Source organism: Microcebus murinus, chromosome 10, assembly GCF_040939455.1.
Source record: "Microcebus murinus isolate Inina chromosome 10, M.murinus_Inina_mat1.0, whole genome shotgun sequence".
NCBI lineage: Eukaryota > Metazoa > Chordata > Mammalia > Primates > Cheirogaleidae > Microcebus > Microcebus murinus.
In genome coordinates, this window is record NC_134113.1 from 16,005,970 (window position 1) to 16,150,148 (window position 144,179).

At 45.9% G+C, this 144,179-nt stretch overlaps 1 protein-coding gene across 2 annotated transcripts; it reads left to right on the forward strand.

The window, feature by feature from the left end:
• Window positions 1-12,450: 12,450 nt before the first annotated feature.
• On the forward strand, window positions 12,451-88,256 carry NUAK1 (NUAK family kinase 1). Of its 2 annotated transcripts, XM_012772754.2 has the most exons (7): window positions 12,451-13,154; window positions 43,622-43,742; window positions 61,147-61,298; window positions 63,872-63,937; window positions 74,526-74,645; window positions 76,498-76,630; window positions 79,399-88,255. In XM_012772754.2, exons 1-7 carry the CDS (start codon window positions 12,897-12,899, stop codon window positions 80,550-80,552), a joined length of 2,004 nt encoding a protein of 667 aa, XP_012628208.1. In that variant the 5' UTR covers window positions 12,451-12,896; the 3' UTR covers window positions 80,553-88,255. The 2 variants fall into 2 exon arrangements, with proteins under 2 accessions (XP_012628208.1, XP_020143468.1); XM_020287879.2 differs by lacking the exon at window positions 43,622-43,742 and having other exon boundaries at window positions 13,070-13,154; window positions 79,399-88,256.
• Window positions 88,257-144,179: the final 55,923 nt, after the last annotated feature.

A 144,179-nucleotide genomic window follows, 5' to 3' on the forward strand; every position in this document is an offset into this window, starting at 1 on the left:
GAACTACTCTTTGTCAGTGCAGGGATCCGGCCCCTGGGCCAGGGTGCACTGCTCGGCTGCTGTGTGTCTGAGTGGCCGGTGCTGCCTGTGAAGAGAGAGCCAACAGGTGACCTGAGAATGCTGGGGTGGAGGGCACTGCTGGGTGGAAATACTCCAAGGACACGTTAATTTCCCTAATGCTCTTCCAGTGTAATGAAGGCACTGAGAATCCAATCAGCTGCACTTTTAAAAGAACATGAAGGCAGCTGCTCTTTCAAAAAGAGTTGAAGCCAGGCTGGGTTTCTTTGTCCTGTCCTTTCTCCAGCTCACGGGATTCTAACCTGGAGCCCGAAAACTCACTGTATTCTGTTTCATTTTTAAAAAGGGGGTGGAGGCCCTGAAACTAAACATCTACAATGTATTTTACTAGTGGCTTTCACAAACATACTCCCCCCCACCCCCCGCATTTTGACCATGTCCCTACAAGGGACGATATCATTATTCCCATTTTATAGATAGGGAAACTGAGGCTCAGAGGGACTGTGTGATGTGGTGGGACGTGTTGGTAGATCTGTACTCTAACCTGGCTCTAATCTAATAAGTAACAAAGGACACACACTTGGCTGACAATGTTTTTGCATCTTTCTAACTTTTCAACCCATTCACCCAACAGACCTGGTGGGGAGTTTTATTGTTGTCCCTGATCTTACATATCACACAACTAGTGACAGGCCTGGCCTCCTGACGCCATATTTTATTCTCTTCCCTTCATAGCATTTCTCTCTGGGCTCCTCAAGTTCTTTGAGCTTCTATCCTAGGAATTGGTATCATAATTTTTTCTGTAAAGGGCCAGATAGTAAATATTTTAGGCTTTGGCAGCCATAGGAGCTCTGTTGAAACTACTCAATTCTGCCCTACATAGATGTACACAAATAAATGGGTGTGGCTGCGTTCCAATAAATCTCTATGGCACCGAAATATGAATCATATGATTTTCAGGAATTATGAATTATTACATTATTCTCATTTGATTTTTTTCAACCACTTCAAAATGTAGAAACCATTCTTAGCTTGTGTAGGGCGCAAAAACAGGCAGTGAGCCATAGCGTGCTGGCCCCTGCTCTATCTTCGTCTGTAAAATTGGGGGGCAGTAGTCCACTGTCTCGGACTTACAAGGATTAAACGAGATCACACCGATAACACATTTTGCACAGAGTCCATCATCGCCCTTATATCAAACTGTAAGAGCATGAACTTCCCTGGGCCTCAGTTTCCCCACCTATAACAAGGGAAGGTTTGGCCACTGCTAGACCCAATAGTGTATGAATTTCTGCCAAATTACTGCTTGATAAAGAGCTTCCACTGCCTGCCTTCTCCTTGCCCTGAGGACATCTGTGTCTCCTGGGTCTACCTAGAATTTCCCAGCCCACCTGCTTTTGCCCAGCCCTAGGCGTTAGATGATTTGTGCCTTGGCTTGCCCTGAAGTGAACCAGATCTCCTCTCCCTGTTTCTCGGAGAAGCTTTAGTGGGCAGACCCAGCCACTTGGTGGAGCTGTGGGAAGCTGTTTTTCCTCATCATGGCACTTGTATGTTTCTCTGAGAGGAGAACTTTGGGTCTAAAGGTGAGGACACCAGAAATGGTGCTTCCTGGGAAAGAGGCGCTGTCCACACCTGTGCGTGTGAGCTCAGCATTTTGTCCATATCCTGTTAATTTGGGCGGTTGGGGCTCTGAGTTCAGATGTTTCAAGACTCCCGAGTGGGGCTCTCGTACGGGAGGGGCCAGGGAAAGACAGATCCCACCGGGTTCTCGATCCAAATTCCTGGAAGCCTCTTAGCTGCCCCTTCTGTTGTGGAGGGAGTCAGTCTCTCTCCTGACCTTGTCTAACACACTTTCTTTTTGAAGCCATTACGTATATAATCGAATGGCCTTTATCTTTCAATGAGCTGCCTTTTTGTGACTTTTATGTAATGATGACTCTTTGAGATGTGAGGTCGCTTAGGTACTGGTTGCTGTGTAGCCAGAGTACCTGGGTCTGGGTCCTGGCTCCCCATTTGCAAGCTGCGAGACCTCAGGTTAATCTCTCAATCTCTTAGCACATTCTATGAAAAATGCGGAAAATAAAAGTATCTAGTCCCAAGTAAAGTATACTTATGAGGATTAAAAACAACCACTCGTGGGAAAGTGTTTTGTAAACTGTGAAGAGTGATACCGACGGGAGGTATTGGGAACTCCTGGAGGGCAGAGGCCTGTCTTATATTACTTTCTCTCTGCATCCCTGGCACAATGGCTGCACCATCATAGATGCTCAATTATTAATATGCATAACATCTGTTGAGTGAATGAGTGAACAGGTGGATGCAGAGTGTCATGAAGGGGTGGGCAGAGTGGAAATGTGCCTGTTATTAAAAATGGTTTCAAAGGACGAGGCTGAGAGAGAGAGCAGGAGAAGCAGGCCCTGGAGAGGAATTTGGGGCATGCGTCTCATCTGCCAGGAAGGCAGCTTACGCACCCCTCGCTAGCTGGCTGCTGGGCAGCTCGGCTCCACTGGGCCCAGCTGCCAGGCCCTGGGCCATCTAAGCCCTGGGTGACTGTCCCAAAGCAAGTGGGCCAAGAGCTTCTGCCTTTGCAGGCAGGCTGGTGACCTGCCTGGAATGCCCTCCCTCTCGTGCTTGCTGTTAGAGCCCAAGTCCCTGGTGACAGTAAACATAATGCATGCAGGGCCCGACACTGAGCCACTCTGGGTGGCAGCAGGGTGGGGCTGAGGGACCTGTCTCCCATGGTTAAAAAATACAAATAAAAACAGCACAGGTAAATATAGGCAATTATGTAGGAAATCCATGTCCCAAGCCTATTTTTTTCCTGACGTTGTTCGGTTTTTTTTTTGTTTGTTTGTTTTTCGGGGGGTGGGCAGAATTACTTGGCAAATTATAATTGTTTTACACGGTTGGTATAGACCTGTTAGAATAAATTTAATAATAATTTTATTATTTAAACAGTAATAATAGTGGATCCCATTTTGTCAGTTTTTACTATGTAGGTGCATGCTAAGCACTTCATAGACATTATCTTAATTTGTCCTATAAGGTATTAACCCTGTAGGATTATATCCCATCAACCCTATGAGGTAAGTATTATTACTAGATCTATTTTACAGATAGGGGAATTCAGGTTCAGTTACTTCCTGGGGTCATAGAGCTAGCAGATCAAAGAGCTGGAAGTCACACCAGTCATTCATTCCACAATGATCACCTGCTGTACACCAACTACCAGGGAGTCCTGTATGGGGACTGTATATCAAGTACCTGGGACTGTATACCTGCCGTATACCAAGTACCAGGGAGTCCTGTATGGGGACTGTATATCAAGTACCTGGGACTGTATACCTGCTGTATACCAAGTACTAGGGAGTCCTGTATGGGGACTGTATACTAAGTACCTGGGTCTGTATACCTGCTGTATACCAAGTACCAGGGAATCCTGAACAGCACAGATAAAAATCCCTGCTCTGTGGAGACAAACACGACAAATAAATAAAGGATGTACTATGTCGCACAGCGGCAAATGCCATGGTGAAGAATAAAGCACAGGGGGAGGAAAGGGGGCCAGGAGTGGGTGGCTAGGGTGGGCTGCGGTCTTAAACAGGATGGTCAGGAAAGGCCCCCCTGAGAAGGTGACATCTGAGCAAAGGGTTGAGGGTGCGAGGTCACTGAACGGCATGGGTCACAGCAGAACTTTTCCACCTGTGAACTTTGTCCTGTTGGCAAATTGGTGTCCAAGCAAGACTTGGATTCATCTTTCCCTTAAGTTCATTCTCACTGTCTTTCCTGGCTTATCCAGGATAGAAAATGGGATGGTAAGCCAGGGAGAAAGTGAAGGTAGTAAAATAAATTCACCTACCCATCTGTCCATCCATCCTTCCATCCATCCATCCATTCATCCCATGTTTATCAGGCACCCATTACAAGCCAGATCTACGCTCCTATTAGGAAGAAGAGCAAGATCTAGATCTGTGCTGTGGGGACATAGCAGCCACTAGCCTCATGTGGCTACTGAGCACCTGAAATATGGTTATGTGACTGCAGAATTAAAAATTTTAATTTTATGCAATTAACCAAAACTAAAATTTAAATGAAAAAAACATGAAGCAGTATAAAATATGTTTTTGTTAAATATAGCCTTATTGTTTTGCTAGGGTTTTATTTCAGTTTAAGCATTGAAAATTTAGTTCTGAATTGAGAATTAATTATTCTAAGTATAAAATACACAATGGATTTGGAAGATGTAGCTTAAAGAAAAAGAATGTAAAATATCTCAGCAACGAGTTGTTTATATTGATTACATATTGAAACGATATTTTAGACATATTAGGTTAAAAATACATTATAAAAAATTAATTTCAAAAACAGTATGGAAATTCCTCAAAAATAAGCAAAAAAAAAAATTAATTTCTTTTGTATCTTGTTTTCAATGTGGCTGCTAGAAAAGTTAAAATTATCTATGTGGCTCACATTTCGATTGGACAGTAATTCCATTAGACAGTACTGTTCTAGACCCGGCCATTCCAGAGCTCCCAGGCAACTAGGCGTGCTGGGCACACAATTGAATAATTGTAACGCCATGAGGTAAGTGCTATAGTAGTCACAGGAACTGAGTGCTCTGGGGACAGAGAACTGAGCCTTCAGTTCTGCCCAGGATCAGAGCAGAGGTGACGTCCTTAGCTAGGTCCCTGAGTTTGTCATCTGGAAGGCAGGAAAGGGAGCATCTCAGGCTTTGGGTACAACATGTGCAAAGGCCGAGAGGCATGAAACAGTGAGAAGTGCCCCTGGAATGTAGGGTGCTTGCGTGGAGGAGGTGACATGGATACAAATCAGGAGAGTACTGTTAGGGTCAGACCATGCAGGGAAAGGGACGTGAGCAACTACTCAGCAGGAGATAGGACCATTGCCAGGCACCTGTGTGCCAGCCGCTATGCACGATGCTTTCTCCTACATTAGCTCATTCCTTGATGCCCTAAATATTTGTTGAGTGCCTACTATGTGCTACGCATTGTTCGAGGTGCTGACTATATAGCAATGAACGAGACAGACAAAGCCCCTGCTCTCACAGGCCTGATATGCAGGTGACAATATCCAGGACAAGGAGGAAAGAGAACAAAACCAACGTCAGGGAGGTCGAGTGACTTGGGCAAAGTCACCCAGCTGGTCAATGGTAAGCTGAAATGATTCTAATCCAGGAATCTAGGTCTTTCTAATGCTATGCCAATGAACTCGTTGCTCCACCTGTGTGTCACACTAAAGGGTTTGGTTGGGCTCTGTCCTGAAGGCCATAGGAGATCAGCAGAGTCTTGGAGGAGGGAGACGCAGGGGCAGACGTGTGTTTTAGGAATGAACCGTGGTGGCTGTATGGAGGAGGCATGGCACCGAGAAGATCAGCTAAACTATTGTGCTTCTTGCTTTGTAGGTGCTTCTTAGCATTTGTCATAGCCACCTCCTCCTTTCCCCCCGAAATCACTTCCCTCCCTTCCTCCCTAAGTCTATCTTCAACATAGTGGCTAGGGGGAGACTTTTCAAATCCAAATCTGATGATGTCACTGCTCTAACAGAATTGGCCAAGCAATGGCTTTCTGCATGGCTCAGAATAAAAAGTTCTAGCCCCATCCCACAAAGCCCTATAGGATTTGTCTCTAGACTCAACACTTACTACTCTCCTTTTATTCCACCCACCCACAAGTGGCCTCCTTACTGTTCCTTGAACACGCCAAGGATATTTCTGCCTCGGGGCCTTTGCACATACCAGTCCCTCTGCCTGAAGGCTCTTCCTCTAGATCTCCAGATTGTCTCCCAGACACCCAGCTTGTACACTCCTCCACTTCCTTGAGGCCTGTGTTCAAAAGCTACCTTCTCAGACTTAGGTTCCCCACCCCACCCTCACTTTCTTTACTCCCTTAGCTCACCTTACTCTTCCTGCTAGCCCTTACCATTGTCTGACACGTCATGCTGCACATTTATTTGTTCATGGATCATCGTCTACTGGCCCTGATGAAGACGGGACTTCTCTCTTCACTTTTGTACCCCTGGTACCTACAGTCACTGCTGGCCCATGGTAAGCACTCAGTTAATATTACTGAATACTTCAGCCCGTTCAGGGAGCAAAGTGTCCAGAAGAGCTTTTTCTCTCTCTCCCCACCCTGCCCAGAGCCCTTGGTTTTGCCCCAGGCCTCCCCCATCGCAGCCAACTATGGTTTTTCTCCCACATGTCCCCAGCGTGTCCCTGCAGGTGACATATTTACTCTCCTGACTTTCCAGTGGCCACTCTTTCCAGGGTGGCCACGGTGTTGTTTCTGCCCTGGAGTCCTGCCAGTGCCTTCTCTGTTGACGGGAATTTATCACGTTTCAGTTTCTTTTTTTGATGACAGAACCTTCTAATGAGTCTCTGCTGTTTCATTCCCTCGAGAAGCAGCTCTCTTATTTTTCAGTATAGAGTTCAGGACAGAGAAAGCAAAGCAAATGGAACTGCTGCCAACTGTCCACCTGCCCATCCCTTTTACACGCGCACCAAGAAGGGAGGAAAAGAAGGAATGTGCAAGGAACTCGGGTCTGGAATCTCCCAACGGCATCGAGAATGTCAGTGCTGGAGGGTGTCGTAGGTCATCTCCTGTTCCCTTGGTTGTGCCCATACTGCAGTGGATATTCCAAATAATGCTCTTCCCAACAGGGTCCCCTGGCCCTCTCAGTCACCACATGCACTAGAGAAATAAAATCTCAATCTGGCTTATTTTGGTTAAATCATTGTAATAGCCACCGATTCTATTCACGCGTCCTTTTCCTCCTTCACGTCATCCATCAACTCCCATGGAACCTTCTCATGTACCCTTTTGTACACAAAATAAAATATCAGTGGCAAGGTGGCAAAAAATAGTAATAGCTGACATTTATTGGGTGCTAATACCCGTATCTTGCTGGTCTTGTGTTTTTTTTTCCCATTAACTCATCCAGTCTTCAACAAAAACCCTTTGAGAGAGGTTATTAATAATGCCCCCATTTTAAAGATGAGAAAACTGAGAAACAAAGAGGAAGTTGCCCAAGATCACACAGCTAGAAAGTGATGGAATCAGGATTAGAACTTGGCTGGTTTTAATTCTGGAGTCTCTGGTCCTTAGTTGCCATTCTAGCCACTTAGTAGGGGAAGAAGCGTAGCTGTCAGTTTGGGTGTGTAAATTCTAGTTTTATTTTAGTTCTCTATACCACATTAAAACAGCCTAGGTTGGCTCAAGAAGTTTGGAGGTCGGAGTCAGTTGAGTGCTGTCAGTTGTGCTCACTACTCATAGACTGGAAGCTTCGCGAAGATGAGAACAGGCCTGTTTCATCCCAGTACATCCCCAGCCCCAGATGCCTGGCATGTCGTGGGAAAATGATATTGTTGAATGAGTAAATTTGATTTTTTTTTTACTGTTTTATGACTGTTTAATACTCCCCTTATTTAGTCTTTGATACGTGTAATGCACGAAAAAGAAAAAGAAAAATGGAAGCCCCCAACAATCTCCTTTTTCCTTAAAAATAAGCAAGCAGATAGAGAATGTAAAAGTGGTATTTTTGGTTCCCACTATTCAGGTACTTGTTATAACGTAGCATATAAACCCTCTAATTGCAGGGACTTAACATGATAAGAGCTAAGTGCATTTCTCACTCATGTACCACTCCAATGTCCTGGTCAGAGGGTGGTTTCACCCCCCAAGGTGATGTAGGGACCCAGGCTTCTTTTATCTTACGGCTTCACCATCCCCTGGGGCCTCCAAGTCCTCTGCTTCTAGCTAGGCAATGCAGGGAAGGCACATCCATTTTTTAAACACCCTGGCCTGGGTGAAAAAACATCTCTTGCTCACGTTCCATTAGAGAGAACTAGTCTCATGGCCACCCTTGGACGCAAGGGAGCTTGGGAAATCTGTCCCCAACCGAGCAGCTGCCTATCAGCTATGGAAGCAGAAGCATGATGTTTTGAGGACGATTACCTTCCTTCCGCCACAGTGAAGACTAAGTACTTTCTTAGGCTGCCGTTTAACGTAGGATGTCCACCGGACAACACATTTAAACTTAGAAATGTCACCATCTTAGGCAACTTTTCAAAACCTCACCTAGAAAAATGGAAGAATGTTATCAACCAAACCACGGGCATTATTTGGCATGAGCTTGGAATACGGGTTGGAGCAAACTCTTAACCCTGACTAGTTACTGCTTGATCACAGACAACTTACTAAACCTCCTTGAGTAGTTTTGTGCAGTTTCATGATGATTAGAGGTTACATATATGTAAAGGTCCTGGCAGACAGCAGATAATAGATAAATGATAACTGGTATTACTACATTTTCTGAAGATTGTTTTATGATTTTTAACTGACGCATACTTGTACATTTTATGGGGTACAGTATGATGTTTCTATACAGCACACAATGTGTAATAATCAAATCAGGATTATTAGCATCTCTATCACCTCAAACAAAAATCTGCTTTTCTAGGTATTTGAAAATATACAATAAATTGTTAATTGTAGTCACCTCAAAGTGTTATAGTACTGCAGTCCCCAACCCCCGGGCCACGGATGGTACCATCTGTGGCCCGTTGGGGGCTGAGCTTCGGGCCAGGAGGTGCAGGTGGGCAGGTGAGCGAGCCTTCATCTGTGTTTGCTGCCCATTGCTGGCATCACCTCGTGGGGTCTGCGCCCTGCAGAGCACTGGATTCTCATAGGAGCACCAGCCCTGCTGTGGACGTCACACGAGAAGGAGCGAGATTGCTACTCCGAGAGCCTGGTGCCTGATGATCTCGGGTGGAGCTGGGGCGGTGGTGCTGCCGCTGGGGAGTGGCTGCCAGTGTAGATTGTCACTGGCAGAGAGGTGTGACTGTACAATGAAGGTGGTGAGCTTGGGTCATCGAGGGACCTCCCCCCCATCCCTCCACCCCCCCTTCCATCCGTGGAAGGATTGTCTTCCATGAAATCAGTCCCTGGTGCGAAAAATTTGGGGACAGCTGTGAACACTTGAACTTATTTCTTCTATTTCTCCTATTTGTATCCATTAATCAATCTCTGGCTATTCACCCCCCATCCTCCAGCCTCTAATAATCACTATTCTACTCTCTAATTCTATGAGATCAACTTTTTTTGCTTCCACATATGAGCAAGAACATGCGGTATTTGTCTTTCTATACCTGGCTTATTTCATTTAACACAATGTCCTCCAGCTCACCCCTGCTGCCAGAATGACAGGATTTCTGAACAAAGATTTCTTGAGTAAGCAAACATACCTTCTTAATTTTAAACTGCTTTGAAAATAGAAAGTGTAATGAAGGACAAGTAATGAGCCTTATGCACATATAAGATGTAGGATAGTGTGGATGTCATACTTCCAAGTACAGATGTTACAACATCTGCCCTGCATCCAGCTCAAAACCAGAAATCAGAGTCTAATCAAGCAGCATGATTAAACTGCTTGTAATTGCCCAGAATTCTAGTAGGAGCCATGGAAGATGAAAAATAAGCATAATATTATTTTCCATGATTTATTGAGTATATATATTATATTACTTAATCCTTACACCAACCTTGAGGGAGACATTACTGTTACCACTGCCACTAACACATATCTCGTTACCATTGCCAGTTTGCCGATGGGAGAACTGAGGCCTAGACAGGGAAAATAATTGTCCAAGATGGTTATAGAAAGTGGTGGGACAGGGATTTGAACCCAGTCAGTCTGACTCTAGAGCTCAAGCTCTTAATCCAGAAGCCTGGGCTCTTGTTGGAGGAAATGGTTTATCTGTGTGAAAACACTCGCACACAGTGCATGATAACATTGTGCTGAAGTGTGGTTCCAATTATAAATGCTATAGGAATTCAGTCTGGAGAGGAACTCCCCGTGCTTGGGCATAACTGTGTGCCAGGCTTTGTACTGGGTGTTTCTTGTCCTTCCCAATTAAGGAGAGACAGCAGGGCATATATGGGAGGGGAAGAGTAGGAGCTTTGGAACTGGACAGGTAGGGTTTAAACCCTTGTGTGGCTATTGACAAGCTGTGCAATTTCAGGCAAATTAATTAACCTTTTTGATATGGTTTCCTCAACTGAAGATAGGGATTATAACAGCTACCTTACAAAGAAGAGTTTACTGTCCTAAAATGATACCCCCATATGGTAGGTGCTGTTCATTCAACCAGATATTGATTAAGTCCCACACACCTGGGAGTTAACACTGTCAGCCAGAGTAAACCATGCTATGTTGCTGTACCAATACCCCAAATCTCAATAGTTTAACACAACAAAAGTTTAATATTCATTCCCACTACTTTTCCAATGCAGGTTTGCTGGGACTGTTCTACCATCTTCACCTAGAGATCCAGACTGGCTTGGGGGAGCTCCAACTCTATACTGCTGTATTGTCAAGACAGGAAAAAAAGGACATAGGCATTTGCCCACTAGCTCTTAAAGTTCCCATGTGGAAGCAACACATCCCACTTCTGCCCTCATTCTATTGGCCTAAGTAAGTCCTATGGCCACATCTAACTTCACGGGGATGGGATACTGGATTCCTACCACATCCCAGGGGAGGGAAAGAACTAGAAAATATTTGGTGAACTATTTTAACAGACACGATCTGTTTACCTGTCCAAACAGATCTGCTAATCCATATCCTAGGAAGAGGAAACTGACACTCTGAGAGGTTAAGTCATTTGACCAAGGTTACACCGCCAATCCACTGGTGAGCCAGGACTCAACCCACATGCTACTCACTCTGATTCTTGAACCTATATGCACCATGTCCACTGACTCTGTAGAAAAGCAGAACAGTTTCAGGATGGGGGCAGGGAGGCCCTGCAATGTAGTGGACAGAACAGGAGTTAAATAAACATGGCCTTTTTGTGTTTGTATTACCGCGATTGCTCCTGGGAAGGCAGGCAGGGACAGAGGGGTTTATGTCAAGCATTGGTAGAAGAAAAATTTGGCCAGATAAGAATACCCAGCACCAGCGCGCAGCAGAGGCAGTGTGTGTGGGACACGGTGAAGGCCGTGTTTTAGGCCATTACTCTGGCAGCAGCGAGGGGTGTCACCGGGAGGACAGGATGTTGCAGGAGTGCAGGGCAAGGTGATAAGAGGTAGACAAGAGTGAGGACGGCAGGAATGCAGAGAAAGGGATGAACCTGAGCTGCAGAAGAGATTCCAGCGAGGTTCACTGGTGGAAAAGTAAAGAACCGCTAGAGATTTGCAGAACACACCATACACTCTTCACTCTTCCTATCCCGGTCTGGTATATTGTACCATTTATACAAAGATTCCCCAAGGCCTCTTTTTCTCTTGCCTTCTTCCTTATTTTTCCTTGCCCTTCCTTACGAGAACCGGGACAGCCTCCCCGCGGTTGGAGGCCCTTCCTGCCTGACCGTCACGGTGTGGGGTAGGGCCCTCGTTACCACCGCCAGGACCTGGCGCTTCCAGTTAAAGGAAAAATCCCAAGGCCCGAGGGGGCCAAGCGGCCCGCAAGCCGCCTGTTGCTCGGCAAAGGGGTTGCTCAGCAGGCCCGGGCCCTGATCCTTCCCAGGTGCCCGGCGTGCCCACCTCCGATGGCGGCCTTGGCTGGCAGGGTGGGCGTCTCTGCGGACCCAGCTCTGTCCTGCGTCTTTAGCGCCCCGTCTCTTACAGGCACCCAACTCTCCTCCCCTCCAGGGCGACTGTCCCCTCCGGGGTCCTAGACGGAGTCCGAGGCCCGGCGGTGCGGCGGCGGGTCCCGGGTTCAGCCTCAGGGCCTCACTTCGTCCCTGACTCCGTCAGTCTCCAGAGGAAGCACGGGGCAGGGCCAAAGCGACCCTCCTGGGGCTCCCCGGGGCGCGCAGCTGCTGCGGGCGTGCGCAGCCCTTCCCCAGCCGGAGGTGGGGGCCGGGGGCCGCGAGGCGGGGATGCCAACCCGGGCGGGGGTGCGCACTGCGGCGGGAGGGGGCCGTGACTCACGGCCTGTAACCCAACACCGCCCTGCCGCCCCTCCCCCGCCTCTCGCCAGCTCCGGCCTGGCTGCCGCCGCGACACCTAAAAGAAAATGAAGGGGCGCCCGTGCCCGGGGCGCCCCGGGCCGGACTGCGAGCAGGCCCCGGCGGCCACCGGCTCGGAGCGCGCCCGCTCCCCCGGCTCCGGGGCTCGGCCAGCCGCCGCCCGGACGCGAGCAGGCGCCGAGGCCCAGCGGCCGCCGCGGGAGCGGGCGGCGGCGGCAGCTGCGGAGGGCCCGCGGTAGCTGCGGCGGAAGAGTCCGGGGGCGCCCGGAGAGGGGCGCCCGGGCTCGGAAGCCCCCGGTCCCCGTCCGGCCGAGCGAGGACAAAGCCCCCCGGCCGCCACCGCCGCGGCCTACGCCGTGCCGCACAAAGGGCGAGTTGCGACGCGCACCCATCCCCCTCCCAGTCGGGGTGGCCCCGGCGGCGGGTGGCGGCGGGGAGGTGGGGAAGCCCCGGCCACGCCGCCCCTCGCTCCCCCTCCGCGGGGCCGCGCGAGCGCGCCGTCCCGCCCCCGCCGCGTCTGCGCGTCCTCCCGGGGAGGGGCCGGGGGGCGCGGCGCCCCACATAACACTCCCCCTCCTGCGCTCGGAGCCACCCTCTCCCCTCCCTCCTGCAAACACCACCGCCTCCCCTGCCACCGCCGCCACCTCGCCCGACGCGCCGCAGCTCGCCGCGGCCGGGGGGCGGTGCGCGGACCGTGCGCGCCAGGGGCGCCAGATGTGGAGTCCCCGCCGCCGCCTGTGACCGAGCCGCAGCCCGAGCGGGATCGGGCCGCCTCCCCAATGCTGCGGGGGCGACACTGAGCGCACCCCGGCTTCCCTCGGCTGGGACCCCGACACCCCGAGTACTGTGCCCGGTCCTGTCGTCTGCAGCCCGGCCCGCCCGGTGTTTGGACATGGAAGGGGCCGCTGCGCCCGCGGCGGGGGACGGCCCTGATTTGGGGCCGGGGGCGCTGGGCTCTCCCCGGGAGGCGGGGGTGGGGGCGACTGCAGCCCCCGCAGCGGCGGCGGCCCCGGAGCCCAGGAAGCCGCACGGGGTGAAGCGGCATCACCACAAGCACAACTTGAAGCACCGCTACGAGCTGCAGGAGACCCTGGGCAAAGGCACCTATGGCAAAGTCAAGAGGGCCACCGAGAGGTTTTCGGGCCGAGTGGTGAGTGGGGAAATCCCGGGGGGACGCCGGCTAGACGCGGCTTGGGACCAAGGGCGTGCGGGGTGGGGGTCTACGCGCCCTGGGGCACTCTTGATAGGGACGGGGCTCCTCGGGTCCCCCCCAGACAGACTGCTCACTCTCTCCCCAGCACCCTGTGACTCAGGCGTGTCTCTCTCTCTCAACACTTGTTACATCCTGTCTGCACATTTTTTTTTGTTTTTTTTTTCCTCAAAATTGATACCACCGGCAAAGTAGTGTTTTAGAATTTGCCAACACTTTGCAGCGTTGGGAGTAACGGGGTCTTCCTTATGGGCACGCATGGTCTGAATGACCATGCCCCGGAACGCCTTATTACTACAACTCCAAAAGACCCACGTCGTCCTCAGGTTAGAGCTGGTCCCTCAAGTCCCGTGTCCTGTAGGTGTCCCTACCCTGCTGCTTCTACCCATCAACCCACAGACACCGCATCCTCCTACTCAGGCTCTCCATCACCCCGTGCTGCTGTGGCTGCAAGGGAGGGCAGATTCCTGCCTGTTTTTTTAAGAGAGAAGGTTAGGGAGCAAAAATAAGGGCTACTGCAAGCTGGAGGACTGTGACAGTCCGGCTTCTGGGATAACTGAATTGCTCCGGGCATGGGTAGCTGTGCAAAGCGCTGCGCTGAGTTGCAGCAGATTCAACTGCGTTTCAGGCCCTGGCTGCAGGGCTACTAATTTGCTTAGAGAGTCTAGCCCAGCTGCCCCTGTGACAGCTGAAACCCTGCCAGGGTCCCCGCACCATTTGCACGGCTCCAAGGAGTGCATTGAGTGCCCTGGGGTCTCTCTGCATTGGCCTGGCCTTGGTTTGTTGTCATTTGCCTTTCTGCAGAACAGGCCCCTGACATCCACACTGCTTGTGGCTAAAGAGTTGGGTTTAAAGTGACTGACTATTGCAGAAAGATTTTGTGTGGTGTGTGGCGGAAAATTAACATGGTTCTTTGATTTGAAGCAGATCAGATGTATTTTCGTGGATTTAGGGCTAGAGTCAGAAACTCATTATGGGACTCCTTGTGTGTACTTTTGGGGGGTGTTTTGGGGTCCAAGGTTGCTCACTAATGACCGCAGGGAAAAAGCAAAATGAATTGTCAAATAGAATGGTAGGTTGGTTTTGACATTTTTCTTGTGCGTTTGTGCTGGGACAGTCCTATGGAAAATGGGGACCTGTCAGCAAAGTTCATCTCCCCCCCATTCTCAAATATGTGGATACCTAGATAAGCCCCTCATTTTTCAGATTTGATGTTTGGGTTGATGCAACTTTATTCGTTAACTTTTTTTTTAAAAGTCTGTTATCAATTAATTGGTAATTTAAGACCCACTTTTTTTTTTTTTAAGCTGCCTCTGTAATAAACAAATTCTACAGCAAGCAAGTGGTTGAGAATTCACTCCGGGCAGGTGCCATTTGTGTAGGTTGAAAGTTTTAGAGGAGATGGTTGGAAAGATGACTTCTGCTGAACACGCTTTCACGTCTGCAGAAGAAGAGGCTGAGGAACGTGCACTTCATTCATGCTTTTCTTCTGAGGTGATATTCCCCAGGCTGGCTGTTGAATAAGCAAAAACTAAGCTCAGCTCCTTGCTCATGTTGTCTTAATAGCTGTTGAAGAATCTCGCTGGGAAGTTGGGAAGCAGAATAATGAAAAACAGACGCAGTTCGAGCTGCAGGTTGAGGACGTGAGAATGTGAGAGGTTGCTGAGTGGTAAGGGTGTGCCTGGGATCTGTGAAGGGACCCCAACATCTACATGCTGGGGAGCCGCCTCACACTGAGAGAATGAAAGCTTGTCTCGTGGCAGATGCTTTTCTGAGCTTCAGTGGGGCTTCCTGTCTGGTCTCCTCCTAGCTGTCTGATCCACAGACTAGGTTAGAGTCAGAGGGACTTGCATCAGTAGGCAGGAGCCTGCCTTTTTCTTTTGGTGGGTGTCTGTCTCTTTGCAGAAACGCTGAACATTCCGTCCGGAGTTCGTCGAACGGCCAGTAGGGGGCGCCCTGAGAACGACAGAGGCTTATTTCTTAGGCGCAAGACTGAAGTCCCGCTGTGTTATTGTCCCGCCCTAGTTCATTTTCCCATTGTGCTATTAATTTCAGCGAAATCTCTTGTTTTACCCCAAAATTATGTAAAGATTTTGAAGCTGGCAGGAGACCCAGGCCAAGGAACTGGCAGTCCCCAACCTGATTCATTTCTGCTTTCTCCTTGAGAGCTAAGCTTAGCATATGAGCAAGGTCTGCTGGTGAAAACCTTGCATTAAACAGATGGGAAGACTGAGGTTTGGATGAAGGGAAGTCCTCCTTGGCCCGGAGTCCTCCCCAGGCTGAGCACACTGCTCACAGATGGTGTCGGAACTTAAGTGAGAAACAGGAATTGTCAAGTGGAAAATTTCCTGTGCCTGGCTGAACACAAAGTAACACAAAACAAAAAAATTGGTCAGCAAGTTATTCTTGCCCATAGAGTGCCTGATGACTCAGAATCTGTCAAGAGCAGCAAGAAATTTTCATCTCAAGGATGAACTTGGGAGTTTTCTTCCAGTTCCGGTGATGCACTAAACATCTACAACTTGCTCTGGAAGGTGCAGTTGAGTAGGATGGAGAGCGCACTGTCTTAATTCTGCCTTTCCGATCTTGGGGTAACATTCAGAAGCGATGCTTTATTTGTGTTTGCAACAGTGCCCTGGACAGTGTCCGTCAAGAGGAGCAGTGGTTCTAACCGGCTTTGCCAGGGTAAGTGGCTGAAGTCAGGTGCCAGGTGTCACATGAAATCAGCATTCCTGTCCAAAGCAGGGCCCTTGCTCAGAGAGGAGAGAAGTTTTTAAACAATTAAGATGTTGTGGCTTTAACTTGAACATCTGGAAGGGCCTTCTTCATAAAAGGGAGTTGCAGAACCAGGAGCTTGGGGTCAGCTGGTCCAGCCCTCTGCATGGTCCCAGGATGCCCCTGAGGTCTCACAGCCACTGCTTTAAGCATCTCTATGAGACAAGGACTCGAAAGTGGCTTGTTCCAGAGACTAACAAGCCCAACAGTGAGGCACTCCCGAAGAAAAGCCAAGAGCCCTGGATCTATCCCTCATTAGCTTAGTGACTTTGGGCAAGCTATGTAACTTTTTGAACCCCTAGCTTCCTCATCTGTAAAATGAACTACAAATTAGCACCAGCTTCATGGACTTGTGAGACTTGAATAAAATAATCTACATAAAGCCTCAAAAGAGGAAATTAACCAATTTAGTTCCTCTTATCATATTTTTTTTCCTCATCTCATTTAGGATTTCATTTAGATTTTGAGACCATCAGAGAGACACGATCACACAGAGAGAGGTAGAAGAAATAATCAACTTTTCAGGGTAATTAAAGTAAATGCTACATTCATTAGGGAGGTGTACTCATAGGAAGGTGAGATAGTTGGCTGGATTCAGACAGGATCTGAACACATGTCTAAAGTCTAGCATTTGAACCTTGTTTATTGCACAACTTTTGTTTTGATACAGCTTTGGGCAGGGCCTCTGCATGCATTTTCTCTGAGCCAAACTCACGTGGCATGCATTTTCTCTGAGCCAAACTCCTTGAACCTTCAGACTGAAGAAAGCATTGCCAAAAAATCCAAAACCAAAACCACACAACTTCTGGGGGAGACGTATCATGTGATCACCTCAGCGTCAAGGGCCAGGTTCACCTTTCTGCACAGGTTATCTCTTGTGAGCAGTATATGGTGTGGTGTGAGCTGGGGGCAAGCTCCCAGGGAAAGGTCTGGGATGGGAGTGGCAGGACCCATGGACAGTGTCCCCTCCCCAACCCTCTGTCTGCCATGGTGCTCTTGGCCAACAGAACATTAGCTTGGGTGATGGGGTATCCTTACCTAGCAAGCCAAGTGATTTGATCAAAAATGGGTATTATTAGCACTGGCCCAAAGTTACTCTTAGCCTCATGCTGGAAAACTGTAGGTCAGGGAGGCAAATTAGCAACCTGGCCTGCCAAGCCAGGGGGTGTATGGACATCATATGCATGGTAGCTGAGGTGCCGTGTTGCAGCTAAGGCCCAAACCTAGTTTCAGAGTGTAAGGGACCTCTGCAAACATGTGGTCCAAACTTCTCATCCTTGAGGTGGGAAAAATAAGGCACAGAAGTGTTAAGTGACTTTTCTGAGGTTGCACAGCTGTTAAGTGACTGAGCTGGGTGGAAGACACATGATTCTTAGTTTGGTATTTTTCCATCACTCATTTAATAAATCTTTACTAGAGCAAGACATGGGCCTCCCTCTCAAAGAACTTACAATCTAGTAGCAAAGATGAAATGTACTTACAAATATTGAACTAATTTCAATCAGTTCAACAAAGATTTATTACCATCTTCAATGTGCTAGTCCCCATGTTAAACGCAGACATATAGACATGAATAACAGCCAAGAGCTTCCAGACTGGTGGAAGAGACAGAGTAAGTAGTTGATAGGCAATGAGCAACTCTTTTATAGAGGACTTGATTGTTTTAGGTGATTTTCAAGTTGGCATGTAGCTCATTGAAGCTTAGTGCATCAAACTGAGTTGGATCCTGGGCAGGAACACCTCCTCCCTGTATTTCCACTGCTACTATTATTATTACCAGCTGATATTTTTGAGAGCTTGGGGATCCACTGTTCTGCTTTACAGACATTTTCCCTCATTTAACCCTCACCACAACCGTATGAGATGTGCACTCGAGTTCAATCCATTGTACAGATGGGGAAAGGACACGTAGGGAGGGTAGTGAAGTTGCCAATGGTTATACAGCTGGACGGTGTCAAACAAGTCTGTCTGTTTGGAAACCCATTGCTGCTAGAGATATTAAGAACCTTCCTTAATATAGCACAGCTGTTAACCTCTGGATTTGGGCGTGGTACTTCCCTGATGGTGCCAGAAGAGCAGTTATGGGCTGATTCTTTTCCCGGGTGGTTTTTTTATTGCTAATCAGGAAGGGGCTGTAGAGAAGGGCCAGGACATACTGCAGGATCAGGAGAGAGCTTCAAGGGGTGGGGTGCTGTGGAGGGCAAGTGCTGTTGAAGATGAACCTTGATTTGAGCTTCAGAAGACTGAAATGTGGGGCATTCCAGGCAGAGGGCAGATTCCAGCGCATTCATTCATGTGTGTTTGGGGAAAGGTGGGCAGTCCAGATGGCTTGGAGTGCCGGATTTGTGCTGGGATGCAGTGGGAGGCTCGCTTGGTAAGGTAGGATGGGAGTAATAATAATAATTGAAAATAATAATAATAACAATGGCAGCTAACACTTCGTGAGTGCTTGTAACATGCCAGGTACATATTAACTGACTTAGTCCTCATGACAATCCTGTTATCCCATTTTCCAGATGAAGAAACTGAGTCACAGAGAGGTTAAGTAGCTTTCCCAAGGTCATGCAGCAGCAGAGCCAGCGTCTGGACCCGGGCGGTGTGAATGCAGAGACCTTGACCTTACCCCTCCCTCCAGAGGTGTCTGAGCTGGGTTTGGATCACAGCAGGGCTCTGAGCCCATCAGTTTGGTGAGCTGGCCTGGAGCAGGGAGGTTTTCGCAAGAGTTGAGGTTTGAGAAGATAAGGATCGGAACCAAGTTGTCTGCTTGTTGTGAGCTGTCTGCTTGTTGGACCCTGAGGAGTGTGTTTTAATGAATCAGGTCAGGGAGCTCTCCACCTGGACACACACTGAGTTCTTTGTTCCCCAAGCAGCCTCAGACCCTGGAATTCCTGGGGTGCCTCAGGGGGTGAGCTGGTTCACTGCCTTGCCTGAAGATAGAAATGCACCCACACCCCACCAGGATGTCTTGATCTCGCATCCTCCTGGGAAGCAGCAGGAGATAAAGAGTTGAGTCAAGGTATCTTGTCTGTTACTGTGCCCTGACTGTTTGAATCTGTCCCACAATGCTGCCTATTGTCAATGCCTTGCATAGTGCCAGGCACATAGTAGGTCCTCAACAAAGGTTCATAGGATGGAACGGAAGTGAATTAATTGAGCAAGAGAATATCTTGGGAGGTATAGACAACGTAGATTATTCATCCCTGACCTCAAGGAACTTTCAGATTTGTTGGGAAGGAAAGACAATGGCTGGAAATGAATGACAGGCTGTGCAGCAATGCCTGCAAAGACAGGCCGACCCTTCCCTGCACGAATTCCCCTCTGTTACCTTTGCTCATGCGTTTGTTAGGGAGAGATGTATATCCAAGGCTTGTCAGGTTCCTGGCCATGGCTTCCTGTCCTCAGTGGCTCTGGAGTCAGACAGCAGAAGTCTCATTTGTCTTTCCCACATGAAAGTCCTGGAGCATCTGTAAGTTATGATTTGTGAAGTATCTGCTTTAAAGCAGAATGCATTTATCATCATACTGGCCCAGACGACACTGTAGAGTGCAGGAATGAGAGGATCCCAGGCCCCAGAACAGGAGGGGCTGGGCCAGATGACCCACCCGTGAATGGAGTCTGGCTGAATTGATAAAATTCCCTGGAAACAGCCCAGGAGCAGCCAGATGTTGGCTTCATGGCGAGGCTCTTCGGTAAACTTTTAACTGCATGTTAAAATCAGGGCCGGGCGGTTCCACTCCTAGTTCTTCCCAGGAGAAATGCAAACATATGTCCACACAGAAACTTGTACACAATTGTTCATAGCTGCATTATTCATAAGAGCCCCAAAGGGGAAGCAACCGATGAATGGACAAATAAAATGTGGTGCATACGTTTTATTTATGGAATATTATTTATGATCTATTCCGCAGTTTTATTTATGGAATATTTACACGGAATCTTATTTATGGAATGTTATTCAGCAATAAAGAGAAATGAAGTCCTTAATACATGGCTGCAACATGGATGAGCCACGAAAACATTATGCTAAGTGAAGGGAGCCAGTCACAAAAGATCACATTCTGTATGATTCCATTTCCACGTAGTGTCCAGAATAGGCAAATCCACGGCGACAGAATGTAGATTAGTGGTTGTCAGGGGCTGGGGCGCTGGGGTTGGAACTAAATGGAGAGTAGCTGTTCATGGGTGTGGAGCTTCTTTTTGGGGCGACAGAAATTTTCGACAGTTGATTGTGGTGATGGTTATACAACCCTGTGAATAAACTGAAAAGTCCTGATTAATGATATGTGAATTCTATGACATGTGAGTGATATCTTAATAAAGCTGCTATTGAAAAGAACCGTGGGGCCTCGGGGTGGGGAGTAGGGATGGGGGGAGGAAGCACATATCTCTCAGGCCTTCCAGAATCCAGCCTGGGTTTTGACTCGACATTTGCGCTCATTGCGTGTAGGAAGGAGAGGTCAGCGTCCTGCCGATTGGGGCCAACAGAGAGAGCCCTGGAGCCAGGCCCCCTGCATCCACGTTCACCCCACCCCTTGACAGCTGTGTGACCTCGGGCTAGTTATGAATCTTAACCTCCGTTTTCTCATCTGGGGCTCGTAATAGTTCTTGTTTTGTGGATTGTCCAGAGGATTCAACAAGACAGCGCAGCTAAGCATTTCACCCAGTTCCTGACACATAGTAGGTGCACAGTAAGTGCAGCCAGAGCTATTGCTAGTCTAAAAGGGCACCTTTGTCTGAATTAGAAATAGAGCTCCTTTAGGTGGGTATATTTGACAAGGCTTCTGTCCGGCCTGAAGCAACTCCCCCCCCCCCCAGGCTGGTGGTTCTGCAAGAACTCTGTGGGCTGGGTACCACTCACTTGCTCCGCTGGCCGGGTGCCCTGCGCCTGTATCATCTGCACATCTCTGTTTGGCAGCCCTGGTGGTAGCTCTCTTCATTCTTCTTCTTGGCTACCACTTGTCGCAGCTACTCCGTGGCTGAAGACTCGCCATGAGAAAGACGTAACACGCATACACCGGTGCTTGGCCCACCTGCTTTTCCTTTCAATCTAGCAAGAAACCAGATAGTGTTTAATGAGCGCTTAGCGATGTGTGCCCAGCACTGTGGGAACGTTCAGAGAAGAATATGACAAGTCCTGCCATTGAGATACCCAGAGTTTAGTTGGGGCTAGGTAATTAATACATCTAGAATAATCTGAGACAGTGCAATAGTTTGAGTATAGAGATGAGGTGTCCAGGAAGAAGTCAAGGCTGTAGAATCAAACAGTCTTGGGTTCAAGTTTTGCTCTGCTACTCAGAAGCTAGAAGATCCCGGGAAAGCTGCGTATTTTCTCTGGCTTCTGTTTTCTCATCTAGACAGCGTGGCTACCGATATCCTACCCAGTGGGATTGCCATCAGAAATAGGATTTGCATGTTTCTGGTGCAGAGTCTGGTGCTTAGTAGGCTCCTGGAGACCAGAGCGAGTATCACTATTTCGGGGAGGAGTACTAATGTGGAGTACCCAGCCATCTTCTTGTCTTGGCTCCTGGCTCTCTTTGCTTGAAATCTTCCCATGCGACGTGTGGGGACTGAAGTCTGAATCTGCCATGTCCTTCAAGGGTCCTTGGTGTGCAACCCCCACTTACTCCTTATTCCTCTGCTTCAGGCCTGTCTGTTTCCTTCAGGGCCCATGAGTAGTGGGGGTATTCGGAGTATTTGTCTGGAGGCCCCCCCTTCCCTCCCACATCAGAAAGACAGCAGGGCTGCTGCCTGTCTCACTGGTCACTGCAGCCTGGGGCTAGGTGTGTTGAATGAACGAATGAACACCTGCAGGAAGAAGGCTCTGGCAATCCTGGGAAGGCAGAGTTCCGTGAGGGTGGGAGGCAGCAAGGAAAGCCCCCTGGCGCTCTGTCCTGCTCCTTTCCTGTCTCCCCTGCCACCATGCAGAGTCACCCATGGCCAGGTGCCTCTCAGTCGCAGCTCTGCACCATGCGGGAGAGGAGGCCCGGGCCCTTCCTGAACCCATCTCCCACCCTTGGCGGCTGCTCCCAGCAGGCAGCTCTTCTGAGCCCCCACACTTGCCCGGCTTCCTCTGGAGAGGCCGGCCCCCATCTGAGAAAGTGGGCTCTGCAGAGCACAAGCTTTCCATGCAAAATGCATCTGCGGGGGTTTTCAAACCATTTCTCCCTGGGTTGTAAATCAAGTACTTTAAGAATTGTAAACCGGCTGGAGTGCAGAGTTAATGTATGTCTGGAAAAAACGCCATCATGATTTGCCTTTTAAACTGGAGAAAAGAATTCCACTTCGTTTACTTTCATTAGAGATATTGAGATTTCCAGTGGGAAGGCGCTAAGAGGAGGCTGCGGTAGGTGTAGCTCCCTCCCCGGGAGGGGCGGGGATGCAGGCGGCTCAGGCTCAGCTTTCATGTGTTTGGCTGAAGGGCAATTTCCCAGTTTCAGAAAGGTAGCTGCTGCTTTCTCTCAGTCTCTCTAATGGCCCCTTTGCCTCCTGTCTGTGCCAGGCTGCTGTCTTTCATGTGGCTCAAGGGCCACGGAGCATTTGATGGCAGCAGGTTCTAAGGCATCCTGGCTGTGGCTGCTGTCATTTCACTGTGAGTTGGGCTCAGCTCCTGGGGGCGTCCCCCCAGCTGCCAAAGGACACTCACGTCCCGTCTTCTACAGGTGGCGGAAGGGAAGCAGACAGTCCAGTCTCGAATGGAAAAAAGGAGACGCTGGAGCCAGACTTCTTGGGTTTGAGAGCTCCCCACAGACCTCCCGTGTACCCTTGAGGTAGTCAGCTGTGACTCAGTCTCTTAACCTGTGAAATGGGAGTTGCCGTGAGGGTAAATGAGTTGTGTGTCGAGTTCTTGGGCAAGTGTGTGGCCCACAGGAAGCGGTCAGTGTTAGTCTGGGAAGTAGCCCTCCTGAGAAAGGCAGGGTGGCATCTCGTCCATCTCTGTACCCCCAGCAGTCTGGGCACGGTGCACTGTATGCAGTAGGCGCCCCGGTGTTGAACACCCCCGCTTCACCTGTGAATGGCGGGGGCTGAGACAAACACGTCTTCAAAGGTCCCTTCCAGCTCATAGGAAGAGACTCAATCCCAGGATTTGCTGAATGGAATTGGTGAAATGTAGACTTCATTTCCTATTGCTCGGGTTTTGGCAGAAGGACTCCTTGCTGGGGGAAGGGGTAGTATCTTCAGTTCTCGAAATTGCTTTTCAAGCGTCAGGAGCCTCTCACGACGGGGAGGTTTTCTCGCCTTCCCTGCTCTCTGGCTCCGTGGGATGCGTTCTGTTCCGCTCAAGGCAGCTGTGACTTTCTTAAATGTGTCCATGAGGTGGGTCATGAACTTGAATCTGTGCGAGATAGAAAAGAACCTTCCAGTTTTCCCATGTGTAAATGGATGGCATGGGTAGAACTTGCCCCCTAGGTGGTCATAAGGGTTCCTGGACAAAACACGTGCTGAGGCCGAGCGCGGTGGCTCACGCCTGTAATCCTAGCTCTCTGGGAGGCCGAGGCAGGCGGATTGTTTGAGCTCAGGAGTTCGAAACCAGCCTGAGCAAGAGCGAGACCCCATCTCTACTATAAATAGAAAGAAATTAATTGGCCAACCAACATATATAGAAAAAATTAGCCGGGCATGGTGGTGCATGCCTGTAGTCCCAGCTACTCGGGAGGCTGAGGCAGGAGGATTACTTGAGCCCAGGAGTTTGAGGTTGCTGTGAGCTAGGCTGATGCCACGGCACTCACGCTAGCCTGGGCAACAAAGTGAGACTCTGTCTCAAAAAAAAAAAATGTGCTGAGGACAGCACCTGACACTCGGCCGGTGTCAGGCATTACCGGCCGGCCGCGTTAGTGGTTCTTAGTGATATTTGAGGTTCAGAGCAGGGCAAGCTCATGTCCCACTGGCTTGCCCCGGGGGGATGGGGGGGATCCTGCTCGTTCCTTAGATGTGTAGATTTCAAGGGGGCTTTGCTTTTGGTCCCAGTGAGCCAGATACTCGTGGCTGCTGCTGCTCTCAGTCATGCAGCAGGGTCTCCCTGTAGACACCATTTATTATTCTTCCCGTGGCTTCAGCAGTGATCGAGGGGCCTTCAGCACCCGGGGAGAGCTTGGCTTCTTGATCCTGGTGACAGGTAGGCTGCAGGCAAGACTCCAAGGAGCAGGAAAAGACTTGGCGGGGCCCTCTCCCCAGGAGCGGGGATGTTTGCTGCAGTCTCCCTTAAAGAAGAGACTTGACTGCTATGTTTACTACAACTTCCTCCTTAAAGACGAACACATGAAGCTACCTTTATTGAGCATTTTATATTAGCCAGGCCCCATGTTGAGCACGCTGCCTGTATCGTCTCTCTGAACGCGTAGAACCGTTCCAAGAGATAGATGCTATCACTGTCCCCACTTGGCCTCAGAGGTAACCAAGGCCCAGGGCCACACTGTTTGTAGTTTGGGGACGATGACAGGCATGCAACCCACATCTTTCTGAGCTCCAAACTGCAACTCTAGATTGCTTCCCAAGAAGAAGGAGAAATACCTGTGTCATTTTTTTTTCTTGTGGCAGGTGTTCCTTCTGCCTGTCCCAGGTGGCAGGTTTAAAAATATTTATTCAAATATTCGTGGAACTCCTCCTCAGTGCAAGGCCCTGTGCTAGGCACTGGGGGAGACAAGAGGGAATAAGATATTGCCCCAAAGGGGCTCACCCACCTCTCGATTCTAGAATGTGCATTTAATCCTTACCATATGTAAATCCTCAGTCTTTGTGGTCCACGCTTATCCCTCCCTGCTGCTCCATTTAAGGAGACTGATTTCCTGTTGCATTTTTTTTTTCTTGGCTTTAATCTCTCAGAATTTCATCACTTTGCATCAAACACATCCATTACACGGCCTTGGCTTCCTCAGTATCAATTAGAAGAGATGCCAAAAAACTTTGAGAAGCTCTCAATGGTCCTTGGTGCAATATAATTACCTTGTGCATTTCTGAGTAGATTTGAAAGTGAACTGAACTCTTTCATCGATTAGCGGAATAGTGGAGGAAAGAGGCTAATAGTCCGTTTCTCTGGTGAGCTCAGAGCCCAGCACGTGAACACGTTTGGCTGGAAAGGCAGGGCAGGGATGCACTCACTCTGGGGAGTACCCCGTTTTGCATCTTCCTCCTGGTTAATGGGTATCTGTTTTTCAGGCAGAGTCAAATGGAAGGCTCAGAGAGTGAGTGGGCGTGCAGGCAGCTGGGAGCAGGAATCCTGGAGAGGAGAGCAGTTACGTGGAAATCTCCACTTACCGAGTCGTAGCCACCTGCTTGATTGTGTAGGAAGGTCTAGAGCAGAGGGAGGATCCTTCCCCTAACAATCCCAATAGCCGGAAACATTTATTGATCTATGACAGGTGCCGGGCACTCTTCTAACTTCTGTACCTGCTTTCTTGCCTTTGAACCTGTATGATTATCATGTTCATTTAGCAGACGAGGAAGCAGAAGCTTAGAGGGGTCTAATGACTTGTCACAGAGCTGGGATTTAGGGCTGCATTGTCTGACATCAGGGTTCATGGTTGTAACCACTGGGCTCCATGGCCTCTCATGGGTACAGAGCCCTGGAAGCTTCTGCAGCTCTCTGCTTTGGTTCTTCCTCAACCTAGCAGGATGGTAGACACCTGTTGACTCCAGACTTAACTCGGAGAACTCATCTCCATGCTTGTGAAAACAGCAATTTGAGGAACTCCGTTCCATAATCCTAGTCATTCTGTGTCTTACTCACATATATATATATATATATATATCTCCTCCTGGAGCCTAGTTCAGTGCCTGGCACACATTAACAGGGCAATAAGTATTTGCTGAATGGCTGTGGAGTGTTTTGAGTCTGGGAATGTTGTCAGGAGACCGGGGTGCTGGTTCCACCATTGCCACAACTTAAGCTGTGTGACTTTGGGCAAGATATGTCCCTTACATGGCTTCAGCTAACTTATCTGTAAGATGAGAGCTGTGGGCCAGATTTTTGTTTTAGGATTCATTATTCATTCAGCGGATATTTACTGAGTGCCTGCCCTGTCTCAGATACTGCCGTGGGCAATGGGGCTCCAGTAATGATGAGACAGAATTAGGTTCCTGCTTCCTTGCAGCTCACATTCCAGCCCCTTCCAGAAACTGCATTTTGGGAGTCTTCATGTTTTGTTCCAGAATTGCTTCAGAGCAGCAGTTGCTGAATTCTCGTCTGGTTGTCTCCCTCTACACTAGAAGGCAAGCTCTACAAGGGCAGAGGGTTTCACAAGTTTTATCTACTGAGGTATCCTATGTGCCTAAAACAGTGCTTGGCAAATAAATCTTGTTGACATGCAGGTATGCATGATTGAAGGCGATATCTCTTTCGCTGATGAAATCTCGGGCTATAAAAGTTCTAGGGTTAAAAGCCTAAGAAGAAAATTCAGGAGCGAAAGTTTCATTTTCTAGGAAAAACACTGTCTTTATACAGGCAAGATGCAGCTGAGATTGGGAAGGTTTATTATTATCCCTGCTAGTTGAGGGATTAGCGAGTCAGGCAGGATGCCTTGCTTTTCATCTGGTGATGCTTTTTGCAAACCGCAGAGCAAACAAAACAAAAACAAAAACTCTCCCTCCCCGCCCCCCCCTTTGCTTCAAGCAGAAAAAGCACTTGCTTCTTAAAACAGCTCATTAAGGAAGAAGTTATAACAAATATTTTGCATTTCTCTGGTGGCGGCACAGTCTGAATTCCTTTCAGCCCCACCAATGAGTTCTAATTTTATGAAATGTTTGGATTAGCCACCAATTTTCCGGTGGAATTTAGGAGGCTTGTATTCGTACTTATGCTTGAAGTGAAGAAATCTCATAAAATCCATGCAGTGTCTCCGGCCCAGTGGGACGTTCTAGCCAAGGACAAAATGACCATCAACAGAATGACGGGGAAGCGGGAGATCTCTCTGGCAGCTGTGGCCCGGCTTTGCTGACAATGGTGTGATCTTGCACTGCAGTCTCTGGGGCCTGGCTGGGCTGCATACTATTTTCAACCAATCATGGGCTATAAAAATTCCAGCCCAAGCACAATGCCTTATACCTGACCTTGCTCTTTCAATTCCCAGAGCCAGAGAACATTAGGGCATCTGGCAATTGGGTGAGAGGCATTTGATAACATGTGGCGCTCTCTGTTCCCCTCCTCATGGCTCCTGTTGCCCTGTGTTGTAATTTCCAGCTCATGTATCTCTCTCTGCCTCTCAACCTGCACTGTCTAACATGGGCACACATGGCTACTAAAGTTAAAGTAAATTATAAGTAAGTAAAATAAAAAATTCAGTTCTTTGGTTGTATCAGCCAAATTTTAATTGCCCAGTAGCCCTGTGTGGCTAGTGGCTGCCATTGGACAATGCAGAACTGATCATTTCCATTATCATAGAAAGTTCTTTTGGGCAGAACCAGTGCTGCTGTAGACACTGAGTTGAATGAGTGCAGGGACATGCTTGGCCCCTTACCTTACTTCATTGACCGTTTAGCAATTGCTGTGATCTGTAAGTATCGCTAAGCAACCTTGTTCATCATGTTTGCTGTATTATCAGTGTCTAGAATGGATGCCTGGTATGTATTAAGCACCCAGTAATGAATGACTGATTCAGCATTGCTTTATATATGCTTAACACTTGCTGGCTTTTTGAAAAAAAAATAGAACGAATACTTCTGGGGCTATAACCCTTGAATGGATTCATCTGATATTTATTGAGCAGGGACCATAGGTAGGGAATTGTGTGAGGCTCTGGAGGTACAGTGATGAGCAAACCAGAGACACGGGTCCTCTAGTTAAGGAGGTTATTTCAGTACAAAGGCTCTTAAAATTTTAGGGGCATGTGAATTTCCTGGGTGTGCCTATTAAAAAGCACCATCCTTAGCACCCACCCCAGAGAGTCTGATTAAGCAGGGCTGGGCTAGGACTTAGGGACACCTGGTTATCTTGCATTTTAAACAAGCAACTCAAGTGACCGTGATGGTGATGACCCACGGTCTACACTCTGAGGAACGCAGCTCTCGACACTGGGAAGCTGGGCGCTGTGTTCACCCGGGGACATACTTCCCACTCCTTCAGTCTACACCTTCTCTTGTGATAAATGGAAGGCTCTGCTAGTGGGCCTGAAGCTTGACGTCTCTTTTCCTGTTATCTAATCATGGGGTAATGATCATGGCAAACAATTATGTAGAGGTGATTGTGTGCCAGGTGGTATTCTTAGCATGTTAAGTCACTGACCTAAATCCATCTTCATGGTAACTCTAAGTGGTACACATTGTTATTATCTCCATTTGACAGGTGGATAAACCAAGGCACAGAAAATCACTTGCCCATGTTTATACTCCTTGTAAGTGGGGTTCAAACCCTGAACTGCTGCAGTACTGCTGCTCACGGCCACTGGATTGTGAGCATGCTGGTGTGCTTTTTATCCTTTCTGCCAGTTGCTTGGAATCAAAGTTTAGGTATATTTATGAAATACCTGTTAGGGGATTGCCACGTGTGAATGTTACGAGCTATGTTGATCTATAAATGGACATCCCTGCCCTCAGGGAGCATAATTATTGAGTGGACATTCCCTTGGGCCTACTGTGCGTCAGCCCTGTGCGGTGTGCCCAGGCGTGAGACTTGCACTTGGCTCGATGGCAGGACACAGGCACAGGCAAAGACGTCCTGAGAAAGTGTCACACACAAGGTAGGTTTTCTTCTAGACAGGAAAAGCAAAATAAATCTTAAAGATTGAGATTTCCCTCATTTTGCTGTTTGTGACTCAGTTTTTATATAGTTTTGCTGTTTTACTCAGTAGGGGTTGTGTGTGTGTGTGTGTGTGTGTGTGTGTGTGTGTGTGTAGTAGGGGTCCCCCAACCCATTCTCGTGGCACTCTTGTTCATACCTGCTTTTCAGGAAGGGTGTGCCTCCCTTCCCATCCTTTCTTAACCACTTAGAGAGGCAGGAAACCTCTTAGAGTTGGGAGCTGCCCACAACTCCTGGCCCACGTGGGAGAACTTTGGAAAGAGAAGAGTGGAAGGAGGGAGGGTGACATGTAGAGGCTACTGCGAGACGTGGGCCTCCCGCAGGACACACTAGATGAGGCCGTTTACACGCATTATCTCGTATGATCTTCACGGCAACTCTGTGTGATTCTCACTTTACATGTTACGAAGTCAATGCCAAGAAAAGAGTAACTGATCTGCTCGTAAGCAAGGTAGCATTGGAGTTAAAAACTCAGGTCTGCCTGATCCCACTGCGGGCTCTTCCCAGGACACCACTGGTTCCCGGTCCTGGCTGAGCATTAGAATAACCTGGGGCTTTTGTAAAAACACTGATGTCTTTGCCCTACCGCTGGCTGACTGAATGAGGCTGTCTGGGGACCCAGGTATCAGTATTTCAAACAGGTCTCTTGTGTCGTTGTCACACACTGCTTGGGTCGAGAGCCATTGGCTAGAGCTTGCTCATGGCAGAGGTTCAAGGGTCTGCACTCCGGAAAGTGTCCCCATCCGTGCCTGGGCAAGCTGGGACCTTGCCCGCAGGAAGGTGAGTCCCCTCCTCCGTGCTCTGCCAGTCCTCCTGCTCCCTGGGCCTGGTGCGCCCACAGCCGTCTCACTGGACCCGGCCGGGACCTTCGGCTCTGTTGCATCACAGGCTGCCCGTAAATCGGCAGCCGCTTGTTTTCTTTCTAGGCCCCGGTTGTAGTGACCTTTGTCTGTCTGTTTACTTCAGGGAAATAATTCCATCCTGCAAAATCAATTCCCTGGGGGCTGCACAAGTACATTTGGCGGGACTTCTGTGAGTGGGGTGACCTGAAATGCCTTCTCAAAAAGGCTACAGCTGCTCCCTTTCTCCCAGCTCCTCTCACTGTGCCCCGGACGTGATCCCCTCCGCGCCCCGTTTGGGCGGTCTCGCCGTGGCGTCCTCATGTGCACACGGCTCTGCGCAAGGCCTGTTTGTTGTTGATGATGATGATGATGATAAAATGGTGATAAGAGCCAGCACTCTGGGAGCATATACTGTATGTTGGGCACAGTCCTGGGCATTTTCTGTAGGTTATTTCACTTCATTTTGCCATTTCTTGGTGACCATGAGAGTAAACCTAAATCTGAAATTGGGCTTTTGATCCTTAGGAGAGGGGGGCGGTTATAATGGTGCCACAATTCCCTGGCCTTGTTGGAGGGTGAGGTGTTTCATGGGCTGTAGGGGCTGCCGTGGGGTGGGTAGGTGGCTGATTGAGGGGAAGGGCGTGGGAAAAGCAGAGAGTAGCTCAACTTCAGTTTGCCATGAGCCTCCGTCAAGGGAATGGAGGATGCAGATTAATCTGATGTTTTGGTTACATGGAAATACTAAGTTCTAATAGGGAGCTCCAAATAAAACTATATTTTTCCAGGTAATGGAAGCTCACCCATTTAAGAACCAATCCTCTTAAATATTGTAGACATTTCTTAAGGAAATCTTCCTGGAATGGATGCACACTTTCTTGTCCTTTTAAAACAAACTATTAATACCCTGAAGGGAGTTGAAACCTTTTCTTGATGACTTTGGGTAACTTCTCCTAAATGGTCCTCAGCGTTGTGCCTTAAAGTTCTCATTATCTGCTATTTATAGTTTGTCTTTTCCCTCATCAACTTTCATTTCTTTTCTGTGACCTCTTTAAAAGACAAAATTCTTCTTTTCCCTGCAGCAGAAATAGTGCATGCTCAATATTGAACACTCACCAGGCACAGGAAAGTTAAAGACTAAAGGTAAAATTAGTTGTCATGTCTCGTTGCTGTGAGTGAGGTGTGTCTAGCAGCTTTCTAGTTCCATTTGTCCAGATTCCCTGCAGAGTTGCTGTGACTAAGCTTGTTGGAATTGTGTTAGTAGGAACACTATGGGTAACCGTCTTTGGGGAGTCAGTGCATGGATTTGATGGCATTTCTCTGGGTGGCTTTTCTAAGGTCTGATTTCCCTTCTTCATACCGTCTTCGGGGCTGAATGGGCCCTGATGGTGAATACAGGAAGTTCTGTTTTCTCATGTAATAGGATGAGCTACCTTGGTGGGAACAGGGCTATTAGGGTCACCAGGTTAGTATGTGGCTGAGCTGGGTCTCTTGATTCATGGTCAAATGCATTTCCAACTTTGCTGCCTCTTACCTGTGTTTTAGATCATGGGTTAAGGGTTAAGTGGCTTTGGAATAAAGGAACTCTTGCTAGATCTGAATAATTGAAACCAGGAGAAACCTGCCTTCACCTCAGTCATCTAGGTTGCCCAAGTGACAGATTTTTTAACTTCTTTTTTGAGGGAGTAAAAAGCAGAATTTAGTCCCCTCTTTATCATGCCAGACCCAGTCTCTGTTGGAACATCAGTCTTAGATTAATAATGAGGCGGACTGAGCAATGCACTTGAAAGCAGCTTGCATTATTATCCATACATAGCTTACATTTTATGACCTGCTTAAAGATGCAGGGAGCATAAATCTTGGGAAGGATTGTCTTATTTACTTGTGCGTCTTTTCTGCAGATGGGGTTACTCGCATTAGGGCCGGCTGGCCTCAGATGTCTGCTCCAGGATATTTTAACTGAACTGTATGAGTCCATTAAACAAATGTAAGAGTTTTGGGGAAAGAAGAGCTGTGTCTCAAACCAAATGTTTTACATGGAGAACATCTGGGGAATATTGGTATTTGTGTGTACAGTACATCAGAAAGCAGCTTGGCGCGGTTCCGCAGGGATGTTTCTGGCCTGTGGTTGCTGGATTTGACAGTTTTGTTGTAAGGGAACGGTTCTTATGAAGTGCTGCCATCAAGGCAGTGCTTGATCCAGGAAGGAGTGTCCTTGTTTAGCCGCACACTCAAATTGTTCTGATTAGCTCCCCAACCTTCTGCGACATTGGAACAGGCCTACGATATCTGAGTTCGTTTTCCCCAAGGCTTAAATTCCAGAGAAAGGGAGCATCACAATGCCAGGGCTAAGAGTGTTTCTTCTTTGGAGCGTGGTTGCATAGATTGGACAAAATGTGGAAGCAGGTGTGGGCCCGTGGACGCAGCACTGGCCACGGAACCCAAGCATCCTGGTTGAAACTTGGGTGTGGCCCTGTGACCTGTGGGAACTTGAGGAGTTCCTTTTCTCGGCTTCAGTCTTCCTCTCCTGCAAAATAACTAGCCTGTTTCATTGGGCAGTGGGAGACATAACATAAAATGGGGTGGCACTGTGTACTTATAAGCAGGAGGTCATTTATCCAACATGCTATTGCCTCTGAGCATTTGTGGTCCTGTCTACAAGTACAGAAACGATGTGGACCGGAGTGGTGTTCTGGGTAGACTGTCCGACTTCATTAGCTGGCCCAGGTTGGTGGTAATGGGTGGGTAGGTAAGAAAGAAATAATTATTCTAAAAATTAAAACATGATATTCATCATTTTTTATTCCATTTAACTCAACGAATATTTATTGAAAGTCTCCAATAGTGCTGAGCCTCCTCTAGATATTGAAGACACAGCGGGTAAGCAGGCAGCTGTGGTTGCTGTCTTGCAGTCCCTGTTTGCTCCGTCAGTGACCAAGCATGACTCTCCTTTTTGGTAGGCTGTGTGTTGACTGTGATTTAGGTAGCATGGACAGTGACTGGTGAATATTTCGTAGGTGTGAACGTTATTTGGCAGAGACAATGGTTGGACTTCCTGCACCGTTGTGCAAAGCAGGTCAAAGCTATCCTTACTGAATCCCTGCCCAGCGAAAAAGGGGCAAAATCCTACCATAATTTAATATGGTATTTTTGTGGTAGTAGAGAAGTTATTGTAAAAGTTAATAGCTGAGTGGGTCCTGAAGATGGCATTGTGACTGGTACTGCTGAAAGTGTGCTCGTCGAGTGAAACAGTCATAGGCCCATTGCACCTGGTATGGGAAATGGACAACAGAGATAACTCACTCCTTGGCTGTTGTTTTGGGGATGGAAAAATGAATGACTGAGCAAAGTGAGACTCAGTTCTGGTTTGAGATGATTGTTCTTTAGGAGTGTCAGTAAGACACAGGGGTGGAAGTGGGAAGTGATACGTGGAAGGACTTCTCAGGAGGCCCCAGCTCTGCATGTGCACATGAGTTTGCCTGTGTGTCACACAAGAGCACTTGCTGGGCAGGGTCTTCAGGTCTTAGAAAGAGCATCTCCTTAGAAAGAGTCACGTGCCCACCTGTTGGCTTGGGGAGAGTGGAGTATCTCGACTGATGGGTGCTTTTGAATTGCATCCAGTGGGGTGTGGAGTGGTTCCCAGAGTGAAGTCAGGGCTAATAGATGTCAGGCAGGGAGCCCCTCTGTCCACTGCCCTCTCCGATTGGATTGTAGGCAACTTGAAGGGCAGGTCTAGGTCATGTTCTGTAAGACTAGATCAGTGCCTTAGCCAGAGCAGATTTTCCCAAATTGCTGGCTGGGGAATTGACTCATTACAACATCATTTAGGGACATGCATCCCAGACCCTGGCAAGTTCTGCCCCTTGCCTAGAGACCTCAGCTGGCCCCAGAGGGAGCAGGAAGGAATACAGAGATGTGCTTCTGAAGATGGAAGTGGCTTAAATATTAGCTTAAAAAAAAAACTTTTGGTGGGGACAGGGCAGTACGGCCTTGGTGGGCCTTCATGTCCAGATATTCTGATTCAATTCGTATTATTCAAACTCCCACTGTGTGCCAGGCATGGTGCTGATTGCTTTGTCTGTGTGCTACAGAGGTTCAGAGTATGGTCTTCGGGTTGCCCAGACCCAGCTCTCCTGTTTGTTAGCTGTGTGCTCTAGGGTACTTTACTTAACCTCCCACAGACTCAGTTTATATCCATTGAGAAAGCAGAAGTAATAAATGCTTTTGCAAGAATTTAATGACTGAGTGGTCGAGAAGTTTAACAGAAAGGTACCCAGTGCCTGGCACGTAGTAAGGGCTCGATAACTGGTAGTTACTGTGATGGCTGTTAGCTATTGTGAATCATCCCCTAATCCCTCTGGAGTGGGCACTGTTTTTTATCTCTATTTGAAAGATGAGGAAGGTCAGGCTCAGTGATTTGGGGGACAAGAAGAGATTCAGTGCTTGAAAGATAAGCAAGTAAAAGAAAACTTGGTGGCAGGTGGCTGAGGTTTAGATTGGAATGATCAGACACGTCCCACTATGGCTTTATGTTTGTTAAGGGTCCTTTTTAATACTTGGGCTCTGTTCCAGCGACAGCTTTTTTTGTATGTGCTGTACATGAGGCACCTGCTCAGCACTGGAAATGCCCTAGAAATGTCTCTGTGCAAATGAAGCTTACAAGTCACAGTGAGCGAGGTTAGGAGATGGGGCCTGTCTGTGTATTTTGGGGGCTCATTGCAGGAGATGGGTCATGTCTGCAGGAGATAGATTTGGAGGGCTTGGTCTGCTGAAAAAGTTAGTTGCAGGAGATAGGATGTGTCAGAGAAAATGACAAGTGCCAGGGTCCAGGGGCATGAGCGCACTGCCCCGCCCAGCTTGCTCCTTGGGTCCCTGTGATGACCACACATCCCTGCCCCAGTCTCTTCCAGGGTAGGAACTGAGTGTTGAGTGCTGGATAAGCCCCCACATGGTGGGGCGGCAGGAGATGCCCACCTGGGACTGAGCCCACTCCTTGGAGGTCAGGCCGTCGTGGCTTGAGGCTTGGCGTTTGCAGCTGGAGGTGCTGTAGCAACGAGCATCGCTAATTAGGGAGAAGACAAGCCTGCAGACGGATTTCGCAATGGGCTGTGGAGCAGGGACCAGCCTGTTAACTCTGAATAATGGACAATGAGAGCGTCCCTTGGAAGGAAAAAGATGCTTGCGAGGAGATGATGGATGAGCCTCGGAGGCTCCAAGTGCTCTCCAGAGGCTGCGGGGACGGGCTGCAGCCTGCGCCATTGTTCCCTCCCCATCTGATAAGCCTTTGCACACCCGAATTGCTATAAATCAGGTTTCCAAATAAAAGGGATCCTGTCAGGATAAAAATAACTTCTGAAGAATCTTCTCTTTGACTTATCTATAAAATCATCCATGATTAAAATATAAAATACAATTGAAAGCTGTGTCTCTTTTTTTTGTTTTTTTTTGCATGTTATATTTTACCGTCTTAAGAAGTTAGAGACTTTTTTTCTTTGTTCTGCTCACCTGGCCCAGCTAAACTCAATTGTTGATAATTTCTTCTCCCTTTGGAAAACTAATTTTGCTTCTTAGTTCTTTTGTGTCTGTCCCTGGCTCATTGTTGTTTCCAAGGTTAGTGATCCAGTAGCAGCCTGAAGTTAATATTTAAAAGCAATATTTGCAATGAATTAAGAACTAATGGGATAAAAATCTCCCAAGTGTGCTTATACATGTGTGATATCAAATCAGGCTTCAGAAATTGGAGTCGAGTTTGGATTGAATTGGTTTGGAAAACAGTGTCCCTAGGATAGGGATGGGAGGACAGCCCTCAGCATTAGATGGAGGTGAAGCGATGCAGCCGGCTGTGAGACATGTCATAATTTGCTAGCATGCTTAGGAGTAGCTGTCACTTGCCATCTTGGCTTATTAATAATGCAGCAGTTCTGGGGACTTCGCTGGGGCTGCAGCCTGCCTCCTATGTATTATAAATGTCGAACCTTTTTGTGGCAGTTTCAGCCCTGCTGCTAGCTGTGCTTAGTATTCGTTTAGGATTTCTTGTTCCGGGTGTTAGTTCCTCCTGCAGTGGGACTCAGGACTCTGTTGTTACAATTCCAGTGCTGCCATTGACATCGTGAACTTGAACCTGTACTTGAACCTCCCTGGGACTCAGTTTCCTCATCTGTAACATGAGGAAGTTGGCACAGGATAGTCTAAAGTCCTTACAGCTCCAGCATCCACTGATGATAGTGGTGCTTATTATGACTCTGCCACAGTTACTGTAATATTCGCCTTCTGCATCACACACCCAGTCTGGTATAGTCCCACATCCGCCTGCTGAGGTTGGTACTGTCTCACCCTCATTTGCAGTTGAGGAAACTGAGCTTGTAGCATGACCACCCGAGTGCCTCTCTTTGTAGGAGGTTCCTCGACTAAGCTGTGGCCACTGATGACAAGGCCGAGGTGCCGATGCTGGGTTTCTTAGCAGTTCTGGCTCAAGCTCGGTCGGATTTGGAGGTTGATAAATAAAAGTTACGCAACCTTAAGCTTATCCGAGCTGTGTTATAAACAGTGTCGGAGTGATCAGATGCTACCAGTTGAGGCTGTCCGACTTAGAAGTAACCTCAGCCCTCTGGCTCATCCTTTTCTCTCCCTCCCCAGGACAACTGTAACCTGGAAGAAAAACAGTTGCACTTTAGAATTCTTATTTCATGTTGCATTTGGCTTTCAGAAACATGAAAGTCCAAAAATAAACAGCTGCTTGGCAACTCGAGTCTCTTTGCTAAGCAGCCTTGCATTTTCAGTCTTTGAGTCTGATATTGCCTGTGTTAGCATCTCTTTGTTACCAGAGGCTTTGTCACGCCCCGGGTTGTGTGCAGACCGTGAAGTCACCCATCCGCAGCCAGCTTCAGTGGCCTTATGTCATCTGCAGGCCGCCTCGGGCTAGGACGAGGGAAATATCCTTTGGGAGCAAACTTGCCATTTGCCAGGAGGAAATTTAATTCAGGTCACCGAGCTACCTCAAGGAAGCTTGTTTTTAATTCCCCTGAATATAGATGGGCGGTTCATTCGTTTTCATCAGTTATCTAGTGTGTAATATGACTGTGTCATATTTAAGCTACAGAATAATAGGTGCCACCAGGGCCACATCTGATCTGCTTTAAGATGACCATTCTCACACCTCAGAGTGTGGCAAAATCACCTGGGAGGCTGTAAAGATACCAGGTCCCCCAGTCCCCTACCATCTCAATGTACTAGGTCTAGGGTGGGCCTGGGAATCTACATTTTAGCAATCGGTTTCCCCCTTCACCCCCCAAACCAGGAGATCTGGTGCAGGGGATCTGCTGGCCACGCTTTGCTTGCTCAGAGACTCTGACTGTCCTTCTTGGGCTGGTTTGTGGCTCGCTTTTGGCACGGCCACCCAGCACACATGTCCCACTGGCCTTCTTTTTGCCACTCCTTTGGTTCTTGTCCGGTCAGCTATGGCCACTATCTTGTGTTTACAAACCCCAACACCATACAGGGTGTAAATCTGCCCGAGATTTCTTAGTCATTAATTCCACTTCCCTTGCGGCTTCGCCACTTGCAATAGTGACATTCTTAGCTCAGTTCTCGAAGGGGGGAGGGTGGGGGCCGGTACTGGAGAGCAAGGAATGACAATCCCTGTAGATGGGAAACGTCCCAGCTCTCTCCGAGGTCCTCCTGAGCAGGCCCTGGCCGAGGCAAGTACAAATCTGCTTTGCTGTTTAAATTCTGGAGATAGAATACATTTCTCATGGCAGGGGAGAAATCAGTATCATTGGAAGAATCAGCCTCCCTTTTGTGGGGCGTTTTGGGAAATAGAGGATTGGGCATTGAGTTACAGAGGATTATACTTTCAGAACCTCTAAAGAGATTGAAGGGCCGGTGGTGGCGAGTGGGGGATATGCCATTGTTTGAAGGAGCAGCTCCTACTCACACATGCCGCGCTCCCTGGCATTGGCGCCTCTCTCAGAGCCTGTTGATGCAGCACTTGGCTTCCAACCCGCTTCTGTCTGAACAAACATCCTTGTACCGACATGAACCGACAGGCCAAAGAGCAAGGGAAGACAGGCCCATGGGCCCTGAGGCGGAGCTGGCCTGGGTCCCTGGGGGGCCTGTTGCATCGTGGCAATTTGTTGGGATGTTGTCCTGTGTTGGCCAGGCCCCTCCACAAAGAGCTGGGGGTCGTTTCATTAATCAGGGGCTTTGGCGGCAGATGGCCTCCCCGGTGGCATCACCATGGTGAGCGTTGTTAGGCAGAGCCTTTCTGGAGTGAAAGCCGCTGGGCGATCCTGGGAGCCTTGGGCCAGGGTGCCCCTGGTGGAGCCATGCCGTGCCCCATCTCCCAGCCCAGAGCAGGCGCCCTGCACGCTGGCCTGCGCTGGATTGCCTGCCTGCTCCCGCCCTCGGGGCCTCTGGGGCTCTCGGCAAGAACAGATCCCGGCACTGCCTCTGACTAGGTGCCCTGCAGCGTCCATGGAACGTGGCCAGGTGAGACCACACCTGTGCAGGGCAGGGAGGTTGCCAGCGTGTGTTGCTGGGATTAGGACGCAAACTTGTTCTCACTAAGTGATGCTAATGCCGTGTTTATGACCGCGTTTCTTCCCTGCAGCTCGCTCCCTTTAGCCCCACGGTCTGGTGGGACCTCCCATATGATCCTGTAAAACTTCATCTCCTTGGAGGACACCTATCTCACTAGGCTTTGGGCACCCTTGGGGATCCTCCAAGAGATTCTGTCACCTGTGAGGTTTGGTGTCCATCCCGACTTTATCGACAGTCTCAAGAACCAGTAGCCCCTGGGCTCAGCCTGCCCGGACTCCACTTTTGGAGTTTTGGCTCCACTTTTTTTTATAAGGTGTGTGACTTTGGGCAATATTTATCTTTTCTGGGCCTCGATTTTCTCTCCTGTAAAATGGGGTTGTAGGCAGGTTGAGATAAATGAGGTAGGTAGGTAGACAAGATAAAGTTCACTGTTAAATGTTTAACACATAAGAAATGTTATTGTTATTATTGAGAATATTGCCACTGATTTAAAAATGTTGAGATGTCAGGGCCGAAGACAGAGCACTAAGTGCTGGCTAAAGTGTGGTCCCTGGACTGGCATTGCTGGCATCACCTGGGAGCTTGCTAGAAATGCAGAATCCCGGGCCCACCCCCGATCTATGAATTCAGAATCTGCATTTTAACAAAATGCTCTGGTGACTCCTGTTCCAGAGGCACTGTTCTAGAATATTCTCTGCAAGATGAATATGTCAGTGAATGAGCATTCGAGGGAGGTGGACGGGAAGGGAAGAGGACAGGAATTGTCTTGGTTAGAGCCTCAAATACATGCAGCCTGCCCAGATTCTCTCCCACACCTCAAAGCAGGTCCTGCTCGGCACAGATGTCTGTCCATAGCCCCTTAACCCGTTCTTGCCTCCCTGCTGTGCAGATGTGGGGAGGGGGAGGATGTGCATGGGAGGGGGTGATGGGAGGGGAGAGGCCTATGATCTGATTTACTGTGGCCTCATTCCCCTTAAGTGTGGTTTGTTGTCACCACCGTTTGGTGTGCTGTGCACTTTACTGCATATTTCCACTCCTCACAACAACCCCAAGAAGTAGGGCTTGCTAACCCCATTTTCCAGATGAGGAAACTGAGACCTGTGAGGTTTGGGGCTTGCCTGGGGTCACCCAGCCAGTCAAGTCTGAGCTTTCACCCTCCCACTCTGCGTCCCCCAACCCTGCTGCCTCAACAGCCGCAGCCGCCACCGTGGAAGAGGATGCCCAGCGGGCAAAGGGGCAGGTGGTTTCGGGTGACCATTCAGAAAAGGAAAAGCTGCTGTCCTGAAAGAGGAGGCCGGGCCTGCTCCGTTTAACAAGGGACGGGAGGTGGCTGGGCCGAGGTCGCCTCTGAAACAGGCAGGATCCTCCGGGCAGGCTTCGCAGCTCCTCCACCGAACCGGCTGCCGCATAAGGTTTAAACATTAAACTGTAAGGTGGCCTTCATTTGAAAGCAGACTGTTTTATAAGGCACACGGAGCTGTCTAGACTTGGGAACGTTTATGAAAGTGGCTGTACTGCGTGGCAGGCTCAGACACCTGAGTGCCCGGCTCTGCTCGTGTTCTGTGACTCGTGCAGGAACAGATTGGATTTTTGGGGGCGGAGGGTGTGTGATTTCAGACATTTGGTCATCTCTTCCTGCTGGGCCCTTTCCTTACCTCTGTTTTTCTTTGTAGATGTGAGAATTGAGGAGCAGTGGAGAAGCGGTTTCCTCCTTAGTGCCAGGCATGTCTGTACGGTTCTTGGGTAGCCTCTGGCCACGAGGGTGATTATGTAATTGCTGGTATAACTTTTGCTCATGCCTGTACCTTCCTGACCCTGCCTCCCACCTTGAGGCCTGGGCAGAACCATATCAGCTTGCCCTTGTATAGCCTGGTACATAGTAGGGGTGCAAAAAGAATAAGTGAATAAGCAGTTAAAATCCATAAAGGCTGATGTGGTTGTTATCCTTGAGGCTGACTTTGGACTCTAAGTAGGAGCATTTTATCCCCCTGTTCAGCAGAAGGGACAGCCCTAAGAAGAAGAAGGGGAGATGAAACTGGGGTTGCTTTTCGGGTTAAAGTATTTATCCTCCTGCCTGGTTTTGGACCCAGGGGCCGTGATGATAATGTTGGGCCCAATTGTTCTGAGCTTTCTGATGTTTCAGATGAGGTTATAATTTAAAGACCCGAGATGGAGATTCTCTGGTCCCTTCCGTACTTTGGGAACTTCTACTCATTGTCCCTTGAGGAACCAGGAGGAATTCAAAGTTTCTCCGAGGAGTAAAGGAAGAAAGGAAGGTTTGACTTATGTGACACTTACTCTGGGTTCAAATTGGCTGATATTTATTGAGCCCCAGCCCAGGCATATTCTTAAGCACCTGACATCTAGTTAGACATGAAATATTATTTCTCTACTTGACGAATGAGGAACGAACTAAGGTCACACGGCTAGAGAGTAGTTTTAGCCAGGACGCAAAGCCAGGTTCCTAACTGTTATGCAATAGTGTCTGTGCACTGGCTTAGTTTATCCTTTAAATTCATGAAGCATGCACTCTTACAGGAGCTGCACTTACAGATTTCCTTCCTGTTTCTTAACAGCCCTTTAAAAATGTGACAACCATTCCTAGCTCTTTAGTCCCATGAACATAGGTTGAGCATGCAGCAAACAAATGAAGAAGAAAGATAATTTCAGTTGGTGTGAAATGCCCCGAAGAAGAAGACAAAATGGGAAGGGTTTAGAGAGAGGGAGGTGGCCTTATCAGCTGATAAGGTCTCCCTAGGTGGAGGGTGGCGTGAAGCTGAAGTTTGAATGATGAGAAGGATGCAAAGATCTGTGTTGTAAAGCCACTGAGTACTGTGTCTGTACCATATTTTTAGTGGCTAATGAATGCTGATTATTAATATTGTTGTTGTTTTCCTGGTTTGCCATTGGCCGGCTGTCTGCCCGCCCGCGGGTGGGCCATCCGCTGCTCTGGGAGTGGAACTGAGTGTCTTCTCTCTGCCCTTGGCAGGTGCACAGCTCGAAGTGATTTCTAGCATTTGTCTCCTCCTGACTCCTCACCACCACTTTGAAACAGGGGAGCAGAACGAGCCCTCATCTACATTTTCAGTGGAGGATTCATTGCAGGGAGAGGGAAGCTTTTGTGGAGAGACAGCCACCTCGGTCATTAACATTTAAGGAACCCCTTTAGTTTCCTCAGTGCTGAGCGGGGTTTTACGAGAATGTGGGCACTTTCCTTTTCATCCCCGGCTGGAAGCGTCCCCCTGGCGACTGCGCCGTGGGACCATCCGCCTGGCTAGACCGTTAGGGGAGAGCTGACAAGGGGGCTTGTTTTCTTGCCCCTTAGAATGCCGCTGCCCTCCCTGACCCTGGACGGTGAAAGAATTTATTCCTGTTGTAATTTGACAATAGGGCCTCCTCAAGGCCAAGTTCAGCTTGCTGCATAATCAAAGGGGTGGTTTCTAGCCTTGGCCCATCTTTAGCTTGTGGAGGAATGTAGGAGTTGGTCCAGCAGCCACCCACATCCTCCACGGCCTGTGCGTGCGCACTGTCTGCTTCCTCCCACGACAAGCTCCCGGGATTGCAGGACTTACTCAGATAAAATAAAGCCTTCCAGTCCTATCTTTGCATTTGACGCAAGCAAAGGGAGGCTTTTCTTGCTACATACTGAATGGGGCTCTCGTGAGGGCCTGGGGAAGCTCTGAGCCTGGCACCGTGGTGAAAAGGGGCCTTTTAAGCTGCAAGGCTCATTCATCTCTGTGCAGCCTCCTTCTGCCCAGCCGCAGGGCACCATGGCCAAAGGGAGGGTGGAGCCTGCCCGTGGGGTTGCAGCAGGGCATTCTGGGTTTCGAATGTGGCTACTGCATTCCTTGATTACCCATGTAGAGAGATGTTAAAGAAATCCTTAATCACCCTGTCATCATACCTATCTAGGCAGTATTATTTAACTGGAGTGGTCCCTCTCTTTTTCCCCTAATTCCACTACCCCTTCTCTGGTCTGGGCTCCCATCACCTAATAACACCAACCCCTCCCTCCCTCTGACCTCCGTCCTTCCCTCCTTCCCTGTCTATCTGCCTGCCTGCCTACACCGTTTTCTGGGGTCTGCCATATGCCAAGCAAGGTGTTGAGGACTGGAGATAAAGCAGTGAATAAGATCCCGACTAGGGTAGGGTCAAGTTAAAAGACACACACATGCTAATCTAATTATAACTGGGAGAAGGACTGCAAAGGAGAAACACGGGGAGCTGCTAGCTGGGCTTACCTTGTCCTTTGGGAGGTCAGCACACAGCAGCAACATTGTAACAGCTTCCCAGTTCTTGTCGCATCATACCTAGGTTGATGATATTTTAGAAATGTTTCCGTTTATAGTGCCCGGTGGAGAGCTGGTGCAAGGCAGAAGTTGCGCGTGCTCCCAAAGGCGACTGCATGCCTGTGAGGCTGACTGTGGTTGACCCTGTGCTGGTCAAGGGGTGGCCATGGGTTGCTGGTAACAAGGACAGGTTTTTCTCCAGCTAACTCTTTGCCTTTATGATCCAGAAGGGTGGTTGAGCTGCCTTCCTCTAGGAAAGCATGGCACACGTGACAGTTGAGGTCACAGGAGGACCAGCATGGAAGGGAACTAAGCAGGCTTTCTGAGCCAGCAGCAACCAGTTGGAGGGTTCCTTGTTATCTCTGGATCCCCCTCCCGACCTTAGAGCCAAGATGATTAAATTACCAACCAGCTTGTTTACGAGCAAAGACGAATCCATTGGCAAACATATTTTCCTTATTAGATTCCTATTGTCATTTAATGCCTTTGTCTTTGTGTGTTTCTTTTGAGTAATTGCTCTGTGCGTTGGCCCTGGCAGTTCTCTGCAGTTTGGATTTGCAGACAACATTGGCACTGAGCTTTTGGAACCGACTGGGCCTGGAGGGGAGACTAGTTGTCACTCCCTTTTGTTTCACCCTGATTTTTCTCTAGCAGAGCCCTTTTGTCACACCCCGTGCTATTGAAGATGCCTTGGGCAAGAGGAAGGATATCATGTCGGGAGGATTTGGCTTCTGAGCAATTGCATAAACACTGCAGAAGCTGGAGTCTTAAAAGCCAAGGTTTGAGGCAGACCTGGCCTTGAGGTTGGCCACGAAATAATTTTTTGTGTTTTTGCCACTGCTGTGGCAGCTGTGCAGTGGAGCTGAGCGGTACCCATGTCACCTAGCTGTGTTTAATCATCAGTACCCTGTAAGCTGAAGTCACCTTTTTTTGTTTTTTCAAAGGATCATAATTCCTAGCGTCAATGAATCTGGCCATGTTAAGCAGCCTTCACTTTATGGAAAAAAAAAAAATCCACCATCCCAAACCCAGGCTGTTAAAACCTGATGTTTTCTGTTGCCAGGAGAAGGGCGTTTTTGCTATAAATGAAAGACATGACAGGGGGTATTTCGAAGCTTTGTTTTGGTTATTGTCGGTTCTGCCAACAAGTAACATCTGTATTTATTTTCCAAACTCCTCCAATGGCTGATTTGCATCTGTTTAGTTCTCTGAGTAACATTTCATTTCCTGACTTTATAGGTTGCTATAAAATCCATTCGTAAGGACAAAATTAAGGATGAACAAGACATGGTTCACATCAGACGAGAGATTGAGATCATGTCATCCCTCAACCATCCTCATATCATCAGTATTTATGAAGGTCAGTGATTTTTTTTTTCACCCCTGTATCAGTTACCATTTCTCATACCATGGGGCCTGCCAAGACTTTTGGGTAATTGCCTTCCTGGGCGGGAGCCAAGTATTTTTCCTCATGATGAAAAAATAGTCGGGCGTTATCTCTTATTTGGTACCTTGAACGCAACCAGACACATGAGTGCAGCTCATTTTGGTCATAAAATATCTCTGGCGGATGCCTTATTCTGTCTTCCCAAGTCCTTGGCGGTTGCTAAGCAACCCATCTTATTGAAAGCCAGCCTGTGAGACAGCCGTGGTTTCTGAAAAAGGGCCGTTTGCTGGGTGACCAAGTAACTGTGGATATATTGTAAATGTCTTTCCCCAAAGCCAATTGCTTTGGTGGCGGTGTGAAGAGTTCTTCAAAGCTAGCCTCTTGGAGTTGGGAATGAACTCCAAACAGGTCCAGGAAGCACCAAGAACCAGGGTTGCTGCAGCAGATGCTTTGCAAATGGAGTCTAAATTGTGTTGGTGTTTGTAAAAGGGCAGGGTGGGGAAAAGCTTATAAAAATGTTCAGGCTTCAATTCAACCCTTTCGTCCTTCCTGGGAGGAAATGGAGAGTATAAACCTCCCACAGACTATCATTTTTTAAAAAAAGATCCCATAAAGAAGTTATACAGCAATACATGTTTATTACAGAAATAATTGAAATAGAAATGTTAAAATTAAAAAATAATTTCTGTTCTGACTTCCAGTTTGATAAATAGCTCTCTATCCAAATGTATTAATGTATTTTTATCTATTTCTCTATATCCAAATGTGGGTTTTATCCAGTGTTAGGTCGTACTGTTTACACTGGTTTTTAGCTTGATTTTTTTTTCCATTTGTTATATCATGCATCTCTTCCTGTGTCAATAAATATTCCCCTGTAAAGACATTTGAAAAGGCTTTATCGTATTCCTTTTATGGACATACCATGATTTATTGAATCTAATTGCTTTTACCAAACATTTAAGTTGTTCCAAATTTCTGGTTATTATAAACAGGGCTTTGGTGATTCTCCTTGTGTACCATTTTGACAATCATTTCTGATTATTTTATTATGAAAAATTCTCTGTCTTGGGCTTACTAAGTCAAAGTGCTTCCTCAAAATATTTTAAAATATATGGTTGAGTCAGAAAAATGGACCTACTTTTAATTTTTGGTCTGATTGTAAGATGTTATCAGGAAGCCAGATGGTGACCCTAAAATCTCTCTGGTAGTTTTAGTTTTCCCTCATCTGGTTCCCTGATCTTTTTGCCATTCTTTTTTCTGCTGCTTCTATTTTTGCTTCTTATCTAGAAGTAAATGTTGGTGATGTCTTATCTTTTATCCTGATCATTTTAAAGCTCATTTTTGGAGCCCTTGGGGATGGGATTTTTATGGGAAATCTTTATCCATAGCAATCATTTATTCATTCCACAAGCATCTCTTGCAGTAGTTCTCGAAGTGCAGTCTTTAGGTCAGCAGCAACAGCGTCACTTGAGATTATTAGAGATGCAATTTCTCAAGCTTCACTCAGCACCAGCTGAATCAGAAACTCTGGGGGTAGGACCCAGCAATCTGAGTTTTAACAAATTTGAGAATCACAGGTTTACTGTCTGCTTGTTAAGCACTCGATCAATGAGGTTAGACATCTAAAGCTGAATGTGATGTGGATCCCACACTCAAGAAGCGATACAAGGCAGTATGGAAAAAGTATTGTGTAGACCTGTAAGCAACATATTCTGGGACCATAGGGGCCTGGGGGTTAGAAGTTTTCATGAGGATGTATGGCTTCTTGGCTGGGCCTTGAAGGAGGTTTTTTTTTTTGGGGGGGGGGAAGAATTGGCAAAAGTAGATAGAATTCCATGCTGATAAAAACAAAATCTGCATATGTGAATGAGGGGAATTTCTAGAAGTGAATAGAGATGCAAAGTGCAGGTGTAAGTGAGTTTTATTAAATTCTTAGGTTTTCTTGTTCCATGTGGCCTGGTTACCATAGAAACCTGAAGGCCACGTGAGGGACGACTTGTACGGTGTGGACCCGTGTGGGTCCCGTGCTCCGTGGGCACTGTTGTGTTTTGGGTTCCTTGGCTTAGAGCAGAAGCCTTGTTTCTTCCTCAGGAGGGCGGAGGGAGTTTATTCCCAGCTTGAAGTTTCCGGGTCCTTTGTCTGGGAGGCGGTCTGTGGTAGCCGAGGTCTGGCGAGGAGAAACCTGCCTGCTTCCCCAGCCTCACGCCCTCTTTGGCCTTGGGGATCAGACAGGACGAATGGGAAAGAGGAAACCATCTCCTGCCAAAGGGAACCTTAATGGAAGAACATTTTATTTTCAGGGTCTGGTTGACCTCAGCACACACCCTGCTGGAGGCTTCAAGAAGAAGAGGGAGCTTTTGCTTATCACTTTAGAGATGGGTATGAGTGCGAGTTAAAGTTCTTTTGGTGATTGGGAATTTCTGTCAGGGCCTCAGGAGAGAGCTTGGGCCTCAATTCGTAAAACCCTTAGAGCAGGTTTTAGGGAGTCAGGAAAGAGCTTGAGTTCAGACTCAAAGCCTTCACTGTGGCCCGGACGTGAGGCTGTGGGCAAGATGGCGGACCTCTCAGTGCCGCAGTAACTGCACCTGTAAATGGGGATGACCGTTCTACCCTTCTCATGGGGTTGTCAGGAGGATAAAATGGCAGGATACACGCACCTGGTAAGCTCAGAGAGGATGATTATTATGAGGACACTGTAATCATCACAAGTAGTTCCTGTAAGAGCATTTCATGAGGGACCTTGCAGGGCCTGTGAATCCCCTGGAATAGTCTATAACTACACCGTCCAATATAGAAGCCTCTAGCCCCAGTGGATATTTAAACTAAAATTAATTAAAATAGAAAAAAAAATTAAAAATTGAGTTCCTCGATCACATGAACCACATTTCAAGTGCTCAGTGGCTACCATATTGGACAGTGTAGACACAGAACATTTTCATCCACGTAGAAAGTTCTACTGGACAGTGCTGCTGTGTAATGTTTTGTGCGTTATGTGCATGAGTGACTTTTTTCTGAAGAGAGGGTGCGTCGCTTTCATCAGACTCTCAAAGGCATTCTTGACCTCAGACGGATTAAAGAGAACCCACTTTTTGTGACCTGCAGAGTACCATACAAAGAAAAGGTATTGTTTTTATCCAGAAAACACCCAGGGACTTACATGTGGCCTTTATTTCTTTTAATTTCTTAGAGCTCTCTGGTTTCTGTTCTTTTCCCTTTCCCTCCTCCCACGCAAGTTCTGTTTCTCCCACATCCACTACATAACTGTGGAGGAGGGCAGCTCTCTTCCCTTCCCTGGGGTTTAGCGGGAGAGTGCAAAGGCTCTCTTCCAGCTCTTACACCTCAAACTGGCACCCCACACTCCCCGGGTCCCAGCAGGACCCTAAGACCCAGCTCTGAGAGCACAGTTAGAAATGTCATCTGTAGAACTCCTTCTACTTTATCGAGGTCTCCACATCTAGTCTCATTTGATCCCCACAGCGAACGAGTGAGGTGGGCAGGCCAGGTGGTCCCATTCTGCAGTTGTGGAGACTGAGGCTCTGGAAAATTACTGATTTGCTGGGCGTATTAGTTTGCTAGGGCTACCATTACAGAGTACCACAGAATGGTGGCTTAGGCAACAGAAATGTATTTTCTCACAGTTCTGGAGGCTGGAAGTACGAGAGCAAGGGAACAGCTGGGTCTGTTTCTTCTGAGGGCTGTGAGGGAAGGATGTGTTCCAGGCCTCTCTTCTTGGCCTGCAGATGGCCGTCTTCTTGCTGTTTCTTCATATCGTCTTCCTGCTTTGTATGTCTGTGTCCAGATTTCCTCTTCTCTGAAGGACACCAGTCATATTGGATTGGGGCCCACACTAAGCACCTCATTTTAACTCAGTTATCTCTGTAAAGACCCTGTCTCCAAATAGGGTCACATTCGGAGGCACCTGGAATTAAGGCTTCAACACATGAGGTTTTTTTTTTTTTTGTGGGGACACAATTTGGCTCATCACACCGGGTGTCACAGCTAGTTGGGGGCCCTGACACACAGGTCTCCTGACTCCATTTGTCTTTTTCCCTCTGCCAGGCCTTGGCCCTGTGTTTCTGATCTTGTGCCTTGTTTCCCTGGCTCTGCAGCCCACCCCAGCCTGGCCTCTTCTGTCCTGATCTTGCCTGCCCCTGCTGCAACCCTGGGGCGTGGGATGGCAGAGCGGGACAAGGATAGTGGCAGCAGTGGTGTTGGGACCTGAGTCTGGCAGTACAGAGAGGGGACCCTTCTCTCTGGAAGCTGACTGGTCGACAGGCCATGAAGAGCCTCAGCTCAGTGCCGAAATGCATTAATTTGCTTAGTGAGAAATCGATGCCGTGGGACCCTACGTGGCCATTGGGATACTAGCCAAGTGAATAGAAGCTATTTAAGAACTTTACAGTTTCTTCTTGAACGAAGACCTTTATGGCTAAGAAACAAACACACAGCAGCAATATGACAAAGCAATGACGTACCTGACTCTGTGTGTTTAGGAACTTCAGGTATTCATGAGGGGGAGGCATCATCTCGGACTGTACTAACTGTTGACATTGACATACTAGTTCCAGAGAAAAAGTAATTCATCTGTTAAAAGAGAAATGTTAATTAAGTGCCTACTATGTGCCAGGCCCTATTCTAGCACTGGGAACATAAGGGCAAATGAAACAAGCTCCTGTTTGTCTCGGAGCTGACATTCCAGGAGAGGGAAGGCCTTCCGACTGAGTTTTGAGCCGAGTGATTTTTTAGTAAGTGATTTTTGAGCTGAGACCTGAATGAAACCGAGACTAAGCCCTTCAGTGACCTGGGCATTCCAGGCAAAAGGAACAGCATGTGCACACGCTCAGAGGAGGGGAGGGGGGTGCGTGGGTAGAAGTGACAGGACCTGTGAGGCTGAGGCAGCAGCGAGGAGGGTGGCAGGGGAGGGCCAGACGTGGACCACGCTGGCTAGTGGAAGGAGTGTGGATTCTACACTGGGAATACTGGGAAACCGCTGGAAAGTTTTGAGGAAGAAGTAGCGTTTTTCGATTTGTACTTTAAAATAGCACTGATAGTAGCTAGGAGTGCGTGTTTACCCTGTGCTAGGAGGTGTGCCTGTATTATCTCAATCCTTGCGTGTGTGAAATATGAACTCTTAACATCCCTGTTTTGTGGCAAGGAAAATTTAGCTTAGAGGCAAGCTCTGTTTTCCAAGTTGGCACCAGCTAATAAGTGGTGGATCCGAGAGTTGAAGCCAGTGTTGCTGATACTAACCAGGTCAGTTGGTGGTCTGCAGCCATCTCTAGTTGGAGGAAAGATCTCTAGTTGTCCTCGACCCTGTGATACAGAGAATTCCTAGCCTTCGCAGAGGTTACACTGTCTTATATATCTCAGAGGATTAAGTCCCACCTTTGTAGGTATTTTAGAAAATATTTCTGCCAGTATCTCAGGTTGGGGCCCAGATCTGGTAAACTCATAGGTCAAATGTTTTCTACAGTATGAAAGTGTTAAGTTATTTATACAAAATTCTCAATTCCTGCAGGCCCATAGAATCTGTGACTGAAGCAACTCTGTGATTCACCAAACCTCAAAAATAATTCCTTTCAAATGTGTCTTTCTCCAGCCAGCCCCTGGGGTTAGCTCTCCTATTGACCTGTGGGTGAAGGTGATTAACCCTCAAATTTGTCAACTGTGTATAAACACAAACCATAACTGGCTTCTAATGCTAAGTAAATAAAAGAGGATGGACAGACACTTTCTAGTGTGTGATGCTAAGGGTAACCTCATCGAGAGAAAAGAAAGAAATCTCTGGCACCATCTCCAACATGGACCCCTGTCTAGAGTCAAAGGAATTCCATTCTCTCAGCGGGGAGGTAATTGACAATATGGAAAAAACAGCTGAAAAGGAAGTGCCCGCCAGAGCTTTCTACTTGGTTGCCTAGGATGGAAGAGATAAAAACAGTTTTTGCCCGAGGTTCTGATTTCAGGACCGGGAGTTCAAACATCAAAGGCACGCTGTCTCACTCTCATTTCCCCTTTGAAAGCCTAGAAGACCCAATCTACAAAACCACTGAGAACGAACATCTTTCTCATCCCATCTGGTCACAGTCCGGCATGTAAAATTCAAAAGGTGTGGGAGGTGGGGGAGATTCGGCCTGTGCCTTCACTTTCATGCCCTTGGTTTTGGTTTCTGGAAATCCCTCCTTCTGGCCAGACAAGATTACATCTCTTTATTGGCCCTTTGCAGTGTGACCTGCTAGAATTGGCCAGCTCTTTCATCACTTCTCCTATTTTAGGTAAGGGCGATCCTGGCTTTCTGGGACGGAGTAGGAAGCGTCTCTGGCATTTGTTAGCTGTGATCTCTCATCTGTTGAAAGAATCTCTCAAACTTTAAAAAAAAAAGAAGGAACCAAAATAGACAAAAACATGCCTCCTTTGATAAGTGTGTGAATCTCATGCCCCCGCCCTGTGAGCCTTCAACCTGCTGCCAGTGAGAAGACATAAAGGAGTTTGTGTTCTCAAATATTCTCTGAATTCCTCCCATGAAAACACTTCGGATGAGTTCACTGTCAGTTAAAAGCTACTCTCATCCTCTTAGAAATTGCATTACCGGAAGCGTTTTCAAGCTACCTGTGCCTCCTGAAATTCTGATCTTTCGGGAAGGGGATGTCGCTCTTGCCTCCTGGTGAAAATCACTGCTCTAAAAGTCCAGAGGAGCAGAGGAAACACCCAGGGTTGGGGTCTGTGGAAGAGCCCGCAGCCCGTATCGTGCACTGCAGGCCCTCCTAGCTGTGGCCAGGGGCTTTTGCAGGATGTTTCCACGGAATCCAGCGGAGGTCCTGGAGTCACAGAGTGTGGCTGCTGTGTCTCCGGCTCCTGGAAAATGACCCTTGGGAATGGCAGGACCCTGCCAAGCTGCCTAATGATGCATGTGATTGGTGTCAGCTGGGCCCTGCCCCAGACCTGCTGGACATGGCTCCCAGCAAACTGTGTAATAACGAGCCTTCAGGGTGACTCTGATGCCCTCCAGTTTGAGAACCCCACTGTATTAGAGAAAGCAAAGCAGGGCTGCATTTCTCACATCAATTATTCACAAATACCTACAGTGGAAGCAGTTCACAGCTCCCTTCTCAGGCTCAGCTGTGCTAACCCAGGGTTCTCAGGCAGGAAGACTTGCAAGCGTGCCCTGATGTAGGCTCTTTTGAAGACAGAGAATGGCTGAATTATTCTAACAAGGTCAGTGGTCATTAATATTACCTACTGTTCTCATTCATTCATTTGCTTTTTTAGTCATGCATTCATTCAGTCATTCATTTGTTTTACAAAAATTTATTGAATACTCATGTTCCAGGTACTATTCTAGTAAGGTGAGAATATGTTTATTGTCCAAAAAGGCTTAGTTGTGTGAGCCAATTGCTCTGCCAGTTGCTACTGTGTGACCTTGGGCTAGTGATTAAGCTCTCTGAAGCTCAGTTTCCTTATCTATAAAATGGGGCAGTAGCTAGCTACTTTATAGATAACGTTGCGGGATTAAATGAGCTAATGAATAAAATTGTTACACACGGTGCCAGAGACATGCTAATAAATGGTATCGATTATTCTGGATGCGACGTTTAGGGATCAGTGAGATGTCCTTTCTGGCTGGAGTAGAAACTCCTGTTGGGAAGTGGTAGGAGAGAAGATTGAGGCCAGGTTGCCTAGATCAGTGATTCTGAATGCTAGATGTGCAGTAGAATCTCATGAGGAGTTTGCAAAAAATGCTGATGCCTGGGCCGTGCCCCCCAAGGGCTCCAATTTAATTGGCCAGCCTGAGAAATGTGGCCCTAATCTTGCGACCAAGAGGAAATAAGCCTTGCTCTGGAAACTTGTCTTGCTCCAATCATTTGTCATCAATGAATTCCAGAGAAGAACGTGTGTCTGGCAGCCGTCACCAGTGAGCAGTGAGAGATACCTTTGGGCTTGGGTTTACTTAGTTAGCATTTGGTCGCTGCCCTCATCAGGGACTCAGAGCCCCATGAAGCAGTTTGTTGAACTTGGCAAAGGGGTGTATTATGCTTGTGTTTACTCTTTTGAACCCGTGGCGAATTGCTGAGCATTTTAACACACTCCCTCTGCTGCCAGATTCACAAGTTCCACGCGAAGTCCCTGCAGACTGGGTCCAAATTAAGGACTCACCCTTGTTAATAACAGAGCACCAGAGAGGTTTCTCCACTTTTAGTCATTTGGACGAGCCCTTCAGCTGTGAGTCTGTCCAACCACGTTTCTGATGAGTTTCCTATTAAGTTAGCTATTTGACCTTCAAGGGTATTATTTTCATTGTTTTCATTTGATTACACCCAAGTCATTTTTCTAGAGGCTGGAGATTAGAAATAAAACAACTACAAACTAACGCTACTCCCTGGCTCTCCTGCCTCTCCCTCCTGGGCTTCCTGGAATTCAGTACTTGCTAGTGCCTTAAATAACAGCACTTGTGCTGGCCTCTGAGTTTTAAAGGAAAAAAAGAGAGACTGTATTGCCCTTTGCTGTAAGGTCTTTTGAAGCCAACTGGGATGGTTCTCTTAATTTGCTTATATGGTCCACAGCATGCATTTAGGAAGTTCACAGAACACAGAAGAGGACCCTCCACAAAGACCACGCACAACAGAGAGGATTTGGATATTGAAAGGGGGGTTGGAGGTGACTTCTAACCTGCAGAGCCTGGGATTTCCTGATTTGAGAAATGTGTCCTTCCCCTTCCTCATCATGACTTCTGACAGTGGGCTCACCTGGCAGGTACAACCCAGAGACAGACATCCATGCTTTGGAACAGCACTCGGGGCTGCAGAATGGATGTATAGAGAGCTTGTCTGCACCCCAGCCTCTGCTCTGGGCCCCTTGAGTCCTTTGATGTCTCTGAGTGTCAGTTCCCTATCTCTGCCATTTCCCCACCTCTATCCCATCACACACGCACACCTCAAGGGCACAAATACAATCTCAGGTGTGGATTCTGCCAGTACCTGTCCTATCCATAACCGTGGATCTGATCCAGGCACGTCTTCATTTGTTCCTTCTTAAACTAAGACTCGCTGCCTTAGAGTAGCAGTTAATATTTATGCTTACACCTGCTGCCGCATGCTGTGATAATCCTCACAAAAAGGACATAAGGTAGAGGCTTCATGTTAACCGGTGGAGAAACTGAGGCACAGAAAGGCTAAGTAACTTGTCAAGGTCACCCAGCTGGTAAGTAGTAGAGCAGCCTGGATTTGAACCCAGGTCACCTGGCTCTAGGAGTCGGGCTCTTAACTACTGCGCTGCGCTGTGTTGCCCCGTGAGGCAGACTGGAATTTAGAGCTGGAGAGATACTCCTCAGAGTGGCCGAGCTGGCCATACGTGGGGGGTCAGGCAGTGGCTAGAGCCAGAAGTGTGATAACCCCAGGCCTGGCTTTTCCAAAACCCTGGTGTGATGAGTCCCCAGAGGAAAAAAAACCTCTGCTGGCGTTTCCAGGCATGGAAGACTAAGGCTATCTTCATGGAAGGATCCTGCCCCATCACTGCCGGAACTGGGGGAGCATGCTCTTCTCAGGAGTTCTCTGTCCCAAGCACAAGAGCCCTTGCTTCAGCTTGGGGTGGTTGTGAGAGGTTCTGATCAATTGCCGGGGCTCTGTCAGAGTCAGGATTGTGTGTGTGTGTGTGTGTGTGTGTGTGTGTGAGAGAGAGAGAGAGAGAGAGAGCGAGCGAGCGAGAGAGGCTGAGGCGGAGCGGTAGAGGGAATGGCAGGGAGATAGGCAGGGGCGTGTGTGTGGTGAGGTGTGTTGCTGGCCATTGGAGCCCGTTATTTCCACTGTAGGGCCCTGTGTGGTTCCAGGGACATGCCCCCCAGCATGAGTCCCTTCTGCCACTCGACTCCTTTCTCTATCCTGGCCATGTCCCCTACCTTCCTAGGATTTGACAGTGGGCCCCCAAGTAGCACTGATAATCTTGGCAGGAACGAACGGCTCTTGGCCAGCCTTCTGCACCCCCTCTTCTGCAGGCAGCGTCTTTGCCTTCTTACCATCTCTTCTGCCTTCTGCGAAGTCCACGGCTGGCAGTGGGTGGCCTGGCTGGCTGTGGTTCTCCTTGAGCACGCCAGCCAACATCCAGAGTTTTGGTTCAAGAAAAGACAATGAGTGAACTTAAAAAGCCTTTCGTTGTCCAAACCAGGAAACACGCTGACTCAACTCTGACCAGTTCGTGGACGATGGGGGAGCTGCCAGTCCAGTTTAATTTTCTCGCTCTTACTGCCACGGGTTTTCCAACTCTGGGCATCAGAGGACCGTTTAGTGAAGTCGTGAGCCCCCATGAGGGGTATAAAATGTTCTGGGGAGGATTTTTTGAAGAATGAATCTTGTATTGACTAAATGACCTGATTAGTTTGCAGACAGTTCTTTCCAAGGAAAGATCACTCCATTCCTGACATGAAAAATTAGCTACGTCTGTAAAGATCCTACTGACCTTTAGTAAAAGAGCATGGCTTAGGAGTGGAAAGCTACTTCTGCCTGGGGTTTTGGGAAAGTAATAAAAAGGCTGCTGCATGCGGAGGCAGCACTGTGGAAGGGATGGCAACGTCCTGGACCTCATTTAGGAGCTGGAGCTGGTAGAAGGCAAAGGCCTGAAGGGAATTCTGACTGGTCCACTCCTAGGCCCTTGGCCTTTTTGTTTAACGCCCCCACCTGCCCGCGGTTACATGTAAACCAGAAAGATACCTGCCATTGTTCATAACCAGGTCTTCACGGAGCATCCTGTAGGTTGATCCCCCCAAGGCCACTTCCTTCCTAAATGGCCTAATGTATTTGGCTCTGACATGGCCAGGGGATGGTTAAAATGCCAAGATCTCCTCACTCATCAGCATTCCTCCCAGGCCAGAGCATTGTTTTTATAACACACATTTTCTCAAGTTATACAAGTTGTGTTATTAACCTCGAGGGCAGCAGGAGGGAATCGTTAGGAGTTGGGTAATTAACGTGGTTGTGAAAGCCCTGCTAATTACCCAGAAGGCAGAGCTGGACTGTCAAACTGAGCATCTGATGAAATTCAGGATTAATTTGGAGACACAGCTGTTGCTATAGCAACCAATCCCCACTCTCCCTTGAAATGGAAAACAAACAGAGAACAAGAACAATAATTCAAGTTGGTGTCTGGGAATAAGGAAGGCCCTTCTGAACAGTAGAAGGAAAGAGAGAGAGAGTTTAGGTGTTGAGATATGTTGAAACAATGGTAAAAACCAGCTCAAAAGCAAAACCCAAGTCATTTTGGTTGGTTAGTTTCATGCCTGCTTTCTCTAGGAGTCAGTTCAGGCCCATTCAGACCCACCTCACTGATCTTTCTCTCTGACCATCCAGGTACTTAGTACTTAAAGTCGGTCCCATGCAGGTCAGCTCTTGAATTATTTTATAAGTACTAGTCATTTGCAACTAGAAAACGACTCTTTGAGGGCAAAGACTGTGCCTTATGCTGCTTGTGTATTCCCTTTAACACAAAGAAAAAAATGCTCAGATAAATGGTTCAAAGAGCCTGATTATAAAGCATTTTCAGGAAAGATGGTGAGGTTGGATCCGTTTAATGAAGGAGAACCTTTATTGAGTATAATGCAAAGAGAACGAATGGGATGGTGGAGGAAGGTGGTGGAGAGTCATGGCAAGAGTCACACAAATTTGCCATCAAATCTTACTGGGTATCGACCCAACAGAAATACATGTAGATATGCATCAAAAGGGGGCACGAGAATGCTCACATCAATACTGTTCTTAATGACCCTCAAGTGGAAACAACCCAAATGTCTATCAATATCAGGATGGATAAATAAACCATGATACGTGTGCATGGAGTACTCTAGAGCAACGACAATGAACAGTCTTTGAGTACATTGAACAACACGGATTATTCTCATAAGCATTATGTTGAGTTAATGAAGCCAGACACCAAAGAATGTATACTGCACGATTCCATATTTTTTTTTAATTTCAAAATTGGCAAAGCTCATCTGTGATTTTGGCTTACATTCATCATATTCATGATTTTGGCTTCTCCATGTCCTTGGGGAGATGGTTAATGACAGAAAGAGGACGCGGGGGGGGGGTGTGCTTGCAGGGGGCTAGCAGTGTTGTTTCTCGATGTGAGAACTGGTTCCCTATTTATAAACTAGGGATAATATTGATACCTATTTCATGGGATTGTTGTGAGAATTGAATGTTTTAATACCTGGGATGTAGTAATTGCTCAATAAATGTTAACCGTTGTTAGTATAAGCCTTCTAGGGAAGGAGAGGTCACTCCGTGGGGAGTCAGCTGGGAAGAAGTGAGCCCTGAACTATTTTGTGGGTCCAGGACCCTGGATGCTACCCTGTCCCTTGTTCCCATGTCTTAGATTGTTCTTGGCAATGCTTGGTCGCCTGACTGACTCCCCTGGAGTCAGTGGGTGTTCTAGGCCTCGGTGTTTTATTCCTTGTCCTCTTCTTTCTCTTCTCCCAGTCCCTGGCCCTGCCAGCTGCTGCTGGTTCTCCTGTTTGCAAAAGGGTCCCCTTCCTTGTGCTGCCCTTCTGCCTGGCCTGCCTTTCTCTCCCCTCTAAGCTGGGTAAAATCTTCCTTCAACATCCTCTGTGCCATCGCATAGTAGGCGCTTTCTAAAACTCCCTTGCTACACTAAAAACCAGGCTCTGTGCCCCATGGACATGGCCGGGGCTGACCCGAGCTGAGCTCAGTTTCTATTCAGGGCTTTGATTTTCCTGGTAGGCCTGGCATGTCAAGGGCCATAGTTTTCCTCACCATTCTGGAGCCACCGGGCTTCTGGGTAAAGCTGTCTGGCCAAGAGACACAGGCTTTCATTTTTCAGAGAGGAAACCCTTCCCAACTGGTGGAAAATAAGCTTTTGCTTAGTGACTAATAACATAAACACAGACAAGATTTCTGGGCTTATAAATAACCAGTTGTAAAAGTGCCCAAGGGAAGCAGCCCTTTTTGCTAGAAGAATGGCTGAGAGTATTCCTGTCACCTCGCTGATAGTGGCCTTAACCACGGGCAAGGAGCCTTGGGCAGAGGCTGCGGAAGCTGGTCAGTTTTCAGTATGAATTTCCAAAGCCATGCTCTTATACATTGTGAATCCTGGACTATTCTGGAAAAATAATAGATGATCTCTCAGGTCCTTTCTTGCTCTAAAATACTGTGATTCTGGGGCAGCCACAACATATTTTCTTTTGTTTTTTTTTTTTTTTTGAGACAGAGTCTCACTTTTGTTGCCCAGGCTAGAGTGAGTGCTGTGGCGTCAGCCTAGCTCACAGCAACCTCAAACTCCTGGGCTCAAGCAATCCTGCTGCCTCAGCCTCCCGAGTAGCTGGTACTACAGGCATGCGCCACCATGCCCAGCTAATTTTTTCTATATATATTAGTTGGCCAATTAATTTCTTTCTATTTATAGTAGAGACAGCGTCTTGCTCTTGCTCAGGCTGGTTTCAAACTCCTGACCTTGAGCAATCCACCCGCCTCAGCCTCCCAGAGTGCTAGGATTACAGGCGTGAGCCACCGCGCCCGGCCTCCACAACATGTTTTAAAGAGCAATGCGGGCAGGGAGAGGAGAGTCTTAGGGCTTTGTTTTGCCAGAGCTGCCTAAGAGGCAGATGAAGTAATTATGAGAGTAGCTTCCATTTACCGAGCATGGGCTGAGGCTCTGTGCTGAGGGCGCTAGACCCACAGCTCACTGAGTCCCCGGGTAGCTGTGTGAGGAAATTATTAGCCTCACTGGACTGATGAGGACAGCCAGGTTCAGAGGAATTAAAAGTATGTGAGCAGTAACGTGGTGGCTGAGAGCGGAGGTCTGCAGTCAGACTTCCCGGGCCCAGTCCTGGCTCTTGCCGCCTGCTCTCTGTAGCCACGGCAGTTATCGCTCACCTTGTCGTACCCAGGTGTTCTCATCTGTAAAACAAGGGAGGTCACAGGACCAAACCCATGTGACATATTCATGCAAAATGCTCATCAGCCTGGTGCTTGGTATAGTGGGCCCACATCAAATGTTGCTGTTAAATAAGAAAGCGCAGAAGAAGGTTTGTCGGTAACACCACACCGCCTCAGTGATGAGCCACTGATGCTCCAAGTATGGAAGTCTTGTTTTCTCTTAGCTAATTTAAGCTTACAACCAGGGCCTTGACCATGAGACTTGGGCTGCTTCTTATGGTGGGGGGTGGGGGATGGGCATGATGTCCCAGAGCCAGGCCCGGCTGCTTGGACAGTTCTCGGGCCAGGCTGCTCACTGGCCCTGCCTGACACAGTGAGGGGCCAGTTTTACCACTCAGATGTCATCTCATTCATCTAGTGTTTCCCCAGCTGGTCCCTGATTATCCCGATGAGTTCTCCCGGATGCCAATAAGAATATTCAAATGGCCAAATAACCGGGCTCTCCAGGGGCGGTCGAGTATTGACATTTTACCTGTGTTTGACCATGGAATCCTTTTTTATCTCTAGAATATCTTGCAGGACCAATAATGCTCCATGGAATGTGCATTTGGAGCTATTTCTCAACTCTCTGCAAGTGCAATGAGCAGAGAGGCAAAGGCTGGCAACTCCTGAGGATGGGGGCAAAGGCTCGCCCGGGAGGTGAGACAGGTGGACAGACTCGGGATGTATTTTAGGGGCAGGAGCAGCAGGATTTATTGATGGAAGCTGCTTAGTAAAATATTGGGTGTATTGGACGGTATTGAACTGAAATGTACTTGTATCTCCTTGGTACCAAATCAGCCAGTTGGAAAGGGAAGAATCCAGCCACTGAAACAAGTCCTGTCTGCATCAGGCAGGGGACCCACATCTTCCCCAGTGGCTCTGGCTTCTTTAAGGACACACCAGACTCTCTGGGGTGTGAAGCTCCTTGTTTATTTACCTGTCAAAGTACTTTGCTTCTTTCTACATTCCTCCTCTTTAAAATTAGAAAGTCCGCAGCCCTCTCTAGGGCATATCACTCTCTCACTTTTGGAGCCTGAGCCGTGCACCCCGAGGCAGCCTTTCCAGTTTCCAAAGTTTATTGTTGAAAAGTGCACAACAGGCTGAAATCCCTGGCAGGAGCCAAAGCTGCAGGGTACACCGAGGCCAGCAGACACCGGAGCAGCCAATTTTATCTGGCTGTTCTCTCCTTCCCCCCGCCCTCCACCCACTGCCCGCCTCCTTCCCCCTTCATTTTATCAGAGAGGTTTGGCTGGACTTGAAGGAGCCGAAAAGGAACTGGAGGGGCCTGAGCCTCTCGAAGCCGTGACAAGGTATGGGAGGATGGAGCACCCAGGCCTGGGGCAGGTTCCAGCTCAACTCAGTTCTTCATTGGTTGTCTGTGCCTGTCTTGGTCCCAGGCCCCGGAGGTCCAACAATATTGATACCAATGATAATTGCTGTCATTAGTGAGTGTGTGCTGTACGTGTAGACCTTGTAATCGTCTGACATACCTGGTATCGATAAATCCTCCCCACAGTTGTAAGAAGTACTTACTAATATCATTCATATTTTACAGTTGACTAAGGTGAGGCACCGAGAGGGCAGGTTTCGTGGAGTCACACAGCCAATACAAGGCAGATCCGGGAATCCTACTTAGGAGTATCTGATTCCAAAACTACTGTTTTTAGCTCTCTCAGTGCAGGCTCATAGTCTGGGCAGAGGAAATGGGTATGTAAGTCAGCAAGTAAACCAGCACAGTTTGCAAGTGCATGAGGCAAGTGTCGATGAGTGCAGTGAGCAGTGGAGGGGAGGCAATGTGGAGGCCACGTTTGAGTCCTCTCAACTGATGGGGTGGAGTTTCCCTGGCAGGTAAGACAGGTGGGAGTAACGGCAGAGGGAGGACACAGAGGCGGGAGGCAGCAGTGTGCGTGTGTGATTGTGAGAAACGGCAAACAGTTCTGCTTTGCTTGGCATGGCAGTCCTGACGGGAAGAGTAGAAGCTGATGAGATGGCAGGAGGTGGGCCCGGGTCCTTCAGGCAGGGTCTTAGGTACGCTGCAAAGGTTTTTATATCATATGCTTTGGGAGTGATGCATTTCAAAACTATCATCGTTGATTTTGTCTTTGCTTAAAGGACGGCTTATGCGAAAGCCCATGGTGTGAGACAGGTAGCAGTGGAGTGGATTTGGCTGAGGGGGTGCTGAGGACCAAGAGTCTGTCATTGGTGGCCTCCCCTTCCCAAGCCCCAGGCATTGGCGCCTGGCCACCAGCCTGGAACCCTGAGTTTGCACATCACCGTTAGGGAGCATCAGAGTTAGGGAGAGAGAAGCATTTTGGAAGATGATTTCCTTGGTATGGTGGAGGCTGGGTGAGAAGGACCTGAGGCTGGAGCAGGGCACCCGCCCGAGGTGATTGCAGCTGCGTCGTCCTGGCAAATACCAGCCTGTGATGTTGCCACTCTCCGTCTGCACTGAGAGCCAGAGTGGAGCTGATTACAGCCAGCTCTTTGGGAGGCCGTTGCATCTAGTGGTTCTGCACTAGGTGTTTGGAGCCAAACTGCCTGATTGCAGACTTCGTGTGTTTCTTAACCCCCCAGGCCTCAGTTTCCTCATTTTTCAATGGTAAAATTACAGATAATTCCCTGAGAGTTTGTTGTGAGGTTTAAACGAGTTAGCACGTGGCAGGTACTCAAAACCGAACACAAGCTTGGTGCATTCTAACCAGGATGTAATTATTTACTATTAGTGTTCAAAATTCATTTGTGAAGTTTGAATTTACTCCTTTAATATATACCGATGCTCTACTATATGCCAAACACTGTTCTGGGTGTGAGGATACATCGGTGAGTGAAATAGACCGACCCTCATTTACATTTGAACTTGGGAGACAGAGTAAATAGATGCACAGAATGGATGTGTTATGAGGCTAAGGGGCCCATGGATCGTGGAGGACTTGGTGGGCCACATGAAGAACCTTGGGTTTTATTTTGGGTGAGATGGGACCTCAGGAAGGTTTTGAGCAAAGAGACAAGATTGAGCACCCATCTCGGGATCAGAGTAGCTCTGTCAGGCCTGGCTCCCTGGTCTGTAGCAAATGGTTAGCGAACGGTAGCTGTGTCTGTTGTGTGTGACCCATTCTCCTGTCCACAGGGGAGCTGTTCTGGTGGGAGGGGCTCACGAGAAAGGACCTTGGTGAAGGGAGTGGGTCCTCAGGAAAGAGAACCACGTTTCCCTCCACATTACAAACGCCTGTCCAGAAACAAGGGTGACGATGCCATTGTCCACCTGGCTGGATGACTCTCCCAAATCCTCGTGGTGTTGAATGGGCCGATTTGTGTCCTGCTGGGCCTGTCAGTCGGTTGGTGGCACTTTGCTCTCTGCTCAGTGTCATCTCCATTGTCCTCTCACTCATGCCCTCTGGAGTCGTAAGTGAGCTTGCTGGACATACAGGGCATTTGTTTGTTGCCGTGTCCCCCTGCAGTGTTCGAGAACAAAGATAAGATTGTGATCATCATGGAGTACGCGAGCAAAGGGGAGCTGTACGACTACATCAGCGAGCGGAGACGCCTCAGCGAGCGGGAGACCAGGCACTTCTTCCGGCAGATCGTCTCTGCCGTGCACTACTGTCACAAGGTATGGCCCCGCATGGGTTCCACGGCACCACGTCATCCTTTCCATGTTACGAAAGTGACACCTGTTCGCAGTAGTGTACATAGAGAACTCATAAGCTAGAAAGAAGAAAATCACCATCTCCTACAAGTCCAGAGTCCAGGGATAACCCGCTGTCGACATTTTTGCTTGTTTCCTTGCAGCCTTCTTCTTCCTCCTCCTCCTCCTCACATTTATTTTTTTATTTAAACTTTTTATTTTGAGTAATTTTAGATGTACAGGAAAGTTTCAAAGACAGCACGGAGAGTTCCCGTATATGCTTAACTCAGTTTACCTGAATGGTAACATCTTGCATTACTTTGGTACATTTGTCAAAACTGAGACACTAATATTCATACATTACTTTGAACAAAATTTCAGATTTTATTTGGATCTCACCAATTTTTCCTCCAATGACTTTTTTCTGTTCCGGGATGCAATCTTGGGTACCACGGTGCTTTTTTTTTTTTTTTTTTTTTTTTTTGTAAATATAGTTTGAGTCTTGCTTTTTCACTTAGCATCTTAATTTAAATATTTTCATGTATTATTAAAAATTATCTGTAATGCATTATTGGACATTTGGGCTGTTTCTAATTTCTGGTTATTACAATTGGCAATCAACATATTTATACATGAATATTTTCTTTTCAATTGAATAAATTACTTGAGAGATTCCAGAAATGGAATTACTGGGTAAAAGGTCCTGAACCTTTCTATGTTCCTGGTACCTTTCCTTGGTACCTTGGTTACCTACATACACATGCATTTTATTGCCACACAGCTCAGTGGGGTGTGCTCATAATATAGCCACAATGTAGCTACCCTGGGCCTCTGGAGAAGGAAATGAAGTACACAGATAATTCCAAGCCGGGTTTCAGCCATTATTGTTATTAATCATTTTAGCCATGATTTTCATCTCATCGAGACTTTCCCCAGAACTCTTATACTTGGAACAATCATGTATTTTGAGGACCATGTGACTTGAATCCAACATGGCATCCAAACAGAGTCAACTTCTTCATACCAATCATTGTGACCTGGGGCCTTCTGGTTTGTCAAAAATTCTGTTTAATTGAGAGTGGCTCTGTCAATAATTGGAAGACAATCATTCAAATCCAAAACCCTTAACGCACACGAACATTATTTGACCTCCCTGTGCTGACTCAAAAGGTACTTGTGATTCGAACTGTACACTATTTTGTATTTTATCATCGGGCATCATTGTAAAGCACTGCAGAGACGGTGTTTCATTGTTTGAAGTGTGTGAGCACTTGGATTCTGTATGAATGGGGCTGTAGTAGACTCATTCCATCCTACTGTGAAGACCAGGAATGCAACAACATTCCTGATATAAACCAAACTGCTCCTGATATTTACAACTAAAAAACATCAGATAGCTTGCAATTACTCCATATCTCTCCTTCGGGAGACTTGGTTTTGTGCATTTCTGAATTCAAAACACCCCCTTGAAGGCTCGGATGTGACAAAGATTAGTAGAGATACATGTTTTCATCTCTCTCTGCAGTCAGCACAGAGAGACGGAAAACGGTCAGAGGAAAAGGGAAAAAAAACAACTAAGCATCAGTTGTAAACGCACCAGTTGGTTTGCTCAAATGAGCAGCTTCAACTGCAGACGTCCCCTGTGCCGAATGATGTTCAGAATCCTCCAGTACTCCCTGAGATTTGTCCACTCGGCCCCAAATAGTCCCACTGCTCTTCCCACACTCACCCCCTAAAAAGATAATTGGGTCTAAAACCAGCATTGAGCAGGCTGGTTGTTGCTGCTGTGTAGACCACCAGCCTGTGCAGGGTTAATGACTCCCTTTCACCTTTCAGCTGGCTGGCTGCTTGTCCCTTCCTGCAGCCTTGCCAGAGTCCCCCTAAGTGAGAAGGTCAGACGGTGTGGCAGCCACCTGCTTTGCTCAGGCTGGTGGCTCAGGTCTTGCTGGTCTGCTCTTACACTGGCCCCTCCCTCTGCTGAGCAGAGAGGAACTTTCAGAATCTTCTTTCCTGGCTACCTAGGAAATATTCTGTTATCCTCAGGACAGCTGTGGATTGGTCTCATGGGTCAGATTAGATGGGCCAGATTCCTTTCCTGCACTTTGGTGAGCCAGACAGGCAGGCAGACAGACAGACAGGCAAGGCCAGCGAGCTCCACACTCTGAGACCCCGGCAGAGAAATCTGCTTCTTCCCTGGGAATCCCATCCCAGACAGACATTGTTTGCTGCTGCCTGGGATTATATTGCTTTCACACAGTGGAATTACATTCCGGCAAAGAATCCCCCTGCTGTTTTACAGGCTCTGGGGGAGAAGAGATTCCAGTCATTTTTCCTTTAACCACACAGCAAGTGACTAATGCTCCCCTGTCACTGGTCGGTCACTGGCTGGGGAGCAGCAAGACAGTGAGAGCAGCCTGAAGGATGGAGGGGAAGACCACCGGGCTGGTGCATTTCTTTAATCTGTCAAACATTTCCCTGTGCTCACCCTCCTCTTACCTCTTTCTCTTGCTCTCATCCCACCGCTCCCATTCAGTTCCCTCCTTGTCTTCTCATTTCAGAACGGTGTAGTCCATCGGGACTTGAAGCTGGAAAATATACTGCTTGATGACAACTGCAATATTAAGGTAAAGCTCTTGCCTCGCTGACTGATGTGCAGGGCCGGGGTATTGCAGCCGGGCAGAGCTTAACCCACTCCAAGCTGCAGCCTGGAAACAGGCAGTCACTTCCTTCCCCAGCAGGCAGCTGGGGAAAGTCTCTTTGCTTGAGTTCTCAGTTCACACAATTCAATTTGACAAGCATTGATTGATCTCCTACTGCATGCCAGAGATGGTTCTACCTGTTGCGTTAAAATGAGATGACTAATATACACTCCCTGCCCGCAGGAAGCTCATAGTCTAATATCATCATCATAAAGATACAACAACCAACATATTTCATATGTATTTTACATCATACTTGCCTTATATCACTTACAATCTTTAAGATGACCCTATGAGACGGGTACTGTTATTGACATCATTTCACAGATAGGGAAACCGAGGCACAGAAAAATTAAATATCTTGTGCAAGGTAGTGCAGTGGTGGTAAGTAGTTGAGTTGAGATTTGAAGCCATGTCTGCCCGATTCACGAGCCCAAGTTCAAGTCACTATACTTGATTTGCTGGCAGGGCCCTAAATTATTTTAGAGTTGGAACTGTTTCCCTGGCCACTTTTTGTCACACTCCATGTCTCCCACTTCTCCCTCTCAACCCTCCCACCCCTGAAGCCAGCCATGGACCTGGGAAACTGACCAGAGCGAGGCTGGAGTTTGCTGCTGGGAACTAGCAAGTGCTGGGGTTTCTTTTATGGAGATTATTATTGCTGGCTGCCGCGGGGGCTGGAGAAAGTTCTCCTGGCCGACAGGGTTCAAGTGCCTCCTGGGGAGCCCTCCACATGTCCCTTTGATCACGTCTACAAAATAAGCAAATACAGTTTCAAAATAAACGGAGCTCACCGCATGGGTTTCATTATGAAATGGCCTTAGCACTCCCTGTACCAGCGGGAACCTCCCAATTGGCCGCTGGTGACGTTAGTGGCTTATCCCTGGTCCCCGGACAAAGCATGGGAATGACTTTTTGTTGTTGGTGGTGCTGGCAGTGGGGGGTTGTGTGATGGGGACACTTTATGTCCTTGCTTAGAAGAATGGGGTTGCCTTGGTATTCAGATTCTGTTTGCAGATCATGATGGCAACCATTAGTCACCATTGTCCTTTCAGAGGCCCCTGGAAGCCACGTCCCAGTGACCTCGTGTTCTTGCAGGGTGGTTGACCTTAATCATTTCTGCGCAGTGCATAGAGTGAGGAGGACATAGTTGGTCTGAGCAGTTCTCTGTAGAAACTATAGGCTATAACATGTCCCTGAAAACATGATTACACTGAAGTGGAATCTCAGGGTCTCTTCATTTCTGGCCACGTGGCTGGATCATATTGGAAGCAGCACTGACTGTAGAGGTGGGAAATTCTGGGCTGTGTGGCTTACTAGCTGTGTGACACTGGGAAAGCCACCCAACCCTGTGTCCTCTGCTGTGAACTGGGGCAACAGTAGTACCTCCAGGCTTGCTCTCAGGACGAAAGGAGGGGCGCTCTATGTTTGGTTTTATGAACTGCTAAGCACTGTGTGCAAATGTCAGGCTTAAAAGCAGTGGCTCTGGAGTTGGGTAGCCCAGGTTTGACTTGCCACCCTGGCCCTTAGCAACTGCGGGACTGGAGGCAAATTACTTGCTGATTAAAGCCTTAGTTTCCTCATCTGTCAAGTAGGGATGCCAGTTCCTGTTACTTAGGGTTATTGTTTATTTGTTCTTTTTTTTTGGTCAGTGAGTATCTTCTGAGCAGTTAGTGTGTGCAATGCCCTGTGCCTGGTTCTGGGGAGTCAATAGCAAATGTGAAGATTTTAGACAATATGATAGTCAAAGCAGTTAGCGGTTGACGATTGCTGTACCAGGAGCCTGCTTCAATGTCTGGCCACTGCAGAGGGAATGGAGCCAGAAGTCAGCTGTTCCGAAGGTGCCTGGGTCTTGGGGCGTGGTGGGTAGGCCATGGCTAGAAAATTGGGTCCTGGCTTGAGAGCGACATTCTAAGGGTTTGTGCCATTGACCTTAGTCACTTTCTCTCCAGATTCTTCCTGCCACCTGCCCCAGAGCTCTCGAAATTAAATGTCGTCTTTACAAGGCCTGGAATGTGAGCCTCTCCCCTGGGTATTGGGTTCTGTGGTACAGTGTGACCTCTTGGTCCCATGATGTAGTCTCAGAAGTGATAAGACACATAGCTTCCTACCGAGTCATAGAATTCCCCAGTGGAGGAGAAGAATGGTTAGAATTCTGAAAGCAATTGTGCAGGGCAATAATGAGGCCAGACGAATGGCTCATTTGCACAAGCAATGGGGCTCCCCTGTAGCAAGTCCTTTGACTTAGGATCCCTGTACATTATGTAGGGAAATAACACAGAACATCATAAAAATTAATGTTTGGGTGTATCTTTCCTCTTGTTTTTCCCTTAAGAATTTCTACTCCTGGCATTTCCCAAGGGAAAACATACACACACACACACACACACACACACACACACACATCCCACACAGAAACCAAATCTTCCCATTATCAAAACTTTTAAATTCCTTCTCTGCTTGTTCAGGGAATCCTACTCAGGTCTGAGAATTCTAGAGCTTGGAAGAACTTTGAGGGTCATTTTCCAACCCCTTGTTTTAGTAATTATGACCCAGAAAGTCTAGGTGATGTGCCCAAGGTCACACAGTGAATCAGTATAGACTATCTTATCATGTTGTTTCCCCAGACTGTAGCATAGTGCTTGGCATACATACAGTAGGTACTTCAGAGCTGCTTGAATTCGGAATAAAGAAATGATGAGCCAGGATTAGAACTCACATGTTTGACTTCCAGGCAAATTCTCTTTTCATCCCACCCACTCCAAGGTCTTTTTAAAAATGTGTTTCAGCTGGCGTTGATTTGTCTTCTGGCTGTTATGTGCTCAGCTCTTCCTGACTCAGCATTTGCTGAAGCACATTTAGAAAGGGCACTTGCTGACACAGGCAGCCAGACACATGGCCACAAGCTGGCCTCTATGTTCAAGAGCGCCCAGGCCATCAGTGTCTGGACCTGTGGGACCACAGATGCAGATGAGTACCAACCATCAGGACATGAGCATTAAGGGCCTCTTTTGGAACTGCCTCTGAGACTTCTTTAAATGTGGATCCATCTTCCATGTTTAAAGGGTGGAGGGCTTTGAGCCAAGAGGCCTATAAAAATGCTACTGGTTTAAATTTGTCACATGTCACTGCAGTTTTGGTAAGAGCCATGTAGCTAGTTCCTTTCCCCTTCCTTGTCTGATGTCGATTTGCAAAGAGCACTTCTGGCATCGGAAATTATTTATCTGGCCGCTGCGAGAGGGTGTGGCTTCTAAAAATATTCACACAGTCGGTCGGCAGAAAGAATGAGAGCAATGTGCCGCTTTGGGTTGCATTCCGTACTCTGTGGAAGCATGTCTACCAAAATAGACACCCAGCATAGCATTAATTTGCAATTAATAAAACGCAGGGCAGATTCACATCCCACTCTCTGGGAGAATGGAATGCCGACAATTCCCATAGGAGGCTCCTGTAAAAACGCCTTACAATGAGAAGAAGTCCAGGCACCAGGGTCAGCTGACCCCCTCAGAGAGGGCTGGGAATCTGCTGAGCTCCCAGGGCTCAGAGTAGAGGGGCAGAGGGGAAATGGCCTGTGGCCCCCTGTGACAATGGAAATGCGGCTGCCGCGGATAAGAAAAGAAGCTTTGAATGGCCAGGGCCAAGACAGAGAGAAACCTCTGAAGCTTAACAAGACCAAGTGGGGCAGCTAAGAGTCATGGGTCTCTGGGCTTTGATGATATGAATGTGAGAACTCTGTGTTCATGCATTAATTAATCAGTTCATTTGTCCATTTATCCATTTGTATGTGCATCTGCCCATGCATACCTACATCTGCTTGTCCATCCCTATGTTTGTTCATCGAGAAATTGAACCTCTCCTTTGGGCAGTGTTTATTCAATCAAAAATATTTATTAAGTTTCCTCTGTGTACTTGGCCCTTTGTTGGGGATTTAATAGTGAGCTAGAATGGCCAAATCCCTGTCTTTTTGGAACTCGGAATCTAGCAGTTGTGAAGCCAGCAGTAAATACTGAGCTATGAGAAGGATACAGAGGTAAATGAAGTTGATATGGTACCTGCCCTAATGGGCTTAGAATTCCAGTAGGGGATGTGAGCAACAAACGAATAAATACGTAATGTAATTGAGGGTGAGAATGGAAAATGGAATTTCTCTTAGCTAAAGTGGTCAGTGAAGGTCCCTGGTATAGGACTTAAATTCCTCACATCCACCAAGTTTCCTCTGGCTTCCTGACCTTGGCACACATGGTTCTCTCTGGAATGTTCTTCCTGCTCCTTTTTGCCTGCCTTTCCTTTGGGGCTCTGGTTGAATGCCTCTTCTTCCAGGAAGCCTTCCTGGATCCTTACTCTTTGGCAGGACCAGATGGCCCTGTGTAATATGTTGTGGAAGTGCTGAGAAGAAAGTGGTGGGTCTGTCCCCCTGGATGGACCAGAGAGCCTTCATGGAGGAAGTGGTAATTGAACTGGGTTTTGAGGGATCGGTAGGAGTCTGATGGAAAGGAACATCATAATGGCCTCTCAAGGGGAAGGAATGGCAAGCACAGGAACAGAGCATGGAGACTAGGGAAGTAATGTTTACTGAGCCCCTGCTAGAAGCAGAGCTCTGTGCCAGGCCCTCCAGAGCCTTATTTCATTTGGTCCTCGGAATGTCTCCACTGGGGTGGGTCCGATTCCTCCCATTTTATAGACGAGGAGGCTCCTGGAACTAATGATGGGACTGGCTACAAATGTATGGCTGGAAGACCAGACACCTGATAAATTCTGCCCTCTACTGCCGCCACCCACATTTGCTCCAAATCTAAGCGGGCATCACATGAGGGCGCTATTTTGGTCCTCCCTGTAGTCAGCTCTACCTTGTCTGCAGGCGGGCTTGCGGACGGACAGCTGTCCCTGGGAGGGACTCCCCAAGTGCTGACGGTGGCTGATGGCCAAGCTGCCCGAGTCGCGGTGGCCAGAGCAGCCACGCAGAGACGCCAGAGTTGTGTGCCGCGACTGGCACCATCTGCTCGTTGGCGTGGCTGAGAGCCGCTTCCTGGACGCGCCCTCGCGGAAGAGCTTCCCTAGGTTGCTCCCGGTTGGTAATTTCTTTTCTCTCGGAGAGGCAGTGTGAGCTCAGGTCTTCTGAATGCGAAAGCTGACCCCACTCACTTCTGCTCACTGTTCCACTCCCTGCCTTCACTTCCTGGGCACTCGTGAGTGGGGCTGTCACAGGTAAAGCCAGAGCAGTTGACTCCAGGGCCGGAACTCCTGGATGGAGTTTCTGTCTTTCCAAAGGGTTGCTCAGAAAGCCCATTTCTTTGTCAGCCACCTGAGAGCAATAGTTCCCCTTTATGTAGCACAGCCAACACAGCTCTTCACCAAAACCTCAGGCAAGCCACTTTTAACACCCTGTGCCTCAGTTTCCTTGTCTGCAAAATGAGGATAATAATGAAGCCCCATTTTGGGGGGTAGTTGTGAGAATTCACTACATTAATATATGTGGCGTTGACAGAACAGTGCCTGGCACCTCCTGTCGTCATTATTCTCATCTGGTTTAATCTGACTTTGGTTTTCACACCGTGTGGTTGGTGCCGTTGCAGTTCCGGTTTCCAACAAGGGGAACTGCGACTCTGAGAGGTTCAAGTAGTCATGGCTGACATTTGCTAAGGGCCTGCGATGTGCCAGGCATGGGGTGAGCACTTCTCTTGCATCCATCCATCTGGTTGCTTACGGGCCCTCCCAGGGAGGTTGCATTATCATCACCGACCCCATTCTACAGAGGAAGAAATGGAGGCCCCGAATGGCTACGGTGCACGTGAGTCCCCGGGGCTCTTGTGAGCATGCGGATCCCCGTTCGGCAGGCCTCGGGTGGGGCCCGAGAGGCTCAGTGTCTGGACTCTCCCAGGCGATGCTGTACTGCTGGTCCCTGCGGAGGAATGAACCAAAGTGCCTCAGGGCAGGTGCTGGTGAGAGGTGAGGTGGGGATTTGAACTCAAGGACTCAAACCCTGAAACCCGTACTCTTTCCATCATTTGATGAGCCCTCTTTTGCTGGACATGCCCAGTTTATAAACGAGCCATAGGAGATGCTCCCAGGTGATGCTCTTAGTTAGTGCTTCCAGTTCTAAGTTTGCCTTGCCTGGCAAACCGTGGTCTAGTCAGCCAAACCGTCAGCCTTATCCTAAGGTCTGTAATTTATATAGAGTCAGTTGGTACCAGGACTGCTCCAGGAGCTTCACGAGTGTGTCGATGTGGGTTATAGTCCAGGTCCCAGTTTGCAGATGAGGAAAGCGAGTGACTTGGCAATTCCCACCCATCACCTAAGAAGGCCAAGGTTAGCCCCAAGTCCTCCTGGCTACAAAACCTGTCATCTGCGGAGTGCAGCACACTTCCTCATAGATCCTGCAGATGACTGTCACACTGTCGCTGGTTATTATCGTTGTCATCAGCATCCTTTCCTAGCGGTTAATATCAGCAAGCCGACAGTCCATTTTTCACTAGGTGAGCTCATTATTAACAGTGATCTGAGGTTAACCCTTTTCTCTATGGCGGTAAAATATATGAAACATAAAACTTACCCGTCTTAGGTGTATAGGTTAGTGGCGTTAAACATATTCACATTATTGTGCAACCATCACCACTAACCATCTCCGGAATGTTTTTCTCTTCCCTTGCTGAAACTCGGTACCCATTGAGCAGTAACTCGCCGTTCCCCTCCCCCACCCCCAGCCACTGGCAGCCACCATTCTATTTTCTGTCTCGGTGACGTTGACTACTCCAGGGATCTCACGTACGTGGAATCATACAATATGTGTCCTTTTGTGTCTGGCTTATTTCACTTAGCATAACGTCTTCAGGGTTCATCCGTGTTGTAACGAGGTTAATCCTTTTGAGATGTGAATAATCACTTCCTTGTTTAGGGTTCTAACTCTGATTTTCGTCCAGCAGGGCAGGGCACTTCTAGAAAGGCTCGATGACAACCAAAACCCCAAATAGTAAGGACATGAGCCTTGAGTTCGTTTTTACTTTCAAGGCTGAGCTGGGACAGAGGGTGGTTTGGAACCAGTACCGGGCAGGGGACCATCAGAACAACCAGCAAAAATGCCAACCCCGCCCCTTCCTCCAAAGCTGACCTGTGGGTCTGCAAAATGCCACTTTGAAAACAAAGCCCGGCCGGCTCCTTGCTGGAGAGTCAGCCTTTGTATACAGCTGGTGCTCTGTTACAGAGAGATCGTGAGGCTCAGGTGGACCCACATACTCCTGTATGTACTTGTCGCTCTTCCCTGTGACCTTCAGCAAAGCTTCGGACATCTTTGAACCTTCAGCTCTTCACTCGTAGAGCAAGGGGAAGGATTGGCATCTCTTAGGGCTCTTTCAGATCCATTCTGGGATGTGATTTTTTTTGTTTTAGGATGTTTAAAATCAATATTTCCCAAATTTCAGGTTTTCTTTCATTCTCTTCATGTATTTTGCCTTTCCCTCGTATCTTTGCTATTTTACTTATTAATATTTTTATTTAGTTCAAGCAACTGTTTAGAGTGATAACTGTTTGAAAAGGAAGCCCTAAACAGTTACCTTAAATGGAAAACCAGTATCACTTACCATGACTAGGAGATAAGGTCAAAGATAAATATAATAGAAACCAAATAGTGTTATTAAATTGTAGCTTAATCTTGGTTATCGCCACAAGCTGATCTTAGTTATTGCCACATATTTATCATATTATCTCTTTGATAATACGGAGATGCTAAAGACACAACAGTGCCCAACTGAGACCTTTTCCCAGACTTAATTGGATTAAAAGAGAATCCAGAAAGGAACGAATTTTTCATTTTGTGTTTCAAAGTTATCTAATTCTGTTATTGTTCGGCATCTAAAACTTCTCTATTTCTTCACTATTGAGAGTCCCTGGTGCTGGGATCAACTCTGTTTCAAGTATCATGAAGTTAATTAACTCTGGATTTAAAGGTGGGAGGCAAATATTTACTGAATTCCAGCTCTGTGCCATTGATGTTGTACGCATTTTACACGCTTTATGTCACTTCGTCTCCACCATGACACTGTGGGTGTAGATACTCTTCCTACCCTCATTTTACAGATGAGGAAACTGAGGTTTCTGGGAGTTTTCAGAACCAGTGGCCATTTCCCCTCTTATCAATAGCCAATAGAGGCTCCATGTGGCATTAAATCTTAGATCGAAGCCCAAGTTTGAGTAGCTCAAGGTTTGAGTGCGTGTGTGAGTGTGTGTTGATTAATACTGCTTTTCCGTTCAAGTGCCAAGAACATGGGCTAATCTAGATTTCGATTAATCTTGTGTCAGCGGCAATGACAGTTTTACTGGGAGAGGCTGATAAGCATCAGTCTGTGAGGCTGGGAGTGGGCCATAGCATAAACACACTTCTGCAGAGCGGCTGCAGAGCAGGCAGGACGGTCTCGACCCGGAGTGGGAGCTCCCAGCGTGAGTGTGTCCGTGCACGGCGGATGCCTCTCACGCACACGCATATTTGGAAGCTCCTGTGGGGCCCCAGTCCCCGCAAATGCTCCGGGGCCAGGAAGGGAATGCGTTTTCCTGTGTGCAGCCATTATTCCATTCCATGCCTCTCCTGACCGAAGGGGAACACTTCATAAAGCTTCCAACCAACTTCCTGTGAGCCAGTCAGGGGCCTTGGTAAGAAAGTGGAATTCAGGGCAATTAAGTACAATCCGAGCCCCGAGAACGCATTTTCTGAGGGCGGTTGTACGCCAGCTGCTTTCAATGACATTCCATTCATTCAGGGACGACTCACAAAATAGGCTTATTCTAGGGGCTGCATTCAAAACAGAGCCTCCGCGGCGGCGGCGTTCAGGCTGGGCTGATCTCTGGGCATGCGAATCGTCCGGCCTATTTATAAGCTTCAAATGGGAATCGGCCTGGGGAAGGGCAGGCACCTACAGGGGCTCAGCTTGCGAGGCCGGCTCAGACTGGAGTGAAATGTGCAGGTGGCCCAGGGTCAGTGTGGCGTGGTGGCTCGAAGCTTTAGAGACACAGGGGTTTACATTCCTAACTAGTTACATCTCCATAGATGAGTAACCTCATCTCACTAAACCTCAGTTTCCTCATTTGTTAAATAGCATATATATTTTTTTAAATTGTGGTATAATATCCATAACATAAAATTGACCATTTTTAGATATGTAATTTGGTGGCATAAAGTACATTTACAGTGTCGTATAGATGAGGTTTTTGATAGGGTTAGAGAATGTAAAGTGTTTAGAATAGTACCTGATAGTTAGAAGTTGTTCAATAAGTGGTAACTACGTTTATTATTATTATTATTTTGCATTATCTTGTGCTTTTCAAAATATTATGCCTTCGGCTGTGTGTAGTGTCTCATGCCTGTAATCCTAGCACTCTGGGAAGCTAAGATGGTGGATTTCTTGAGCTCAGGAGTTCAAGACCAGTCTGAGCAAGAGCAAGACACCATCTCTACTAAAAATAGAAAAATTAGCCAGGCGTGGTGGCATCGCCAGTACTCCCAGCTACTTGGGAGGCTGAGGCAGGAGGGTCATGTAAGCTTAGGAGTTTGAGGTTGCAGTGAGCTGAGATGACACCACTGCAGTCTATCCAGGGTGACAGAGTGAGACTGTCCTCCCCCCCAAAACAAACAAACAAAAACCCAACAAAAAACCCCCCAAAACAAAATATAATGCCTGGTCTAGTGACAGGTGTGGGCAGGTGCTAAGTAGTGGGTATACAAAGATACAAAGATAAGGGGAAGATGTGGAATCTGCCAACTGCCTCAGGAGACTCAGAGTGTGGCAGGGAAGGCAAATATATATATCATATATGTGTACATATACATATACACATATATGTAAAAGTGCTGCCGTAAAGGATTCTAAATAAAACACTTCAAGAAACCAAAGCAGGAGAGAATGATCCCAAGGGTTGTGCAATACAATGAAAGAAGCAAAGTTAGGTAAAAACATTTGCATGAAACTTGAAGCACCTTTGCACTCATGATCTCACCTTGATTGACTTTTTTTTGCATAGTATTCTCACGATGATCCTGTAAGCTAAAACAGGGGAAGGATCATGGATTCCCATTTTCTGGTGGGTAAACTTAGGCTCAAAGTTGCTGAGGGACCTGCTCAGTGTCACACAGATGGCTAGGGGCAGAGTTGGGGCTGAAATATGATGACTCAAAAACCCAGTGCTCTGCGTCCCTTTCATCTCGGGTCACCAGGCAGGCACAACGCTGTTCTGATCAGAGTGTGAGTGGATAGAAGGGGGGTGGTACCAGCTGCACAGCTCCGTGGGTGCAGTGTGATTGTGGCCAGGCCACAGAGGGACAATTTCTGAGTTAATTGTTGGGTACTTTAATGTTCATCAGAAACATCAAGTGGGTAATTTTGTGAATGTTATTTCTCAGGACAAGTCTAAATTGAGGTTAAAATAGAAAGTCCATTTCTATTTTGCACGATGCGTGGCGTGAACCGATCCATGGCAGACGCAGTCTGGAGTGCTCACAGGTCTCCCTGGGTCTTGCTTCTCGTTGTAGATTGCCGACTTTGGGCTGTCCAACCTGTACCAGAAGGACAAGTTCTTGCAGACGTTTTGCGGGAGCCCACTCTATGCATCTCCTGAGATCGTCAATGGGAGACCTTACCGCGGGCCAGAGGTGAGCAGGTTGCCTGGTGTGTATGGAGGAGGGAGGAGTGGGGCGGAAAAGAGGGAGGGAAGGCAAAAACTGCATCTGGGAAATGCTTAAAAATCGAAACCCAGAAAAGCAAGCAAAGAAAACTTTTCCTTATGTGATAGAAAAGCAATAATATATAAATTTGGAAAAAATCCAGAAAAGCCTAAAGGAGAAAATAAAGTTACCTGGAATCCTCCCACAAGAGACAGCCATTTAATATTTTTGTAACTTTTCTTTTAGACTTTTTTCCAGTGTAGATCTCTGCATTTCAAAAATAATTGAGATCAACTCAAAAGTAATTGAGATAAGTTAATAAAAGGCAAGATGTACATACATATATGTGTGTCACATACACATGTATATCTTTTATTAACTTAAAACTATATGGTGACATTTTCCAAATTTTTTATTAATAGTAAAAACATGACCTCTGATGACAAAGTTTTATTGATGAATATGCCATAATTTACACAATAATGTCCCTAGATTTAGACATTCAGTTTTCCCCTATCATATCAAAACAGACAAACAAAAACCTTGATACTGTAGTGAATATCTTTTTTGCATGTATTTTTTGACAGTATATGTATATGTGACTAAGGAAATACATTTTAATTCTATCTTCTAATTTATGAGAAATGTATTTCTCTACATGCCTAAAGCTTTCAGGGCCACTGTTAAGATATGCATATGAAAATGTTCTTTTGAAAATGAGTAAGTGGTGAGCAATTATTCTCTTTTAAAAAAAAATGGTTGTCTTTACAGAGAGAGTCATCCACTCAGTATCCATAAATAGCAGCTGCTCAGTGTGTTGAAATGTTTTCTTCCAAATATTTATCTGTTTGAGAGTGTTTGGGGGCAGGGCTGGAGGATGCAGAGAAGGATGCCAAGACTCTGTGTCAATTACAATGAGGAGAAAGTTTTTTAAAAATAAGAATAAAAGGGAGGAGCATAGGACTCGATTTACAAAATTGGAGAAACTCAACACTATTCATTTCTTGCAGACAATGAATGCTTCTTTGATCTTTGATGGCCTGTTTCTGAGGTTCCAAGCTGGCAGCCTGTGATCTGGCCAGCAAACTTGCTTTATTTGGCCAAATTAGTCTTTATATAAAAAAAAATTTGAACAAACATTTAATGATTGGGAGATTTCACATAGAAGTCTTAGAGACCCAAAGGATCTAGCAGTGCTCATCTACATTACCGCATGGCAGGAGTTAGCCAAGGAGAGGTTGGTGCCTAAGACGGCTGAGTGCACTCCACAGCTTGTCTCCATCCACAGCACTCCATGTTGGACCCCAATTTCTTTCTTGCCTTATTTATGTCTGTTGTTTGCCTGGCTCTTGTAAGATTTGAGTTTGCAACCCCTGATCCATTTGAAGAAAGTGCAAGAGGGCATTGATTTCTGGATTGGGAATGAAGATCCCTGTATCCCAGTTTTACCTCCATTGCTGGGGCAGGGCCTCTGGAGAAACCATTTAGCTTCCTTGAGCCTCAGTTTTCTCATCTGCCAAATGGGTCTGGAAATCATCCAGGCCCTAGCTGCTTCACAAAAATTATAGTGAGGATCCAAGAAGACAGTCTGTTTAAGAAAGTTCTTTAATAGGCTGGGATTTCTGGCCTCTGTTCAAAATGGAAAGGCCAGTCTCAGTAGCAGGCCCCAGCTGCGTGGCTATCAGTTGTCAGTCTTTGGTGGCAACCTGTCTACCAGGTGCTGCATTCAGTTCCTGGGGGGCTTCGAGGGCGGCTGCTGGCAGGCTGAGATGCAGCTGGTTTGGAAGGCATCTGGGGCATCTGCCTACCGGCTCCTATGTGTCCTGTCTCTCTGCTCCAGGTGGACAGCTGGGCCCTGGGCGTGTTGCTTTACACTCTCGTTTATGGAACGATGCCCTTCGATGGTTTCGATCACAAAAACCTCATCCGGCAGATCAGCAGCGGAGAGTACCGGGAGCCCACGCAGCCCTCAGGTGCGTGCCCTGCGGAGGGTCAGAGGTTGAGGGGAGAGTAATCGGCTTACACCACTTACACTTTCTGCTTTCGTTTTAATATGTCTGTAAGGAATCTTCTGGTTTTCAAATGCTTTGTGCTTGCCAGAAAAGTCATCCTTGGCAAAGCTGGCTTGCTAGGCCTCTTTACTCAAAACTTCTCAAATGGAGTTTTCAGAGGACGTGTTCTAGGAGTCCAGTTTGCTTGCCACGTGAACCTGGGCATGCCACTTAATCTCTTTGGATTTAGTTTCTCCACCATAAATTAAAATATTGGGGAAGGTATTATATGGAGTTCTTTCCAGTCCATGTAGACATATAAACCACCGTCCCTGGACCGCAGGTGCCTAGGGGGTGGCGACTGCTCCATCTTTTGCTGCTCTGTCCCCTGACCTGGGGTATGGCTCCCAGCCTCTGTTTTATTACCCACTGCTGTGTAACAGCTCTATCCCATTCCCCCAAACAAACTCAAGTGTTTTAAACAGCCATGTAATCTTATCTCTGGATTCTGTGGGTTGGGAAAGGCTTTTATGGCCTTCTTTGAAATTCCTCCTACAGTTAAAGTTGCAATCAGATACCACCAAGGCCACTGTGAGGGCTGAATGTGGGACACCTTGGGGCTATTCTGTGTGGGCACGCCCTCTTTGAGGTGCTTCCCGCAACTTCTGTTTCCAGGACAGAGGCTGGACTTCTTCCATGGCAGCTCAGGGCTCTAAGGAGGAGAAGAAGCCACTAGGCTTTCTTTATGTGTCTGTGCTTGCAAGATAGATATTGTCACTTGTGCCATATTCTGCTGGCCAAAGCAACCAAGGTCACAAGCTCCATCTCTTGATGTCCAGGAGTATTATCCTGGACAGAGAGTGTGGACAGGTGGCCATCTTTGGTCATTTTTGTTAACAAATGAAGTTAACACAGGTACTTCATTTATATACATATTATCTATATGTGTATATACATATATACACAGTTGATTCTAATTATTTGCTGTAGTTTTTGTTCTATAAAGTTGCTGCAAATACTGAGTTAGTGAATACTGAACCGTTTCTTCTAGGGAAAACACAGGGTTACGTTCCTGAGAGCCTCTGGTTGCAATATTTTTGTCAACTGATCAATATATAACGTTGTTTTATGTATGTTTCTGTTTAAAGACACCTTATGTAATATGTATTGTTGATCCATTACCATCAAACTCATTGGCCAACAGCGCTGTAGCTCATGCCTGAGCAAAGCTAGATGTGACACACACGTCTTCTCCATAAGGCATGTCACAGCCCTCCTGTGTTTAGGAACACGAGACAGTACTTCAGCACGCTTTGGGGAGACCAATTTAAATAGTAGAATCATCAAAAAAAAGTCCAAAAATGTGAAAAACATGGCACTAAATAGACTGAGAAAAGGACATTTGATAATCGTATGAGAGCAAGAAGGCAGAGTGTTGCTTTGTTTGACCTCAGCTGTGAATACATGTGCGTGTTGGGGTGACTCAAAGTTTTTGCTGCTCTGTGCATGGACGAAAATGACTGCAAAAGAGCTGAGAGTATTGATTTTGGGGTTACAAATAAATTTTAATGAGTAGGCAAATTTGCAAATATAGAATCTGTGGATGAGGATAACTGTTGTATATGTGTATATATATAGATAGATGTGCATCTATCTATATATATATTTTCAATAAGCCAGCATATTCTTTTTGGGAAATTTTCGGGTGACCTCTATATTGGTCTTATTGCCTTGCCATCTAGCTGGTGCCAATGCAATTTCTGACACATTGTAGGGGTTCAAGAAATATTTATTGAGTGACCAAATGATCATCTTGTTACTTTCCAGGGGTGTAGCTCACCCCATTCCCCATCGCCAGGCCTTTGCCAGCTACTCATTAGCCTACATAAGTAGCTGAGCAGAGGGGCAGCTTCCTAGGATATAATTCACCCCAATTTGGGAAAGAACAATTTGATCCTAAAAGTCAGTTTTTAAGCTGCAAAAGTCAGTCGCTCGGTTCCTCTGGTCTCCTCAAGGCTTTCCCCTAATTCTCAGCAAGCAGAGATTTGCAAGTGGGATTTTTCAGACAGGCTGTGAAGACATGGCAGATAGAGATCAGCTCTCTGATCTGACAGCTCAGTAAGATCCAGCCTATGTCAGAGAGGAGAGGAGGTGAGCTCACTGGGTGTGGGTCCCAGAGCCTGGCAGGGACCTTGGCGTGAGGCCGGCTTTGGAGAAAGCCGCCCTCACTGCCCAGGTGTGCCAGGTAAGTGCCTCCACTTCATCCTCTGTCTTCAGACACGCTTTCCCAGGGACCTCAAGCACTGCGTGTTCGTACAAGCCTACCTTTGGAGGAACAAAGAGAGCCATGGTGATCTACACCTGTTTTCCCTTTTGGTAAAATGGTATCCACCAAAGGAACTGGTGTGACCCTGCTTGGAGCTGGGTCTGGGTTCTTTCTTGGTGACCGGGCCTCCCACATTGAGTAAAGATCTGAGATGATAGACAGCTCAGTAGCTCCATGACGTTCCTCCACTCCGTGGGAAAACATGCCAGGAGGAGGTGGTGCACGGGCCTGTGGTTCCAAGTCCTGAGTGCACACTCTGAAAGGCGTTGGCTTCCTGCTGCTTAGTGTGGCTGGACCAGGGCTCCAAATGCATTTTTCCTGAAGTGAGTGTGTTCCTTTGGCCGCGTCTGCAGGGTCACCCCGTCACAAAGCCGAAAGCCCCCGCAGAACGAGTGCCTGATTCCTTTTGTCTCTCGTCCCCCAGATGCTCGAGGACTCATTCGGTGGATGCTGATGGTGAACCCCGACCGCCGGGCCACCGTCGAGGACATTGCCAACCACTGGTGGGTGAACTGGGGCTACAAGAGCAGCGTCTGCGACTGCGACGCCCTGCACGACTCCGAGTCCCCGCTCCTGGCCCGGATCATCGACTGGCACCACCGTTCCACGGGGCTGCAGGCTGAGGCTGAAGCCAAAATGAAGGGCCTGGCCAAACCCGGGGCCTCTGAGGTCATGCTGGAGCGGCAGCGGTCGCTGAAGAAGTCCAAGAAGGAGAACGACTTTGCCCAGCCCGGCCAGGACTCGGTGCCCGAAAGCCCATCCAAGGTGAGCTCCAAGAGGCCCAAGGGCATCCTGAAGAAGCGGAGCAACAGCGAGCATCGCTCTCACAGCACCGGCTTCATCGAAGGCGTCGTGGGGCCCGCCCTGCCCTCTGCTTTCAAGCTGGAGCAGGACTTGTGCCGGGCGGGCGTTCCCCTCGCCAGCTCCCCCGAGGCAGAGGCGCCGGGGAAACTCAGCCCCAAACAGTCGGCCACGATGCCCAAGAAGGGCATCTTGAAAAAGACCCAGCAGAGAGAATCGGGTTACTACTCGTCCCCGGAGCGCAGCGAGTCCTCGGAGCTGCTGGACGGCGACGGCGTGGTGGGCAGCGGCCTGCCTTCTCCCAGCCCCCCGGCCCCGGCGCGCGCGGCGGCCCACAGCCTCTCCTGCCGGCGGAAGGGCATCCTGAAGCACAGCAGCAAGTACTCGGTGGGCGCCACGGACCCGGCCCTCGCCAGCCCCGACGTGCCCACACTGGAATCCTTGTCGGAGCCCGGCGTCCCCGCCGAAGGCCTCTCCCGGAGCTACAGCCGTCCTTCCAGCGTCATCAGCGACGACAGCGTCCTGTCCAGCGACTCTTTCGACTTGCTGGACATGCAGGAGAACCGTCCTGCCCGCCAGCGCATCCGCAGCTGCGTCTCCGCGGAGAACTTCCTCCAGATCCAGGACTTTGAGGGGCTCCAGAACCGGCCCCGGCCCCAGTACCTGAAGCGGTACCGGAACCGGCTGGCAGACAGCAGCTTCTCCCTCCTCACGGACATGGACGACGTGACTCAGGTCTACAAGCAGGCGCTGGAGATCTGCAGCAAGCTCAACTAGCGTGCCAGGGCGCGGGGCAGCGGGGGTACGAGGGAGGATGGGGGGCAAGACTGGGGCTCACGGGCCAGCGACCTCTTTGCTGGCCGTGATAACAGACTGAAAAAGGATTGGCACCATCTCGCTTGCAGCCTTGAGCCTGCGCCCAAAAGGGAGAAGTGGGCTCTCTGCTAGAGCAACCCACTGCCAGGCAGAATTTGGATCCTAAATGGCATTTGCCTTATGGCACCTCCTAGAGGACCAGCTGTCCAGGGAAGGTGGTGTTGACCAGCACTTGGTGGTGAGGCAGCGTATGGGGAGAGAGCATTTCCCTAGACATCCTCCAGATGCTTCTGGAAGAGGGGCAGGAGAGACTGGGGCCATCTGCTTTGGGTTTGCCCAGAGAGCTTGCTCCTTTTCTCCTCATGTTCACAAGGTTGGTCTGACTGCATGGGCTGACAAGGAGATTTCAGCAACCTGAGCTTGAATCCATGATCGATTGATAGTGGCTGCCAGCTGTGCTGGTCTGAGTAGCCCAGGCATAGCAGGAAGGAGTGCTGTGATCGACTAGCAATGGCTGCCATGGGAATGGGAAGGGAGGCAGTAGCACTAATGCCATGTACTTGTCATCCTTGACCTAGCCTTGGGAAATAGGTTAAAGCATCCTGTGGGATCTGTGTTAACTCTTTCATGCCACTAGTGAGGCATTTGTTGATTTGTTACTCCACCTTGAATGGAAGACAGGGCATTGGTCAGAGAGAGAATACTCTGAAATTTGCTAAGGACATAGAGCCAGCCATGGTGATTTTTCAGCTCCTTGCTGTTTGTCTCCTCTTTCCTGATGACTGCCTTGCTCTTTATCATAACCTCTCCAGGGTGGACGGGGAAGCTATGATGGTGTCAGAGGTCAAAACTATTGTGTATGATAGAGCATGAGACCCTCCGTGGTCTTTGCACAGATGAATGGAAGTTGATGTCTTTAGTGTCTCAATATTAACTGGAATGCTCCCTTTTGGGTTCTCACTTGCATAAATTGCTTTGGATTGGATGTGACGCTGTCCACAGTCTCCAAAGGATTACCTAGCTCAACCACTGGCCCTGTTCACTAATAGCAGATGGTTTCCCTGTCCACCTAGTGTAGAATCCTCAAAGGTGGACAGGTTTGCTTCTAGGGAGTTAGTGTGTAGGTGGGATATTAGGATGAGGAAAGGAAAGTCAAAGAGAAGGTGCTCCCCCCCTCCCCTAATCCAGGATTCTCTGTCACTCACAGTTTTGAACTTTGACTTGAACTCCTGGGCTTGGGGGAAAAGGAAAGTCCCATTGATTTAAATGAATAAGGTGTGGAAAGAGTAGTGTGGGTTGGGAATGAAGCATATGGGAGAGGGAACATTTCCTTAGAAGTCATCCAGATGGTTCTGAAGGAGGCGGAAAATAGGTGTGGCAGGACTCTTAAGTAAAAATACTAGGTATGTAATTTGTAAACACCCAGATTATAAGTGACAAGATGTCACCCCCGCAGTGGGACATCTTCAGGAGACTAGGCTTGGAATCACTGGTCTTGTTGGTATGGTTCAGATTCCAATGACCTAGGCACATTGAAATGCTTATTTCAAAGTGGCAACCTCTGAGAGCCACACAGATAGATAGGAGGAAGGGTCTCGGTGATATCTTTGGAGAAACCAACCAACAGTATTTTATGGGGAGATGAGAAAGGATTCAGCTTGCAGCACTAAGAATGTTAATTGAACGACATTGCCCTTTCCTTAAGGAGACAGTTCCGTTTCTGCCCCTGATACCGGCGCTGGTGTTCTGGCTTGTGCATTCCTTCAGGTTACGCTGAGCAGTGTATTATGGGAAGCTGCCCAGCTTCCTTTCATTCAATTCCACCTCCTTCCTGAACTCCACTAGAGGTTAAAAGGGAAAAAAAAAAAAATAAAATCTGTAGATAGCAAACTGTGTGTAAGGGGCGTGGGTGCATGGAGGGAAGCCTGCAGCCTCCGGGCTCCCCTACTCCCTGCCTCATTTTATGCAATCTTTCCCGAACGGCCTGTGCTGCCACGCTGCTGGCCCCTCATGTGTGGCAGCTGGCCACGTCAGTAGCTGTCAGTCTGACTTAGGTCCAACACCTGCCTACTGGTTGATGTGTTCTTTCCTTTTGCCAGTGACTGAGTCTGTTTAGTATTTTCCATTATTCTAATTGTTGGGAAGACGTGATACTGTTAAGGAAAATCATTCTACTCCCTTCTCCCTGCCCCCGAACACTTGGATGTTCTTTTGTCAATTAACTTGGACAGTGGATTGCGGCAGAGGAAGCCCTCCACGCGGAGGCAGAGACTGAGTTAAGTCTCAGGCGGCCTTTGGCACCTGCCTTGTTTTGGGAGCCATCAGTGAGCATGGAGGGGCGGATTAGCTGGTCTCTTAGGCCCTGCTCAGTCCTGACACTCTGCTGACATCCTCTGACTCTAGATGTGATGTTGACTGTCCTTTCAAGGAAAAACTTGCAATAGAGGGAAAAGCCCTGAAAGGAGCTCCCCTGCTTCACAATTAAGTCCTATCATCCCAGTCATCTGCTTCCATGGAATTACAAGTGGGAAACACTTGTGTGGCCTGGTGGACAGAGCAGGAGATTCGATGTCAGCTGGTCCTCTTCCTTGCTTCGGTGGGCCTTTCTGCGTCTTAGTTTACACATCTGCCGAAGGGGTAGAATTATACTCCTTTTTACAGGTAAATTTCAAGGCACGATCAGTTTTCAGGAAGTGCTTCAAGACCCCAGGTGAAATGAAAAGGTTAAGTACCCTCTGGATTTCCATCCCTGTTACCAGGTGCTGCTTCTTCAGATGATAGGGGGGCACTTTCCAGGGTGAAATTCAGGCAAGTTTTGCCCAGGCCTGCTGTCTTGAGTACAAATGTGAATGATCGACTGACTGCTTGTTGCCAAACTGGAAATGTTCTGTAGGGATTTACTGGCATGGTATCATTCCTAGAAAAAAAAAAAAGAGAGAGAAACTTGACTGCACATTTTTTTTTTTTAAATCCGTGTTGTGACTTTTATTTAATTTCTATTTTTTGTTTTTGGTAATACAAAGTTGACTTTTTTATTTGAATTTGTCTTTTTTTATTTATTGGTCTGAAAGGCATTTCAAAGGTATTATAATAATATATTGGTGTAATTTAATTGGTGCAACATGCTTTATGGCTCCAGTCAAAATTGGTTTTCGCTCATTTGATTGGTTTGAGCCCAGAACAGCCTACAGGGAAAAAAAAAAAGCTGGATAACCACCCAAAGTGTTTGTATTTTCATTGGAAACTGACTTTTGTTTTCATTTTGTTTTTTGTTTCTGTTTTTATTTTTAAATTAAATAAATTGCAATGAACTGAACAGAGACCTTGCTTCTTTATTTGGTGGTTTTTCTTAGTCAAGTAAGTGACAGAATGAGTGTAAGTAACCGAGACCACCTAACCTAGCTTAAACACAAAGGGGAAATTATTCAAAGTTCTCGGAAGATGAAATGCAACTTTCAATGCAGCTGGAACCAAGACGTGGAGAAGCGGAATCCGAGAGGGCTGGGTACCCTGTGTTCTGCTCCTCTCTGGACACCAGCTTTCTTCTTCTCCCTTCTTAGCCTAACCTCCCTGGTTGTGGGATGCACTTTGGTTTACCCCATAGCTTCCAAATTTACATGTTCTCAGTTCTGGTTTCCAGAAGGACTACAGACCACATTCCTTTAGTCTGGACGGGAGACCTCATGAAAGGCTAACACTCAGCCACACTCTCTCCCCATACTCCAGCTTCCGCTGTCTGGCCCCCTCCAGGGCCCTCGACACTATCCCAGAGGCAGACAGACTGTCAACCTGATTCAGATTAAAGGGAAGCTAATATCAATGGGCCATTATTTCCTAATGGGGAAGGCCACTGCTCTGCCTATAATAAAATAGGATTTTGAGTCTCATTTTGCTACTGTTCCTTGTGCAAACAGACCCTCCAGAAAGCTCTTGGAAAGAAGGATGTATAACTACGGTAAGATTGAAGAGTTCCCAGATCCTGGCCATAACCTCAAAGGACACCAAACTCTACCCTACTGTCAAACAGAGAGAGTCATGCTCTGCATTGAATAGTAGTACTATAGTAGGATCCAGGCAAGAAAATTCTGACTTTCCAAAGAAATTACAAATTACACTGTTATTCTGATCTACTGGAAGAACATATGATGTAGCATTGTCACATTTAGCAAATAAAACTGTAGGGTGCACAGTTAAATTTGAATAGACAATAGTAATCCATTGTTCAGATAAGCAATGGATAATATTTTAGTATGAGTATGTCCCAGGCAATATTTGAGTCATGCTTATACTAAAAAGAAAAAATCATTATTTATCTGAAATTCAAATTTACCTGGGCAGACTGTGTTTTATCTTGTAACCTAATCTGATGGGGCTTAATTGGCCAAATTGAACAGGTGTTGGGTACAGTAGGGGGTTGGGGAATGGATACTTAAAATTGGAAGCTGCCAAATTAGAGCATGTTGGTGCCTCTCAAGCTGGGCTGAGGGAGAAAGAATTCCAATTCCAGTATTTATTTGATAATTGGTATTGAGTCAAATTGCTACACCTTTTTGGGCCTCAGTTTTCTTATCTGTCTGATGGGTATAGTAATTGCTTTCTTAACCAACTCTTAACAGCATGATGAAGAAGGAATGAAAGAAATTCTATGAAGTTACTTTGAGTGTAAAACTCAATTGAATGGGAAACAATAGACCTTTTCTTAAAGGGCAATATTCACTGACTTTTAGAATAGGATATTAAAAGGCAATCTGCCTGGCCTGTAGGCTCCTAATTCTTGCTACAGTCCTTGCCACCAGTAGCAAATGGGCAGTCATTTGTAGAGTAAAGGACTAAGAGAAAGTTTGCTTAAGGAGGCTTTTTGGAAAGACATATGAATAATTCTGCATCCAGGTAGAGAGAATGGCCCTTCTTGACCTAGAGGCTGGACCATATGTGAAATATGAAGGGTAGTGAGGAAATGGGGTGACTGGAGTGGCAACATCGACATGTTGCCAACTGTTGATGGGTCAACAGGCAGTGGTCATTTTAAGGAGGAAAAGTGAGAACTAGCACCGAGCTTCTACATCATGCCCACTGCATCCCTATTCAGTGGCAAGTGGCAGAATCCACTCACACCATGTTAAGTGCCAAGATGAATGTATTGCTTCACAGACCTGATAAGCCTGTAGTTGTGTCTTAGGCACAATTAGATCCAAGGGTTCGAGGGGTGTCATTGACCTTTTATTGCACTCACTGTCACTGGACGAGGGCTTCATTCTTAGGCAGGCTCTGCACATGGCAGCAGAATAGCTCCTGGCAGTAGCAGGGTTACAAGGTCCTTTCAGTGTGTGATCCTAGAGTTAGGTTCTTGCTATTGTGTGATTGGCTTTGCTTGGGTCATGTGTCTCCTTCTGGCCTATCACAGAGTCCAGGTGGAGAAGTGCTCTGATTGGCCAGCCTGGATCATGGGACTGCCCTTGTGGTATACTTGATTGACAGCTCCTTCAGAATCACACAGAATGTGGGAGTTCAGCTCCCCCAAAGAAAGGGATGCAGAGCTCGTGAAAAGTAACCCATGTTGGTTATATCTTTTCGGCCTCAATTTCCTTATCCATAAAATAGCATTAAGTATCAGAGTTATTGTAAAAATTAAATGAAATGAAGTAGCTAACACAGTGCCTGGCACATAGTAAAGTTTTAATTTATGAGGGCTGTCCAGCTATATAAACTGTTCTCATTATATTAACAGTGGCTGGATACTTTCCGGACAGCTCTCATATACTGATAATCTCCATGATGACAACAGTAGTAATACTATAGAGAGGAGATACATTTGTTAGGAAGATTTTGGCTGGAAAAATCAGCTATAATATCAGAAAATTCAGCTGAAACTGGCTTGAACTCTACAGGGGCTTTATTAGTTCATGTATCTGGAATTCTAAATGTTGGGCGGGTTTCATGGTTACTTAGGTCTAGTAGGAGAAATGGGCAGTAAACAAGTAAAATATAACCCCTTCCCCCAAATTGCATGTAGTAATAAGTGCCATGAAGTAAATGGATAGGGAGCAGAGACAGGGAATTAAGGGAGGGATCCTGCCTATAGAAAGAGCAGTGAGGGGAGGTGTCTCTGAAGAGGTGACCTTGGAGCAGAGATCTGACCATGAAACACCAGCCGTATGAAGGGTGAGCATTCCAGGTAGAAGGTACAGTGTATAAAAAGGCCCTGGGGTCTTCAAAACAGAGGTTTACAGAGTTAATTTCTGGTCCAGTGGCACAGGACAACCATGGTCCAGGGAGTGTGGTGTTTGGTTAGACATGTGTGGCCACATTCTAACAGGGACTGGCTGTGATCACTTATGACTTTGTGTACCAAAGGCTGCTTCCTTCAACAGGTGGTCCCCAGACGAGACACATATGCAATTTTAAATAAGACTATGTGCCCACTGCAGAAATTCATTGCCATCTTATTGAAATTTATGGAGAGGATGTTTCTAATTCACAGAATCATGCAAAGTTTGGGGCATGGAAGTGGAACAGCAGTGATGCTCTGTGAAGACCAGAAAGTGCAGACAAAGGGTTTTGCGTCACAAGCCCTGCCTTGTGCTGGCACAACTTTTTGGTTCTAATAGGAGAGTGTGTGGGAAATTTGCAAACAATTTGGTTGTGAAATTGTGACAATTATTTTCCTCCCGATGAAAAATTTACACTGCCCATCTCTACCCAACTGGGAATATCCATTGTATCTCGACCAGCTGGTTCCCCGTCCATTCCCTGGGCCCCTGCACTAATTTTCATTTGTGAATTAGTCTGGACAGGCCATGTAATGCTGAAGTAACAAACAAACCCTGAAATGTCAGGGGCTCAATCTAGTAAACAGTGATTTCTTACTCTTACCACATCCAATGCAGGTTGGGTGGTTCTCCTTTCATGTTGTCTCCAAGCAGGCACGTGGAGATCTGAGCTGCTTCTGTCTTGTGCTTCTGCCATCTTGGGGCTCTTCATTTCTAGCTGTGCAAATGAGGGAGATGGCACAAGTCAGAACCTCTGAAAGATCAGCCCTGGAATTGGTGTATGTCATTTGTGCCCACCTCCCACTGGCCAGAACTCATCAGTCACCTGACCCCAGCCTAACTTCATGGATAGTTTTCAAGTCTATAGTATTCAAAATGTGGAAAGTGAAATGGAATCAGATGAACTTAATAATGTTTCTGTCAAAGCTTATTTTTGCCTCCCATGGGGAGCCCCCAGCATAAAGATTCAAATAATTATTGTTAATATTAACCAAGTGCTTACTGATCAGCAGTCTGTGCACCTACTCTGTACATGCCTCATCTTTTTGAAGGCTCCTCAAAGTCCCTTATATCCATTTACAGACGAGGAGACAGTTTTGGAAAAGGGCGGTAACTCACCCAAGTCACCCAACAGTTAAATGTGGGGCTGGATTCATCTATGGGCCTGGGTGACTGACTTCCAAGCCCAAGCTCTTAGTAGCTCTATTGGGCATCTGGGATGATCCTTCTGCGACTCATTCTCTTTGATCATAAGCCCCAGCCTGTCGCCATCCCTGTTCGTGTAAATAGCATTTTCCTGCAAGAGCTGAACAGAGATCATCTGGTACAAAGACCACTGTCCAAGTCAATGCATTCTGCACACATACATAGAGAAGACAGCTCCTAATACCCCACTGGTGTCAAGTTCTCAAAGATCCAGTCTCAACAGATGGAATTAATAGAATGATTTGGTTTCTTAACTCCTCTACAGTGGAATGGGATGGAGGACTTAGTCTTTGTTCCATCCTGACACATGCAGTGGCTTAGAACTCAGTAGAAGGGATAGCAAGCCTTCCACGGCGGGGTACCTCCTGTCCAAAGCTATGCACACACACATTCCAGCAGGGCTTCACAAGCTGTTTCCTGTGCTGTTGCGCCTCAGGGGACCCTTTGAAGGGACTAGGAGCTCAAAGCAACCTGCTTAGAGCCATGTGGAAACACAGGATGCCAGGCTGGGCTGCACGGACCTGCCAGGGGTCAGGTACCGCAACAGCAACTTCCATTACACAGAAATCAGGGCATCACCATGTCTTCAAAGCCTAGAGCAGGTTGATGACAAAAGGTATGGACCCAAATTGGACTTCTAGAGGAACACCTCACTGTCAGCAAAACTAAGGGTGGGGAGTGGTTCATTTTGGAGGCAGCTGGAGAAAAGGGACTCCAAAAAATAGCCAACTTGAGAATGTTCTGCATATTGGAATTTGTGAATCACTGAAGCTGAAAAGCATCTGATTCAGCACTGCCTAGGGCATTCCAGAAGCTTCAGCCATTAGGCTTTGGAGCCCAGACAAAAGCATATGTGCAAAGCAGAAAACCAGACAGACCTCTGAACCTGTCCTGCTGGTCAGCACCAAAGAGGCATGGACCCAACCGTGCCTCTTTGGTGCTGACCAGCAGGACAGGTTCTGAGGTCTTCATCTGGCAGATGGTCCCTGGAACTGGGCCCTGCTTAAACTGGCTTCTCATAAACATATATAGCTGGGACCATAATGATGACATGAAGAGACATGGAGGGCTGGGGAAAATTGCCTGCCTTCTTAGAGAAACAATCTGCAGTCACCTGCTCAGGTCCTTCGGGGATCTGGAATGGTGGGATCATAGTGGCCATGAGGCCATGCTGGAGCTAATAAGAGTGTTCCATGTTGAGAAGAGGATTCCAAAGTAAAGGGACAGATTGAAAAGGTAAGTCATCCTCCAAGTTTCAAGTGCTGTCACAGCACTTCAGTGCTTTCACTACTTTCACCTGAGGCCCTTCCTGTCCTTGCATCTTCCATTCTGGCTGATCTACTCATGATCCCGCTGCACACCCAATGCCAATCACATTGCTCAGGGCCAAAGTCCTGGACCTCATTGCTTTTTTCCTTCCTCCCCCTCACCTGTCCAACCATTTCTGCCTCCTCCTGGACCTTGAACCTTTGCTTTGCCTTTGTTGTTGGACTCATACTCATTCCTTTAATGTGACCTCTAGCATGGATCAGCTGCACCCTTGACCTGCACTGGGCAATCTTGCTGTCTGACCCAATGCCGAGCGAATGATTGGGAAGCACCCCTTTAAGCCAGAGAAAGTCAGGAAGCTTGGTCCAACATAGATGCCCCTGCTGAGCTGGGAATAAGACTTCAGTTCCATCGTTTGTGGTCTTAATCCAGCTGTTTCCCTTTTCTGGACTCCGATTTCCTCATCTGCAAAGGGAAGGGTTGGATGGGAGCAGTGATTTTCAAACTGTGTTCTTGAGATAATCTTAAAGGATAGTCACCTGGGTCAAGGTGAGTGGTGAGAAAAAAATCTGAGTTAGTGGGATTTAGAAAACCTTCCCACGCCTCAACCTAAACTCTTCGGTTTTATATATGTATTGTACTTCTTGAAACGTTTTTGTTTGAAGAGCGAAATGCATGGCTAGAAAATTTTCAAAAAAAACACTGGGTTATACAGCCTTAGCCAGTGGTGTGCTGGGAAGTACTTAACAACTGACTCTCTGGGGTCCAAGCAGCTGGGCAGTGGGTGTGGGGTGAGATATGAAGAGAAGCACTGATTTGTAGATTTGCCATTTTCTGTGGTATAAATACTCCCACCATGGCCAATTTCAAGATACTAATGTGATACCAGCCAGCTGACAATATTCCTGGAAATTTAGCCATTGGCACCCTGCTGGTCTCAGTGTTCTCCCCAAATCTATATCTTCATCACCCGCAAAATGTTTTCTAATGCCCCTTTGCAGTTAATTCACTCATCATACCTTTGATCCCAGGCAAACTACTAATAAGCTTCTGTCACTATAGGTTAACTCAACATAATATTTTTGAGATTTATCCATGTTTTTGCACATATCTGTAGTTCATTTCTTTTTATTGCTATGTGCTACTCCATTGTTTGAACATACCACAACTTTTTATTATGAATAAAGCTTCTGTGAACATTTGTATGCAAATCCTGAGTGGATATATTTTAGCATTTTCTTGGGCAAACACCTAGAAGTGAAATTGCTAGATTGTATGGTCAATGTATGTTTAATTTTAAAAGGGAGCCACAGAGTTTTTCAAAGTGCTTATACTAGTTTACATTATTACCGTGAGTACATGACAATTCTAATTGTTCCCCATTCCACCAACACTTGGCATTGTCAATTTTCTGAATTTTAGTCATTTTAGTGGGTATATAATGGTATCTCATTATATTTTTAATTTGCATTTCCCTGATGACTAATGATGTTGGGCGTCTTTTCATGTGCTTTTTGGACTGCATATGCTCTTTTGTAAAGTGTCTTTCTAATATTTTGCCCATTTTAAAAGTTGAATTGATCATCGCTGTGGTTTGAGTGTGCCCCCCAGATTTCGTGTGTTGAAAACAATCTCTAAATTCGTATCTTGATGGTATTTGGAGGTGGGGCCCCTGGGAGGTAATTAGGATTATATAAGGTCGTGTTGGAGGGAGCCTGATGATGCAACTGGTGGCTTTATAAGAAGAGAGTGAGAGACCTGAGCTGGCATGCTTCCTCTGTCTTGCCATGTGATGCCCTCTGCCAGGTTACGACACAGCAGGAAGGCACTTGCCAGGGGCTGGCACCATGCTCTTGGACTTCCCAGCACCCAGAACAGTAAGACATAAATTTCTTTCCTTTATAAATTACCCAGTCTCAGGTACTCAGTGATAGCAACAGAAAAGAGACTGATAGTCATCTTCATATTGTTGAGTTATAAGTGTTCTTTATACATACTAGACACAAGGATTTTGTGAGATGTATGTTTATACATTTTCCCAGCCTTGAGTTTTCCTTTTTTATGTTCTTAATAGATTTGAGAAGCAGAAGTTTTGAATTTTGATAAAGTCCATTTTATAAATTTTTTAATTGTTAGCGCTTTATGTGTCCTACCTAAGAAAATTTTACCTACAACAATGTTGCAAAGATTTTCTCTGTGTTGTCTTTGAGAAGTTTTATATTCGAGCTTTTACATCTAAGTGTATGCTCTATTTTGAGGTAATTTTTTTATTATGTGGGGAAAGGGTTTAGTTTTGTTTACTTTTTCTGTATGGCTCCTTAGTTGTTGGAGCAATATTTATTGAAAAGACTATTCTTTTTCTGTTAAATTGATACAGCACTCTTGTCAAAAAATTAACCACAGTGTGTGGGGTCTATTTCTGACCCTGTATTCTTTTCTATTAATTTGTTGATCATTTTGCCAAAATTACAGTGTCTTGATTATTGTATCTTTATAGTAAAATTTGAAATCATATAACTTTGTTTCTCTTTGAAAAATTATTTTGGATATTTTAGGTCCTTTGTATTTCCAAATAGATTTTAGAATCAGCTTGTCCATTTCTACAAAGCAGCCTGCTAAGATTTTGGCTGCAGTTACAATGAATCTATAGACCAGGGGTCCTCAAACTTTTTAAACAGGGGGCCAGTTCACTGTCCCTCAGACCGTTGGAGGGCCGTTGGAGAGTGCAGCACACATTCCACACATGCGCACTGTGGGCCCGGGATGAGCTGGCTGCTAAGCAGGACAGGCAGCAGTTGCAAAAACACCCAGCAGGCCGGATAAATGTCCTCAGTGGGCCGCATGTGGCCTGCCACCATCTGGGGAGAATAGCATGTTAACAGTACTAAGTCTCCCAATTCATGGACAGAGTATATGTATTTATTTAGGCCTTCTTTAATTTCTATTTAATTTAATTTAATTTAATTTTTTTTAGGGGATACAGTGGTTTTTTTTGTTACACGGATGAATTGTATAATGGTGAATTCAGGGCTTTTAGTATACTCATCATCCGAATAGTGTACACTGTACTCAATAGGTAGTTTTTTCTATTTGTCCCTCTTATTTTTCTGTTCCTTTACTCCATTTTTTCCTATCTTTTTTTTTTTTTTTGATTAATTGAATATTTTTGAGTATTCTGCTTTATCTCTAGTATTTTGGGTATTAGGTATTCTTTATTGCTTTATTTATTTATCTTTAAATTGGTGGCTCTAGGATTTACAATATCCATCTTAACTGATCACAGTCTACCTTCAAATATTATATTTTGTCACTTCATGTATAGTGTAAAAACATCACAACCATATTCTTTATGTTCGTCCACTATTCTTTATGCTACTGTTTTCACACATTTTATTTTTATATTGCTGTTCTTGTTTTAGGTTAAAATTATCCTTTAAATAAATAAACAACCAAACTCAGAAAATCAGAAAACATCTTTTATATTTATGCATAATTGTATGTTTGCTGTGTTTTCACTCTTTCGTGCTCCAAGTTTCCCTCTGGTATCATTTTTCTTCTTCATGGAGAACTTCCATTAACATTTCTTCTTATGAAGGTCAGTTGGTGACAACTCTCAACCTTTGTTTGTTTGAAAAAAAATATTTATTTTCAACTTTATTTTTGAAAGACATTTTTTTTCTGGTTGTCAAATTCTAGGTGACAGTTTTAATCTTCATCCCTCAAAGATATCATTTCACTGTATTCTGATTTGCATAGTTTCTTCTGAGAGGTCTGTGATAATTTTTCTTTTTGTTCCCTGAGTTCAAACGTCTCTTTGTCTGTATAGCACTGCATATTTTCTATTTACTACTTATTTTTTTAGAAATTGATTGTGATTTCTCTTGGTATACTTTTTCTTTGTGTTTATCTTTCCTTGGGTTCATTGACTTTCTTGCATCTGTAAATTTATAGTTGTCATCAAAATTTAGATTTTTTTAAATTGCCGTTATAAATTCAAATATTTTTCTCTATTTATTCTTCTCCCTCTTCTCCCTCTAGAACTCCAGTTACTTATAAATTATACCATTTGATATTGTCTCACACAGCTCATTGAAGTTCTGTTCACATTTTTCAGTCTCTTTTATTTGCCTCATCATTCATTTTGAATTTTTTTTGGTATGTCTTCCAGTCCACTGACCTTTCTTTTGATAGTATTTAACCTGCTCCTAATTCTATCCACTGAAATTTTATTTTAGATACTGTGTTTTTATTCCTAAAATTCCATTTGGTATATACATAAATTCTCTCTCTCTCTCTCTCTCTCTCTCTGTATATATATATATATTCCTTCATTATAGTCATGTTTTTCTTTCTATACTTGAGCTTACATACATAACAAATATTTTACCATCCTTGGCTGATAATTCATTTATCTTTAAAATATATAAATGTTTCTATTGATTGATTTCCCTCCTTTTATAGATCATATTTTCTTGTCATACTTACTTTTTTTATTGGATGCTGGGTATTGCACACTTCTTATTGATTATTGTTGGATTTTGTTATATCCCTTTAAAGAGTGTTAGGCTTTGTATTGGTAGGTAGTTGAGTTATTTGCTTGATTCTTTTGAGGTTTGATTTTGACATTTTTAGATGGGTAATTTAACCTTTTTACTCAAGGGCTAATTTAGCCTCGATACTAAGGCTTAAACCTCCTGAGGTGTTACTAAATTCCTTGTGCATTCAGCAACGTCTCTGTGCTCTGGCCGCTGGGAACTGAATATTTCCAGCCCTGGGAGAGCCCTGCAAATTGTTTGGCTTGTAGCTCCCTAGTGATTGTCTCCCCTGTTACTTTTTTTTGCACAGCCTCATGGAGTTTCCCTCTATGATGTGCAGATTAGCATTTAGCTAAAGATCCAGCGTGCCCCTATGCACATTTCTTGAGTTCTTTCTTTATATAAATCTCTCCTTTGTAGTACTCTGTGCCCTAAATCTAGCTGCCCTGGCCTCCCTAATCTCTGTCACTTCCTCTGTTTGGGTTCATCCTCCTGGTGATTCAATCCAGAAATTTCTCCCAGGTTAAGCTGGGGCAATTGTAGCTTTTACCTTAGTTTTTTTCCTTTTACCTTTTTTTCCTTTTTACCTTAGTTTTTTTTCCATGATCCATGGGGGATCATGGTCTTTTGTTGAGTGTTGTCTAATGTCTGAAAACAGTTGTTTACTATATTTTGTTCTGTCTTGTTGTTTCTTTTTTTTTCCAGTGTGTCAAGGGGCTATCCCATAGGAGTGTCTCCTTCATGGGTAGAATCAAAAGTTGAGGTTAAGTCTTTTACCCGATCACAAATAGTTATTGGGAGAACTGTGTATAAAACCCAGACATGACAGACTTCAAAGCCTATACCCTTCACCACTATCAAGGTCCCATTCTCCTCTTTTTTGGACCCTCATTCCAGCAAAAAGGCAGGTAAGAATCCAGCCAGTGAAAAGCAAATTGGTTACTCTGCTTGCTGGCAATTCCTGCAGAAAGGATTAGCCAGGGAGTTTGCTGTTATAGTTGGCTACTTCTCAGACTTAGCTGCCAAAGTTAGCTCTCATTTATTTTCTTCCTTGTGAGTGAATGGAGGAAGTATAGGGCAGTTCTTTATTTATTTGTTCACTCATTTATTAATTCTATCATTTATTCATTCATTCAGGATTATTTATGGAACACCTACTGTGTTCCAGGCACTGAGATTTTCTTTTTGTTGGAAGGGAAACATAGCTCCCAACAGGTTTTCCTTTGGTTTCTTCTTCCTTCCTTTATTCACTCTCCCAAACCTTCAATGTGATCCTGTGGAAAGACCCAGATGGTTACATTTTAGGGATGGCTCCCTGGACCCTGGTGGAGCTTCTAGGTGGTCAGGAGAAAAGTCAGAGTCTCCTTCCCTATTAATATAAATGCTAATACCCCTGGGAGGACATTAAACCACTGTCTGCTAAACCTTGGCTGGCCATTAATGTTTCAGGAGAGATTTACTAAGTGTTAATGAAGACTAAGAATGGCGGGTAACATAGGCCTCTTGAGAAACAGGACAGATTGAGAGAGCAAAGGAGTTCTCGCAGGAAAGGTGGCAAGGATACACTCTGAAATTTGCCTCAAGCTGAGCCATTTAAATATATGTCCCATGACTTCTTTGGCTGAGTGACTGATGTTTTGTAGGGTACAGGTCCCCCCCACACTTTATTTTTCTTGAACCCACCTCTCAGTAGCCCTTGGAGGTAAACATTAATATATGGCTGATGCAATGGAAACTGGGAGAAGGAATGTCACAGGCTCAAGTTATCCAGCTGGTAAGTGCAAGGTCTGAGCTTGAACCCTGGCTATCTAAGTCCAGAGCTGCTTGTTCTAATTCTGCTCTGTCATGTAAGCATGCAAAGTTGCTTGCTATGACCAAGTAACCTCTGTCTTCATTACTGGTGTCATCAATTAATTAAGCATTTTGCATGTGCAGCACCCCCTACACAGAGCACTAAGTTTTGTATCCACAGTCAGTTGGGCTCTTTGCATGTCATGCAGATGTTTGTTGCCAACCTTGAGAACAATTTCTTCCCCTTTGTGTCTGGTTGATTGGGACGGAAGTGAAAAAGCATGTCTGTTTGGCTACTGCCTGGAAGACCAGGAAATGACAAAGAAAAGGACACAAAGATGTTCTCTCCTAAAGCTCTGTATAACATGTGAGCAACTAAATCGGAATGAAGGGGCTTTTGAGGAGAAGTAGGAATGAAACGATAGTCTCTTGTCAGTTTTACTGCTGCTGGGAAACAGAACGCAATGTTTGTAGGGTGAGATTGTAAAGCTATTCTTAAGAGAGGCGCCACCCGCAGGCTCTAAATGCAGGCTAGATGGGTTAATGAAATAAACGCATTTCCTGCTTCTCCATGATTTATATTTCTAAGGCTGCACTACATAGTAATTCAATAAAGCTGAAATGGCAGGAATGTCTGGCAGATTTTTTTGGAATATGATACTTGGCTCATTATGGTCGTTCAATTTCAGTATCTGGATAAGGGCGAGATAAAAAGAGATGTCAGAAACAATCTCTTTTTATTCTTTTTCGGTCTCTGCTGCCTTAGCATAGCCTACTCCATCTCAACTTTACTCATGTCAGTATAATAGGGTATTTATTGAAGGCTTCCTGAAGCTTATGGTCTATTTGAGAATGATGAAGTATTCACTGCCTGCCAATCATGGTCTTCACAATTAGGACGTTTATGCCTCAGTTAATGATTTTTCTTTTCCTCCTGGTGTAACAAGATACTTTATCACTACCCTGTTAGTAACACGGGGATTGAGCCTCATGGTCATTTTCCTCTGTTGGGGCCCCGGGGAACTATTTAAAACCACTTCCTTGTGTGTGTATGTGAATATGTATGTGAGAAAGAAAGACTGGAGAAAGAGAGGAAGGGAACTCTTTTAGTTTCCATCCTGACAGTATTTACTGAATACATAGTCTGTGCCAATTATGGTTCTTTAGTGGAAATCTGCTCTTTTTGTCAGTTCTGCATCACTTCTTTTGGGGGGTACTGTCTCTCACCTGGTTGTAATTACCTTCTACACCATAGGGGCAAGCTCTTCACTCATTCTAACTAGTTGGATTTTTCTTTCTCGTGGACCTAATAATTGGTCCAAGGTTCATTCCAAAAGCCAAGTAGGGCCAATCAGTGCCATTTGGGTGGTTAGGTATGGATGCTAAAGGAGACGGGTTTGTGATAGTTGTCTTCTTCTTTTGATTTTTTTTTTTTCTGGTATTACCAAGAAGATAATGTAATCTAGAGATACTATTAGTGGCAAATTTCATTACCAAGTGATAAAAGAGGTGGTCTGAGAATGAAGCCAAGAGAGGGTAAAACAGAACTAAGAATGTAAGTGCAATGTGGACTGTAGCATTGTTTGATCTTCTGAATCAGGCTGTCCTTACAGCAAACACTAACCTGAGACTTCTCAGTGATGAGAGTTACTCCCTCTCTGAGGCTCAATTAGTTTGATTGGGGTTTCTGTCACTTGCAACTGAAGGATTCTTGACTAATGCAGGTTCTAAGCATCATGTGGGATAAAAAGGCCAGGGAAACGCTTAGCGGTGCAGTGGTGATCAGGACAAATGTGGTCTCTGCTCTCACGTTGTGCGTGGTTCAAGGGGATTTGTTTCAATGGCTGCATCAGCCAGAATTCGTAGCTTTGAACACTAGAAACAAGTTCTTGTTCTTTGAAGCAGATATAGGAATTATTAAAGGCCAAACATAGGATCCTCAGGGAAGCCAGGCTTTGAGACTACATGGGCCGAAACAAAATTTTGTCACTGAACTGATCGTCTAGAGACCCAATGCTAGCCCTAATGGTCGCAGACATTGCCCCATGCTCTGCCATATCTGAGGGGATGATGTTGAGGGTGGGACATTAATGATACAATATTGGTCACAGCTGCCTCTGAAAATTAGAGGTAGCTGCTACCACCTCTCCCAGAATGGGCTCCATGTGGGATCTGCATCTGGGTCAACGTCAGACGTGGGTTTATGTAACTGGGAGAGACTGGATCACATACCTGCATCCAGGTGGCAAGGGGAGTGAATATCTGTTACTATAGTAACCTCCATCTTGCACTAAACTCTGCGAGATGGGGACTTCTTCGTAGGAAGGACATTCAAAGATTTTGGGCTGATAGGATGACACATACCCACAGGGTTGACCACACTAGGGAAGGTCAAGTCTGACCCTAGAACTTTATGGGGCCCCAAGTATAAGAACTATGGAGCGTGCTGCACAAGGAGACCCAGATTAGACAGGCTTTGCCAAGTAGGCTCGTGTGGCATATTTCCCATGGAGCTAAGCAGCTAATGCTTCTCCACTTGTCCTTTGCTTGCAAGTTACCTTTTGGTAGAATAATAATAAAAACATGGTATAAAATCAACTTCTGGTTTGGGATTCATAAGGCAATGAAAATCACTTTTCTCTGCCCCAGGTTCTGATCAATTGAGAGACCAATCCAGGGGTAAACTTTATTATTAGCTGCATTGCTGATAAGGCAATATGGCTTTGACTCTATATACGGAACGTGGGCTTTTTGCTCCTTCTTTTTTCAAGTGAACGTGTCTAGCAATAGCAGACAGAGAAGATAGATGATGCAAGTCTCCCTGGCATAGGGTGCCTCACCTGGGACCAGGGGAAGAAAATGGGCAGGTGGAGAGCAACAGAGTGACCCAGATGGTCTTGGGTGAGCTTATTCTGTGCCCCTTTTCTCGTCCCAGCCAGACAATCACTCATTCCATAGGGAGAGAGGTAAAGACAATGACAAGATGTGTCCCTTTTACCCATATTCCCTCCTGTCACGTAGAAAAGGAGTGCCCTATTCTTTCTCGAAACAGGAGGAATAAGCACTCACCTAAGAGTATCATCAGTTGAGGTCTTACTCTGCATCAGACAAGGTGCTAAGCACTTTACAAAAATGATCTCATTTAATTTTCATGAAAATCTTATAAATTAATATAATAAGAGCTAATACTTATTTAATGTTTACTCCAGGGAAGAAAATTTCCTAAGCCCTTGGCATGTATTAATTTGTTCATTGTTTTCCAGCTTTTTTCATGAAATAGGATAATTTGAGGAGATTTTTAATAAAAGGACAGTTTAAGGGCAGTGAGAAGGGCAGGCACCAGGGGCCTGCGGCGCTCAGGGGTGGTAAGGAAGGAGTGAGGAAGGAGTGAAGAAGGCAGCGGTTACTGGACTCTAGCAGGAGAGAGCTGTGTCAAGAGGGCCTCCTTGACAGGAGCTGTCCCCAGGGAAAGCAGCCAGCCCAAAGTGACAATGTAGTGAGGGAACCCGGGAAACGGCCACCTGGGCCTCTGTCTTCTCCCTTCCTCCCTTCCTCGGCCAGAGGTCAGGTGTCTGTTAACATAGTTGACACAGGTCAGCTTCCAAGGCCCAGAGTAAGTGAAAAAGGATGAGGAAGGTGCCCTTGAGGGGCAAACCGAAGGTACTCAGCAGAGGCACATGCTATTTCTGTCTCTGTTTTATAGATGAGGAAATCAGAGCTCAGAGAGGTCACACTGATAATGGGCCTAAGATTATATCAGTAAGTGGTAAAGACAGACAGCAACTCGGTCCCCTTGACTATAAAACTCCTGCTCACCGCACTCATCCTGGCCCTGGGGCCTGTGGGGGGAACCGTTTGCCCCTGAAAAGAGAGCCATGTGCCTGCGTGCCAGGCTGGAGGATGGGGTCCCACATCGACTGGGCTTCCCCATGCCGGCCAGGCACCGTGCTGGGTGTTTTACTGACAACAGGCCTACTGAGCTGGCTGTAACTGATTCTCTTCTAGATGTGAATCATCTAAGTCTCGGAGAGGTTAAGAAACTTGCTCAAGGCCACACAGCTGGGTAAGACGCTGACCTAGGTCTGTAGGATTCCAGAGCGCATGGTCTTTCCATGGCGTCCCAGGGCAGGGGCCTGAGCACGGAGCACAAGGGGGAAAGGATAGGGGATGAAGAGGAGGCGGCCGTGTGAGACGTTTGGGGAGGGCAGGCAGGAACAGAGGAGGATTCAGGTGGCGGCGCCCTTCTTGGGCCTGGGAAGCATAAGGCATGTGGGCAGGAATCCCAGAGTGCCATCTGGAGTTCCAGAACATCCCTAAGCAGCCTTCGTCTCTGCAAAATTAGGCAAGCGGGCCTGTGCCCGGCTGCAGGCTCACATGGAAGCATACAAGCCTCGTGCTTTGGAAGCAGAAGCCAGCATGGATGATTATGCAGCAGATGGGAGTTTGCAGTCACGTGTTCGGAACGGGCACAGCCAGGGGACTCTGACTCCCGGGCGGTGCCGTCCTTGCGTCTGAGCTGCTGCTTCCTCCCCTGCCTGTTCTTGCCACTTTCTTTCTCCTCCCTCTGTCTCCTCTGCTTCCACTGTTAAAAAGACCTTAAAATTTTTTTTTAGTTTAAGTTTTCTCAAGTTTCCTCTGCTCCTTGCTGGGAATGGGGACACATCAAAGTGTTCAAATTGAAATCCCTTTTTCCCCACCCGTCAAACCTGCTTCTCTTCCTCGTTGGTTGCCCACGTGGCTTACTGGCATCAGATGCCCAGATGGAAAGTTGGGAAGAGCCAGCTGTGCTTTCTACCTGCCCCTCCTTTCCCTCTCTCCATCTCAGGTTAGTTCCCTCCTCTGCTTCCCTGTCTGGTTCTGCCCTCCCCCTCTCTCACTGCAGCTCTTCAGATATTTTTCCAGCAGATTCCCTGTTTTTGCTATTCTTGCTTTCTCCAGCATGTTGCCAACAGGTTGGACCTCTCTTCAAAACATTTTCTAGGTGTTTAGCAGTCTTAGCAAGGAGAGAAAATCGAGGCATTGCAGGGTGCCTTTGGAAGGAGGGTGGGGTGGGCAGACTGACAGCCCCCCAAGACTCCAGCCCTAATGCCTGGGCTAATGTTATCATACTTCCATGGGTAAAGGGACTTTAGAGATGTGATTGAGGTTAGTAATCAGTCGACTTTAAGACAGGGAGACTATCCTGGATTAGCTGGGCGGGCCCTTACGTGCAGAAGAGGAAGGCTGAAGGGAAAGTCAGAGAGATCTGAAGTCCAAGCAGGATTCGAAGCTGTTCTGCTGGCTTGACAATGGAAGGCAGTCACAGGCCAGGGACATGGGAGCCTCCATTCTACAACTGTAGGAAACTGTCAGGCACTGCCAACAACTCCAGTGAATTTGGAGGTGGGTTCTGCCCCAGAGCTTCCAGAAAGGAGTGCAACTCTGCACACACCTTCTCGGTCTCCTTAGATCCTGAGCAGGAAGTTCAGCCATGTCAGGCCAGACGTCTAAACTACAGAACCATAAAGTAACAAATGGTTGTTGGTTTTAAGCCACTAAATCTGTGGTACTTTGTTATGGCAGCCCCGACACAAACTAACACAAATAGAAAACTAATACGGAGGGAAATTAGCATGCACTGCATGCTAGCTGCTGACCAGGCACCGTGGCAAGTCTCTTTGACTGCTGTGCCAGACGGGGCTCTGAATTGCAAGCAACAGAAAGTGACTTTGGCTGACCAAAGCAGAAAAGGAATTTATGAAAGAATACAGGGCAGCTCCCAGAATCTGTAGGAAGACAGGAAATAATGCCTGAGAAATAGTTGGGAAAATAAAGGAAGAAAGGTGGCCAGAACTCTGCCAAAGTCGGGCCACAGAGCCAGTTTCCTGAGCAGGCCACAGTGATCCTCGTTGGCCACTGGCATTGTGGCTGCTCTGCTACCATGGCCAGGGCTGGCCACTGGGCACTGCTAGGGGCACTGCTGCCCTGGGAAACGAGGTGGTCCTGGTCAGTACAGTGTGGCCAAAATGAATTCTCCCTCATCTTGGCTTCTGTGGATTATTCATTTCAGATTCGAAATCCCGAGCAGGTGTGTCTGACTGCTCTGGCCTGTGTCATAGGCCCAGAAGGTTCAAATGCTGGTCATCCAAGAAAATGACTCACAACAAATGACAAATCATCCTACTCCATCACATTTAATCCACATAACTACCCAGCAGGGAACTAATTCTCTCCATCCCACTTCTCCTCTCCCATTTAATATCACTGCCATTTATTATTTATTTATTTTAGAGTGAGGGTCTTGCTCTGTTGCCCAGGCTGGAATGTAGTGGTGCGATCACAGCTAACTGCAGCCTCAAACTCCTGTGCTCAAGTGGTCCTCCCACCTTGGCCTCCAAAGTGCTGGGATTATAGGCATGAGCCACCATGCCTGGCCATTGTCCCCATTTAATAGATTAGGAAACTGAGGCCCTGGCAGGTGAAGCTACTTTCCTGAGATCCTGAGCTTGCACAGGGCAGAACTGAAACTTGAACAAAGTCATCTAAGTCTTGAACACATCACATGGCCTCTCCTCACAGGTGGTGACTTCAGCTGGATGAGAGTCCAGGTTCAGATCCCTTCTGAGGAAAGAAGAGGCAGGTGACTCCCATTTGGTCCTTGGTTCAGGGGACTCTGGGGAGACAGGTTGAATGGGAGCAGCAGCCAGCCAGACACACTCTGACCCACTTGCTCGTGAGGCCTGGGCATAGCAGAATTGATTTTTTTTTTCCTATTTAGTGAAATATACCTTCTAACGTCTGTGCTGAGTCGGTCCCTTTGGTTACTGTATATTGTGTGACATGGCCGAGCCTCCCTCAACATGAAATTTATTTGTTTCTCTTTCTTCTTCTTTTCTTTTTAAACATGCCCTTACATCCTCAGATCAACCTGGAATTTCGACATGGGATGTTGAAGCTCTGCTGATGAGGCTACCTCTCGGCAACCTCATCCTCTCCCTGTCCTGCCTGTCCTCTCCCTTTGTTGTCCTTCGCCACCAAGCATTGCAGAGGGCCTGGGAGGACCCCGCTCACCCAGGAGTCTGCCTGGATACAACGGACGCTAATCACTGCGGGCAGCCTGTGGTCAGGGAATCCACCTGGCACACTCAGTCCTCTGGGCCCGTCGAGCATCCTTGCTACAGGTCCCTTCTCTGCCCAGTGTCCTCCAGCTCGGAGCCAGGCCCACGACAGAAAGAACAACAACAAAAAATGCTTCATTTGGAATCTACTTCCTAACTTGGGATTTCTGGAGCATTCCAGTCATAGGCCAGTGGTTAAAAGAGGTTTGAGTTACCGTAACTGGTGTGAGGCCCAGGCTAACAGGAGGGAAGCCAAGCTCAGACCCCGTAGCAAGCAAACCCAATTCAACAGCGCCTCGGGATGGCCCTCAATAAAAGCCACCTGCAAGGGTGAGTTATTGGCATTGACAAGAATGGGTTCATTTTGGCATTATGTATGATAAATTCCCAATATACACATTCAATATAGATATAAATATACATTCAGTATTGAAATATAAAACATAACCATTCAATATGTAAATATTCAATATTCGTTGCATAGACTTAGGGCTATGCAGTGGAGTTCAGGAATTCAGCACATGGATTGTTGAACACCTACTACGCGCCGGACATCTGACCCACAGGATCTCATTTCATGTTTGCGAAAACCTCTGAGGTGGGCATTCCTGTGAGTGTCACTGACATTTTCCAGGTGATAACACCGAGACTGGGAGTGGAGATGGTGTGAGAGAGATTGTTTTCATGCATGGTAAAGTACAGTGGGATGGATGATTATAATACTGCTATTATAATTTATCATCATTATTAGTATGGTAAGGACTGAAATATAGAGAGCTGATGGTGACACCTGTTATTTCAGCCACAGCCTGTCGGGATGTCATTTGGGAGGCACCACTAGATGAAGGACAGGGACCTTTGTCCAAGACTCACTTCCAGTGTCTATTTAAATGCATTTTGCTCTCATAACTCATCTGATCCTAACAACTGCCCTTAGAGACTATTATCCTCTTTTTGCACTTGAAGAAATTGATGTGTAGAAAGAGACTAAGCAATTGCTTGAATTTAGATAATCAATGGGGATCTGCATCCCAGCAGACCCCAGAGCCGGCTGCTTTGCCATGAAACTGTTCAGCCTATTGCTCAAGTGTTAGTCTTGGTCACATCCCAACGAAGGAGTAGGACTGCCAGACTTCACTCATAAAAACATAGGATACCTAGTGACATTTGAATTTAGACAAAAGATAATAATTTTTTAGTATAAGTGTGTCCCATGAGAGATGGCCATGTGATAATGCACGTAGAGTCTGCTAACACCTGGCACAGAGTTGGTGCTCAGAAAGCTTCGCTTCCTTCTCCTCCGGCAGACTGCTCGCTGCCTACCCAACTCCTGCTACCTGTTGCTCCCCAATAACAGATCCTGGTTTCCAGCTGGGCACATCATCCAGCTGTGTTCCCAGCCTGCCTTATAATTAAGTGTGACTAAGTGATTAAATTATATCAAACGAAATGTAATCACAAGTGTTGTTTGGTGCTTCTGGAAAGTTTCCTTAAAAGGGAGAAGACAAACTATTCTTCCTTCCCTTTGGTGTTTCACATTTCCCCCTTCATCTGGCTTGTAATGTAGATGGAATGACTGGCATCTGGCAGCCCTCTTGAGCCAGTAAGGTGACCTTGAGGATGAAGCCATCACATGAGGTTAGTGGAGTGGAAAGATAGATGCCTGTGTCCCTAATGACTGTGGATTCACCATGCTTGCCAGGGACTACCGACCTCTGGACATCTTTTATGCATGAGTGAAATAACCTTCTTCTTTTGAGGTTCAATCTGTGTTAGTAGAAGTCAAATGCCATTCATAACTGATATGCCTCTACTCGGCAAACATTCCACGTGCACCTGTTATAAGCCAGACATTGCACTGGGTTCTGGAGGTAAAGGAATGGCATCATGTAGCTCATGGTTCTTTTATTTACAATTTAGATTAGAGGTAGGAGAAACCTCAGCTATTACTCAAGTTGATTCATTCATTTTATTTATTTAACATCTGTGTTTTCACTTTTCGCCTTGTATTCAGAGAATTTGGGAAGCCACTTCTCTCAGCTCACAGCACATTGTCCTCATTAGTCCCTGCAAATGCTTTCTCTTCTTTTATTTTTCCCCCTTTGTCTTGATCCCCATGTCTATTCTCTCTCCTGCAATAGGACTCACTCTAATGTGATGTATTAGACATATATGTCCTTAAATACGGGTGTGTCCTTATAAAATATTGCCAGTATATGTGTTTGTAGTTTTCACAAATGGTATTATGCTATAAATCTTTTCCTTTTCTTGTTTTCTCACTCACCTAAGTGGACATATAGGAATAACATTTATCCGGTGTCGGGTGGGTGAGAGGAGGGAGGAGGGGATGGCTATATACAAACATAATGAGTGAAATATGCAATGTCTGGGGGATGGTCATGCTTGAAGCTCTGACTCGAGGGGTGAGGGGGGCAAGGGCAATATACGTAAACTTAACATTTGTACCCCCATAATATGCTGAAATTAAAAAAATGGAAAAAAACCCCAAAAAACACCATATTTTTCTAAAACAAATATTATTACCAAAAATAAAACTATTGAACTGTGGTTTGTGGAGCATCTCCTGCTAAAAATGAATAGTTAGGATATATTTTCAAAAGTTTGTGTTCAATTTTGGGGTTTGTATTTTCCCCCTCTTTTTGGTTTAATTATTTTTTGAATGTGTAAAGCACACAATTCAAAAGACAAAACTAAATAAAAAAATTCTACTCAGAGATGTCTTCTTCCCATCCCCACCCCTTCCTTCTATTTCTGGCCTCCATAATCACAAGAGTGACCATTATTATTGGTTTCTGGTTTATATTTCTGGCAATTTTGTGAGCAAAAATAAACACATATATATCCTTATTACTCTTTCTTATTACATGAAATGTAGTACATGTATGGACAGCACCTTTTTTTTTTCCACCTAACAATATATCCTGGAGTTACTCCAAATCAGTATATAGAAATTTTTTATTCGTTTTATCTTTGCGTAATACTCCATTGTGACAATATACAATAATTTTTCAACTAGTTTCCTATTGTTTGAAATTTAGGTTGCTTTCATTCTTTTATTGTTACAGACAATGCCACCATGAATAACCCTAGATGAATGTTGTATTTGTGGAGGTGCATTTTCAGGGTGGATTCCTAGAAATGGACTTGCAGGGGCAAAGAACAAATGCTGCATCACTGTACGAGATATTTCCAAATTCCCCTTCATAGGGGATATATCATTTGCATCTTCTTGGCAAATATATGTGATACCTCTTAATCCACAGTTCTGCCAACAGAGTGAAGGTGAATTTTTATACTTTTAAAAATCTAATAGATGAGAAATAGTATCTCAATATAGATTTAATTTGCATTTTTTCTTATCTTGAGAGGTTGTATGTCTTTTAATGTGTTTCTGTACTGCTTGCTTGTCTTACATGTCAATACTGCACCTTTGAAACCTACCCAGGTTGCTCTGTGCATATATAGTTTAGTACTTCTTTTTGCTCCATTGCATTCCGTAGACCACATTCATTACACTTAACTTGAACTTTGTTATTTTTCCTAGCATCTCCCATTTCCATAAACCATTACCATAAACCGTGGGGAAAGAGAATTTCTTTGGGATATGTATCCAAGAGCACATATGCACTTTTAATTTCATTCAAGGCTGACAGATTTTTCTGAAATGTCTGCAAATCATTTACCTTCCCACCAACATGCATAAGAGTTTTTACTTTGAATTTACTCATTTTATAGACGAGACAATGAGGCCTAGATAGGTTACAAAGTTAGCCAATAAGAGCCAGGATTGAAACCTTGGTCCTATAAGTCTGTATCAATCATTGTTGACTAATGCCCCATTCTATAAAAATGAGTTGATTCAATGAACATTTAAGGAGTGCTCACTGCATGGCAAGAAAGGTGCCGGGCATTGGAGACCCTAGGAAAGGTTATACTCTTGAGGGGTAGGGTGGGGGGAGATAAGCAAGTAACCAAGTGGTGACAGTCAAGGTTTGTATGTTTACATCTGCAAGCATGCATATGTCACGTGGGTGTCTGTGTGAACTGGCCAGGCCACCCTTTCTTCTTACTCTTGTCTGAGTCTGAGCAGGATGAAGGAGGCTGGTGGTTTTGCTCATTTGCTTCTCCAGATTTCCCTGCAGGTTACAGGCTCATTTTATGAGGTATGGAGATATGGAGAGTTTCCATATCTAGAAAGGTTGGCCAACTAGCCTGCCATATTAAGAAATTCCCACCCATTTCACAGATGAGGAAACTGAGTAGAATTTAGGCCCAAAGGTTAGTAGTAGCTTGCCAGAGTCACAGCTGGCAAATGGGGCTGCCAAGATTCCGGCCCAGCCCTCTCTAACTCCAGGGCCCCTGCCCTTCTGCTGAGTACTGATGAAAGGCAGCTCTCTGCCTGCCCCTCCTGGGCCATCTCCTCCTCATACTCTCTTCTCCTGGTTCGGAGATTCTACCTGTACTCCAGGGGTGTCCGTATTTGTGTATTAATCATGACTTCTTCTCTCCACCATAATTAACAGGGCTTTGTGGTTCATGGACCACCTTGCCATTCACTGTCTTGTTTCTGCTGGTTCTCATGGTACCCTGGGGAGGTCAGCCAGGCTCAGCTGATTAACTCAACTGTTACCAATGTGCAAACCACAGGCTCAGGGGACTTAAGCAGAGGCCCACAGTTCCTGATGGCATGCAGTGGGTGCCTAATAATGGCATCACACCCTTGAACATTAATCTTCCCCCTACAAAGTGTTTCTCTGCACTATTTGTTCCTCTAAAGGCTGCGGGTGGTGAGTTGGCTGTGGATCAGATTGCGGGCTAGTGGGTGTGCTAATACTAACCCTGGCACAGACAGACTTACCCACAGCTAGAGGCAGCTTTGGGCCACCTACCCCAGCGAGGGCAGAGCCTGCTCCCAGGACACTATCAGCAGGAGACAGGAGAGCAGAGAAGGCTGCTTGGGCAACATGGTGCCAAGAGGAAAAGGAGTGAAGGGAAAGGGAGGGAGGGGAGGAAGAGAAGGACTTCCTTTCAACCTCACCAATCAGTTAAGTGCACCCTTCTTCCCTGGGGTGGGGGGTGAGAGAAGGGCTGAGAGAGAAGCTCAGAGTGTTATGGCAGGAGAGCTCCTGCCAGTGCATGGAAAGAAACATCTGGAGGAGAAGGAAGGTTTCCCTCTAACATTGCTTCTTGATGCAAGGTCCTGGGCTCTGAGTGTCACGGGGGGTTCTGGGGAGGCTGTCTTACCCGGCACTCAGGTTGTTGACACACTAAGGATGTTTGGAGGAAAGATCAGGGCCGTGGGGGGGTGAGGGAAGGGAGGGGAGGGGACACACAGAGGCACTGTCACTGCTAAGCTCCTGCCCTTCTACCACGCGTGCATAGTAGGGAGCTGCATGGGCTTTGAGTCTGACGGATGTGGCTGTACGTTCCAGCCATTTGCGGTGGGATATAAAACACACCCTGGAACCTCTCGATGCCCTGCCGTTCTCATCTATAACATGGACGTCATTGCATCCACCACGCGTGCTTACAAGAGGATTTAAACGGTGTGCCTGTAAAACACCTGGAACATAATAGGTGCTCCATAAATACCAGCTCTGAGAAAATCCGGTCTCCCCATCACAGCCTGCGAGCCCTTGGGGATCTGGCCCCGCCTCTCCCTCCCGTCCTCTCCCTGCAGTTTGCTGCCCACAGTCCGGACGCACTGATCTTCCTCCGGCCCCTCAACGTGGCAAGCCCGTTCCCGCCTCAGAGCCTTCGCCTGTGCTGTCCCCTCTGCCGGGAGAACCGTCCTCCCGGGTCTTCAGGCTCACGGCTCTTCTTACCACGTGGCTCTCGCCCGCAACGGTGCTTCCACTCCTCTCCTCATCCATCTGCTTAGTTCACCCGGGTTTCTCTGCCACACCTCCCTGTTTCGTCTCGTTCACAACGTTTACCATCGTCTGACATGATCTGCGGTTTCCGATGGTCTTTCTCCCATTAGGATGGAAGTTCTGCGGGGGCAGAAACCTCAGTGTTGCTCACACTGTGTCCGCAGCATCTGGTACATAGTAGGCACTCAATAAAATCTCCTGACGGAGGGGCTGACAATAGCGATGGTGACAGTGACGGTGATGGTTGATGGGGACTCAAAACTCTCCTCCTTCCCGGCCTTCGGGAATGTTTTTCTCTCCTGACCTGCTTCTCCCTGTGTCCCGCAGGAGTTTTGTGGACAACAGGCAGGGCAGGCTGCAAAGAACTCAAGCCATGGGGCGAGTTTTTGGAAGGAGATGGCTCAGCCTTAGGGAGGAAGGAAGGCAGGGCCCGCGGGAGACGCTGACGTGAAACAGGCGTTTCTTGGCCCGAGGCCTGAGACTCGGAGTGAGTTTATAGAATGCTGTCCAGTGAGGACTCTTGTTACTGAACATTTACGTAGTGCTCCACCTTGGCAAGGACTTTTACAATCCCTTTTATCAAATTTGCAGAGAGCTTTACAAACTTTTTTTTTTTATTAGCTATTAGTTATTAACCTGGCAGGGGTATACCTGTATCAAAAAAAAAAGGGAACGCTTAGGTTTTGTGGGACGGGAATGCTTTTCATTCTCAGATGCCTGAGTTCCTCTCTTTAGCTGTTTGCACGGAGGTTAGTTAGGCCTTTAACATAATTTTTTTGGCGGGGTGGGAGGAACACAATTCAATCCGTAACAGTTCCCAATCATCGCCAAAAGGACATTAGTCCATATAATTTCATTTTTGCTTGTCTTGATGTAAATATTAATGTTTCGCAATTGTAGTCTGCTGTGCAAAAAAAAAAAAAAGACAAATGTTAAGAACTTACAAAATTAGCTAATATATCAGAAAGATGTATAAAGTGGAATTTCTAGGTCAAAGCATAAGAACATTTTTAAGCCCTTCGATATTCATTGCCTAATTTCCTCCAGAAAGATTGCCACATAATGCTGTCAGGGCAATGAGTAGGCATTCCTCAAGGGCCAAGATTAGGCCTTATTATCTTTGTTTACAGGTTGTGCCTGGAATCTCTTAGGTGTGAAATATGTATTTCATTGTCAAACTCAGTTCCTTCATTGTACTTCATTTTTTAAAAAGTATTAGTATGTGTCAAATACTGCATAGGATACACTTACACTGAAAATTTATTCACAGTTTATTTAAAATTCAAATTTCAGTATGTATCCTCCATTTGTATTTGCTAAATGTGGCAACCCTATTCATTTATACAATGGGAATAATAGCAGTCCCTCTCTTATGACCACAATATTATCACTCAAGACAGTCACCAACCCAGTGGCTGACATGGCCCTCTTCAAAAGGGCCATGTTAAAATAGTAACAGTGCTCTACACTTGCCATTGCAGGCAGCTAATGTTTATTTGAGCACCAAAGAAGTCTCAGGCATCTTAGAGACATTATTCCTAATTTTCACAACAATCATGGTCAGCAAAATTGCAATTTACAGCTAAGGCAACTGAGGACCTGAGAGGTGAGTAAACTTACCATCCCAGGCCATGTAGAAGTGACATGTGACTCTAAGCTCCTTGGTTGCAAAACTCTTTCTTTGACCCCTGCTCCAGGCTGCCTTGAAACTCCCAAGGTGAGCTGTTGATAGAGGCTGCATTCCTGGTGACCATCATTCTTTCGTTCAACACACCGTACTGGAGCTCCTACCAGGTGTTCTGGTAGAGAATACAGCAGAGAACCATACAATTAAGGTTCCTGTACTCTTGACATTGGCATTTTTAATAGGGAGGAGAGGTAATAAATGGCCAAGTAAATAATAAAGTTTTGAATAGTAGGAACTGGTGTGAAGAAAAACAAAGTCGGGTAAAGGTAATAGGAAAATGATAGGGTGCGTGGGTCTGGTAGGGCTGGGAGGTGATCTTCATGTGCAGGTCTTCTGGATGAAAAGAATTCAGCCCTTGAGAGATCCAGGGAAGAGCCTCCTAGGCAAAGGAGAAGTTAGTACAAAGGTTCTGAATCAGGAAGGAGCTCAGGATGTTTGGGTTTTGGCATTCAAGAGACAGAAAGAAGGCTGAGGCAGAGAGAAAAAGGTAGGAGAGAAAGTTGAAGTTGTAGACAAGGGCCAGGCGGTGAGTGACTTCATAGGAATGGAGGGCAGAGCGCATCACATGTTGTCCTCTTCCTCTGCCTGGACACACAGCTGGACTACATTTCCCAGCCTTCCTTGCAGCCAGTGGCCATGTGACTGAGTTCTAGCCAATGGCACTTCCCGAGCCTGGTACTCCATGCTCTTTCTTCAATATGGTGCCCTTAGAAGCCAAATGTGTAAGATGGTGGAGCCATAACACAGAAGGAGCATGAATTTCTGTATCGCAATGTGGAGGTGAGCTGCCCCTTGATCAGGATCACCTGTTCAGATTTTATGTCCGTGAGAAACAAACCTCTCTTGGGTTTGGCCGCTGAGATTGGGGATGTGCCTGATACAGGGGCTGGTGCTCCTTTAACACCCAGATAAGGAGGATGAGTGTGGTTCTCAGGTGCAGTGAGAGGCCATCAGAAGAGTTTCAGAAGCACAGGACCATCCGATTTTAGTTATGGTTGATTTGATGTTCTGGATGTGGTTTGGTAGCGGACTTGGCGAGAGGGTGCGGTTAATGAACTCAGTGAGAATTTCATCTGTCAGCATGTCTGTGAGATTCATTCTGTTTTTGCGTCCAGACTGCTAGTTAGCCACGCAGAGAGGGCCGGCAGGGCAGACGGTGTGCGATCCTGCTCAAGACCTCTTTTTTACTGCGCAAATGATCCAAAGTGTCAGGTCTCCTGACAGCCAGCCTCTGTTGTCTCCTTTGGACAGAACTTTTGATTCCACCTCACGTCCCTTCCTAAGCCTGCTCCTTACCCCTCCCACTGCTCCACCTCAGTCAGCCGCCCCCATCAGAGCCCCAGTAGTCAGCAGTCATTCAAGTGTCTCCCCATGATGGACAAAGCCCTACTTGATCTGACCCTTTCTACTTTCCAGCCTTGTCTGCCGACACTCTCGCCCTTGCTCACTCAGCTCCAGTCACACTGCTCTCCGTTCTGTTCCTCAGACAAAGACCAGCCTGTCCAGGCTTCGGAGTTTTTGTACAACCTTTTCCTTCTGCCTGGAACTCCCTTGCCCAACCCCTTTCCGTGGCTGCCTCTCCTCACCATTCAGATCTTAGCTCAATTCCTATTCCTCAGAGAAGACGTCTTGCCCACCCTACTAAGGCTGCCCTCTCCTTGTCCTCAAGTCACATGCATGTCATCTCTGTGTTTTCTCTGCCTAGCACTCCTCACTGTCCAAGGCAAAGTCCCACAAAGAGACCAAGGCCACAAACTAGGAGGGAAAGTCAAGGGAACCATGTCAGTGACCCTTGTCAGACCCTGGCGGCTCCAGGTCTCTCAGAGGGGCTGGAATGAAGAGAGAGTCAAGCTGTGGGCTGAGCAAACCTGGGCAGGATGTGAGGCACCTGGATGTCAAGAATGGCAGGAGAAATCCTAGCTCTCTGGGAGGCCGAGGCGGGCGGATCGTTTGAGTTCAGGAGTTCGAAACCAACCTGAGCAAGGGCGAGACCCCGTCTCTACTATAAAGAGAAAGAAATTAATTGGCCAACTAATATATATACAAAAAAAAATTAGCTGGGCATGGTGGTGCATGCCTGTAGTCCCAGCTACTCGGGAGGCTGAGGCAGCAGGATCGCTTGAGCCCAGGAGATTGAGGTTGCTGTGAGCTAGGCTGACGCCACGGCACTCACTCTAGCCTGGGCAACAAAGTGAGACTCTGTCTCAAAAAAAAAAAAAAAAGAATGGCAGGAGGAGTCATTGCTGGGGCCAGAGAGAAAGACAGGGGCTGCTGCTGCCTGGTGGCTGGAAGGGGACATCAGTGAACACACTCAAGGTCTCCCTGGGACTCCTTTGAACTCATTGGCAAGAATCTGATGGGAGCTGGAACTTCCCTGACTGTGTGGGGATGGAGCCAGAGGAATTCTGTTTGTTAAGGCCCCAGGTAGTGGGGAAACTTGTGGCTAAAATTACAGATCATCTTCTTTAAGGGAGGAGGGGTACGGATAACTGAACTAAGGCAGAGAGAGATGTAAGGAATGCTGATTTCACTCAGCCCTCCCCAGCAGCCCCATAGGACATTTTTGTGGGCCAGTTGTAAGGAGTGATCTTAGCTGGTGAAGGACTTTGGGTCTTAGCAGTCTTCCGGCTGCGTCAGTCCTGGGAGCATTTGGTGGCGGCGGTGGGGTGGGGGTGTTGGGTATGTGTTGTGATGTGGGGAGGAATCTTTTCTCCAGCCAACTTGAAGCTGGATGCTTTGACTCAGATGGTCCTTCAGGAGAAAATTCTTCCCCTATTTGTTTGTTTCCATGAAGAAACTGTGCACTTTCCAAGAAATGAAAGCACTTCCTATCTTTTGCTCACTGAATCTTCCTCCAAGGGTGGGGAGGGCCTAAACGGACTGGCCAAACCAAGAGAAAGAACTGGATGTGTGTGCTCACCTCTTTCTCCTCTCATGATGGCCTGTTTGCAGGATACAGGTTTTCTCCTAGAGCCCCCAGAGACAGCTGCTCAGGTAGTGCACTGCAAAACTCTGTATGGTACCATTTACAAAGCGAGAACAAATGGTACCCCTTAGAGTAGAGCATCGTGCAGGCCCTGAATTCTCCTCCAACTCCATCCCACCCACCCCATGGTCCAGAGGCAGGTATTAGAAGCAGATATGAAAGCCTTTCTCATGCTGGCCCCTATTGGACTGTGTGGTCCAACCCCCCCAAATGTCCATGTCTCTGCCTAGCACTCCTCACTGCCCAAGGCAAAGTCCCACAAAGAGGCCAAGGCCACAAACTAGGAGGGAAAGTCAAGGGACTTATTCTCTAGAACCTCTGAGTATGTCACCTTATATGAAAAAAGACTTTGCAGACATGATTAAGGGTCTTGAGATGTGAAGCTTATCCTGAGTTATCTTGGTGGGGCCAAGGTAATCACAAGGGTCCTCATAAGAGGGAAGGTGATGTGAGAAGGAAAACAGAGAGAGACTTGAAGACGCTGTGCGGCTGGCTTGGAAGGTGGAAGAGGGGGCCATGAGCCCAGGGAGGAAGGAATGATTCTTGCCTAGAGCCCTCAGAAGGGAGCACAGCCCTATAGCACCATGGTTTTAGCCCATTAATTCCTGTGGGATTTCTGACATCCAGACCTAGAAGATAATAAATTTGGGTTGCTTTAAGCCATGAAGTTCGTGGTAATTTTTTTACAGCAACAATAGAAAACTATTATAATACAGAGTCCATTAGTATTTCCAATCTTGCTGTCGTGGGTATCTGACTCTTCTTTGTGGGGTGAGATATAAAGTCTAGACTTGCGTTGTCTGATACAGTAGCTACTAGCCATATACAGCTATTTAAATTAAAATAAGCACAAGTATAATATTCACTTCTTTAGTGGCACTAGACACATTTCAACTGCTCAATGGTCCCACGTGGCTTGTGGCTACCTACTGGACAGCACGGATGCAGGACATTTGCGTCATCATTCAAAGTTCTATTGGGTTAGACCTAAGGGGGGAAGTCGCAGGAGTCCATTTAGCCAGGGAGGACCAGCCATGCTCTTCAAAAAGGCAGTACCAATAACAAAACTGCTAGTGTATCCTCCATCTGATTTCTGTATTTATAGTTCTAGGTGCATTTTTCCTTGGGGGCAGTGAGGAAGTGAGATTAATCCCTTTAAATCCCAACCCAACCATGCAAGGACAAGGGTATCATAGAACTGGGCCCTTAAAGGGGGACTGGAAGGCAGGAGACTAGCTGCGAAGGGACCAGAGGATGCCAAGCCCATCACAGCAGGACTGACCCCCCCCCAGGAGAGATCTAAGGGAGAGGAAGTGGTGAAGTCCTTCAGAAATACAGATAACAGCTCCAGAACTCTTGAGATCCAGATAAAATTAGCTTGAAACCTCATTCCATTCTCTGAGCAGTCCAACTCCCTTCCCCAGATTTCTGAATATTCTTGACATTTGCAAGGTCATTTCCAGCTTGAGCCCGACCTTTCTGTGCTATGTAAACCAAGACCTGACTTTCAGCTCCCTCTTTGATTTGGATGCACCCCTCACCGCCCGCCCGTGCCCAGTGTCTGAGAGGCAGCGTGGAGCATTTGCTGGTTAAGAGCGAGGACTCTGAGGTCAGACTGTCTGGGACCATCACTTATGAGCTCTGGGACCTTGGGCAACTTACTGAATTTCTCTGTGCCTCAGTTTCCTCACCTGGAAAATCGGGATAATAATTAAGTCACTATGGGAGTTAAATGGGTACATTTGTGGAAATTCCCAAGACAGCTCCAGACACATAATAAGCCCTTAAAAAGGGTTAGTTAATATTTGTAGGTATATTAGACTTCACTGAAAAATTGGGGTTCAGAGAGAGAAATTAGACTGTGAACCCTGATGCAAATAATTAAAGATATCCAATATTTAATTAGTCATTCCTGGTCTTAAATACCTGTTCAGCTTCTGGTGCTGAAAGCTCTAATTATTCCCCTACTGTATGTGGTATCTATCTTCCGTCTGTCTCCTTTTCTTTTTCCTCTCCTTTCTTTGGCTGGGAGTCTGCAAAGTGGGGGTCCCAGCGGGCTACAGCAGGGTATGGGGTTTTAGAAAGTCCTTGACCGTTACTTTATAAGGCGTTTTTATCAGTTGAGATTTATCTTCATGTGTTTATGCCAGTGGCATTTTGGACTAAAATAGCTGTTGTTATCTATTGCAGAGGAAGTGGGAGATGGGAGCTTTCAGACGTCTGTGAACAATCGGCTGCGGTTTTGAGTCAGTAATTCCTGATCCTCTTTCTGCAGAGTCTAGGCTGGGGCCTGCAGTGGAGCTGGTCTCAGGTTTATTCTGGGGTGTTGCCTAAGCCCAGTGTAAGCACTACCCTCTTTGAGAGAAAAACAAAAGGACTGGGAGTGGTGAATGTGGGAGGAACTGGCATTGATCTTAGAGTAGAAATGACCCAGGTTTCCTGCTAGCTCTGCTACTTAAGAGATCTTTGACCTTGGGCAAATTACTTCACCTCTCTGGGCTCTGGTTTCCTTACATGCAATATACTAATAATAGCTACCTTATGAGGCTTTTGTTACAGTTCAGTATGATAGTGTATTTAAAAGGCAATAGTACATTTTAAAAGGCTGGTATACAGTGATGCTCAATAAGCAGTAATTCATAGCTTACTACTGTATTCAGTGCTCATAACATGATTATGAGGTAGATGTTATTGCCCTATTTTACCAGGCAAATTGCTGCAGATCACAAAGCTAATAAACACTGGAGCCAGGATGGAAGCCTGTCTTGATTCCAAGTGTTATGATTTTATCTTTTTTATATCAGACAAAAGAAATCCATGAACACATTCTCTTTGTAAAACTTTTACCCATTCAGAAGCATGTAGAGAGAAAAATTAAATTCATCCCTCTTCTATTGATGCCATTCTCCTCCTTAGAGAGAACTACCATTAGCAATTCACTATAAGTGCGTACAGTCTAGGAAGTTTTATCATAATTTCATAATAATTTTCAAATACTTTATAAAAGTGAATGGGATCTATCTATCTTATATATGTCTATCAATATCTATATCTATCTATTCTATTAATATATATCTACTATCTACCTACCTACCCATTGAGCCAGTTTTGTGACTAATTTTTGACATTTAACCCTCTGTCTTGGAGATTTTTCCACTCCAGTACCCATGACTTTGCATCATTCTTTGTGTCCATAAAATGGCTGTATGATAAATTATGTAGTCAAGTTTATTAATAATTTCTGTATTGAAAAATGTTTGGATTGTTGTAGTGTTTCACCTTTTAACTTCATTTGTTAGTTTTAATTAGGCAGGGCCTTAAATTCTAAGGCAGTTCCATCTGTCAATATTTCTTATAGCTTCTGAGTTTTGCATCTTGCATAGGAGGGCCTTCTCCTCATCTCAAGGTTGTAAAAATGTTCTCCTATATTTTCTTCTAGAGTGCTAAAACCCCACTATAATACTAGAAGTGGGGACCAAAATACATATTGTCACTTAAAATGTGGGGTTGATGTTATTGAGCTGCTGAAGATGAGACCTAACTGCCAATCACTGGTCATCTTGTGTCTGAATTCATTAGTTATGGAGCACATTTTGTAGTTTTGGTTTTTATGTTGAACTCTAATGCATCTGGGATTTATTGTTTTGAATGGCGTGGAGTAGGATCTAATTTTATTTATTACCTTGTAAATTAGAAGTTTAGTTAATACCACGTATTAGATAGTCTTTCTTTTCCCCTTGTAATATATATATATTTTTGAGACAGAGTCTCACTTTGTTGCCTGGGCTAGAGTGCCGTGGCATCAGCCTAGCTCACAGCAACCTCAAACTCCTGGGCTCAAGCAATCCTTCTGCCTCAGCCTCCCGAGTAGCTAGGACTACAGGCATGTGCCACCATGCCTGGCTAATTTTTTTCTATATATTTTTAGTTGGCCAATTAATTTCTTTCTATTTTTAGTAGAGACGGGGTCTCACTCTTGCTCAGGCTGGTTTCGAACTCCTGACTTTGAGTGATCCTCCTGCCTTAGCTTCCCAGAGTACTAGGATTACAGGGGTGAGCCACCACGCCCAGCCTCTTTTCCCCTTGTAATTTAAATGGTCACCTTTATCATTAACATATATCCCTATTTATGGGTCTGTTCTGAAATCTCCTCTTCCATTAATATAGTTGTAGGGTTAATCATATTCATCATCAGTTCTGTTCCATTGCTTTGTCCTTGAGCCAGTACTACAGTGGCAAAGAGTTAAGTATTCAAATAATACAATAAATATTTTTGAATGGTTAATGTGGTGAATTATAATAATAGATGCCTTACTTCATGGTTCTGGTATTTCTTTTATCATACTGCTAATCTGATCTGTTAATATTTGTTTGGGATTTCACATTTAGCTTATTGAAGATGGACTATAGTTTATTATTTATGTGCTCTCTTTGTCTGGCTTTGGGAATAGCAAACAAGGCCTGTGATATTTCCACCGGCACCTCCTCTTCCTTGAATTTCCACATATGTTAGTGACAGATTTTATTTCAGCAGTCATGACAGTACTATAGCTCTGGAGCATCAGTGAGAGGCTGTAACTAAAGAAAAACTCAGATCTCGATCCTGGATGTAATTGCTGGAACCTGGGAGGTGTAGCGAGGGGGTTGCAGGCTGGATGGCTCGGCTCAGTGGCGGGATCCAGGCATCAGCTCTAGGAGTCAATATTGTGAACCTGCCTGGGGAGAGTGCCAGGGTATAAACTCCACCATATGTGAATGTGTGTGTGTCTTCACGCTATGCATCTGCATGTGTATTTGCATGCTTGTGATAAGCCTACATGCATGAATGTAGAGTGTATACACACGTATGTGAATGTGTGAATGAGTCTATATGCCTGTGAGTATATATATATATATGTATGTATATATGAATATGCGTGTTTTGGAGGGTTTGCTTGTGTGTGTGTGTTGAAGAAATCCCTACCTCATTCCAGGGCTGGTCAGGACACTGCTGCAGGGATTGCTTGAGCCTTCATGGGTTTGGAGGGTGCATGAATCAGATGACCAAGGTAAAGTACAACTGGCGAAAGTAAAGCTCAGGACTGACAGTGTGGCTTTGAGAAAGTGACTTAATCTCTCTTAACCTCAGTCTCCTCCCATAAAACATGGAAGAGATTCACCTCTGCCCTGTCCCCTCCTTCTGCCCTCATCACAGGTCAAAACGGAAGGAAATGCCATCAGGCTCTGGTTTCTCGTGTCCCAGATGTGCTGTCACTAGCAAGGTTGGGGTGGTGACAGGGGGCCCTTGAGTGGCTCTGTTTCCTTCACCAGGGGTGTGAAACAAACATGGTGGAATGTGCTTTCTCTTTAGGAGCTGGTGCCCTTGGTCCCATGTCACAGGGCTTGGACACTCTTCAGATGCAAGCCTGCTTTACTTCTCTGCACCTGTGGATGTAGGTGCTGGCTTCTCTATCCCACTGTCCCCTCTGCACACTGATGAGCCAAGACAGACAAGCTGCATCTCTGCCAGAGCAAATTCTGGACGCACAGTACCAGCTTGGAAGTCACCTGTCAGGGAAACAGGAAAACTTCAACCACTGCCTCTTGCTGAACCTGCTGGACAGAATCCACTCACTTTTGCTCAGACAACTGTCTTTGCAGGTTCAAAGGTGGCTGGGATGGATTTAAGAAAAGTGGCCCCAATTCTGCTTCTACTTCTTAGTATAAGTAATAGATAAAACAAAACAAAACCAGAACACCCACGTCAAATTAGCTTAAGGGAAAAGTAAAATTTGTTGGCTCACATAAATAGGAAGTCAAAATGTAGCTTTCAGGCATAGCTGGATCCAGGACTCAACCATCTTCAGAATGCACTCTCTCTCTTCATCTCTCTGCTCTTTTCCCTTCTGCATTTGGCCACCTTCCTTCTCCTACATACAGGTTAATTCCCTGTGACAGAGGAAGATGGCCACTAGAAGATCTGACTTCACATCCCACCAAGACCCCCCAAGTCATCTCCCCAGATTGCTTTGGCAGAATAGTTTTAGTGAAGACTGATTTGCTCAGCTCAGGTCATGTGTCTACCCTTGTCCAATAACTGTTGCTGGAGGATGAAGGGCTCTGATTGGCTCTTGTGAATTACTGGCCTACCCTTGTGAGTGCAGTATGGAGATTGACAATTCACTGGTGACACTTGGAGTGAGGAAGGAGTGCATCCCCAACACAAGGATTTTGGACAATATAAAAAAGTGTGTTTTTTTACAGGAAGAATAAATGCTGGCTCAATTTAGAGAAAATGAGTCCTTTGACTTAAGTTGCTTTCTGAGCCTTGGTGGACAACATTTTCCATTGCTTTGAAGCCATCTCAGAGAAGTAGGAATGAGATGGGTTGATTGTGCTATTGATGTTAATTGTGCTCATGTCCTCCTCCACCTCTGATTTCCAGGATCCTTGCAGTAAGGGCATCAGTGGAAGTTATTTATGCACGTCTACCTCCTTCTTGAGACGCTGAGAACCCAGCCTAGAAAGTTCAGCCTAAGGTTTCCCTGGATGTTGCCTTCCTTTTAGTCTGATCTCATTTGTGAAGAAGTTCAATGTTGGATGCAAATGTTTGAGAGGATCATTGATATAGTTTTTGAATCTAGCAGATCTAATCTATAGATCCAATCCAATTGGATATGGAGAGATCTATAAAGCTGGTAAAGGTCTTAGACATTTTATTCTTATGAGGAATCACTAAAAAAACTGGAGATATTATTTGTGCTAAAAAACAGAAGACATACAGGATCTACTGGCTAGTAATTTATTTATGGGGAGGACTGATCTGTGGAAGTATATTATTCTGCTTGGGCTCCCATAACAAGATACCATAGACTGGGTGACTTAAGCAAAGGGAAATTTTCTCACAGTTCTGGAGGCTAGAAGTCCCAGATCAAAGTCTGATAGGGCTGGTTTCTGGTTTGCAGATGGCCACCTTTCTCCTGTGTCCTTACATGGTAGAGAGAAAGCAAGCCAGCTCTCTAGTGTCTCTGCTCATAAGGACACTAATGCTATTGGATTGGGCCTCCCTTATCCCCTACCTATCACCTCATTTAACCTCAATTATAATAGTTCTATAAAAGTCTTATCTCCAGCCTTTGGGGGTTGGGGCTTCAACATATGAATTTGGGGGAGGAAACATTCAGTTTATAATAGGAAGGAACAGTGGATTTATTCTTAATCCCAACGAATCTCAATTTCCTTATCCTAAAAATGAAGACCAGTATGTTTGTTTATTAGGATTAGCTCAGCTTTGAGTGACCCAGAATTCAAATTCAAAATAATAGCTGCTTAAGCAAGATAGAAGTTTAATTCTTTCTAATATGAATGAGTGCAGAAGGGAGCAACTAGGGCTATTTTGGCAGCTCTGTGATCATCAGGAACTCCAGTGTCTTCATTTCCTTCTTCTGTATTCAACACAAGAATTCTATCTCATAATTCAAGATGGCGGCTTGGGTTCCAGCCATTCTTGTAACACTCCAGCCATCAAGATAGAGGAAGGACTTGTCTGTTCTCTTAAGCATGCTTTCTGGATGTTGTATATGCTGTTTCCTTTTATGTCTCCTAGTCAGAACCCCTACAGCGATCCAACTTGGATTCAATGACTGCCAGAGTGCCTTCCCAACCCACCTTTCTAGGATGTGTCTTACGAGTAAATGGGAAAGCTCACCAAGAGTGTTGTGAATGTTGATCCATGAGACAGGCTTATTTTAACCTCACTGCCTTAAAACTTGTGATAATTTTAGGCAGCATCTGAAATGAAATACATTTTTTCCTTGATGTCAAAAAAGGATTAGTAAGCAAAAGATAAGCTAACATGTAGTGGGATAATTAATATTTTAGAAGCAATACCTGTTTCAAACACAGCTCAGTCAGTCATGTACTTGAGAATCATTGGTTGACTAAATGGAAAATATTCTTATTTATTGACTAAAGTAGGTCCTCTAAGCTTTCGTTTGAGCTAAAAGTCAAGAAATTTTATTAAATGACCTCCAAGGTAACTTTCCAATGATTCTATGAAAATTCGAGTGCACAATACAATAAAGTTTCTAGGTTTGCCCCATCCAGCTAATAAAATGACCTATATATCTTCCCTTTTTTTGTCGTCTTCCTTCTCTCAGACAACTGTTGCCATGTAACAAATGACCACAAACAGTGGCTTAAACAAGCATTCACTATCTCACAGTTTTGGGGACCAGGAATCTGGACATGGCTTATCTGGGTCCTCCGTTTGAGCGTCTTTTGCAGGGCTGTAACCAACATGTCAGCCAGGGCTGGGGGCCTGTCTGAAGGTTTGCCCACTCTTTCATGCAAGGTGGTGCTGGATGGCTGAGTATATCTTATATGCAGAGTTTTGTCTTATTTTTCTCAAAGAGGGCCCCCCCAAGTTGTAAACACTTCAGGCTCCCCGAAATGAACCTCCCTCTGCTTCCCTGTCACTATTGATTCTGTCACTGGGATGCTCCTTCTAAGTCACCCAGCGCCCGCGAGCAGTCAGCAACAGGATGGAGACCACAATGGTTCTGCCTTCATGTCGTCCTTGGGGTCCCTTTCAGCTCTTCGAGCAGAGTCAACAGCCAGCAGGCCCGGAGCGACCGCCTGACCTAGGTGCCTCTCAGGAACGAGACTATTATTCATTAACAAGCCTGGTTATTTTATGGGCCAATTAACCAGGGGGGCCGTGGAGGGGAAATTCCAACATTGTGCAAGTCTCCGTCTCCCCCTCGTTATCTCTTTTTTCTCTCCACTGCAGTTTGGGTCTCTGCCACTGTTTAAATTTAAGCCGACTTGCTATCCCAGCATCTGCAGTTTGATTATTTGACTATTGCCTGGCTCTCAGTCAAACCACTGGGAAGCCCACTAGCCAGCGATTAAATCTGGGCCATGATTATAATGGTTTTATTTTAGTTGGGCCTCTGTTTATGGGCCCACTGGTATTAGAGTACAGTGTTATTGTAATGAGGTATTAGCCTCATAGAAATAATCATGTGAGGCAAATAGGCTGAGGAACGCCAGACAAATGGAGTCGATTATTTGGCCAATACATTTTTGCTTGATCTTTCATTCTGTTGTGAAAGAGAGAGTGTGTGGGAAGAGAGGAGAGGAGACTGGATATTATTGAACATTTAGGATGTATCAGGTGAGACTAAGGCACTTTTCAATGTTATGCATTTTATTTTGAAATGATCTAGTAAGGCAGTATTATTAGTAAACTTGTATTTACAGAGGAGGCACAGAGAAGTTAAGAAAATTGCCCTGAGCCACACAATTGGCCAACGGAGGGGGTGTATGCCAAACAGAGTCACTTGTCTGCAATTGCCTTGTGAATGTACTTGGATAAGCATACCCAGCTCCTATGGGTCTTTTTTCTGGTTTTTGACCCAAGAGTCCCAGTTTTGGAGCTGGGGGTGCTTGTTTGAGGGGAGGAAGCCCCTGAAAGGCAAGAATTCAGGTAAGGTCATTTGTAGGAAGAATCATGCTTTGGAGGCAGCTCTAAGTTTGTGATTTGCTTCTTGCCTTTTCGGTGAGCACAATGCAGCCTGGGGAGACAGATGGACTTGCTATCCCAGAGCAGGGGCTCATTCCCGGCCTGCTGCGGACTTTTCCTTAGAGAAGTCTCCGCCTACTTCTCCAGCATTAGCGCCTTCCACTTTCTGTCTCGCTCAGGCTGCATTAGCTTCCCAGAATGCAAGTAGTTTATTTGTTAAGTGATCTCAGGAAACACTGATGAGAGAGGAGACATGAGACAGAGAGAGAGGGTGAGCCAATAAAGAGTGGGTTATCAAGTACGATCCCTCATGGGCAACTGCACGTAATCCTGCTGGGGTCCCTGGGGGCCAATGTAGAGCACATGCCTCAGGGTTATCCCACCTGAGAGCAGAGTGACCTGCTGTGACTCTGGAGAAAGCACTCTAAGAGTTGCACGTTCAGCAGTTGGAAGACTGGCAGGTGTGCATGGAACTGCCCAGTGACAAGAGGCTATGGGAATATTCCCGATTATATTCTGATACAATAAGAAAAATAAACCATGATTTGTTTAAGCTTCTGGGGCAGGGTTTACTCTTTTTTTGCAGTTAAAGGGATTCCTAAGGTGAGCTCTTGGCAAAGAGACCTCACTTCCTTTCAGTCCTGTGGATATGCCACACTGCTCACATTAGGCAGGCACCCCTCTCGTATTTCTGTCTCTGCTTCGTATTCTTTCTCCTCTACATCCCCTTTTCAGACTTTCTCTGAGATGGGCTGTGTCTGATCAACCAGTCACAAGCTGCATCTTCTCTGCTCTTTGAACCCAGGTCTGCCCATTTTTTTAATGGTTAGATTCAGCAAGCATACAAGTGCTCTGTCAAAAGCTTCAGCCTATAAAAACTCACTGCCCATGCTACAGAGTAGCTCTCAGAACCTCTTCTGGTTCTGAGTGCTGCCCAATTCATGAGCCATTCTTTGCTCAAATAAACTCTGTTAAATTTATTTTGTCTAAGTTTTTTGTTTTAACACCAGTAACAAACAGTTCACTCTCCAATTCCAGGCCAGGGACCACACACTGAGTAGTTACTTCTTTCTGTAGTTCTGGCCACTGTGTGCCCATTGAGTGAGGTTCTTGTTAGCTGTTGCTGCATTTAAAAAAAAAAATCACTCCAAAATTTTCTGGCTTTAAACAATTATTTTATTATCTTGTATAATTTCTTTGGGTCAGGAATTTGGAAAAAAACCCAAGCTATTCAATTCTGGTTTGGGGTCTCTTATGTGGTTGTAACCAGACAATGACTGAAGTTGGAAGAGTGCAGGGCTGGAGCAGGGGGTGGGGGACTAGGTGGGCATCTGTCTCCCTTTGTGTGGTCTCAGTGCTATTCCATGTTGTCTCTCCACATGGGCTAGCTTGGGCTTCCTCCCAGCATGGTGATCTCAGGGCAGTTAACTGCTTACATGAAGGCTTAGACATTAAGAGGGAGTATCCTTGTGAGAAAGATGGTGTATCTGAGTCAACTTTTAGGAACTGGCCTCAGAAGTCATAAGACATCACTTCTGCATACTCTGTTGGCTGAGATAGTCACAAAAGTGCATCCATATTCAAGGGAAGGGTCAATACACCCAACCTTCTAGCAAGATTCTAGAAGAACGTGTGAGATGGAAGATATTATTGCAACTATCTTTAGAATATGTAATCTGCCTCCTTTGGGCTGGCATGTGTAAGCTGGGGGTGGAGGGCAAAGAATGAAGGCAGAAAGCTTTGTTAGTAAGTTGGTCTGGCCGGGAAATGAAGGGAGATATCATTTAGACTGTGGGAAAGAAGAGGAGGCCTAGTCTGTACTATTTAGGAGGTAGAAAACACTAGGAAATGGTGACCAGGAAATAAAGAGTAAAGGAGAAAGTGGAGCAGGGATGTACCAAAAGTTCCTGGCTTGGTGGTTTGGGTGGATGGTGAGCTGTTTATGGAGCTAGAGGATGTAGGAGAAAGAGCAGGAAGCAGGAGTGGGGCTCATGATGGGTTTGGCTTCAGTTGGATTCATGTTGCCTGATTCATTAAAATTCTTCCAAGGGTAGGACTGAGAGACTGTGTGGATATTGGAAAAGGCTGTATCCAGCTCTTCAGAATCTCTGCAGAGGAATATCTGGTGCCCGAGGAAACTGGGCAACAGAAGGGCTGGGTTATAGGGCATATTGGTACACCTGGGTTAGGAGGCTGGTAAATGCAACATTGCCAAACTTGCCTCACTGTCAGAATCACCTGGAGAACTTGTTAAAAATAAAAATTCCCAGGCCCCACCCCAAATGTACAGGATCAGAATCTTCAGGGGAGGGGCCAGGTAATCCCTCGTTTTAATAAATGCCTCAGGGGAGTCTGATGATCAGGCGTGTTTGGCAAACACTAGGGGAGTGATGGAGTGATTATAGGGCTCTGTGTACACTGCGGCAGAAGTGTCATTCACACACACAAAATGTGAGTGGTGCCCCCCCCCCCCTCCGCCCCACATGTGCTAAACTGTCACCCTGGATTAAGAGCTCAGGATCTGGAGTTAAACAAATATGCATGTAAATTTGAGCTCTACTGCTTCCTCCTATGTGATCGTGGGAATGAAAAACTACTCTCAGTGTCAGCTTCTCATCTGTGAAATGGGGTGATAATCCTCTTCCTAGAGTTGTTGCCATGATCCTATGAGTGTATTTCAACACCAATTCCCCTGCAACAACTGGGTGTCCTGCAATTCAATTTGATTCTGACACTAACTACCTGGAGTTAGCGTCAGGTCCTACAAGTTAAAGACCAAGGTCCCCAACAAGTCTGCCCTGCCCCGACTCCAGATGTCAGCTGCGACTGGGGTCCCCAGGCTACCTGTCCTTCTGTTCAACTTGGCTATGGGTTCGAAGGCTCTCACAATCCCCTCCTAGGTTTGATAATTTGATAGAACAACTCACAGAACTTGGGAAAGCACTATACTCACGGCTACCATTTCATTATAAAGGTTACAAGGAGCAGCCAGATGAGGGCACATAGAGCAAGGTCTGGAAGGATCCCAAGCACAGAAGCCTCTGCCCTGTGGAGTCCAGGGAATATGTTCACCACCAGGAAGCTCCTCCAGCATCACTGTTCAAGGTTTCATCGAGCTTTCATTCTGCAGGCATGACGGCATGATCGATTGAGCCATTGGCCAAGGGGTTTAACTTCATCTCCAGTCTTCCCTCCTGTCCAGAGGTTGGAGGAGAGGGTGCTGAAAGTTCCAGCTCTCTAATCACAGGGTTGGCTTTTCTGGTGAGCAGCTCCCATCCTGAAGCTATCTAGGGAAACTGCCAGGAGCCACCTCATTAGCATAGCAAAGACATTCCTATCACTCAGGAAATTCCAAGGTTTCAAGGCTCTGTGCCAGGAACTGGGAACAAAGGCTAGATATGTATTTTTTTTTATTATACCATGATGAGCTAATGATGTAAAGTGCTTAGCACAGTACTTGGAATATGGCAAGAGTTCAACAAATAGTGAATGTGGTAATAAATAAATAAATAAATAAAATAATGCTAGTAATAATAGGAATGAGCAATAATGGGAGTGGTATTAATTCTAAGGCTGGAGTTGTCAGGTCTGCAGTGTAATGGAGGCTGGGTCTGGGGGTGTGTGTAGTCATCAGATTTGAGTCACAAAAGCTGGACCTATAGGAGGAGTGAGTGACGGGCCACATCCCAGGGCTTGAGCTGAAGTGCTCCGATCCCTTCATCCCAGGGGCAAGACTGCTACGAGAACTGCCATCCTTAGACTTTCTGTGCACCAGGATCACCAGTGGAGCTTATTGCAAATGGAGACTCAGGGATCTCATCACAGATATTCTGACTGGTAGGGCTGGGGTAGGGACAGAGCACCTGTAATTTTTTTTTTTTAACGAGTTCTCCAAGTAACAATGAGACACATCGAAGTTGGAGAGCCACTGCCCTAGAGAGTCTATGAGAGAATCAAGCTGTGGGAGAAGTCTGGATCTGGACAGGATGTGGCAGACACCATTGGTTTCTTCCCCAGCAATCATCCCTCCACTTACGCACTTGCTACCAGGACAAAAGTTTGCTTTTAAGGAATAGGCGGCTGTGCTGTTCTGGAAAGGCTGCACCCTTCCCTAGCCCCTGTGGTGAGTTGTGAGTGGTGAGAGCCAATGGGGTACTGCCATTTCACTTGCCACCAGAAGGTTTGGATGTGGCCAGGAGATACAATACTGCCAGAGAGACAGGAGGGGAGGCCTCCTGCGGGGTTGGGAATGGCGATCTTTGTTGGTTAGATTAAAAATGTAAGGAGGAATAATTTCCCCTTCTGCTTTTGGAACTATAGTTGGCAGGTGATACCTGGAAATGAAACAATCATCTTGGAAACATGAGGGTAGCAGCCTAAGGAGACAGGCCAGCACAGTGAGGATGGTGCAGTGGGGAGAGGCCAAAATAAAAATAAAAATAAAAGGTCCTTGAAGATGTCATTGATCCACTGGAGCCACCATCACGCATCCAGCCTGGAGCCTCTCTCCTCTCTGGGGCTCTTGATACAAATAATAGAGAATATATAATGGAACTTTTTCTATTCTTGACTAAAGTCTCAAACATTGGTCTTACAGGCACCTCTCCCCGCCTCTCAACGTCATATAAAGGTAAGCGCTAGACCAGGGTTTCTCGGTCTCGGCGCTATTGACATGTTGGACCAGGTACTTCCTTGTTATGAAGGGCCGTCCTGTGCACTGTGAGATGGTGACGCCAGGAGCACCCCTCCAGGTGTGACAACCACAGGTGTCTTCTGACAGTGCCAAATGTCCCCCGGCAGGCACCATCCTACTTTCTGTCTTTATGAATTTGACTACCCTTGGTGCTCACACAAGTGGAATCATACAATATTTGTCTTTTTGTGCCTGGCTTATTTCAGTTAGCATAATGGCCTCCAGGTTCATCCATGTTGTAGCATGTGCCAAGATTTACTTCCTCTTTAAGGCTGAACAGTATTCTGTTGTATGTATAAACCACATTTATTTATTTATTTTTGTTTGTTTGTTTGTTTATTTAGACAAGGTCTCACTCTCTTGCCCAGGGTGGAGTGCAGTGGCATGATCATAGTTTCTTGCAGCTTGAACTCCTGGGTTTGAGCAATCCTCTGCCTCAGCCTCCTGAGTAGCTAGGACTATATAGGTGCATGCCACCACCACATTGGGCTAATTTTTTAAAAACTAAAAGAATGCTTTTTTGTAGAGATGGAATCTTGCTATGTTGTTCAGGCTGGTCTTGAACTCCCGGCTTCAAGTGATCCTCCTTCCTTAGCCTCCCCAAAGTGCTAGGATTACAGGTGTGTGCCACCACACTCAGCTTAAACCACATTTTTAAAACCCATTCACCTGTGGATAGACACGGGCTACTTCCACCTTTTGGCTGTTGTGAAAAATGCTGCTGTGACCATGAGTATAAAAAATCTCTGCAAGATCCAGCTCTCAATTCTTTTGGATATATAACCAGAAGTGGGATTGCTGGATCATACGCTAGTTCTATTTTTAATTTTCTGAGGAACCTCTGTACTATTTTCCACAGTGGTTGCACCATTTTACAATCCAGCCAAATAGTGCTATTTTATTTTTTGTTTGTTTGTTTTGCTTTTTAAAGAAAGCATGGATGTTTAGTTTCAAGAACGAAAAGCATAATTTTTCCTCCACCTCGCCAGCTGCCTTTGACCTAACTTACAGGAGGCCATCCCTTAGGTGTAAGATGTTCCTTGATTTCTGCAGAGTAAGTTGTCCCTGTTCTACCTGCCTCCTTAGCAGCCTGTACCTTCCTTCTGCAACACTCTATAGCTCCCACCTGTCTTCCCCAGGGCAAACTCTGTGAGGGCAGAGCTGGGCTTGTCTCCTTCCCTGTTGGGTCTCTAGCCCAGATGGTGGCACTGTATGTAGTAGGTGCTCACTAAATGAATGCTTGTTGACTGAATGAGCTGCAGCTTTTGCTCTTCCACCCCTCCCTCCCCAATTCTGCTGTTAAGTAGCCAATTGGAGCAAAGGGCACGGATGATGAAAATATGGATGGAAAAAGGGGGGTAAGGAATTTTGTGCAAATGGACCACTTTCAGCAACAGCAAATTCACTGCATTCCTTAGAAGCCTGTGAAAATCTGGCAGACAAAAAAGGGTCTTGTGAATGGGTGTTAAATGAAGAGTGTAACCATGGACGGACATTTTTTAGGGGTGGGGCAAGGGGTGAGGAATTGCTGTGTCCTCTTGGACAAGAGAGAGCGGTGTCTTCCAATTTTAAAATGGCTCTCCTTTTCTATAAAAGGCTCAATTGATGGTTTAGGAGGATTTTCTCCTAAACTCTGCTGTGTTAACGTCAACAAGGAAGCCTTCTCTGAAACGAAGCAGTGGCTTGTAGGTGAAACCATAGAGATTCTGCTCCACACCCTGGTGCTAACTAAGTTCAGCATTCATGGACAGTGAAAAGACAGATTCTTTGTGTTCCTTCTTTCAAGACATTTTTATTTTAACGTAGCTCCAGATCTATGGAAAAGTTGTTAGTATGGAGAATTCCTGAATATTCTTCACCTAGATTTTCCCAAAGGTTAACATTCTACCACATTTGCTTTATCATCCTCTCCCTGTATACAGGTGATCATTTCTTTTTCTGAACTGCTTGAGAGGAAATTGTAGACATGATGTCCATTTACATCTTAATATTTCGGTGTAGATATTTCTCCAGGAATCAAGAACATTCTCTTATAAGGATCAAAATCAGGCCATTTACGTTGATCTAATACTATGAACTAACCCGCAGATCCTACTCAAAGTTTGCCAGCTGATCTAACAATATCCTTTATAGCATATGAAAAAACATGTTTTAGGTTTGGGATCCAATCCAATCGCGTGTTGAATTTAGTTGTTGTATCTCTGTTTCCTTCACTATGAAACAGTTCTCAGGCTTCGTCTTCATGACCTTGATATTTTTCAAGAGTATAGGCCAGTATGGGCTCTCAACTTGGATTGATCTTATGTTTCCTTACAGTTAGATTCAGGTTTGTGTCTTTGTAAGAATATAGCAGGAACAATGCTGTGTCATAAAGATGGATTTTAAAAAGGCCATAGGTTTCCAAGAGTTCAGCATTCGGGAGTGTTTGGAAGCATCAGAGGGTGGTTATGATCCCAGGCTCTGGGACCACTTGCTAGATATGCAGTGGGTGTGACCTTGAGAGTTGCTTCACCTCTCTGAGGCTTAGTTTCCCAATCTGTAAAATGGGAAGAGTGGTTGTGGCTTACATTGTATTGAGAGACTTTTTTAAATGCCTTATGTGCAGTGGCTCGTTTAATCCTCATGACAAACTTTTGACAGATGTATTTTAAAAACATTATTATCCTCCTTTTACAGATGAAGAAACGAGGCACAAAGGGGTTAAGTAACTTGCCCAAAGTCACACAGCTGATATGCCTGTTTAATCACTACACTATACTGACTTTTTTAAGTTACACCTTAGAAGGCTGTTTGTGAGAACAAAAGAGGGATGATATATAGGACAGCCATCTAACTCAGTGCCTCACACATAATAAATACTATATGATGTTTAATATCTTCCTTTATTCCATTTTTTTCTTGATTTATGAATGACTTGATTAAGGAGATGTTTCGACTTAATGATATTGAACGATCAGGGACATAAGGCTGTCCCTAGACCAGCTGACACTTACGAGGCCCAGGCCTCAGGAAGCAATGAAGTCAACCTTGGGCTTGGTAAGGGTGAGGGAGAGGAGGCAGTTCTGCATCTGCACGTGGCCAGTGAATGGCTCCCGGGCATTTGCAGATGGTCAACGCCCACTGCAGGCTCGGCTTGCTCAGTGAAGCCTGGCGAGGAGACCCCAGAGCCATTTGTTTTGGCTTTGGAAGGTTTCGGAGGTGTCTTAACATCTTGATGGCATTTTTCTCAGGCTGTCACTAAAGTGTGTTTGCATCTCGTTAGTTCTGGCTAGCTGGAGAAACGCAGGGAGAGGCAGCCAGATCGGATCCTGTTGGACAGGAGCATCCATGCTGTGGGATTAGAATGAGTAACATCAGCGAGGGGTGGAGGAGGGAGTTTGAAGTGAGCTGAGTTCATCACATTTTTACAGGAATCACCACCCCATAACCATTTTTTTCCTTGCTGGATGGGAGAGATACCAAATAAATGGTATATTCCTTGCGTGTAGGACAGGGTATGAACCAGGCTTCATGGGTAGGTTTCAGGGATTCTACGAACTCCTTGGATTGTATGTTCAGAATTGTCAGTGAACATATGTGTGTTTGCATGTATTTTCCTAGAGAGGGATGCCCAGTTTTTATCAAACCTTCAAAATGTCCTGTTTTATAAAACAGAATAAAAAAGATCCTTAGTGGTCAGGGAAAGGATATGAAAGAAAAAGGGAGGGAGTATGAGAGAGAGAATGTCATTTCACAATAGTTATATAAGAAGTTGCTAGGAGACCATTCGTTGACTTTATGAATTATAAACATTTTCTTCTTAAACTCAAAATAAATAGACCTCATATCAGTCTGATTAAGAGAATACAGCTGTTGGTGTGTTGGGCAGGAGTGGGCTGGGTGTGTTGTATGTGTGTGTGTGCATGCATGTGTGTGCGTGTGTGTGTGTAGGAAGAGGTAGAAGTGGGCCAGCAGGGGAGGAAGGGTGGAGGGGAGGGCAATGCTCTCTGGGGAATGCAGAGACCAGGCACCCGAGCTTCTTCCTGTCCTTAAGCAGAAGCACAGACTTGCCGGCAGCAGATTTCCCATGAGCATGATCCTAGATGGCAATGCTGGTGGCCATAAAATGACAGAAGCAGTCCCTATATACCTAATGGATACTTGGGAATTTCTCCTTTCCTTCAAGTCTGTAAACCTCACAAATGATTCACGTCTCCTGAAAGGATAAACCAAAGTGAAACAGACGCTTCTCCATTTGACCTCCGCTTCTCCAGTGGAGGAGCCCTTTGAACTTTTGGGGCCTCATTCTTAGTGTACCTTCGGCCTATCCCATGTGGGTTACAGGGACGAGTGACCAGACTTCCTGGATTTTCTGGGCATCCTGACCTCAAACACTTGGTTCATTTGCTGGACTGTTCTAGCTTGGCTCTGTGCCTTAGAGGGTCTGTCTCCCTCGTCCTGGAAGGTTTCTAGGAGCCAGGAGCCCGGCCGCGCCTCCCTAGCAAAACACTCAAAGAACATGAGGGTGGCAGCTTCTGACTCTGCCCAACTCCCTAATAGGGTCTTACTCATTTATTTCCTCCTTTTGCCAGTTCACTCTCCTTGCCTCTTCCAAGTCATTCATTCATTCATTCATTCATTCATTCATTCATTCATTCATTCACTGTCGCACGTTTATGAAGGCCTAGCAAGTCAGGGCACCAGTGCTAGGTGCTGAGTGTTCACAGGGAACAGCATAAGGTACAGTCTCCGCTGTCATAGCCTAGTGCTCATGGCTAAGTGGCTGTCACAGACAAATGAACAGACAGCTAAAAGACAGATACTGAGTGCCATGATGGGGGACGTGCAGGGAAGAGGGACCCGAATCCAGCCTGAGGGAGCATTGGGTAATATTTCTAGAAGGGACGATATCTCTGATGAGTTGTGAAGGACGAAGGAAAATTTTCCAGGCCAACGAGGGCGGGAAGCATGGGCTGGGGGAGCCCATTGCAGGCAGAAAGAGCAAGATGTACAAAGGCAGAAAGGCAAAAACCCGGGTAGGGGGTCTGGGAACTACCTGTGGTTCAGGTTGTTGCGGGGACTGGCGGGCTCTGAGGGTGGGGGCGTGGGTGGTCACAGCGTCCTCCGTGCTCAGGTGCCTGGCCTTTTAGACAGGGGGTAGGAACTAGTTAAGGTTCTCATTAGGGTCAGATCACATTTAAAAATCTTGTTCTGGCTTGAGGAGGGAGCGGAATTAGAGAAGGGATGAGCGGGGAGGCAGGGAGACCAGCTGGGAGGCAGGGAGACCAGCTGGGAGGCTGTCACAGTATGAATAGAAATGCGAGTGACCGAGATAACGCAGCAGCAGTTCTTGCTTTATGAATGTCCATGCTGTCACCGCGTCCTCGAAAGTCAGTGACTTCATTCTAATGGAGTTCACCTCGTATCAATTCGCAGTGACCCTCCTTTTCCCAAATACCACGCATTTTGGCTTCACTTTCTTCATGATCGTGATGGCCGTTGGTACCTCTGCTTTCTCTTTGTTCCTGTCTGCCTGTGTGTCTGAGGACATTGGGGCTCTGGGTTGAAAATGTTATTTTGCAGGTTAGTAACTAAAAGTCAAATCAAAGTTTTCGCCAAGTAAAGCATGAGGAATTTGTGTGGCGGGGGGGGGGGGAAGCAAGGGCAGGACGACATCCACATACTTTGTTGCAAAAAGAAGAACATCGCTAGTACAAAGAGGATGAGCTTGTACAAAAAAGGATTATGTCAAGTTCTAAGTCAAAGAGTGTTCCAGCTCAATTGTCAACTTAACAGTATGACAACATGCCCACAGCTAGGTCAGGCCCTGAGGTATGTGAGAGGCACACTAGCCGAAGGAACAAAGAGAGGAACCAGGGGAGACATGGCAGGATCAGTAATGGCCATGGCATTTTGATTTTTCCCTGCCTGGTTATGATTTTCCCTGGAGTTAGATGCTGTGGTGTCCGCAATGAGTATTCACGATTCTATTCCCCCATCTGTCTGAGGCATTGTAAGTCGGTTGGTCAGATGTTCATCCATCTGTTTATTTTTAACCATTTTAGGCTATTTTCTTCTAGGTGACTCTCTTACAAGCAGCATGTAATTAAACATTTTTCTTTCTTATGTCCTCTAAAAGTCTTTGTCTTTTAATAGGGTTAATTAACACATTTATTTATACAACCGATGTTTTCGGTATTACATGTGTAATTTTATTTTATGCCTTCTGTTTTTTACGTATGTCTATTTCCTTCCCCTCACCTTTTCCAGGTGATGTAGATGATTTTGTTTATTACTTATTTAGCAGTGACTTGAAAGCTAAGAATTCTGTTTTATATTCTACCACAAATTCAGTTGTCTTTGAGATTATAAAATATGTCTTGAAACCTATATTTCTTTAATTTAGCAGAGGTGAGTGCCAAACAATAACTTTTTTCTTTTTCCTTAAACAACAGAAAAGTATTTCCTCTCAGTTCTGGAGGCTGGAAGTCCACGGTCAAAGTCCCGGCACGGTTGTTTTCTGATGAGGCCTCTCTCCCTGGCTTTCGGACAGCCGCCTTCTTCTTGCTGTGTGCTCCCATGGCCTTTTCTCTGTGACACCAGATGATAACTTTTTATCCCTGAATACATGAGGATTTTACTTTACCTTTCAATCTCATCATCATTATCATCATCATATCTTTTTTGGTAAAACCATGTAAATGGTATTTTTTAGGGTAGCTTTGGGCTTTGAATTAAAATGTGTACAATGGTTATTCATAAGTACCTTAGTATATTTAACTAGTTTCCATGTTCACACCCAGTCTTCTATTCCACGACAGTCCTACCCTCCCACCCATGCCGTACCAGTGTCCTTGCTCACTCTCCTTACCTGTCCTCTTCCTACTCTAGACGTACTACTCCGATTAAATCCAATCACTCAAGGGTATCTCCAGCAATTCTCCCCTCTCTCCCCTACATTACCAATCTCTACTCTTTCCTAGATTAAACTCACAAACATACACACATGCTATTATCCCTTCTACCTTAAAACTAATGAACTTCTTGAGACCTACTTCCTTGAAGCCATTCTGTTTTTTGCTTCCCTTTGTAGCAAAATTCTCTCCTTTCCTCTCACTTTCTCTTAAGCCCACTCCAATTGGGCTTCTGCCCCATCATTGCACTGCAACTACTGTGGTCCCCAGTGCCTAACCTCAGACCTTATCCTGGGGTCAGTTCTTAGTCCTTATCTTACTTGGCCTCTCTATATTAATTGCGTATACACAGCTAATCACTTCAGCCTTCTTGACTTCTTCACTTGGCTTCCAGGGTACCACACCCTCCTGGTTTTACTATTCTTTCTCTGGCCACTCCTCTGTTTCCTTTGTGGGTCTCTCCTATTATTGTTGGAGAGCCCTAAGCACTGGACTTGGTCTTCTATATTACACCCATTCCCTTGATAATCCCACCCAGCCTCATGGATTTAAATTCCATTCATATGTTGAAAACTCTGAAATTTAAATTTCCATCCTAGACCTCTCATCTGAACTCCAGACTCTAATATCCAACTGCATACTCAACATTGCCACTTGGGTGTTTGATAGATTTTTCAAACTTAACATGCCAAAAACTGAACTCCTAATTTTCATCTCCTGAGCCTGCCCCCCCCACCCCCGCTCCCCGCCCCCAGGTTTTCCCAAACTTAATCAATCGAAAGCAATTCTGTCCTTCTGGTTGGATTCATCCTTGACTCTTCTCTCACACTCCATGAGCAATCCATCAGGAGATCCTATTGACTCTACCTTCCAATATGCCCAGAATATGTCCATTCTCCCCACTTCACCATTTCCGTCTTGGTCTGAGCTGCTGTCTTCTTGCACCTGGATTACAGCAGTAGTCTCCTAAAGGGCTTTCCCTGCTTCTTGCCTTGGCTTCTGTAGTCGAGTCACAATGCAGCACCCAGAGTGACCCTTTTAGAGTCAGCGGAGACCCATACTAAGCATCCGTCACAATACCAATATTAGTTGTACCAAAATTCCCAACAGTAAACTTTACAAACCTGGGGATCGATCCTTTTGATGGGGACTGAAAGTACCATACTTGCATACATTTCCATAAGTTAATTTTCATTTAATTACTTTACAGAATTTTCAGTTCCACTCAGTGCTGTCAATACATGAGTTCATTTTTTTTTCTGTCTTTAAATAATTGCCTCTGATTTGTGTCTAGCTCAGATCTATCATTCCATTTTTAAAAGCCAGTGTTCAGAAAGTAAGTTCAGAACAATCAAAGAATGATGAGTAACCTTGAAATTGCATTTTGAGCTCCAACTGTGTTTTGAGATTTCTCTCTTGACAGCCTGGATTGGTGAATAGTACTTAGCATAGAGCCTAGCATTTAGTCTAGCTTCAAAATGAGACTTTTAAAAGGTTTATGTTATTCTTTTTTTCAATTTAAAAATATTTGACAAATAAAAACTGTATACTGTATGTTCAAGGCATACAAGGTAAATGATTTGAGATATGAATGCATTGTGTGACAGTTACCACAAATTAACACATTCATCACCACTCATAGTTACCATTTGTATATGTATGGTAGGACAGTTAAAATCTGCTCTCTTATCAAATTCAAGTAAACATTACAGTATTACTAAGTGTAGCTAATGTTGGGGCTGAGAAACCAATAGCACAAAATATAGTGCTTTGACATGCTGGACTGAAGAAGCTTCAAGATCTCTCTGCCCTCCCCCTACCCACTATCTCTTCCAAAGCACAAGATGAAGTTATTCCTTTATCTGTCCCAAATCAGGACCTACCAAGGAAAACATTTTTTCTTCCTCTCCCTATTATCTTATCATCTATTGCAGAAAAGAAGACCAAGAATGTAACCACACCTGAACAGATCCTTTTACAAGATAATGTCTGTCTCTGAGCTGTTCATATTCCAAAGAGAATTATTTACGTGTTCCCTGATCCATTCATTCTCCCTAGTAATCATTTATTGCCCCTCAGTAGAATTACTCTTCTCCCTCCCCCCACAACTTGTTCTGCCAGGATGGTATATAAGCTTCTGAACCTCACTGAGGGTTGAGTAATCACTGGATTCTTGTCCCCAGCCATGTACAGTTAATACATTTGTATCCCTTTTCTCTGACTGATCTAACTTTTGTGAGTTGAGGGAAACTTCCGAGGGTGAAGGGGAAGTTTTACCTTTGGCCCTTATATCACCATGCTGTACATTAGATCCCCAGAACTTATTCTTCTTATAACTGATAGTTTGCGCTCTTTGCCCAACATATCTGCCTCTCCCTTCCTTGGGTTTGGGGTTTGGTTCTTGGGTGGCGGGCAGTCAGACGTGTGTTCAGCAACTTTCCCTCTGCCTGACACACTCTTTCTCCAGATACCCACATGCTTGCTCCCTCACCTCCAAACCTTTCCTCAAATGCCACCTCCTCAGGCCAGCCTGCCCTGGACACCTATTAAGAGTTACAGCCCGCCTCACCTCCGCCATCCACAACACGGCACTTCTGCTCCACCACCCTGCTCCGTTTTCTCCTTTGTTTCACAACCCAGATCACCTTTTAATTTGCTAAATAACTGCCTTATCCACTATTCTTGCTTGCTATCTGTCTCCCCCTGCTAGAATGCCAGCTCCATGGGGCAGGGATCTGTATTTGCTTTGTTTCACTGCTGCATCCAAGTGCATAGGACAGTGCCTGGCATAGTAGGTGCTGAGCACTTACCTAATGAATGGATAATTGTCTTTCTTTGCACCTTTGTCTTCATCTCAGTTCATTTGCTCCTTGTGTTCTCTTACGATAAGGATGCCAAGCAGATAGATGCCTTTAAACACTTCATTTTTCTTATAGAAAATTATGATTAAAGTGCTGTTTTACTTTTAGTCTCCAAAGATTGCTTTCTCCTTTAAGCTATCGAGTCTTTCCGTAGATATATAGCTTTTCTTTGTGTTTGCTGTCCCTTCAATGGAGATCTTTGGGTCTATCCTGGCTTTGAGTAGAGAGGGCTGGAGAAATAAACATCTTTAGTGCCACTTTCTATCTACTTGGATACCAGAGCAAATCTGAGCTTCAGGGATATAAACCTGAAGCTCAGGTTTGCTCTTCTTCAAGTGTGGGAACACCTGAGGGAGGTGATCTCCTGCTCCTACTGATGTGTTCTCTGAATTTTGCAGGTACTCTTTGAAAACCAAATTCCTCCCACCACCTTGCCCCTCTGTCCTGCTTGCACTCTCTCTGAGTTTTGTTTCCTTTTATTTGCAATGTGCCCAACTATCTCAAGATGGTTCCATGTTGATGCTGGGAGTAGTGCTTTCTAGAGGGATCTGTAGATAGAGGAGTTGATGTGGGTGAAGAGAAGATCAGGGTTCCGGCAGGCTCAGACAGTTTCTCTTTCTCTGGAGCCTTGTCCATAGGGAGAGACAGTGTGAGTGACTCAGTGAGGTGGCTTCTCCTTTTGGGGGGTTCTACTGTTCTGGTTCAAGGTAGAACATGAGAGGCTCTAGAATGTACTTTCCAAGGCATTCCCTGTTATAAAATGGGTGGCAGAACTTCTAATTTACAATCTTTGCTTATCTTTTGTTAGCTCTGTTGAAGATGTTTTTGTCTTTTGGTGGATTCATCTCCAGTGGTTGTGTTAACCCAGACCTTACTCTGCTAACCCATGGCTCATCCTTGTTTAATTTTCTTTCTTTTGTTAACTCTGTTGAAGATGTTTTTGTCTTTTGGTGGGTGCATCTCCTGTGGTTGTGTTAACCCAGACCTTACTCTGCTAACCCGTGGCTCATCCTTGTTTAAATTTCTTTGCATTACAACAGCTCACCTGATTGGCATACAAGACGTTTTATGATCTGGCTTCTCCAGTGTCTCCTTCTGTCTCTTTCCCTTTGCACAGACCTTATTATCCCTGAGCCACTTGCAATGCCCCTAAATCACTTTTTCTTGGCTACTGATTCTTCAAGGCTTAACTCAAATGTCATTTTCTTCCTGGAAGCCTTTTCTGATTTTTCTAGTTAACATTTAATCATTATTTTAAACAAATATCTATTGAGTGCCTACTATGTACCAAGCTCTGTGAGAGATGCTGGAGATGATATGGAGGGTGAAACAGATGTAGTCCCCACTCATGGTCCAGGGTTGAGGACAGAAAGGGATAACATCAGCATATTTGTTAAGTGGAGCTGGGTGTAGGGTGGACTTATTCCCAACTTCTGATATTTCTTTCCATGTGGAAGGGGCTCTGTTACCATAATGCTCCTGGATTTTCTCTACCTCTTCCCCCAGGTGAGGAGGAACAAGTTTTTGGTGAATTTGGGAAAAAGAACTGAGAATAAGTGGCTTTAAAACTTCTTCCCTTGTTCACTGGTATATAATCCACTTTGCAGGAAACACACATTCTGCTTGACTTCTCCAAAAGTTGGATTTATGTGGATGGTTCTCAACATGGAGCCAGTGATGGCCCAGCACTGTCTGCAACTAAGTCTGTAGGTCGGATTCTGGGATTTCATATGAAGAAGTTCAATTTCCCATAGACCTAAAGTCACACTCTCTAATATCAGTTTCTTTTAAAATTTTCTCTCTTGAAGGGTTCAGATGCAGGGAAAAAACCATTATGAGCTGGGCTCTCTCAAACCTCAACAGTAGCATTGAAAGTAATATTTTGAATGGACCTTCTAATTAATTCTCTTGTATTGCCTTTCTCAAATCTCTTTTACTATTGGTATTACACTGCTGTAATAATCCATTTATATATGTCTGCTCCTCTAGAGGATGCATCTCTGCCGCTGGTTGTGTAATTTGTGCACTAGACAAAGCTGTCTGACTTGCAGGGCAAGTGGGAGCTAAAATCTAGCCAGTGCTGTGTGTCTCAGTAGTTGCATCTTTGCCCGCAGTTGCATCAGTGAGGCACTTTTTTGTAATTTGCACAAAATTTCCCCATGTGCCAGCAAAGCCCTGTATCCTTGTATTTGATGAATAAATAAGTGCATGTTCTTTGGATGAGAAACACTATTGCTTTAGTCAACTGTACTCATACAGAAGGGAGGAATCACATCCATTTAACTCATTTTTCATCATCTTTTGTAAAGTCAAGAAGCCAATACACCAAGCATGACTCAGGCAGACTTGTGGAGGAGGAAGTATATCTACTTTCTTGGCCATTTCTTTAATTTCCTTTATAATTATTATTATTTACATTGCAAAGTAATAGAACAAACAGTGGATTACATTTAAAAAACCCTAAAATCTGAATCTTAGTTTTCTTATATCTAAATGGAAGTCTTGTAGATCTCAATGGGTTGCACAAGGACAAAGCAACACAATATGTGAGAAAAAATATTGGACACCATAAGTTCATACGGATGTTAGGGGTTATTACTATCACTCCTTGATTGCTTAAATTATACTCAGGAGCATTTACCAGCTCAATTAATGTGTGAGCCTCATACTGACAGTGTTCATTCTAATGATAGCAGTGTAACATACTTATTTCTGGAAAACACCCAGAGGCACCTCCTTGAATTATTCATTTTCCAACTATGTATTTATTTTTTTAGGTTTCGCGATATAATTTGAGGAGGTCTAAATCTACACGCCAAAGGACATTCCATTTAGCACCTGCGCTTCTGTCTCTGCATATGTTTCCTTCTCTTTCTGTTGCTTAGTGGTTGTTTAAAGGAATAATTTTTAACAGATTCCACTTGATGAAGCCATTCTGCCTGTTAATGAGATTACACCCCATCTCATAATTTTTCTAACCGAGTGTATTCTAGCAGAGCAGGAGCATGCTTACAACGTCTAGTTTAAAGTCCTTGTGGGAGTGTAATCTGATGATTTTGTAGAGCAGGGCAGAAAACCAGGGCTATTGTTGCTAGGTAGATTAGAAGGTAGTGGTTGGAGGTGTCAACGTTAATTATTTGTATATCCCCAATAGTCTCACTGTAGTTCCCCCAAAATATATAGTAGAAAACATATAGAGTAAAAGAGGTATGTAGTCCACCCTCAAAAACAAAGGCAAAATCAAAACAGAAATTCCAGAAAGCCCAATGGTTAAGGATATGAGTAGTAGTAGTGAGTAGAGGTATCCAACTGGTCAATAGTATTCACTCCATAGCACCAGCAGACAGATCAAACAGCAATATATTCTTAGAACAATGCCCAGCACACTGTAAACATTCACTACATAGTTGTCATGACTATAATCATTATATCAATACCAGTGTACTAACTGGCAGCTTCTGGACACTAGAAAAAAATAAATAAAGCAGTCGTGGTGGTTAAGAGCTTGGGATGCTAGTTGATCTGAGTTCAAAACCCAGCTCTCCCACTTACCAGCTGTATGAACTTGGACAAGTAACTCAACCTCCCTAAGCACCAATTTCTTCCTCCAAAAAATAAGAATAAAATTAGTATCTATTTCACATGTTTTCAAGAGACCTAGGTTATATGACGAAAGCAAAGAACGTGGGCACTGGGCACCTCGCATGACCTCAGAGCCCTCAACTTTTTTGTGTTCCTACCCAAGCCTCACTATTGTCACTGGAAGGGAAAGAGTGTATAGGGGATTCTGGCCATGGGACACTGGGGAAGTTAGAAGACTGAATGCCACCTTATGGCTCTGTCACGTACCTGGAGTTCTTTCCGGAGAGCTGGCTTGTGGTGCTCAGGGGTTGCCCAGGATTATTCATTCATGTTGCCAGGACACTGAGCCTCTGCCAGGAGCAGCTAACAGGACAGGACCAAGTATCACAGCTAAAATTTTGGAGGCAAGTCCTTCAATTCCTATTTCCACCCTATATGTCTACGGATTGTCTTATTCTGTTTGTGTTGCTGCAACAAAATACCCAAGAGTGGCTAATTTAAGACAAACAGAAATCTCTTCCCTCACAGCTCTAGAGGCTGGGAAGTCCAAGATCAAGGCATCAGCAGATTTGGTGTCTGGTGAGGGCCCCGGTCTCTGCTTCCAAGAGGGTGCCCTGAGTGTCGTGTCCTCTCATGGTGGAAAAGTACATGGAAAAGGGGGCCTCAGCTAGTTCCCGGCAGCCCTTTCATAAGACATCGATCCATTCATGAAGGTGGAACCCTTAGGACTTAAGCACTTCCCCAAAGGCGCCACCTGTTAATACTACAATGGAAATTGTCAAACTGAATTTTGAAGGGGACATATTCAAATCACAGCAGGGACCTCAGGAAAATGACTTAGCCTTTCTGAGCCCCAGTTTCTTTATCTGTAAAACATAGATGATAATACCTGCTTTGAGGATTTAGTGAGAATATAAATGCAAAACACTTAATTCCTGGCTAGATAAATGGAAGCTATTTTTATTAGTCCACAAAAAATCATGAAATCATACAATTTGGTAGCTGGTTATTGAGTACTGATTCTATGTCAGATATTGTGCCCAGTACTATGAGACCACCAGTGATTCATTCAGTGAATTTTTTTATTGTTTTCTATGTGCTAGACATTATACCAGGTGCTTATCCATCAAGATTTTCAAATCTAGATAAAATATTTCTTAAGACTATTCAATTCTACCACTTAGGGAACCCCCAGGTTATGAACCAGTTTTTCTTAATTCATGCAACAAGCACAATGCCAAGAACTTTAGTGAATGATTAAAAATACAGTAGTTCCTGTCTTATCTGTGGTTTCCCATCCATAGTTTCAGTCACCTGCGGTCAACCATGGTCTGAAAAAATTAGTTGGAAAATTCCAGAAATAAACAATTCGTTAGTTTTAAATTTCATGCCTTTCTGAGTAGTGTGATAAAATCTCGAGTCATCCCTCTCTCTCTTGCCTGGGATATGAATTATTGCTTTTTTAACATAGCCATACTCTATATATACACTCCCTTGTCTTTTAGTCACTTAGTACCTTCTTCAGTTATCAGATGACAAAAACATAGTATCTACAGGGTTTAGTACTATCTGTGGTTTTAGGCATCCACTGGGGGTCTTGGAAAGTATCCCCTGAGGATAAGGGGGGGATACTGTATAAAAGGCATAAAAGTTGGCTCTACCAAGGAGAGGTTTCTAGCTAGGTAGAGCCATTTGACACCTCTGTCTTAATTTTTCTTTTTTTCTTTGAACATCGTCTGTCCTTGGTGTCTTTTTTATTGTGTACTCTATGATTATATTAATTAATCATTAGCTATACATATATTTACTGTGTATCTACTATGTATGGGTCATAGTACTAGATTCTACTCAAAATCTAATAAGGAAATAAGACATAGTTCCTAACTCTAGGAAATTTGTTTTTAAATTTGTTTTTCACTATATTATTTTTTTTTTTGAAATTTACATTTTTAGTTGACTATAGTCACCCTGTTGTGCAGATCTCCCAACTCATTCCTCCTGTCTATGTGAAACTTCGTACCCTTTGACCAATAACTCCCCATTTCCTTTCTCCTACTCCCACTCCCTCCAGCCTCTGGTAACCATCATTCTATTCTCCACTTCTATGAGTTTGACTTTTTAAAATTCCACATATAAGTGAGGTCACATAATATTTGTCTTTCTATACCTGGCTTATTTCACTTAGCGTATTGTTCTTCAGGTTCATCCATACTGCTGCAAATGGCAGAATTTCCTTCTTTTTAAAGGCTGAGTAGTATTTAATTGTGTGTACATACCATATTTTCTCTATCCATTCATTCATTGATGGACACCTAGGTTGATTCAGCATCCTAGCTATTGTAATACTGCAATGAACAACAAGAGATATATGCAGATACCATTTTGACATGTGGATTTCATTTCCTTTGGATATATACCCAGAAATAGAATTAATGCATGGTATGATAGTTCTATTTTTAATTTTTTTGAGAAACCTCCACATTGTTTTCCATAATGGCTATACTAACTTACATTCCCACCAATAGTGTGCAAGAGTTCCCTTTTCTCCACATTCTTGCTAACATTTGTTAATTCTTATCTTTTTGATAATAGCCATCCTAACAGGTGTGAGGTGATATCTCACTGTAGTTTAAATTTGTATTTCCCTAATGAATAGTGATTTTGAACATTTTTTCATTTACTTGATTATATGTTTTCTTTTGAGAAGTATCTTTTCAGATCCTTTGCTCATTTTTAATTGGATTAATTGTTTTCTTCCTGAGTTGTTTGATTTCCCTATATATTTTGGATATTAACCCCTTATCAGACGTATGGTTTGCAAGTACTTTCTCCCATTCTGTGGGTTGTCTATTTACTCTTTAAATTGTTTCCTTTGCTGTGCAGAAGCCTTTTAGTTTGATGCCTGTGCTGCCTGTGCTTTCAGAGTCATATCCAAAAAACATTGCCCAGATCTGTGCCATGAAGTTTTCCTTCTATGTTTTCTTCTAGTAGTTTAACAGTTTCAAGTCTTTAATCTATTTGGGGATTATTTTTTTAATATGGTGAGATAAGAATCCAGTCTTATTCTTCTGCATGTGGAGAACCAGTTTTTTCAGCATCATTTATTGAAAAGATTGCCATTTTCTTATTGTGTGTTCTTGGCACCTTTGTCAAAAATCACTTGACCATAGATGTAAGAGGTTATTTCTTTCTTAGGGTTTTCTATCGTGTTCCATTGATCACTGTGTCTGTCTTTGTGTCAGTACCATGCTACCATGCTATTTTGATTATAATTGCTCTATAATATGACTTGAAATAAGGGAGTGTGATGCCTCTAGTTT

Bases quoted from the DNA above. Each gene is read 5' to 3' on its own strand.
- NUAK1 (XM_012772754.2), top strand. From the start codon at position 12,897: ATGGAAGGGGCCGCTGCGCCCGCGGCGGGGGACGGCCCTGATTTGGGG. The intron at 43,743-61,146 runs GTCAGTGATTTT...GTCCCCCTGCAG, and splicing joins TATCATCAGTATTTATGAAG to TGTTCGAGAACAAAGATAAG. The intron at 61,299-63,871 runs GTATGGCCCCGC...TTCTCATTTCAG, and splicing joins CCGTGCACTACTGTCACAAG to AACGGTGTAGTCCATCGGGA.